The sequence below is a fragment of the Pinus tabuliformis genome, chromosome 6 (assembly GCF_031772625.1).
Source record: "Pinus tabuliformis cultivar Carrire ecotype Pingquan chromosome 6, CPIR1, whole genome shotgun sequence".
In the NCBI taxonomy this organism is placed as follows: Eukaryota; Viridiplantae; Streptophyta; class Pinopsida; order Pinales; family Pinaceae; genus Pinus; species Pinus tabuliformis.
This window is the reverse complement of record NC_142292.1, coordinates 1,633,777,504-1,633,921,682: the sequence shown is the minus strand read 5'-3', so window position 1 is coordinate 1,633,921,682 and position 144,179 is coordinate 1,633,777,504. Positions and strand designations below refer to the sequence as shown.

Genomic DNA, 144,179 nt, shown 5'->3' with positions numbered 1-144,179 from the left:
TGATAAGACCTGTTTATACACAGAGACACACGTGAAAAACTAGATCATGAATCATGGATTTGACAGTTTTATGATAGATATGTTCCTCCTCTTCGCAACCCTAATCTACTAAGGATTGTAGGTAACTATAAATGTTTTCTTGATTCTTTCTTTCATGAAAAAGGTATCCAACCCCTTTGGGGTATACTCCTCTCCATTGTCGGACCTTAACAACTTAATATTTATACCTGTTTAATTTTCTACAAGACCCTTAAACTCTTGAAACTTCTCAAAGTCCTCATCCTTGGTTTTTGTGAAGTAAGTCTATGACTTCCTAGAAGAATCGTCAATAAAATATTCATAGTAAATGTTACTTGATAAGGAAGTTGAAGACATGTGCCCACATACATTTGAGTGGATTAGGTCAGAAACCCATCTTGACCTATGTTCACTACCAGGAAAACATCCTTCACATGCTTGCCAAGTGCACAAACCTTGCACACTCCTTTCTTCTCATCCTTGTTATGTGGAATTTTGCATCTACAGATAAATACAATTTCCCTAGGTGGGTAGCTACACCTAGAACAATAGATTTAAAACGTTTGTCTTTTTCTATAGAAGATAAATAATACAAGGGACCTACTTGTTATATTTCGATTTCCCTTTGTCTCCTTTGTATGATTCTCGTCGCTCCGTCTCGAACTTAATCCGCTCGACAAGTACCTGCAATCATAAACAGAGGAAAAAAACCAATCAAATCAAGAGATCTATCTACTATAAGAAAATGGAATCGAAAGCATTTACACATATAATCATCATACATAAAGAAAAGAATATGGGAAAAGGTGTAAACAATTTTATTAAGTAGAAGAAAGAGTTACAACCATGAAGTCCGATCCAATGTCACTCCTCCAGCTTGAGTTCCATCCAACATCACATCAAAAGCACAACACTCCGACAGCATAAAAATACTTTCTTACAATCTCAAACCTCACACCAATAATATCTCCTTACAAATTCTCAAAGTCCAGCCCTTGATCACTTAGATGAGTGCTCAATTTATAGGAAAATGGAGGTTGTTTGGTCATAAATGAGGGTGTTGAATGGCCTTCCAAACTTAGATTTAGTTTCCATGGAGGAAGGGATGAGAGGATAGGAAGTTACTTAACTCATTCCCTATCCAATTTCGAGCTCATAGGAGATGATAAGTGTGGTAATCTTCTAGAATTCTCCTGAATATAAGAATATTCCCAGAACCCTATGAAGAATTCGCTCAATCTTGCCTAGCATAGGTCAAAGTGGGCCTAAGTGCACTGAAATGCACCCTTACATGGGCCTACCTGCACTGAAGCGCATTTACCCCTGACCAAGGCTACAATGGTCCTTCAAGGAGGCATTTCTGGAGGGCTTCAGGCTAGGAAACTTTCAGGGAAGGAAGCATTCAAGGTAATGACTTGTCTAGGGGGTGTAGCAACTGGATTAGGGTTTGATGAGCCCTAATAGTACCGATCTGAATGTTGGGAGTGATGTGCCCAAATGGATCTATAACATCTACCCCCTAAAGCATGAAGTCGAAAATGATAATGTCGAGTGATATGCTATACAATATGATGAGGAGGTTCTAAAGTGGATGGTGACCTACATCAATTAGAATACATAATATCATGATATTTTGATTTTTTCATGAATTGTTGAGGGAAGGCATACCCATGCTCAGCATATAAAATTTATTATTGAATTGAGGCTTCTGTGATCCATAATAGTTGTTAAGAACTTCGACGTAAATCACATGTAGAAAGACCTTTGTCGACGCGTTTCGAACCAACTAGTGTGGTTCATCGTCAGGACAAGTTACATGTGATTTACACCGAAGTCCTTAACAAATATAAAATTTAATTACATGTACATAGATAGTCGTCTACAAATATAGACCCATGATGAGATGACCATCAGTGTAAATCCTTCATACGGATGATTTGGTACTTTCCTGAAATTACAACCTAGATGGATGAAACTAGATTTGGGGTCTTCTATCTCGTTCAATCATTCGCTCAAGTACGAGTCTAACCATGTGAATATGTGATCTGAAGTCAAACATGGGAAGACACCATCTGATTACCAGCCAATGATGTAAGTTGTTAACAGACGCGAGAGAAATCACGGATAATGATAATGATCCTCAAGGTACTACAGTACATTTTGCATAGTGTGAATGGATTTTTTTATGTCGAACACCATACAATGTCTTTCGGTCAAAGGCTAGTGATGTCAACCTATCGTCAGAAGTGAGAAACGTGCCATTTATGTATGCAAGCCTCAAGGGACTGAAAGGGTGTTTCTAAGTCAACTTCTTCGATAATGTGTTGATGTTGACAAGAAGCGACTCGTCGCAGGAGGGCCTTGATGTATCCCACATCAACGACACGAAATGAGTGTAATGATTTTTGGAGACAGAATTTGACTGACCACACAAAGTTCAAGAATGGCAGTCATGAAAATGAAGGTTTATGAGTATTGCAAAGGATGAAGTTTAATTGAGTGACTTCTCTTGAACATGTCGGCGACATTGAATGAATTGGCAGCATTGACCCAAACCAAAGTAATGGATGGTATGATAGACCAAGGTATGATGACCATCAAGAAGATAACCCAACCCAAGTAGTCACAGTGATGAAGTGAAAGTGTCATGTTCAAGAGCAACCTGTTGTCGTGTTTTTCCATTTTCCCCAGTCGTTGCTAACCAGTACCTCTTTATTTTTATCAAGCTTGAGGAAGATAACATATGCTTGTTGTATAATTCCACCCTTTGGGTGAATCCATTGCTATTTAATTTTTTAACGAGTCTAGCGAAGGTGAAACTCGGTCTTGTCACGATGGACAAGTTTGTCGCCATTTGATGTTTTAAAGAGTTTAACGACAATGATAACTCGATCCTTTTTCATGTTTAGAGAGTTTGAAAATGGACAAAAAGAAAACTCCACAAGTTCTTTTTTGTATATTTGACTCTCAAGTCTGAAAAAACATAAAATAATACGAGAGAGAACCTATTGACCATGTTCGATCAACATATTCCTTTTTCATAAATAATCTATCTCAGTCCGGAAAAGGGTTAAACATATACTGAGTAGATGTCATTTCCAATCCGTTAACGAGCTGAAAAGGACAAGCGCTCAGAAATTTTTTCATATTTCGATAGTTTGAAAAGAGCTTAAAGAGGACTCCACTTAGAGGAACGAGTGGTGTCTAGGATAGCAACCAGTTCCGGTGATGTTGGAACTTCTCAATAAATGTTGATTTATGTGAAGAGGCTGGCTAATAAGAAAACTTATTGCAACTGTTCCTCAAAAAGGGTAAACAACTAAGTGAAAGCGTATGATTGGCCAAGCAGATAGTGATAGTGGAAGGAGAAAAACCAAGGCTCATCTCATGGAAGAGGCTGATAGAATGGAAATCACAAGGATTAAAATGGAGATAGGTTCATTTTTACACAAACTTGAACCATAGGGAACTATGCTTGGATTTAGTTTCATGTTTACACAAGCTTGAAACGAAAAACTATGCTTGGATTCAGTTTCATGTTTACACAAGCTTGAAACGAAAACTATGCTTGGATTTAGTTTCATGTTTACACAAGCTTGAAACGAAAAAATATGCTTGGATTCAGTTTACATGCCCCCAGCATGATGACTCGATTCTAGGTGCATGTCCCCAAGCTTCATTGCATTCACCTAAGTAGACTACTCATGGCTATCAGGTGGATGAAATGAAGGTTCATCTATGAGATCAAGTGAAAGACTCGACTGGGATTTTACGAGATATAATGAAAGACTCAACTTGGAACTTTGCTCCAGGGGACCTTGTTTCACTTTTTAATGAGCTTGACACAAGACACGGAACTCTCCTCAGATTCCTTGTTTCATTTTTTAACGAGCTTGACACAAGACAAGGAACTATGCTCTGGGACCTATTTCATTTTAATGAGGTTGACACAGTAAAAGAATTATCCTCATATTTCTTGTTTCACTTTTTAGCGAGGTTGAAACAAGACCAGGAACTATCCTCATAACTTTTGTTTCATTTTTTAATGAGATTGACACAAGACAAGGAACTATCCTCATAACCTTTGTTTCATTTTTTTACGAGGTTGACACAAGACAAGGAACTATCCTCATATTCCTTGTTTCATTTTTTAACGAGGTTGACACAAGACAAGGAACTATCCTCATTCCTTGTTTCATTTTTTAATGAGCTTGACACAAGATCAAGAACTATCCTCATATCCTTTGTTTCATTTTTTAACGAGGTTGACACAAGACAAGGAACTATTTGCATTCCTTATTTCATTTTTTAACAAGCTTGACACAAGACCAGGAACTATCCTCATATGCTTTGCTTCATTTTTAACAAGGTTGAAACAAGACAAGGAACTATCCTCATACCCTTTGTTTCATTTTTTAACAAGGTTGACACAAGACCAGGAACTATCCTCATATTCCTTGTTTCATTTTTTAACGATGTTGACACAAGACAAGGAACTATCCTCATTCCTTGTTTCATTTTTTGACGAGGTTGACACACGACCAAGAACCATATTCATATCCTTTGTTTCATTTTTTAATGAGGTTGACACAAGACAAGGAACTATCATCATTCCTTGTTTCATTTTGTAACGAGCTTGACACACGACCAAGAACTATCCTCATATCCTTTGTTTCATTTTTTAACGAGGTTGACACAAGACAAGGAACTATCGTCATACCCTTGTTCACAACCCATAAGAGGTCATGAATTCCAAGAGGTTCTCATCAGATGGGAGAAAAATGCTCTGGAATGGATCCGTAAAAAGGAATCTGAGATTTGGCTCCAATGCCCCCAATACATAATGTACAACATCATGAAATTGATCGTGAGTTGATGTAGGCATGGAACGGGTTGCCACATAATTAATCCGTGGCAGGGAAGATACCATTGGGAGAAAAGTACCATCTAGGGAAGATGGTTGACTAGAAGCCAAATTTGGACCGGGAAATGAAACTTGGTCAACGGTGACAATTTTTCCTTCATGCGAGAAAAAAATCACTCGAAAGAGTGTTGAAGCAATAGCTCCCATGTTATAAACATAATCGCACCCAAGAAGTAAATTGAAATCTAAAGGGCCTGGGACTACCATCACATTGAGATAAACAATTTTTCCTCCCAAAGTAATAGGCAACTAAGGGAGGATCCCTAATGGTTGACTGGTTCCTCTGTTAAAAGCCAACAGATTCTGGGTAACTGGCACAAGTGGCGGCGAACCGAGTGCTTGCCAAGCAGTGGAGGAAAGGATACTCACTGATGCACCTTCATCTATAATAGTGCTAGGTACAATCATATTACAAACCTATACTATGATATGGAAAGGCACATAAGAAGGAATACAACATCTTGCTAGTTGATTCTAATAAAAGGAAGTGACTAGACTACTTGGAGGAGGTACCGTAAGAATGGGAGAATTACCTCCTTGAGTTATGGGAACAAGAGGATTTTCCTCCTGTCTTCATGGAACAGGAGGGTTGCCTCCAATCTCAATGGAATATGAAGAAATGAAAAGAACCTGAGTGGTATCATACTCACTCTCTACGGGAAAGGTATGATTAACTGAAGGTGAAATCGAGTCAACTGTTTCCTTGACCTGTGATCGGTCAGGTATAGACTCATGGGATTCACATTCAGAGACAGTGGGTTTGACCGACAGTTGATTTGGGTCAGTCAATTCATCTAGTGAAGGATTAAGGGAGAGTCTCCTGTCACCAGATGGAAGTCGCTGCGGAGAAGCAGGATGGTTATCCAACACTTTTCTGGCTTCATCCAGATAGGGACAAAGGTGAATGTGGTGATTCCCTTCACATAACCTATATGGAAACTTAACTTTACCATTCTTTCCATGAACTTTACTACCACTAATTGATGGTGTGTCACCATCATTATCTACAGAAATTGATGACACAGGACGATGTGAATGAGAAGACCATTCTTCTAATATCTGAGGAATATCAGGACAATTTCAAAGAAGATGATCTCTCGTACAAAGTTTGCATGGATATCAAACTTTGTGAGGCTTATCGGACGGTTTCTCATCAGAAGTTGCATTCAAAGCAATGGTTGCTTGGTTGCCCCCCTGCTGAATTTTATTCTTCTTCTTCTTCTTCCCTTTCTTCTTCTTCTTAGCCACCTGGTTACTAGTGTCAATACTTTCACCAGGTGAAGAGGAAGAAGGGGAGGAAGAAGCCAAAGGGTCAACTTTAGGATCAACTGGAGGTTGATTTTTTCAGTTGGAGGAGTACTCGATTGCAGAGAAATAATGACATTTTGAACCAAGGAGGTTGAAAACAACCATACTGGGAAGCCAATGGTAAATCCAGAAAGGGACAATGTAGCCATATAAGGAGCACCAATATTTCCGAAAGGAGGAAAAGGACTAAGATTCCCATCAAAAGGAATTCCTTGATCGATGGACTCCAGAGTTGCTTCCATATGTCTCAACCTAAGATCAACTAAGGAGTGACATGGAGGATGTTATCCACAGTCAATTAATTTAATTTTAATCAAAATAACATAATAAAATAAAAGAGGGATATTCTAGGCAAAAGGATTACCGAGTAACTATGAACTGCAGAATACCTCCTGGCGAACTGAGAAGTATGGGCATGCAATATTCTTGAATGTTGTGTTCGGTGTATCACAATGTACAAGGCAGCCGACTCAATTACCTAAGGATGGATATAAACCTTGTGTTGTCCTCCCATATATACCCGAAAGTACATGGAGGCCCAATCCATATTAGCGTTGTCTAATGCGAAATCGCACAGTGAGAGCATTCCTGTATACTTTACACACTGTAACACCGCCCTATATACCTGAAAGTACGTGGACGAGCTACGATATACTCATGTACGTGGAATGAGGTATCACACTCGGAATGTATCGTAGATAAGTTAGCGACAACTGCTATGTTTTACGACTCCAGAACACGTCTCTAGCCTAAAACCTCTAAATGTTTTGTGTTAGGTGACAATGCTCCATTAGGTTAATTGAGATTAATTTTAAGTTGATATTGATTAAGAATTTTCCTTTCAAGGTACACCACGTGATGTATGTTTTCAATTCCTAGAATGCAACTAACATGAGAAACATTCTTTCATTCAATTAACAATGAACACCGTAGCTAGTAAGGGATAGAGCAATCAGATCTTTGACAAAGAGAAAAGAGAAAACCTAATGCAATTTCCCTAGCTATTCCTATCAAGCATTCACAAACTACAATATGCAAAATGCAAGTTTTTCTTTTCAGTCCCTTTAGTGTTTAGATGAAAAAAAAGGAACTAGATGCACAAACATTCTATCAATACTTTTCGCAAGGAATGAGGACTTTACGATCATTCCTTTTTCAAAGAAATGAAGACTTTATGACACTTCCTTTTCAAAAAAGACCAATTGATTATAAGCTAACTTTGACAATGAATTTATAATGACAAAGAAAACTCTTAAGAAACACTAAACAATCAAGTTCAAAGTAGGGCTAGGAGAAGAGATACAAGTTGATTTCATAACCATAACAATCATTGATCTTTCAGCAAGTAAAAACATAAGGAAATTTGGGAAAAATCAAGTCAAAATTGGGATGTTTGACCTAAAGAGGATCAGTGCAGCCCTGAATTGGAGACAGTGCACTTCAGAGCATTGTCCTCAAGCCAAGGGTTCTCTGCAGCGCTCTATGTCCTTACCAAGCCTATGCTGGTGCCAGAGAGGCCCTTCTAGGGGCTTTCAAGCACAATTTTTACCAAAAAACACTTCAAAAAGGCTGAAACAAGATCAATGGAAGCAAGTAAAGTCTACAAGGGTGTACTAGCATGAAGGTAAACTGCCCGGAATGATGATCGTTCCCCAGTATGGTCGCCAATTTGTTATGTGGAATTTTGTATCTGCAGATAAATATAATTTCCCTAGGTGGGTAGCTACACCTAGAACAACATATTTAAAGCGTTTATCTTTTTTCTATAGAAGATAAATAAGACAAGGGACCTACTTGTTATCTTTTGCTTTCCCTTTGTCTCCTTTGTATGGTTCCCATCGCTCCTTCTCGAACTTAATCCGCTCGACAAGTACCTGCAATCATAAATAGAGGACAAAAACCAATCAAAGCAAGAGATCTATCTACTATAAGCAAATGGAATCGAAAGAATTTACACATATAATCATCATACATAAAGACAAGAATATGGGAAAAGGTGTAAACAACTTTATTAAGTAGAAGGAAGAGTTACAACCATGAAGTCTGATCCAATGCCACTCCTCCAACTTGAGTTCCATCCAACATCACATCAAAATCACAACACTCCGGAAGCATAACAATACTTGCTTACAATCTCAAACCTCACACCAACAGTATCTCCTTACAAATTCTCAAAGTCCAGCCCTTGATCACTTAGATGAGTGCTTAATTTATAGGAAAATGGAGGTGGTTTGGTAATAAATGAGGGTATTGAATGGCCTTCCAAACTTAGAGTGAGTTTCCATGGAGGAAGGGATGAGAGGATAAGAGGTTACTTAATTCATTCCCTATCCAATTTCGAGCTCATAGGAGATGATAAGTGTGGGAATCTTCTAGAATGCTCCAGAAGATAAGAATATTCTCAGAACCCTATGAATAATTTGCTCAATCTCGCCCAGCGTAGGTCAAAGTGAGCCTAAGTGCACTGAAATGCACCCTTACATGGGCCTACCTGCACTAAAGTGAATTTACCCCTGACCAAGGCTGCGCTGGTCCCTCAAGGAGGCATTTCTGGAGGCTTCATGCCAAGAAACTTTCAGGGAAGGAGGCATTCAAAGTAATGACTTGTTTAGGGCATGTAGCAACTGGATTAGGGTTTGATGAGCCCTAATAGTACTGATTTGAATGCTAGGAGTGATGTGCCCAAATGGATCTGTAACAAGCCTTGAAGATTGGAAATACCCACACCATGTTCTTCAAGATTGGCAACATTCACTAGAGCAAGTGACCTAGTCTCTTTTTTCAAAGCTCACACAAGTTGTCACTATCATGCCCTAAAGTTCTTATAGGATTCCCTTGTAATTTAGGATGAGGTCTCGTTGATCTTCAAAGCTAGCCATATATGTAAGCTCTATCATCACTGAAATTGTAAAGATATTTTTAGTTATGATAGGTACATACAAAACATCAATAACTTAGTACGCTTAAGGATATCATTTAATGGATCCCGCTCTTGCAACTGGATACATGGCATCATCACCAAGTTCTACTAAAGGTACTCTTGTTAGAGTTTGTATGTTTGCAGGCTCCACTATCCACATACCAGTCGACATCAGACATGATGTCAGATGACATGCATGAGACCATTGAGAAGTGTATCTCAAGATTGGATGAAATCTCATCCACTTGAGCTGATGCTTTTGCACTCCTTGTAAGTCACTTATGGCGTTGTTTCTTTCCCTTCCCCTTCTTTTGATGACATTGGAAGCAAAGTTCCCAAACTTTTGACACGTGAAGCACTTGATGTGGCTCAAGTCCTTCTTTCCCTGGTTACAAGAACCTGGCTTCTCTTTCTTCCCTTTTTAACCCTTCTTAGTTCCTCTTTTCTTGTTCCCTGATAATCCATTGAATAACATACTTCCATTTGAATTTAAGACAATCCAACAATCCTCATATAGAGGGTTTATATTAATTTTATAATATCATTATAGGTAAACATTAATACTCATCCTCATATACTTTAATCTACGAGATTCTTCCGTAAATGTCACTCCATTGAATTCTAGACAATCCAGTAATTCTTACGTAGATGTTTTGAGGGTTGTCTAACATGTTTTTTTATCAAATTTGTTTAGAATTTGGGTGTTTGGGAGAGACATTCTTCTCCTCCTCAATACCTGCAATAGTCTCCAATATTGTCTCCTTCTACTTGAAGTCATTCCATAGCCTGCTAAAAATGGGAAGTTTTTTTTGGCACAAATGTCATAGCCAAAAAGTTTCCAAAAATAACAGCCTATTTAATGCAATGGGTACTAGCTCTTTACCCTTCACCTCCTCTCAATTGCTTGTTGTTGTATTTGAGATTGACTATACCCATACTGCTGCATTGGAATATTGCCTAAACAAAAGTTAAAATAGATCACTAGCCTAACAAAGAACCCGACAACCTGATAACAACTTCACTATGCTTTTCTCAAGCATGGATCACAACATCTGACCCCTGGAGCCTCGTGACAGCTCCCTTTCATAGGTAGAAGTCCTACTATCTATTCAATGATTTTTATAAGGTTTCAGCAAACCTCTCTGATACCATTATGAATTTGTCTAATACATTGTACACATATTCTTCTTCTAATGGAAACTAACACTATCTAAATTTAAAGCCTAATACAAACTGTAAGACAAATCTCACTATAATCTATAAACACAGTTTGAATACATAAATTGGAACACATGGATCAATGTCAAAAGCCCCTGTTACTGCTATTCTAATATTGCTGAATAAAAATCTACTAGAAAATTTTATAGAAAGGGTTTTGTGTAAGAACTGAAACTAACCCTATTACACATCCATACTGTCACTCTCTCTTATAAGTGACACCTAGGGTTCATAAAAATAGATATATTTCTTAGATATATGGATCTTCACTCTATCTAACTAATAAAAAATGAATTCAGAAAGACTGCGAAAAATAAAACAAAACTACCTCATCTAACTTTAGCACTTTACCTTTAACCTGAAATCTAACGATAAACTTATCCTATTCTATTTATAGTTGGTGCATACATGCATGCATGTGCCCTTACTACTATCCATACTCTCACCCTCTCTTATAAGTGACACCTAGGGCTCATAAAAATAGATATATTTCTTAGATATCTGGATCTGCACTCTATCTAACTGATAAAAAATGAATTTGGAAAGACTGCAAAAAGTAAAACAGAACGGCTTCATCTAAACTTAGCACTTTATCTTTAACCTAAAATCTAACGATAAACTTATAATATTTTATTTATGGCTGCTGCATACACGCATGCATGTGCCCTTACTACTAGAATACTAAATTTTGTGATGTGCCCTTATTGTCTATTTATTGTTGCATTCTCACCTACAGATCATTATGTGGTTTGAAATTTAATGTTGCATGGATTTGTGTAATGATGTTGTAATAGAAGGTGCCTAGATCTTCCATGTGTGCTCCAACCTAGTATAAAATGATCTGGGGTACACTATCTAACAACAATGAGTCACCAAACACTTGTACTTCTTAAATGCCACTGTGGGATGTTAGTTTTAAGAGTATTGTTAGGGAAATAAGCTCGGTGTAGTTATTTGATCATCACCTAAATCTATTTTAAATCTGATACAGTGAGAGTTATTGAGAACTTGAGATAGAGAACACCTCTAGCTCCCCTCTTTTGGGGGTACTTTGACTAGATCCATCAAAGTAATCCCCATGTTCCAGATTTATCCATAGGAGCATGAATCAACTTTTTCTATGTAGGGGTTTGTGAAAAATATTTGAAGTTTGAGAAGATTGACTGCCCTTGGAAGGAAACTGTGAAAAATAGTTATATATTGGTCTTCAAAGATTTCAACATTTCTATCTTTCCAGATTCCCCATGATACTATTAGAGGAAGGCCTTTGATGTCTTTGAGATCTGAGTTTTGTTACCACTTTTTAAAGCACTCTTGAGCATAACCTCCTTGTCCACAATCCTTTATCCTTGTCAAACCATCAATTTCAGTCCAGGCTTCCCTTTATTAAGGACAAAATATCAGTAAGTGGCCTATGTTCTTTTCAGAAACAGAAGAAAGGAAGACCATGCCCCCTTGTGAAGAGCTTCCTATGCTACCTGTGCCCAATTTTTACTACACTCTCAAGTATATTGTATTTGATGTTGCAAAGAATAAAGAAGGATTAACTTGGTCCATTCACCCTCCAACACACATATTTGGCTTCTGTCCTTGGAGCTTGATGAATGTTTTAGACACACTGTGTGTTTACACTGCCATTTGCAAACATGAGGGGTTGTCTTTCAAGTACCCAGGGAACAATATTTCATGGGAATAATTTATGGATGCATCTTGATCAGAATTGATTGCAGAAGAGGAAATTTGGGTTGCTACAGATCCTTATCAAAAGAACTAGGCCTTTGATTATGCTAATGGAGACGTGTATAAATGGAAACGTCATTGGAGAATACTTGCACAAAAATTAGATCTGGAACCATTACCATATGAGGGTGAAGGGTTCAGTTTGGATGAGGCAATGAAAGACAAAGTTATGGTCTGGGATGCAATTTTTAATGAAAGTAAGCTCTTGGATTGAGCAATTGGGAAGGAAGTTGTGCATGCCTTTGGTTTGAGTAGGTTGTTTGATTGTATTAAATTTAACATTTATATATATTTTTTCATTCAGATTTGGCTATAGTTAGATCACCTAACATATCACATTTTTTTTTCATTTATGCTCTTCTTCCATATGCGCTACTGACTTACGGCGTTTCCTTTGCAGCATTTGGTGCAAATGCTAGTATATCCTTTATGGTAAAGTATAACCTCTAATTACTTTAGTGTTAATTTAATTTGATTAATATGTATTATTAATGTGACTTTTTTTATAATTACACTTTGAATCCCTATTAATTTAATTTTATCAATATTTATTATTGTTTTGGCTCAACATTTTATAATGATATTTCGTTTTAACTTCTCTTTTCCCTTAATTAATAATTAATAATTTATAATTTATATGAATGTTCACACTCCCTTTATCCCTTCAAAGGTAAAATACCATTACTTAGATCTATATTTGGTTTGGCACTCTTCGCTTCATCATCCAAGTTCTATATCCCTTAGGATGGGTGAAGCATTTACTAGAAACATCAGACTCCCACAAGATTACATTGTGTTCCAAAAGTATTCATCATCATCTTTTAGTTTTTTTTGCTATGAATTCTTTTCTTTTAATGTTTGTATATGAATCTATACAGCTTGAGTGGACATAATGGTTAAGAGCATGTGTTTCCTCCTAAGAGGTCACAGATTCAAAACCAGAGGGGGGTAGACTATGTATGCCTATGTAGACTTAGCAGTCAAATAACTGCACGGAGGTGGGTCCCTTGTCCCACAAACAAGGGGGTCTCATACACCAATGTGGTGTCTCGCTTGATCATGACCTTAAAATTGGACAATAATAATAAAATTATCCATAAATCAAATGAATTGATCTATTTTTCTAAAGATAGATTAATTATATAATTAAAAAAATACTTAATAATAATAATAATGTTACAAGTTAAATATCAAATTGGTGTATATAGAAATTGACTAAATATTGGCCAGAACATAAGGAAGAGTCATTTGACCTCTATTCCATTCAATCCTTAATTCCTCATTTTAATTTTCCTCCCATAAAATTACAACATTTGTAATAATAATAATAATAATAATATATTAATGTTACAAGACGTTAAATATCAAATTGGTGTATATGAAAATTTTCTAAGTATTGGCCAACGCATAAGGAAGAGTCATCCAAACTCTATTCCATTCAATCCTTAATTCCTCATTTTAATTGTCCCCTCATAAAATTGTTGAAGAAAAGTGTAACTAGGTTCGGTATTTGTCAAAGTAATTTTAATCTTTATACTTGTCAAGAAAAAGAAATATTATTTTTGTAAATTATATGAATGAGTTTCTTGCACATTCCATAGGTCTAGGAAAGTCAAAGAGTCAAAATCATGTTAAATAGCTCTTCTTGAGAATATTTGTAAATGTATATGAAGCTACCTAGTGTCTGGAATAACCCTCCAAGACCAACACAATCCTCTTGAAGATAAGCAAGCAGAACAATGAAAAAATTTGTCACATTGGCCAGCAAAATAATTTAAATTGAAGTCATGTCGGCTAGAAAAAGAGACACAATGGATCATTTGGTTATGTCAGCTCATTATGGAGGCATGACCACTATATATACCCACCTAGGGTCACCACAAATAAGATAAACAGAAACTCACACTTCTCTCTGAAGCAATTCGTTTGGATATAGGAATTTTCGAAGTCTAATATAGGGCAATGTTTCCTATGGATCCGCATTACAAGAGGAAGATGCCTTTGTTGCTTTGATGACAATTACAATGAATTATCTTGGCCTCCTCATATTACAGTGATATCAACATACCTCTGAAGTTTCGGATGAAAACATAGTTAAGAAAGATACCTGAAGCTTTTCGGGTGGCACAGTAACTTAGAATTTCAAGTGAGTAAAGTAATCATGCATTTCTCGGATGGTCATCATGTCGTGTAGTAGTTCCATAGAGATGACAGTTTTGGCACATTGATAAGTATGATCTAAGTGCAAGAAACACACAATCATAGTCTCAATGAAAGGAAGAAGAGGGATCATCGTGATCATTGTTATGAAAAGGATCTAAGTAGTCCTACAATGATACTCTATCTCGAGATGCAACATGAGTCAAGATCTTGGTGGTGCAAACACAATGATGATCTTGGAAAAGATGCAGTGATGATGATGATCTTAGCAGTATGAAGAAGAGGATTGGTGTCTTCGTTTTGGAGTGGTTCATTCATTCAAGGGTCATGGTCTTGGTGTTCGTCAATTGGAATCTCTATAAGAAGAATTGTTTGTGGATTCTCCTGTCCAAGAGTGAGAGGTTTTGGCCCTAGAAAAATTCCAACATCTTGTTCTTGTCTCTTTGTTACAATAGCTATTTAATGATCTAAAGAAAACACACTAATGTTAAATAATATGCTAAAAAATTAAACATTAATAGTTATCATGTAAAAGAAGAATCTCATTAACCTCGTGCCCTAGATTCTTCAACATGGTATCAGAGCTATGGTTGCAATATAAGGAAGGGCATAAAAGAGACACTTAAAAGATTAGTCTTCACCCAACAACAGCAAGACAAGTCAATATCAATCTCAGTTAAGGTGAAGGAGGATACACTCTGTATCAACATCCATATGCAAACACTATCTCCAGATTCCTGTATTGGTCTCCTCATGACTATAATATTCAACGCAGTCATTGTAATACTATCTCGGCATGCTCGAAGGAGAGAAATACACTATCTTGATATCTCTATTTCGGTAATCTCTCAACATAGTCTCGGCATACCTGTAACGAAAAGATACAATCATAGCACATCTCTGTCAAGGCTTAAAATAACTATAATAAGAGAGCTTTGATGATCGAACAAAGACATACTCTATCTCATCACAGTCATAATTGAATATAGTCATAACGAATCTCAGTATAATTTTGACACACATTGTCACAGTTTGGATGAAAGCCATGATCTCGAAGTGTAGAGATGATTTCAACAAAGAAACAATGAAGGTCTCAAGAAAAATGTGACAATAAAGGATGTAGCAGTGATGAAGCTTGGGTGGGGACAGAGCATACAGTCTCTCACAGATGGAAAGGATCACTAAAGCACTCATGGTCTCGGCATAAATTATAATCTCAGTTTTGATGCTAAATTACAAGAGTAAGTCTCGGGTTCCTTAATACCATGATCTCAGTCAAACAAAATATTGTTGAAGAAGACATTCTCGGTAATACGACAATATCTCTATACACAATCTAGTTACTATCTCTGTCTATGTTATTCAATGGCAAGTTTGGGCTCACATCACAGTGCCTCTCTACATACTTTGTATGTACAGTGCTCATAAGTACAATGTCACAACGATATACTTTTCACAATTTCGAATCTTGTCTATAAACATAGCATGATGCTTGATGCTTTGATCAAAGTATGAATTTTCTAATGATGAATGTAATAAGGTCCACTTGTGGGATGACAATATCACAAGCATGTCAACAATGTGTTCAAATATAAAAGGAGTCAAAATTACCAAGAAGATGAATTAGGAATCAAGATGACCTCAAGATCATAAAGTAGTTTTGATGATGACAAGATCAAAAATTTCATGGTGCTAGAAGGTCTCCAAAGAAGTCTTGGTAAAAGGATACTAGCAGTTCATGATGGGCAGCTCAAGCAAAGGAAGCATCAAGGTGAAGATCTCCTCTTCACATGCTGACTAAGTATCTCTCATGTTTAATCGATTCTTGGTTTAATGACTTCGGTTTGCAAGGGAATGGAAATGATAAAGTATAGTTATAATCCTCATGACAAGGTCCTTGCATAAAATAAGGACGATATTTATGGTCCTCATAAATGAGTGAAGTCATTGAACAAGTTCTCCTTTGAATTCACAAGGTAGACATTAGAAAAGTTGGTAGAGGAACTATGAACATTATGTGAAAATTCATGTCACCAGATAGGATGGAAGCCCATGGTAAGAGGGAGTAGAATTCATTGAATTAGTCTCTCTATAAGTCTCTTTTTGGGCTCCTAGATCCTGCGTAGAATATGACTACAATATATATTATAGGTATGATATGCCATCATGGAAATATTAGAAACAAGAACTCCTGACAACATCACGAGGGTGACTAGAATCTCAAGTATAAGTAAGATACCTCAGTCATCAACTTAGGGTTTCTATGAAAGAAGGAAAGTTGTTAGGCAACAACTTTGCAGAACTCCAACACTTAAAAGAAGGTTCATCATGCAATAAAATGGAAACATTTGTTGGATAGGGATCTGTAATATCCTCAAGATTCTCTAATGGAATCTTCACTAGAAGATTCACTAATCCAGGGATGAAGCAAGTGTTTCAATAATAACTCCAACTTGTGGAGTTCACGAATAATGATATAATGACGTAAGAGCAGTTCGAGGGGTTGAAGATCTTTCAATCAAGGAAGTTGTCGAAAGAAGCCTAGGCAACCTAAAGGTAAAACGAGGTATGTATACTTGTATTTAAGTTTTAAAATGTCATGTCGTATGGTTGCAGATCAATAACTCTATCTTAAGAAGCATGATCGAAGGAAAAGGACCTCCTCCTCTGAAAGGATGTAAAAAGACATAAGTCACACCAGATGAAATGAACATAATATTTCCTCATACGAAATATGAGGTGGTTGACTACAATTACATAAATCTGATTAGAAAACCCCTGGGAATGGAATGTGTGAGGAAGGAAGAGATCGTAATATTTGCAACCATGATAAAGACAATTAACATCCCAGGACCAAGAAGAGTTGACTAGAAAATCTCCAGAAAGATACGAAGACTCTGATGGAAGTCTGGAAAATATAGAGACCCTTGACAGTATATATATGTGTGTGTGTGTGGGAAATGAGTCAACATGTATGCAAGATTCTGACATAAATGATGTCATGATAGAATTCCATCTCAAAAGGTATGATTTGATTTATTGTTATGCCTTGATTTCTTTAATAATGTTTGGATGAGTTCATGCAGGGCTACTGGAACAAGAGTTGTAAGCGCAAGGACAACTAGCATTCATGTGGTGGATGGAAATTCCTAAAAGGAGTATGAAGAGAAAGAAGTAGCCAGATGGAGAAGGTTCTAGATATGTACCAATAAGACCACTTTCCATGATGAAAGGAATGACATGACAAACTAAGGAACAAGGGTGACTAGGGTGATAAGAGACTGGGGTCACTGGGGTGATAAGTTATGGAAAATCCATGGTATATAGCACGTGAGGAACAAGGAGGGTTAAGGATAGTATTACCCAATAGACAATTTAAAATGGGTGCCCAAATGAATTTGGGCTCATTGGAGACCCAAAATGAGGCATTTCCAATCAAGACCAAATCAAGTGTGTGAACAATGGACTTGATCAAGTCACTTGGAAGATTTCCCAAGTTAAGAAACCAAAGAGTTTAGCAAGGCCAAGCATATGACTAAGAGTCAAGATTATGGGGAGAAAGGCAAAGGGGATCTTGTTAAAGCACTAGGTATAATGTGAGCAGACCATAATCATGCACCTAGACTAAGACAAGAGGACTCAAAGGAGGGTAGACAAGGACAATTAGAAGGCTTTTGTTGTCAACCAAGAGGGTCTTGTATAATGTGTGCTTGATAAAATTAAATACTCTGCACTACAACCTCTGAACTGATGTGTATGAAGAGAATTAGTGTGAAATCCATAAACTAAAAATCTAAGTTAGCGGATCCGGCCCTCTGAGGTCTAGGATCCACGGATCTGATCTGGATCCAAATTTGCCTAAATATGTCCAAGAACCAGTACATGGCATATTTATGTTCACTGGAAATGGATCTTGAAATTTGGAAACGAATCCTGAAATCTAGAAACGGATCCCGTGTAAGTTTTCTAGATTTCTAAGTTTTTTGTAATGCCGTTTTTACTTTGTAGACATTCGTTGTGTCTGCGGGAAACACATTTGGGTCTCATGTAGCGTAAAGTAGATTGTTCCACATAGTTTTTGATTTTCTTCCTTGATGTTGCGGAGAGCGAACGACAACAGATGAAAAACTGAGCGATTCATTGATAGAGTAACCTCAGAGGGACAACAGACGATTTTATATTCTCCTAAATATTGGCATTTTTGTGCTCTTTGAACATATATGTATTTTTAAAATTATATTGCTTATTATTTTTAATTTAGTTTTGACTTATAGATTGGAATTTTAAAATATATTTTTTTCTCAATTTTGATTAATTAATTTAAAATTTAAAATGATATATAAAATTTATAAAAATTTCATATATATATATATATATATAATTTTAAATTTAGTTTTGTCTTGGTAAGCTTAAACTATAGGTGTGTGGGTGTAAAATAAGCATAGTGTTCTATGAATGCAAACTTAAAAAACAACAATTTGTTAATTTCGAGAGATAATTAAAGATGAACTTGAATATATAGTAAAAAGTTAAAACACAAAATGTATGAAAATGATTTAGCTTTAATATATATAAAAATGTATCAATGTATAATTTTACGTATAAAAGTTGAGTATAACTATGAGAAATTTGAATTTTACTTATAGTATTTGCTTTTTCATGCAAATATAATGCATATATATTATATTCCCGTTGATGCTAACTTTGAGTATGTAAGTAATGGAATTCTGTTACAAAACTTTTAGAATTGTAGAGAATACCTCAATCACATTTTTCAAATTTATAATTTCAACTTTATATATTTTATAAAATTATGATAGCCAGTATATCTTTGAAATTGCTAAGATTTCTATTAGTAAAAGGTTCTTAAAGTTATCAAACAATTTGTGGGTCTCACTCTATACTACTAGTGTATAATATAATATTTTTTAAATGCTTAAGACAAAAAAAAGTTACAGAGAAGTAATTGAGGTATGAATTTTAACATTTTGATATGTGAAGACAAAAATATATTAAGAAGTATATATCTTGTGTCCTATTAATATTATTATATTTTTTTTAGGTCTTCTCTTTTATATAGTATAACATTTGACTTGCAAGTTTAATTATTGCCTTTCGTTTTAAAAAAAATAATCTAATTTTTTTCTTCACTTTGCTAATTCTTATTTTGTCATATTATCTTGATAGGTTCTCCATTGGCTTTCTGGTCTGACTTGCACGGATGAGAAAGTGTTGCTTTGGTTGCCCCTGACACATCTCCACGTAAGTTTCAGAACACCTGAATGGTTTTCTAAAATTAAATTGTAAAATATTTGATGAATAAATAGTTAATGGGATAGAGTACCTGTGGATTGGATTTCTTGTCACTTGAAATAAAATGTAATTCCTTATGACTCCTGCCTGCCAAGTGACCCAAAAAGTCAACACATCCAGGATGTTGGGAACTTCTCTTTGTTTTACGTAAGTTGGTCCTCCCTTGAAGTTACAGCAGAAGCATAAAATATCCGCGTAAAATCATTTCAAATGAAACCATTTGTAGCATTGGAAAATAAGGATTTATTTACAGAAGTTTGTGAGAATTGCAGACATTAAAGTGATTGTCATAGTAAATTTTCCCTATGAATGTAAGAGGGAATCCTCACTTCAAAAATCATCTAAATATTTGACCATGAACATTGCCATAATAAACTTTGCAGAATAAAATGAAAGGCAAATGGAAGGTGAAATCACCAGGATCTGAACCCAACAGATTTGAAAGATGCTAAATTTCATTAAGCTAAAGAAGCGGTCTCATTACATTATAGCACCCTCTTCAAAACAAACGAGCCATAGTCAAGTTCCAAATAACAGTTTCAGAAATGAATAGCTAATATAAATCTGTCTTTTCAATCTTCAAGGACAATGAATCCAATTTTCTGGGGTGCAAGTCTGAACAAATTTACAAAGAATAATTGGTCAGGGTATGCATGGAACAGAGAAAAGTAAGATAGAAGAATTTAGCAAATAGATAAAGCAAAAGAGCAGCAGTAAGGAATCCTTTACTGTTGCTGCCTCCACTATGTTATGTTGATTTTTCAAGTGCAATAGATATTAGCACAAATTTCTGAAATGCTGAGAATTACTTCTAATGATGTTGATACTTTTTTAGCACTTCCAACCATAAATGAATAAGGACAATAGAGATTACAATGCACAAACATAACACAAGATTTACCTTGGGAAAACCCACTTGGGGGAAAACCCGACAACCTTTTCCTTGGAGAAATTCTTCAGTTCAACAAGAGATACGCCTAATACTGCTAGTCTACTATGAGGTCAAGCTGGCCAACAATACTATGGTCAAACCTAGTCAAACAGCCCTCTTGTCAAGTCAATCTTCTGCTTTTCAACTCGGCCCTCTCTGATCTGACTAGGCTGAATTTTGGCCTCTAAGAATATGCCCTGAAACTCGACCCTACTGTCCAAAATATTCTGCCCAGAATTTCAGCCCTGCTGCATAGAAACTGGTACCCAAAAGTTCGACCTGCTGCCCAGAATATGCCCAGAAAGTCACACGTGCAAAGTCAAGGGGAGAGAGAGGAATGCTAGAGATGAATTTTTCCTTCTTCCTCCTACTTTGTCCTTATTCTTCTTTGCTGAGATGCCCAAAATATCTGTTGTCATGAGAGGTCGAATGGTATCTCGTGGAGGTTATATATATATATATATATATAGTGTTCTGCGTGCCTGAATGGGTGTGTCTCTTCAATGGGGCCAACTTGACTAGTTTGGAGCCAAAAATTGAAAATTCAAATTTCGAAATTTTGTCTTTTGATACCGACATGAAAAATGTGTCTAATATTAATTCTTTCAAGAGCTAACCAACGAAAATGACATGAAGAATATGTCTTTCAGTTTCATTATATATTTCAAGGGCTAAAATATAAATTATGAAGATCGACCATAGCTACAAAATTCAACACTCCCTCTTAGCTAGGGAGGTATTCATAATGACTAGATAGATGTTCTTTTGTTGACAAATTTCTCTAATAAAAAGTTATAACAAATCATCATCATTATTCAATTACCATAATCTGGTCGACAATTGTCACACATGGTAAACCTATAACATCAACCAGTTATCATAATTTGGTCAGACAACTTTGACACATGGTAAGTCAACAACATCAACAAGTTACCTTAATTTTGGTCGGTACCTCTGACCTATGGTATATTCTCACCATAATCTTGGTCAGTACCTTTGACCTATGGTATATATTCTTCCCATAATCCTGGTTGGTACTCCTAACACGTGGTACATCATTTAGGATCAAATGGTCATTATAATTCTAGTCTTTCTGACACATGGTATACAGAGTAGTCTTGGTTCACTGTCATTCAGGTCAATATCTTTGACACATGGTGAATCTCCAAAGGCCACACTCTATAATAATAATTTGAGATTTGATTCTCGAGGACCATTCTTCCTAATTCGGGTCAACATACTTGACACATGAAGAATGACTGTCCTATGCCAAACCATTCTCCCTAATTCGGGTCACTATACTTGACACTCATCGACACTCCCTTTCATTGAGAGAGGCATTCTCAACAAGTCTGAGCTTGTCCCTGAAGTACACAAACTTTTTCTTTGGATAGAGGCATTGTAAGAATATCAACTATCTTCTTATCAATAAAGACATATTGGAGCTTCACTGCTCCCTTCTGTACCATGTCATAGATGAAGTGGTACTTGATCTCGATGTACTTCAACTTGTCATGGAAAATTGGATTATCTATCAACTTAACACAGCTTTGATTGTCACAATATATCACAGTCGGTTCTAGCACCTGATCAAATAGTCTTGTGAGTAACTTCCAAAGCCACACTGCTTCACCAACTCACTAAACTAACTGCAATATATTTTTCCTCGATATTGCTGAGTGCAACAAATGTTTGTTTCTTGCTCATCCATGAAATCATAGTGGAGCACAAACGGAAGCAACCTCCAAATGTACTCTTCTTGTCTTCAACACTCCCTGCCCAATTCCCCTTTGTATATCCCTGTAGATGTATATCACCGTTTGAGACATATTGTAAATCATAATTAACTGTACCACACAAATATCTCAATATGTGCTTGTTGGAAATACTGAGAGGGGGGTGAATCAGTGTTTCTTAGCAATTAACACTTTACTAATTTTTTTCAGAGCATTAATTATTCTTCAACGTTATTATTATTATTCTTTATCAGACATAAAATGTAGTAGACAACACCATACAACAAATGTAGAAAGATAAAATAGTAAACACAAGATTTTTAGGTGGAAAATCCCCTCCAGGTCAGAAACCACCGAATGCTTCTTAGTAATTGTCTTCTTCCTGTTAAAAGAAAATTAATCACATCAAGTTTTCATCCACAACTGAAGGAGGCTCCAACCTCTTGATTTACAAGCTACAACCTGTAGGACGCTACTACACCCTAATAACTTATTGCAACCGGAAGGACGCCCCAAAGCCCTATAAGTCAGGCCACAACTTGACGAGTGCCCCAACAATTTGTTTACCAACTGTTGTCGAAAGGATGCTTTGTTGCCCTGTAGTTTATGAACTCCGACTGAAAAGATGCCACAACGCCCTACCCTAACACCACCCTGCCACCCTAAAGAGTTCTCAGGCCACAACTTGAAGGCGTCTTCAATCACCCTGAAGAGTTGGCGGACCACGTTTCAGAATTTTCAGACTAGATTCCCTTGTGCTCTGAATCAATGTAAAGAAACTGTAATGAGGATTCTGCTTCTCTGCTCGATGTGACTGTCACTGTCAAGTCTTGGCAGCCTTATTGCACACCGCTGCTCAGTCTGACCACTGCACTATCCAATCCACTATTCACCCAACCTGTCTCTACTCAGTCACACTGCCAAAACAAACAATTTCACAACCTACTCATCCAACTGAGAATCTGCTCCTGTATAAGCTATGTTGTCGCACAGATTGTCTAGGCAGCGCGATGACGCTCAAAAAGGGGCTGTCACCCTGATCCCTGATCTCTCTGTTTAAGCCGTCTCTCTGAAGCAGGCTAAGGGGGGTAGACCCGATGGGATAAAAGAAGACCAACTAGTAATCAGCTGGGTTGGGAGACACAGCAGGGTAAAACAAGCACTTGATCAATTTTAGAATTTGATTAGATCTTTAAATGCTTAAGACCAGTGCCTTATGGAGTTAAAGAAAACCAAGTAATGAATTAGTTGTTGCTGCTTATTTGACAATTGCTTGAAAATACTTACAAAATATCCAACATGTAACGAGCATAATATAATCCAAGCAACGATTAATTTCACCAGTTGCGAAATATTCAATAGATGCGCAATGTTCCAGCAAATAAATTTCAAAAGATCGAATATTTCAAGAAAACATGAAATTTTAAATGCTAACCAGCGCACAATATGATTCACCACTTTTCAATAGCTAATCTTTAGATAAACATTTAAGTGCATTTAACTATAGAGAATTGGAACATAGATACCACAAAAGACACCAAAATGAATTTTGATTTTTAGTTAATCTTTTTCAAATTTTTAAAATTTTTATAAAAATTCCAAGTTTAAAATAAAACAAAACTAAAATCCTAATAAAATTAAAATCTAATCTAAACTTAAATCTAAATTAAATATAACCTAAAGACTAACCATTTTTAATTTTTTAATTTTTTTTTAAATTTTGATTTGAAAAGTTAAAATTAAACTAAACTAAGATCAAACAAAAAAAAAACTAAAATCCTTTTAATGATTTTTTTTTTTTTTTACTAAATTTAAAAAAATCTAAATAGAAGAACTAAAATCTAAATAAAGTTAAAATCTATTCTAAACTAAGATCCCAAAAAAATGAAAAGGAACCTTTTTATTTTTAAACCATTTATGATTTTTATTATTTTTATTTTTTTTTATACGAGATTTTTTGATTTACTAAAAAATAAAACAAAACTAAACTTGAAACTAACACCTAATCTAAAAAAAAAATGAAAATCGATTTTTTTATTTTCAAACTTTTTATATACTAACACATACAAAAAAAAAAAAAAAATAACACGCTAACCTGAAACTAAGTAAAGATCAAATTCATTTTTTGATTTGATTTAAAATAAAACTAAGCTAAACTAATTCTAAGACTACATAGAAAACCAAATGAGATATTAAAAAAAAAAAACCTACTCTAACCCTAACGTATGCATATATCACAAAAATGAAAAATCGAAAGGCTTGAGTGCTTGTATGTGTGCAGGTGCAGCAACGACGGAGGGAGCAGGATGCGTGGAGGGCAAGCTGGAGTCGTATGCATGGAACAGATGGACCGCACGGAGAAATGGAATGGGAGCGGGCAGCGACAAGGTAAGTTGACGGGGAAGCTGCAGGGATTGAGGGAGATAGCAGAGGAAGAAGCGAGGTAAATGGTGGAGGACGCAGTGAGTAGGAGAGGACAACAACAAAGAGGGTTCGATGGACGACATAGGGTAAGCAACACGAGGAGCAGGGAAAACTTCATGCAGGAAGCATCAAATGGATGGCAGATGCTGCGGATTAGGAGTTCGATGGTATGGAGGGGAGTGTTGCACGCAGGCAGAGAGGGAGAACTGATGAGGGGAGCATGAGTGGAGCTGCGTAGGGACTGAGAGGAGATGGCAGCGTAGGGTGCTGAAGACTGCGTGAGAGCTGTGGGAGAATAGAACATGAAATTTTTGCAGGTATGAGGAGCATGCTGAGGGTTTGTTGCAGGCCCAGGGGAGCACATACCAAAAAAAAATCAGAAAAATTCCTGCGCAAATGAAACCCCAGACAACAAACAAATGGCTTGGCAAACCTCGAATTTCTTCAGAAACCTTTTCCAAAAACTTAATTTAGAATTTTTTAAATCAGCTGCTTCAGATTGTCAAATGAAAAACCCCTAAAATTTTCCAGATCTTGAAAATACCCCTGCAAGAGCCGATTTTGAGGCCAGATCTTGCCCTCCAGGGCCTAGATCTGGCTTCGGACAAAATGCTTTCTTCCAACCTGCAACCTGCAATAACAAAACCGAACACCCAAAAGTAAAATGTGCTAGAAACAAAATTAAAAACCCTAAAACCAGTTAAACAATTACAATATTTACAGTTTAAAAGCTCTAAATAGCCAGATTTGTAAGTATGCCACAAAAATATTTTCAGAATTTTAAATTTAATGTGAGATGCTTCAGAAAACCCTTTATGCATTCATAAGAAAAATTCAAATGATAAGCCTGGGATCAAAACCGGTTGGGCTCTTCAGAAAATGCAATCCGGGAGTTGGCTGGTTCAGCCGAGAACTTCCCCGAACGCTCGATAATCTAAAAAAAAGGATTTCCTGCATAGCTTAATTCAACCATTAACAAAGAGGTAGAAAACGATACTAAATCCAGATCTAATGGAGATACCTGCCATCATATTTAAAAATTTAACTACCATTCAAACCCTAGCGACTAAACAAGATACTTGTGTTTAAAATCACTCTTCATCAAGCTATCATCAATGGCTGAAAATAAATTTATGCAGAAAAATAAATTTTTTACAGCATTTCCAGAAGAGTAACACCAGCAAGATTTCAACCCCAAAATCTTTCTTTATTGCACATGAAAAATGACTACAAGAGAGATTTCTTTAACACACGACTCCAAGATCGAATCCATCTCAAATGACCCCTGACACCCTATTTAAAGAAAAAATTCCCAACGGTTAGATTGAGTATTTCATGTCAAAGAGATCTCGACCATCAATGAGGATCAAAATCTCTTTTAATCTCATCTGTCGAAATTTTAAATGCATTTTAATATATTAAAAAATTAAAATCCTGCATTTATTTCCTCAAAACTTTGACTTATTATTATTTTATTTTATTTTTCAAAATTTTTATTTATTTTTTAATTTATTTTTAAATTTTATTTCATTTTATTTTTTTTATTTTTTAGATTTTATTTTATTTTATTTTTTATTTTTTAGTTATTTTTTAATTTTTTATTATTTATATTTTTTATTATTTTTATTGGACCCTCGAACTTAGCCTTTGGAAAAATCACCTAGAACTTGGGACTTATGAGGGAATAAAACATTCTCTAACACTCAAGACACTTTACATCATGACTTTTACAATTTTACATCTCAAGGGGGAAAACCCATTTGACATAGACCCTCATAGACCACCCAACTCTGCGACACAAATATAATCTAGCAGATCAAGCAATTTGTAATAACTTAACCAAATAATTAGGATTATTGCCAAATTACTTTTACATAGACTCGAAGCACACTAGGATTCCCCTAAGATTCTAATGACAAAATCCATTCCGGCTTTGGGGTTAAGCTGAAGGAAAACTCTGCCGACCATGGGTCAGTGAGACAAAAAACCAACCTTTGAACATAGATCATCACTAGAAGATTAGGTTTACCTAGGCAATTTACATACATGACTCAGATCTGCTAAGATTATTTACAATTTACACATGCAGACTGGGTTTACAACATAACATGATCGGATGATGATGATAGTCGAATGGTACGGACACGTCGATCAAGCGTTATCCCTTTTGCGAAAAAGGGGGTGTACTGCTATGGGTAGTTGACACGTAGTGGTCAACAAGCTATAAACCCAAGTTGTACCAAAATAAGAAAATCACTGCACTGCAACAATCAATGCAACCTGCAATGGTCAATGTTATTGTATTTTACTTCTCTCGAATGAATATGCGTTCAATGGTTCATAGAGCAATCATCCAAATAACTGTGGCAAGCTGCTAAAGCTACTGCAAGTACTGGGCATTGAAGTCCAATGATGGCACAATCCTAAATGCCTTAGGTCATCCCTATGACCTACTTTCAATGCTCTCAAACTCTACCCAAGGAGGGCTACCGACATATGTCTTATTTTTGCTGCTCAGATAATCAATGTCCTGGTGCCATCATCATTTACTGTTGTCATGTAAGATCATTGTTCAAGAATGTTGTTACAAAAATATTGTTATGTCAATATTATTAATATTGTCACTGTTAAAGTCATCAAGACTGTTGCATATAGTATAATAGTTCACTTCAAGTTTCTATGCCTCTCACTGTATAAAGATGAAACCTTTTGACTACTTCTAATAGTGTACTATCACAAATATCAAAAACACATTCCCAAATGTAATAAGTCACTGTTTCACTATTACACTAAAACACTATTGTTCACTAGAACAATCTCACAAACACTCTTGTCTTCACTACTTCAAGTAATCAACTACCACTTATCAAGTCAAGATTCTTTTGTATCACTATTGTAGGTTACATGGAACTCACAGGTCTCCTTGGTTTCAAATATTCAAATTTTCTAATCATCCATAGTTATGTACCCTTATCTTTTGCCTGGACCAAACTCCCTTTATACTTGAAACCAAGGCCAAGATGTAAATCGATACCCAGTTAATCAGGTGCATTAATTTCTTTAGAACACCTTTAACAATCTAGTTATTGTTCAACTATAATTTCCTTAGGAAATCAGCCTCAATTCCACTCTTTCATCTACTAAATATGTGCATTCAAATTTCACACATCACATAACCTCCTCATCAAATTGTTATGCATCATGATAAATTATTTCCACATAAACTATTGAATATACCATGCATAATTTAGCATACTCTACTTATAAAAAAAATTAAACTGTCCATGGTTTTAACATTTCAGTTGATGGTTTCTGAAACCCAACTGTCTTGTAATTACCTCCCAAATAAATTCAAACTCAATAAATATTTAAAACCATTTATGAAACCAACACACAATTTCCAAAAACCACCCACATTAATAATTATAAAATAAGCCATAACCTCTGCTCATAAGTACCGTAAACCACCATAAGGCAATTTAAATAAGCTATTTTTCAAAATAGTCCATGGTTTATGTTAATCTAGTTGTCATTGGTGTCAATATATTTTAAAAAAGGCAAGGACATAATGACTGTGACTAGGGGTGATAAATGATGAAGACTAGACACCATGATGAATGACCACTTGGTAAACACTTGATGATCCTCATGAAGAAGCCCATCCACTGTCCTCCATTTTTTTGCACCATCTATTGACCAGTCACATAAAAAAAACATATTTCTCACTCTTGAAAGGTTGCATCTGAACATGGAACTTATACCATCTTATAAAGCATATTTTTAGCTTTCCAACGAGCTATTACTCAGCCAAAATCTCCAACCAGTTTGAAAGTTATTAATTTTTTAAGTTAAAATTAACTTTCTGGTCAGTGAGCCGACCTCATCCTTCAAGGACATGTCGGCCTACCTTAAGGGTCATGTCTATTCATTGGAGGGTCGAAATATGTGTATATGTATGTGGTCAAACTCCTTGTTTCAGATCATCCAATCATCTGATTAAGCACAGAAGCTCAGAAAAGGTGAAGAGATGTTCATATCTCATGAACAAGAGTTAGGGTAAGGGACTGTACAGGACGGATTACTTACAACAAGGGTTGCAGATTTTCTTTTTAACAAGATCACTGTGACACCTGTAACTTGGGTTGTGGAAAAACTGTGGTAATTGCAGATTCAGACTTTGATTAATGTTGCATTGTTACCTTGTTTCCCTTGGTGCAATTACAGTGCTTCGGACTTGAGGACTTCAGAATAATACAAATCTGTGACTCTACTCCTTTTCGGACCTGTGGCAGCCCTTAAAACACAGGCCTATGCCTCTACTATTTCTGATCTGAGAAATAGCATTGGATTAATTTGGAATAGGAGTATTGACATGATGTATAAATCGTTGGGTATGCATATTGGAGTAGTTTAAACAGTGGTATTGGTGTAGCAGTGGTTCAGTGGTATACTTGGGTTCTTGTGAATAGACTTGGCACACTCCTTGATATCAGTTTTGAAGACCATCAAAGCAGTCCTTTTGCATATTGTGAAGAAGAGTTTAGAATTGTTTTTGAGCCGAGTTTGGAGATCCGTTGAGCTGCTTTGGAGAATTATTGAAGACCTATTGAAGCAGCTTCTTGAAGCAAACATGGAACAAACATTGTAGCACTCCTTGAGCAGACCTTGTAGTTACCTTTAATAATCCTTGAAGTATTTTGGAATGATTCTAGATCAGGAACATTTGAGCAGCTGTTAGAGATCATGCAGCAGCCCTTTGAAGACATTTGTTGAAATAGATTTTTGAAGCAACAGAGAAGGATTGGTGTCCTTGGGGTAGGTTCCCCTAAACTCAAGGTTGGAGCCTTGGTGAAGATAGGGTCGAAGCCCTAGAGGTCGGAGCCTCATTAAGTCCAAGTTGGTGCTTGGCAATCATTATACACCTTCATTTGTAAAATGATCATTTGTCCTTTTTCATTAATAAAATTATTCATTTCTCTGATTTTAAATGTGTAGAATCTAACTTTCTAACAATTGAAAAGAAACACTGATTCATCCCCCCTCTCAGTATTTCCAACAATTGGTATCAAAGCCCACCTCTTCACTATTAGCCTAACAACTGGAAGAAGGATTCTTAGGCACAATGAAGAATCAAGAAGTGACAGGGAGGCTTCCTGTGTTCGATGGAACAAACTTTGGTTTTTGGAAAAAAAAGGATGTCCTACTATTTGATGTCACTTGGACCCGAAGTTTGGCATTTGGTTTTGAATGGGTAAAATGCTCCTTCCACTCTTCCAACTAACCAAGATGAAAGGAAAGCTTACATTGCAAATGCCAAAGCCTTAAATTCCATCACTAGTGGAATCACTCATTCTAAATTTACAAAAGTCATGAATTGTGACTAGGCCAAAGAAGTATGGAATAAGCTAGTTAGCTTATATGATGTGGACTCGAAAGTTAAGAAGGCAAAGCTTCAAACTCATAGAAGGCAATTCGAAAGTCTAAAAATGGATGATGAAGAAGATATAGCATCATACTTTCTTCGATTAGCTGAAGTGGTCAACTCTCTTAAAGGATTGGGAGAAAATATTGAAGAAAGCACTGTTGTTCAAAAGGTCTTAAGATCTCTCCCTGACATATTTGACTCCAAAGTAAGTGTTATAAAAGAAATGAACGTTAAAATTGACAAGTAGGGCCAAACTCCATGTGGGTCACCTCATTTATGGCAGCTGATATTTTTCCTAGATTCCTCTTTTCGAGAGGCGTAGGATTGATCTAAAGATCATCCGATTCCGACAAGTATTTATGGAGATATGAATTTATTTGTAATTACTTGACAAATTGTCAAGGTCAGCCAACAACTAAATGTGTGGCACAAATCATATAAATACAAGTGATATTGATTCATTTCAAATCATCTCATCATCTCTCATTCTTCTCTCTCTCCTTGTATGATTGGTTATACACAAGGAAGAGGATCTCTCACACTTGGGAAGCAAGAAGATGCAGAAATTGTTGATTGCGTTGATCGAGTTTAACTGAGGCAGCTGAAGGCATCTTTGACCTGCGTTGACCAAGAGTTGACTCATCAAAGGTGCGGTTTTGGTGTGGCTGCCTCTCCTAGGCAGGCCACAGATTTTGGCAGAAAAACCAAGGCAATCCATCCACAAGTTTGACTAGCGTTGACTACCCTAGTTTTGAGCAGTAGGTTGACTTCAGTCAACCTCAGTTTGATTGTGTTTTTGGGGTTGTTCAAGGGTTGTTTCTTCAGGTTGTTAGAGGGCTAGTTGACCAGAAATTGACCAAGCATATTGAAGGTCAATTTCAACTCATTTGACCAAGTTTGACTTTGCTGATCTAGGGTTTGCTGCTGCTGATATAAAATTACAAAATTATGATTTTGTACTATTTCTCTTTGCTGAACTATTGAAGATAAAAGAAGATTTGATTAAAGGGTTTCCCTACATTGGGGTTTGTCCCTGGCTAGCTGCCACATCTTGTGTCTCTTGTCTTCGCTTGTTTTCTGTTGATCATTTAATGTTCTATCTACACTTTACTTAATGTATATGTGATTGCTAATCTATGGATAATAAGAAGAAAAGAAGTAAACTGATCTAAGCATAGAACATACCATAATTTAACATGGTATCAGAGCTGAGGTGAAGACAAAGCCCAAGCAAGAGCAAGAGCAAGAGCAATCACCGAAGAGAAGGTTGGCAAGGATATCCTAAAAACTTCATGGGGTCCTCAACACTCTTCCCCGCCGAAGACAAGCTCCGTGAGAATTCTGACTATCATGGATGGAAGATGTCTCTTCATCTATTTTTAGAAGATCAGGAAGTGTTGGACCATGTGAGAGGCAATACTATTGCGCCTCCATCAGATGCATCTGCTGCTGCCAAAAGCAAGTGGTCCAAGGGAGAATTCAAAGCAAGGAAGATCATTCGGGACTCTATCGACAAGCGCTTCGTGGCCTATGTTTCCGAGCTGACAACCTCCAAGGAAATCTATGATAGACTGGTGAGTTTATTTAAAGTTAATGATGCAAATCAAGTCTTGATCCTTAGAAATAAGCTAAAGGAAATTAAGAAGGGCAAAGATGAGAGTATGCAAGCATATTTCTTAAGGATCACCGAGATCAAGAATGATCTCCTATCTATTGGGGAAGTAGTTCCTGACAGGGAAATGACTATCACAACTCTTGGAGGACTGTCACCTGAATGGTATATATTTAGGACTACTCTTCTCAACAATAATGACATCCCAGGATTTGAGGAATTGATGGCTAGATTTATTCAAGTAGAGACAAGGATGGAAGAGCAAGAAATGCCCGCACTTAAAGGCCATCCCTCTGCCTTTTCTTCTCATGCTAAAAGAAGAAACAATTATGAGGCTAAATCCAAAGGAAAGGTTGGACCAAAGGATGGAAGAAAAGGTCGATGTTATAATTGCAACAAAATGGGCCACTATGTGAGGGAGTGCCCTCATAAAAGGGATTCACACCATGACGATGGCCAAAATCACTCTCAAGACAATCAAAGGAATGGCAGGTCCAATGGTAGAGGTAAAAGAAATGTCGGAAATCAAGGAAGAGGACAACCCTTCAAGAAGGCAAGAAACTCCAGGTATGAATCTAACATTGTTAACAATAAGTAAGATGAATATTGTCTACCAGTGGCCCTCTCTACTACTGCTCCCTTGGACAAGCTGGGAAATTGGCTTATTGATAGTGGTGCCTCAAGGCACTTCACCGGCTTCAAAGAAGCTCTCTCTAATCAGATAGAGAAGGAGACCAATCTGGAAATTGTTCTTGGTGACAACGCAAAATATCTCGTGAAAGGCGTAGGGAATGTCACTCTTCAATTGTATCATGGTAATACAATTGATTTGCAAGAAGTCCTATATGTACCTGATCTCAAAAAGAACTTGGTGTCTGTTTCGGCAATGTAAGACAAAGGCTACAAAGTAACCTTCATCGATAGCAAGGTATGTGTGTGGAAAAAGAATTTTAAAGAAGCTTTCACTCTTGGGTTTCGAGTCGATTAATTATATCATGTCAGAGGAAGTCCGCTAGGTCTCATGTCTTGTGACACATCACTTCAGTCCGAACTATGGCATCAGAGGTTTGGTCACCTTCATTTTAAAGCTCTATCCAATGCAAGAAAAATAGTGACAAGGAAGCCTGAGTTCCCAAGAGAGCAAGAAGGTGTATGTCCGGGATGTGCCAAAGGGAAGCTCAAAAGGGGACCATTCCCCTCAAGCCAAAGAAAGACCTCTGATATATTGCAGTTGGTTCACTCAAACATATATGGTATGATGCCTGTGAACTCCTTGGGAGGATATTTATATTACCTCGCTTTTAAAGATGACTATTCTCGCAAGATTTGGATATACTTCTTGAAAATGAAGGATGAAGTGTTCACTTGGTTTTGTCACTTCAAAGCCTTGATCAAGAATCAAACCAAAAAGAAAATCAAGATCTTAAGGACTGACAATGGGATTGAGTATGAATCCAATGAGTTCCATGACTTTTGCAAAGAAGCTGGCATTAAGAGGGAGACTACAACACCATATTCTCCTTAGCAGAATGGTGTGGAAGAAAGGAAGAATCATACGATTGTGGAAGCTATCTGTGTTATGCTTCATGAACAAAGACTTTCGAAGTTTCTATTGGCCGAAGCTGCGAATACCGTCGTATATGTGCAAAACCGATGCCCTCATCAAGCATTGGGTTCTAAGAATCTCAAAGAGATGTTCACTGGTAAGAAACCTGACGTATCTAATTTTAGAATTTTTAGAAGTCCGGTATATTTTCATGTGCCGAAGGAGAAGAGGAATAAATTGGGTGCATCTGGAAAGAAAGGAATCTTTGTGGGCTATAGCGAAAACACTAAGGGCTATAGAATCTATGTGTCTTGTCAAAGGGAGATCGACCATGATGTCACCTTTGACGAAGATATGGCTCTTAGGGAAGTTGACAATCTTCCTACTCAAAGGGGATCTAAAGAAGCTGACACCAGGGAACCAAAGGAAAAGGAAGATGAGACGATGCTCGATGTGGAAGAACTTATGGATCCTATTGATCCCCCTTCGCAAGAGCCTTCCTCTTCTAGGAAGAGGCCTTCATGGCTTAGGGGGACACTTGATGATGCTGAAGGGCACGTTGCACCCAGGGGAACCTTTTAGGAAAGTAAGAAGTCGACCAGGTATCAGGGATACTTGACCATCATGAGCATGATCATCCAAAATGAGCCTTCGTCATTCGCAAAAGCTGTCAAGCATCAAGTATTGAAGGATGCTATGACTGAGGAATATGAGTCCATCATGAAAATCAATGTCTGGGATGTGGTCCCTAGACCATAGGACAAAGCGGTTGTCACTTTGAAATGGCTTTACAAGATGAAGTATGCAATTGATGGAAGTGTGGAAAAGTATAAGGCTCGTTTTGTCGCTCGTGACTTCTCTCAGAAGCAAGGTATAGACTATGATGAGATATTTGCACCTGTTGCCTGATATACCACCATCCGCTCGATCATAGCCCTTGCTACTTCACAAGGATGGAACCTACATCAGATGGATGTCAAGACCACGTTCTTGCATGGTTCAATCAAAGAGGAGGTCTATGTGGAGCAACCTGAAGGATTTGAGATTCATGATCGAGAATCTCATGTGTGCAGGTTGAAGAAGGCCCTCTATGGACTGAAGAAATCACCCCAAGCATGGTATGAGAGGATCGATAGTTACTTGATGAAGTTGGGATTTGCTAGGAGTTAAGTCGACCCTAACCTTTACTTTAAGGTTGAAGATGACAATCCTCTCATACTGGCGCTGTACATTGACGACCTCTTTCTAATAGGTGCAAACCCTCTCATTCACAAATGTAAGAGGGAGTTGGCTTCTGAATTTGAGATGAAGGACCTAGGACTGATGCACTATTTCCTAGGACTAGAAGTCTGGCAGAAGCTAGGGGAGATTTCCTATCTTAAGGAAAATATGTAGTGAAGATATTGAAGAGATTCGATATGGTGGACTGCAAGCCCGTGACTACCCCGACGGAGCTTGACTTCAAGAAGTTAAGCGGTAGTGTTGCCGGACCCGTTTTACGGAATGCCATCGAGTATCGTCAACTCATCGAAGAATTTATGTTCTTGGTGAACTCATGTCCGGATATATGTTTTGCAGTCAATAAGCTGAGTCAACATATGGTTGAGCTCCACCACTCACATTGGATTGGTGCTAAGAATCTGTTGAGATATCTGCGTGGCACAATCACTCATGGGTTGAGATACACTACCGAAGATGTGAGACTACATGGATATACCGATGCTAATTGGGCAGGCAGTGTGGTGGACCGAAAGAGCACTTCTGGGTGTTGTTTCTCTTTGGGATCTGCCTTGATATCCTGGATGAGCAGGAAGCAAAAGTCGGTGGCCTTGAGCAACGCCGAGGCAAAGTATATTGCTGCTAGTATGGCCTCTTATGAGGCAGTCTGGTTGTGAAAGCTCATCAGTGAGTTGTTTGGATTTACATTGGATACTACCATGATCCTGTGTGACAACCAAAGTGCGATTTCTTTATCAGATAATCCCATATTTGATGATCTCTCCAAGCATATCGATATTAGGTACCACTATAATCGGGATATGGTGCAGCGGGGAGCAATAAGGCTCCAACATATCGATACATATGAATAGGTCATCGACATTTTGACGAAGCCCTTGGGAAAGGTCAAATTCTTGACTTTCCAAGAACGACTTGGTGTCGTTCAAAAACCCTCTTATGAGGGTTGATTATGATGTATTGAGCTTTGGGATCTCTAGGGGGGCACCAGGTACTTCTTGGAGCGACATGCAACCACAAGGTGACTCACCATCCCCTGGTGGTGCACTAATGTACAGGGTGAAAGGTTCAACCTTCCCCTGTGACACCCTGTGGCGATTGTAGGACAAGATGATTAGTTCTCCTGTGGGCCTGGATGATTAGTTCTCCGTGGCGACTGTGGGACAGGATGATTAACTCTCCTGTGGGTCAGGATGATTAGTTCTCTATGGCAACTGTGGAATAGGATGATTAGTTCTCCTGTGGCGACTGTTGGACAGGATGATTCATTCTCCTGTGGCGACTGTTGGATAGGATGATTCGTTCTCTTGTGGACAAGATGATTAGTTCTCCTGTCAAAGCATCTTACCCATGCAGTGTGGGACTCATGGAAAGTACCTCTCATCTGATGAATGAGTAGGGAAATGGGGTTAGGGACCATTAGTAGTACTATCGATGGACGCATCATTGTATCTATCGTACTGCCTATGCTAGGATGACCTCCATTGAACTGGGATCAATGATACTGATCTGGGATCAGTGGGAGTGGTATGACACACTCTCATACTGACTTCGGGTCAGTGGAGGATGGTATGATACATCCTCGATCATTTCTTCTTCTTCGTATTTCGAGCAGATCAGGGCAAAGAAAAGCAGGGCCAAGTAGTGCAGGCAATGCATTTGATGGTTGGGATAGTAGCAACGGTCAAATGGATTGCAGATGGAGTTCTCCCTAGTTGAGAGGGAGTGTTAAAATTGGCAACTAGGGCCAAACTCTATGTGAGTCACCTCATTTATGGCAGCTAATATTTTTCCTAGATTCCTCTTTTCGAGAGGTGTAGGATTGATCTAAAGATCATCCGATTCTAACAAGTATTTAGGGAGATATGAATTTATTTGTAATTACTTGACCAATTGTCAAGGTCAGCCAACAACTAAATGTGTGGCACAAATCATATAAATACAAGTGAGATTGATACATGTCAAATCATCTCATCATCTTTCATTCTTCTCTCTCTCCTTGTATGATTGGGTATACACAAGGAAGAGGACCTCTCACACATGGGAAGCAAGAAGACGCAGGCTGAAAGAGGACGCATAAATTGTTGACTGCGTTGACCGAGTTTGACTAAGGCAGTTGAAGGCATCTTTGACTTGCGTTGACCAAGTGTTGACTCATCAAGGGTGCAGTTTTGGTGTGGCTACCTCTCCTAGGCAAGGCCACAGATTTTGGCACAAAAATCGAGGCAATCCATCCACAGGTTTGACTAGTGTTGACCACTCTAGTTTTGGGCAGCACGTTGACTTCAGTCAACATCAGTTTCACTGTGTTTTTGGGGTTGTTCAAGGGTTGTTTCTTCAAGCTGTTTGAGGGCTAATTGACCAGAAATTAACCAAGCATATTGGAGGTCAATTTCAACTCGTTTGACCAAGTTTGACTTTGCTGATCTAGGGTTTGCTGCTGCTGATATAAAATTACAGAATTCTGATTTTGTACTATTTCCCTCTGCTGAACTATTGAAGATAAAAGAAGATTTGATCAAAGGGTTTCCCTGCATTTGGGTTTGTCCCTGGCTAGTCACCACATCTTGTGTCTCTTGTCTTGGCTTGTTTTCTGTTGATCGTTTGATGTTCTATTTGCACTTTACTTAATGTATATGTGATTGCTAATCTGTGGCTAATAAGAAGAAAAGAAGTAAACTGCTCTAAGCGTAGAACATACCATAATTTAACAATGAAGGACCTAGATACTCTCAAGATGGATGAACTTCATGGAATCCTCATTGTCTATGAGATGAGAAAAGGAATCCCAAGTTCCAAAGATGCAACATTCAAGGCCTCAAAATCGAAAAAGGGGAAAGGATGGAATACCAGTAGTGATGACTTTGATGTTGAATCCGAATTGGTGCAATTTGTACGAAGACTAAAGAAAGGATTCAAGCTAAAAGGTAAGTACCCTCTTATTTGTTTTAAATGGGGAAGAATAGGTCATTATGCTGCAAAATGTCCTCTTAAGCATGATAGTGATGATGAGGAGGCTTCGAAAAGGATGGTATACAAAAAGAAAGGGTTTAATAAGAAGAATTTCTTCTCTAAGCAAGATGAGTCTGATGAAGATGAATTTGTAGTCATCGAAAAGAAATCAACTAATAATTTCCCTCATCGCAAAGGAGGTAATGATGAATCAGATGAAGAAACTGACTATGCTGGAAGCCAAGAAGTATTATTCATGGAATTCACAAATGATGATGATTCAGGACTAGAAGGAAATGTAGATGAATTGTTAATAAGTGCCATTGAAGAAGATGAGAAATTATGAAATAAAATCATCTCTCGAGGTGGAAAAGGAGGAAGAAAAAAGAAGGGAAGACCTCTTGGAAAATAAGCTAAAAGAAAAGGAAAAAATTTGTGAAAATCGTGAAGCTAAAATAATATCTCTGAGAAAGGAATTGGAGCAAATCAAAAAGAGTTGGGAAAGCTCTTAAACACTGGACAATATCCTTAATGCTCAAAAACCTCAATATGACAAATTTGGGATTGGTTTTAAAGGAGAATCATCAAGTACTAAGGATAATTCAATAAGCTATGCCAACATACTTTCCAACAATCCAAAAGAAGAAAAATCATCTCATCAAAGGCTCATCTCAAATCCAAAGAATGAAGAAAAAGTAACTCCAAGGAAGAATGTTGATTCAAATAATGGCTATTACAATAGTTATCAAACTATCTTTTTTGGGCATTGTTATTATTGTAAAAATTTTGGTCATCAAGCTAAACATTGCATGGCTTGTAAGAATGAAATACCAAGATTGAAGGATCAAACAAACAGACCATGTGGTCTCAAAGGGAAAGGACAAATCAAGACCTACAACTCTTTTGATCCTTTGGCCAAATTTGATCCAATTTGCTCATTATGTAATGATAATGGACATAATGAACAAAATTGCCCCCTCAAAAGAAGAGAAGCAAAAGATGAGAACCCTAATACGGATAAATGTGGCCTAGCTCTATGTGCTCACAGTGATGAAAATCATTGGTTTGTGGATAGTGGGTGCTCCATACATATGACAGGTGACAAAAGGAAGTTTGTCTCATTGAACAAAAAGGAAGGAAATGTATCCTTTGGAAGTGGATCTGCCAAAATTGCTGGAAAAGGAACCGTTAACCTTATTAATGGAAAAGGAAAGGCTCAAAATGCTTTGCTGGTAGATAGGCTCAAACACAATCTCTTAAGTGTTAGCGAAATCTGTGATCAAGGACATAATGTTGTCTTTAGCACTAAAGATTTTGAAATAAGGAACTCTTCCTTAGGAGAACTTGTGGCAAAAGGAGTTAGAACATTTGACAACGCCTACATTATGAACAAAATTCAAGATGATAAATGTTATCTAAGTCGAACAGATGAATGCTGGCTATGGCACAAGCGTCTGGGGCATACAAGTTTTGATAACTTGTTCAATATTAGCAAAATTAATGTAGCAAGGGACATTCCAAAGATGTTCAAACTAGATCACGCTGTATGTGGCCCATGTCAACATGGCAAGCAAACTAGAACCAACCACAAGACTAAGGAGTTCTCAACATCAAAACCTTTGGAGATCATTCATGCAGATTTATGTGGGCCAACTAGAACTCCAACACTCCAAGGAGAAAGGTACTTTGCTTTATTTTTTGATGACTATACTAGAATGATGTGGGTATATTTCATAAAATATACATTTGAAGCATTTGAATGTTTTAAGAATCTTAAAGCTCTTGTAGAAAATGAAAAGGATTCTAAGGTTAAATGTCTTAAAACGGATAGAGGGGGCGAATTCACATCAAAAGAATTTGATGAATTCCGTAAAGTACATGGAATCGAAAGAGAATTCTCTGCTGCTAGAACACCCAAGCAAAATGGGGTAGTTGAAAGAATAAATTGAACTGTTCAAGAAATGGCAAGAACAATGTTACTAGCGGCTGACTTGCAGCCAAAATTTTGGAGGGAAGCAGTTGGGATAGCAGTTTGTACCTTGAATCGAGCTCAACTAAGACTAAATAATGAGAAGACTCCTTATGAATTATGGAAAGGAAGACCTACTTCAGTAAAATACTTCATGATTTTTGGAAGCAAATGCTTCATAAAGATAAATGATGACTCACCAGGAAAATTTGATTCTCGGGTTGACGAAGGAATATTCCTTGGATATTCTACTAGGAGCAAAGCTTACAAGTGCTACAATAATCGACTACGAAAAATAATGGAAAGCATTGTTGTGAACATTGATGAAGCCCTTCTAGAAAAGGAAATTGAAAATCATGAAGTTGACTCCCTCATTGAAGAAAGCGAAGAAGAACCTAAAAAAGAGGAAAAAGATCAAGAAAAACAAAAGGAAAAAGAACCATCTCAAACTCCTTCAAAAGTGAAATTCCTCCAAAAACATCTCCCGGAAGAGCAAATTATTGGCAATGTAGATGAGGGGATACAAACTTGAAGAAGGATGACAAGTACACCAAGGAAAAATGGTTTTCAGATTTTGCTCTCCTATCTATGATCGAACCAGAAACTTTTACTCAAGCAAGTAAGGATCCTCATTGGGTGGAAGCCATGGAAGAAGAAATGTCTTAAATTGAGAAGAATGAGAAATGGGAGTTGGTACCTTGTCCAAAGGATAAAAATATAATTGGAACCAAGTGGTAGTTCAAAAACAAAATGAATGAAGATGGACAAATCATCAATAAATAAGGCAAGGCTTGTTTGTAAAGGTTATTCACAAATTAAAGGAATCTACTTTGAAGAAACCTTTGCACCAGTAGCTCGTATGGAAGCTATAAGGATGTTCTTAGCATTTGCTTGCTCAAAAGGATTCAAAGTCTATGAAATGGACGTAAAATCAACATTTCTAAATGGGGAAATCAAGGAAGAAGTCTACATGGAGAAACTAGAAGGGTTTGATCTAGTAGAAGGAAAAGACTTTGTTTGTAAGTTAAAAAAGGCATTATATGGTTTGAAACAAGCTCCTAGAGCTTGGTACGCAAGATTGGATCACTATCTATGACAAGAAGGCTTCAAAAATGGGGTGGCAAGAAGTAATTTCTACATGAAGATGGACGAGGATAAGTTACTAGTCACTCTTGTCTATGTTGATGATCTGATTTTTGCTAGCAATAATGATGAGATAAGCCACGAGTTTTCTCAAAATATGTCAAAAGAGTTCAAAATGTTGATGATTGGTGAGTTATCTTACTTCCTTGGACTGCAAATATCTCAAACAACAACATGCATGTTCATATCTCAAGAAAAATATCTTAAAGACATGCTTAAAAGATATGGGATGGAAGACTGTGCACCTATGAGAACACCAATGACCACAGACTACAAATTGAGCAAAGATGATGAATCCCCCTCAGTAGATGCAACTCTTTACAGGTCAATAATTGGAGCTCTCCTATACTTAACTGCTACAAGACCTGACATTATGCAAGCAGTAGGAATGGTAGGAAGATTTCAATAAAGCTCCTAAGAAATCCCGTTTGTTGGCTGTAAGAAGAATTCTCAGATACTTGAAAGGAACTCCTGATTTTGGTCTTTGGTACCCTAAGAGCTCAACTCTTACTGTGACTGCATACACCGACGCTGATTGGGCTAGAAGTGTCGATGATCGAAAAAGTACTAGTGGAAATGCATTCTTCCTGGGAGATTGTCTAGTATCTTGGCTCAACAAAAAACAATCATCCATATCACTATCTACTTCTGAAACCAAGTATATAGCTACTACAGATTGTTGTACTCAAATATTATGGATGAAGGAAGCTCTAAAGGATGTCAACATAGATACGACACAACCAATCACCATCTATTATGACAACATAAGTGCTATCAGTCTTAGTAAAAATCCAGTGATTCACTCAAAGAGCAAACATATACAAATCAAATATTATTTTCTTCGTGAACAAGTGGCCGAACAAAACATCAATTTGGAATATATCAATACAAAGGAGCAGATTGCAGACATTTTCACCAAACCCCTTCCTCGAGAATAATTTGAACATCTTCGCCAAAAGATGGGGGTTATTGCTCTAGCATCACACTAAGCTGATTCTTAAGATGCCGCATGACAGGGGAAGCAGTTCAATAGGGGGAGTCCTTGTGCACTCCTTTGCCATTGATGTCAAAGGGGGAGAGAAGAAAAATATTGCCATCCAATGACAAAGGGGGAGATTGTTAATCTAGTTGTCATTGGTGTCAATATATTGTTAAAAAAGGCAAGGACATAATGAATGTGACGAGGGGTGATAAATGATGAAGACTAGACGCCATGGTGAATGACCACTTGGTAAACACTTGATGATCCCCATGAAGAAGCCCATCCCCATCCATGAAGAAACCCATCCACTGTCCTCCATTTTTCTGCACCATCTATTGACCAGTCCCATAAAAAAAACATATTTCTCACTCTTGAAAGGATGCATCTGAACATGACACTTATACCATCTTATAAAGCATATTTTTAGCTTTCCAACGAGCTATTACTCAGCGAAAATATCCAAGCGCTTTGGGAGTTATTAATTTTTTAAGTTAAAATTAACTTTCTGGTTAGTGAGCTGACCTCATCCTTCAAGGACATGTCGTCCTACCTTAAGGGTCATGTCTATTTGTTGGAGGGTCGAAATATGTGTATATATATGCGGTCAAATCTCCTTGTTTCAGATCATCCAATCATTTGATTAAGGACAAAAGCTTGGAAAAGGTGAAGAGATGTTCATATCTCATGAACATGAGTTAGGAAAAGGGACTGTACAAGACACATTACCTACAACAAGGGCTGTAGATTTTTTTTTTAACAAGATCTCTGTGACACCTTTAACTCAGACTGTGGAAAATTTGTGGTCATTGCAGATTCGGACTTTGATTACTGCTGTAGTGTTCCCTTGTTTCCCTTGGTGCAATTACAGTGCTTCGGACTTTAGGACTTCAGAATAATACAAGTCTATAACTCTACTCCTTTTCGGACCTATGGCAGCCCTTAAAACACATACCTATGACTCTACTATTTCTAATCTGAGAAATAACATTGGGTTAATTTGGAACAGGAGTATTGACATGATGTATAAATTGTTGGGTATGAACATTGGAGCAATTTAAACAGTGGTATTGGTATAGCAGTGGTTCAGTGGTATACTTGGGTTCTTGTGAATAGACTTGGCACCCTCCTTGATATCAGTTTTGAAGACCATTAAAGCAATCCTTTTGCATATTGTGAAGAAGAGTTTAGAATTGTTTTTGAGCTGAGTTTGGAGATCCGTTGAGCTACTTTGGAAAATTATTGAAGACCTATTGAATCAACTTCTTGAAGCAAACATGGAACAAACATTGTATCACTCCTTGAGCAGACCTTGTAGTTACCTTTGATAATCCTTGAAGTATTCTGGAATGATTATGGATTAGGAACATTTGAGCAGCTGTTAGAGATCATGGAGCAGCCCTTTGAAGACATTTGTTGAAATAGATTTTTGAAGCAACAGAGAAGGATTGGTGTCCTTGGGGTAGGTGCCCCTAAACTCAAGGTTGGAGCCTTGGTGAAGATAGGGTCGAAACCCTAGACGTCGGAGCCTCATTAAGTCCAAGTTGGTGCTTGGAAATCATTGTACACCTTCATTTGTAAAAGGATCATTTGTCCTTTTTCATTAATAAAAGTACTCATTTCTCTGATTTTAGTTGTGTAGAATCTAACTAGTTAACAATTGAAAAGAAATATTGATTCACCCCCCACTCAGTATTTCCAACAGTTTATAACTTTATATAATCAATAATGAATAAAGTAAAATTTTCATTCACCACAAATTATCCTTCCAAAATTCTATATTGCGCAGGGTTCAAATGACATTTCCATTATGGGTTCCAAATTTGATTATTAACTGGGTTGATAAATAAATAACATTACATTTAATCTAAATTGCAAACAATTTTGACTTTTTAACTTACTTGATCCTTGCCACAACAAATCTTGACTATTCATGGTAATGTTCCAACAAAATCAATTGGAAAATATTGTTCTCTGTTTAACTCACTATGCAGATAACTTCAGTCACGCATTAGGGTTTCCCCAAAATAAAGACAAGATTGTAAACCACAAATTATTCACTGTCTCCTCTGATATTTTTGATAATTTCTGTAGGGCCGAGGTTCAAATCAAAAACATAATAGATAGTTCGTTGAGGTGTTATGTGAAGAGGACTAATTAATGTTCTTATATAGTTTGTTTTGGCATGAGAGAGGGTTTTCAAGTATGATTGTTGGAGTATCTTAAGGAGGAAATATAATTAGATTTAAGACTTTAATTTAATTTAAATAAAATTAAAACCTTAATTAATAATTAATATATAATTTAACCAAATTTTAATAATGTTTCTTCTTAATCATTTTAGACTTTACTATATAATTAATTGTTTTCTTTTCCTTTTAGTTTTAATTTTAATTTATTAAATTTAAACCTCTTTATTTATTTTCTCTTTGACCTTTGACCATAGTCTAGGAATCATATGGCCATCCTTTGGGGTTTTAGCCCATAAAGTGGGGACTCTGACTTCAACTTCAATTATCTCTCAAACCAGGAGGAACCACGTGACATATCACACCACCGGAAATATCTCGATGAGGAGAATCTGGTGATGTGGATCTCCAAGTCAAACTCAATATTTTGACCCTTAAAAAACCCTCGACAAAGTCGGGGTATGCCCTTTGTCTTGGGAACCCAAACCCTAGGAATTGGGTTTTCAACCATCCAACAATGTAGCCTTCAACTTGATGTAATCTAGACAATTCTAAGAAGCATTCATTGTTCATTTGACATCACTAATGGATGTTTCAGTTAGAGTTAAAACCAGTCAAACCCCAAGGTTGACATCAATGCCAACACCATCCAACAGTGCTTCGCTTCAATCCAATGATAATTTCTTGGTTCCACCTAGAATTGGCGTAGACTCTTAGAGTATTTACTGCAAAAACAGTTGTCTAGCCTGGTATTAACCAAATACATCAGTGAACCAATCAACTCTCGGCACATGGATGGACCTATTAGATCTGACTCAGAGTCTCAACTTTCTCAGATTTGTCACCACGAGAGTTGCCATTGATTTACAGTCCATCATTCCAAACTTCTGCAAGATCTTGATAATATATTCTCGTTGACCAAGGAAGATTTCACCAGGCTTATGCCATACTTCTGGCTCCAAATAACAGTCCATCAACCCAAGATCCTTCATATCGAATTCATAAACTAACTCCCTGTTACACTGAATGTTGAGATGCTCCACACTTGTCTGAATTAAGTGATTAACATACAATAATAAAATCACAGTTTCATTGGTCTCAACGTTGATATGGAGATTTGGATCAACATCACTTTTGGAGAAACCAAGTCTTGTCAGGTAGCTGTCAATTTGAGACTACCAGGTTCTAGGTGCTTTCTTTAGTCCATACAATGCTTTCTTTAATCTGCAGGCATGAGACTCTCTTCCATGAACCTCAAAACCTTGAGGTTGTTCTATGTATACTTCTTCCTTATTCACACCACTGAGGAAAACAGTCTTTACATCCATCTGATGTAAATTCCAACCCATAGAAGAAGTAAGAGAAATAATAGATCTAATGATAGTGTACTTCGAAACTGGAGTAAAAGTCTCATCATAGTCCTCTCCCCCTTTTTTGGAAGATCCCTCTACAAATATCACCTTGTATTTGTCAATACTGCTATCCACTGCATGCTTGATCTTATATATCCATTTGGAAGTTACCACTAACTTCCCTTTAGGTCTCGACACAATTTCCCATACATCATTCTTCATAATAGATTGGTATTCTTCCAACATTACATCCAAAATTGATGGCTAGCTACTTCTTTAAAGGTGGAAGGTTCATAATCAATGAGATTAGTCATTAATACTTCATATCCAGAATACCTCTTCGGTCTCTTGTTTTCCTTGAAGGTGCCATGCGGCAACATGTTCTTTTGCTTCTTTCAAAGTAGATCTAAGTCAAGCTAACCTTTACCTGATTTTAGGAACAACAACCGGGTCCACCAGATTTCTAGGCCCTTTTGGCTCTTCTTGATGATCTATGGAATGTTCTGAAGAATTGGATGCATTGAAATTTTGAGTAGATGATAGAATTTCTTATCTTGGTAATTACTTGTGACTGATATGTATTCTTTTCTTTAGTTTTTACTTGTTTATATATGTTATCAAGCAATTATACAATAGAAAACATAGAGAACATAATGCACAAGAGACACCAGAAATTAGGCTCCAAGCGTGAGCAAAACCCCATAAGGAGAAATCCCAAAAAATCCTTTTCTTGTAGAATCGGATCAAAATGAGATATCCAAGACAAAAACTGCCAACAAAACTCCAAGTCCAACCCTTCTCCAAGTCACCTCCAAAGTCAAAAGTCAACATAGGTCAAACTGGTCTTCTTGAAATTTTGGCCCCTGAAATTTCGGGCCTCCCTGAAATTTCGATCCTGAAATTTGGGGCCTGCAATGATCTCTGAAATTCGTCCTTTTTCTTCACAGAAATCCCTCCACTTGTGCGAGCTCTTCCTCCCCTACTTTTTCGTCCTTTTCTCCATTGGTTAGGTGCAAAAGATATGTATGAATGATGATGAATGAAAGCCCTCCAATGTGATTGAAAAATCCTCTATATATATTTGTCGAGGAGGGAAAATAGGTGGCTCTTGGAGCCCAGGTTGACTTGTCCCAAGTAGGGTCGACTTGACAATTTTGGTGGACTTTGACTTAATACAAAAATTCTTTTTCTTTTTCTTTACAAAAGTCCAAATGGGACTTGACTCAAATACATTTCTTTGACTCAAAATAAATTATCTTTTGACTCAATTGACCCTATAAGCATGAAGAACATGCTTTGACTAGAATAAAATAATAATAATGAATATGATCAATGATGAAAATTAGATTTTATTACATTATGAAGACCGGCACTAGTTACATTTTACAACAGGATGGACCTGAACCTTCTTCCTTGGGAGCTTCATGTTCTTCATCATCATCAAATTCCATGGGAACTTCTTTAAATTTCCATTAAGCAACATTCTTGTTGAAAATAAGGGGTACCAAGGAGGTGTTTCCTAGTGCATTTATCCTTTTGGCCTAGGAAGACACATTAATGACCCTTTTTTCTAGTGACATTATGAGTTTTATCAATGTCATGGAACAAAGTACTTTTTATGAGCTATGTACTATGTACTTTAATTTATTAAAGTCACATCTGTTTAAAAGTGAATTTATGAGAAAAGTACATAGTACACTTTATATTATTAAAGTGATTTTATGAGAGAAAAAGTGCACATGGTACAAAACATTAAAAAATACTAGGAGACTGATTAATTGAGGGGGACCACATGAGGGAGGGGGTTAAGTGGGGTACTTGATCTCATGGGCTGAGATATAATCTCAACCCTTGATTTCTAAGGGTCAGGGTTCTCATATTTTGAAGAGACAAAAAGGGAAAAAGGAGAGAAGAGGCTCATTATTCTCAGGAGACTTGAGGAGAAGAAAGAAAGGAGCAAGGAGGATGAGTTTGTAGGTCTGAGAAAGCGGAATTTGTACACCAAAGAAGAACATGAGTTTACTACTATTATCCTGAGAATTTTAGGCAATGGTTTTAGGCCATGTTTATAGGAGTTTTCATGCAGAGTTTTAAGTGGTAAACAACAGGCCTAGATTCTAGTTCTGGGTCTGTGCTGATAGATGGAGTAGCTGAGAGAGAAACTCAACGTATTTCTTCTGAGAAAGAGGAGCTGTTCGAACCCTTGGTTTCTGCCACATATACAGTCAACAGGTTTGAGAATCTTGGTGATAGTCGACGCTATTTTGGGCCTCTAACAACGAATTTTCTGAGGTGAAGAGAGGCAACTTCCAGTCAAATTTGAGGCAAAAATCTTTGCTAAATTTCTATTGTACCTGACACGAATTCCAAGGCACTGCCAATGTTTATTTGTGCACAAAATTCAAGGAAAAATATCAGCCAGAGCTTACGACTGTGGGAGCTTGAATTTCTATTTAATTTGGCAATGATTTTAACAAGCATGAAAAGGGAGATAAGTTGACTTTATCTCTGCTGTGTATTTATTTCCTTAAAAGCAGTTAAAATCCTCCTTGAACACTGGTTTTCCCCTTGTGGGTTTTTCCAGGGTCAGCAGACAAAAACATTGTGTAAAATTTCTATCTGTGTGCTTGCATAAATTTCTTGTATTAGTTGTTGAAGTGAAAAGAGTAGGGTAGTCTTTTGTTTCAAGTTGAATGCAAATATAATTTTTATATCAGTCATATGTCATGATGGGGTTTGGGCATTAAGCCTTTGTAAAAACTTGAAACTGGGTTGGGGCACATAAAAAATTTCTACAATTATCATCAAAGGTCACGTCCCTACTGACTTCAACTTCTTGTTGCCCTGGAACATAGATTCTATAGGATTTTGATGACTCACTATATCCAACAGATATTCCTTTCTTTCCTGAAGGTTGTAGCCTCTTTATCTTATCTTTGGGTACATGGATGTAGATTGGACAACCAAATATTCTCAAATGTCCAACCTGTGGTTTCTTTCTGGTGAATGCTTCTTCAGGAATCTTGTCTTCCAAAATTCGATGAGGATTTCTATTTTGAATATAGACAACTACCATAGATGCTTCACTCCATAGAAACATAGACAAGTGTTAATCATGCATCATTGCCTTCACAGATTCGTCAATGGTTTTGTTCTTTCTTTCAACAATTCCACTTTGTTGTGGATTGTAGGGAATTATCAATTCCCTTTTAATCCTAGCTTCTTCACAAAAAGAAACAAGATCCTTGGAAGTATATTCTCCTCCATTATCTGATTTCAAAATCTTGATTTTCTTTCCTTTCTAGTTTTCCACTTCAGCCGTAAATTCCTGAAACTTGTTGCATACTTCATCCTTTGTCTTCATAAAGTAAATCCATGTCTTGTGAGAGAAGTCATTAATAAAGGTTACATGCTACAAAGGGCCTCCAAGAGATTTTATTGGCATTGGACCACATACATCATAATCAACTAGATCCAAAATTTCTTTGGACCTACTTTTGCTACTTAGAAAAGGCTTCTTGACATTCTTCCCAAACACACAACCTTTACATACTTCTTCATGCTCCATCTGCAATTCTGGAACACCTGAAACCATCTGTTTTAAAGTTGGCACAGCTCTATAGTGAAGGTGAGCATATCTTCTATTGACTGCTAAGTTGCACCTAACAGATATTGTGAAGACTCCATAGCCCATGACATAGAGTGTACATCAATTTTTTTCCAAAGTTCAGATGTTAGCAGGGTGTTCCAATCCCTTCTCCTTATTCTTTTTTTTTTTTTTTCTGTCCTCAAATTCTGCAACTCTACGGGGATATTGTAAAAATGTCACTTGATCAGTAAGTGAGTACACCCTAGAGTGTTTTTTTCACTTAGTTAATTATTCTCACTTTTCAGCGACGAATAATTAACTGAGTTTTTTCATGCACGACATACCCCCAAAGCTGGGGTGACGACTTGAAGGTTGAGCCCTAAGTCCATATTAGTGTCTATGGTCGATGCATATTACCATGCTAGGTCATCTTTGAAATTTTGCGGAATTTGACTAAGTTTAGATAGGGATTTTTTTAATAGTTAAAAATTTCCCACAAGATGAGATTTTTTAATTTTTTTTTTAATGTAAAATGCAATAAAGTGATGCCAGAAGATGTTGAGGGTGTATGAGTACTCAAAATTCATCCTCTCCACCTCAACATTCTTCTAGGACACACTTTGAGGGGTAAAAAATCACTTCTAGCCCCTCAAAACCCACTTTTCCTAAGTCTAGTGGGAAAATTGGAAATAAATTGCCAGAAAAATAAATAAGTGGAGAAAAAATAAATATTTCCACATGACAAATGTAGTGAAATGAGGTGGAAAATCAAGTCAAATTAAAGAGGTAGTCAAAGGTCAGATTCATGGTGATTTAACAAACACATTAGCTCAAGAGTTAATCACCCATGAGGTCGAGTTATTTCCTAGAATTAGGGGATTAGTTTCCTACTTGGAAACTCGAAATCTCTTCAAAAGAATCAACACATGGGTGAAAATATTTGATAGGATTTGATGGAGAAAATTGCGGAGTGCGTCTCCGCCAACACACACTTCACCTCACACATGTATGCAACTCTCCAAGTTCATCTCACACGTAGCCCTGAGTGGTAGTCATATGCACAACTAATATGCAACACTTGAGGATCAAGTTGTTGGCACATTTTGTGAGGTGTCATCACATGGTTTTGGATTGAGGATTTCGTGGGAGATGCTTCTCATCTCACCTACTAATCTCCACACTTGGCATCTCAAGAAGAACTTGCATTTCTTGACTTGGAGTACACTGTCCAACATGAGGGAAAATGTTGCCACCTACCAAAAGTCGAATTCCACACTTGGCAAGGTCTCTCTACACATGGAGTTTGATTTCCTTTATTGAGATTATCATCTTCTACACTTGTCATTTGTCATTCTCATTGGGATCTTTTCCCATTGTTTTATAAATCAACCATTTGAGCTCCCATTGCTCATGGTTGGAAGCCTGATTCTTGTTGTTACTATACTCAAATTTCTATTGAATCAATAAAGTGAAGACTTTGAGGGATACATACTTGACTTGTGATGCTATGCATTGAGGATGAGGTAAAATATATCATTGATTTTGTTCTTCATGCTATGATTATGTTTCATTGAGTTTATATTGCATAAGCTAATTGATTTTGTGTATTACCCGAGGGAATTATTGTCTAGGGAAGGAAGATTGCAACTAATTGCAATCTCTCTTGAGCTTGCCATATCCTGAGCACTTGTTGTAATTTGTTGTTCTTGGTTGAACAACAAATTCAGCTTGGCCTTCATAAGTCAAGTCTCCTTTTGCACTAACAATTGGTTTTTGCAAGTGTTTCTTGTGTTCAAAGGCAGGTTACCGAGTCCCTATGGAGGTTGGGGACATCTTCAATTGGACCATCCATCTCCAAAAACCTCAAGGAGCTCACAAGCACTCAAGTCAAGGATTTCCCAAAGATATAGAAAAGGATCATTGAAAGGAAGTTTCTACAAGCCTCATATTCTTCCTTCCATCAAATTCAAATTTCAAAGTTCTATTGGTTACTTTCTATTTCGTGCTAGTATTGTTCTTATCAAGCATTTAAGGCTAAAAGTGTTGGGTTTGATCCCAACTTTCACTCATTAGATCAGCCCATGCAAGTTGATCTAGTGAGGAACTTATTGTACTATAAGTGTATTATAATATCATTTTATCCATAAGCTTTTCATCACATGCAAGTAAAGTCTTCCTCTAGCATATTTCTGCATCATTTTCCTTGCATGTTAACTTTTTCTCTTTCTGTCCTATTGGAGTTCTTGGAGACAAATTCAAGTTGATAAGGGGAGCTAAAACGCATGCCTCAGAGCCCTTTCCATTTGAAACTTCAAGAGCAACACTTTCTCTTCTCTATTCATCATTTCTTCTTCTAGAGCCTCATATGCTTGAGGAGTTGTAACCCTTGTACTTCATTGATTTACTCAAGACTTTCAAGCCTTTCCTTTTGTAACATTTCTCAAGTAGATTTTAAATCACTCATTTGTGACATTTTTGGGAACGAGTATCCTTGATCATAAAGAATATTGTAAGTTCTTCCCAAGATAATCCCTCATCTCTATAGGAGGGCCATCACATCACTAACTAATAATAAAATAACTAATTTTCTTTTGGGAGCTTGGAGATTTTCCCTCTGCATCCCATCCTTCTCTCTTCTTAGGGAAGGATATCTTGAGTGTGTTTGTTGTGATCTTTCATTCCATTTCATTTCATTTCTTGCAATTAGTTTAGCTTCATTCCTTTTTATGCCATGCTAATGATCATGCTCTAAATCCACTAATGCACATTTCCTTTTGAGCTACCTGGTTAATCTTATGCTTCATATCATTTTGGTTATCAGTGCATACTACTTCTTCATTGGGCTAATTGCTTAGTTTAAATTTTATCTCATTACATGCTAATTTTCATTTACTTATTTATATGTTAGTGCTCTTAGGAATCTAATCTCATTTACATGCAAGTGCTTTCTCACATATTAGTTTAGTTTCATCTACTTGCTAATATTCACCTAATAATTTTGCTTATTGGTTTCTCTCAACAAATTTCACTTCATTTCCATGCTAATGTGTTATTTTAGTTTCATTTAACTTGTAGCAACAATCTAATTTCAATGTCCATTTCATTTGTCTTTACATGCTAGTGTAGTTTCGTTTACATTGCAAGACTTACAATTGCAAATTTCATGCTTTGTGGTTTCATCTTCATTTGATTTACATTGCTAATTCACTCACAACTTGTTTCATTTGCTTATTGCAATTTGCTACTCTACTTTGAATATCATTCACAATTTTCAATTTACCATTTTTCTCACTAAAATTAACCTCCAACATAAGTTGATTGTATAGATACTAGGACCCCTTCCTCAATATCCCTTTCCCAAGTTTGTGTGAAAAGTAAACACGTGACCAAGTAGTTAAAACATGACTTGTCTAGTGTTGGAGCGCTAAAACGTGGGTTGACTTGAGGGACTAGGTGGATACTCATTAATGAAGCTAAGCTTCTCCACTTGAGGCCCCTTGCAACCATCCCTATCCTTACAAGGGTAAAATTTTAAAGAGGAAGTCTCACCTTAGAATAGGTAGAATAGGCCTAATAAAATAAACCAAGAGCACTCTACATCACTTTACTTTCCTTGCAATATATTTCATGTTTATGCTATCTTGAAGATCAAGTTTTATTTGCAAATATCATTTACTTCCAAGTAGCATTTCACATTTTGCAAGTATTGTGGATTTACTTTTGCAAGCATTTATATTCTTGTACTTGAAGTATTTCATTTGAAGTTCACTTGTTTATTTTTGAAGTATTTGGAGCTTATTTACTTGGAGCATCTTTCATTTCATTGGTGTAACTTTTCTTTCAAGTATATTTCATGTGAACACATTTTATTTTCAAGTGCAATTGTATCTTTACTTGCTATCTTTCCATTACATGTTCTTACTTTACAAGTACCATTTCCTTCCTTGAGCATTTATCTTTTGCATGCTTACTTATTTTGGCATTGTTCTTATCAGTTTCAATTCTTGCAAAGGATCTCTCTTGTTGATATCATTGCTTATCTAGTTGCTTTACATATATCTACATGCTCATGGTCATATCATTTACTTGTTAAAGTATTTACATGTTTCAATTTGATGGTTGATGTATGTCTTGGTTAACTAATCTTTCATCTCCTAGAACTTGTTTAGTATCACTAACTAAGCCTTAGATTTTCCTTAGGGTCTACCCCCCTTGGTTTCATCTAGGAGAGAGCCTAGATACAGGAGTTGGGAATTGGGTGACAACCCCAACTCACAACTTGCCCCCAAGGACACAACAAGTAGAGTTAAAGACTTTCTCCACGCTAAAGTAGAATCAAGCGACACCATCTTCTATGCCAAAGTTCACATGGATTGATGTCATTTTGTACTAATGCTTGAGTAGGTTGTTTCAAGAGTCTATACAATCTTCCTTCATGAATTCCAATTACTCTAGCAGAATCTATACTTGAGCCTTTTGGCCATTCAAGGACTTTACCATCGACAATTTCCACTCTATCTCCTTTATCTTCCAAACATGAAATAGAAACCAAATTCTTTTTCAAACCTGATACATATAATATGTTGCTAAGATGAATGTTTTCACTTGATTCCAACTCAAAAGAATGTTTTCCCAATTCCTTTGACTGCATAACTATTGTTGTCTCCAAGCTCTACCTTTTGAGATAATCTTCTTTCCATTAGACTTGTGAGGTTGTCATGATCTCCCGTCATGTATCTTGAGGCACCACTATCTACTAGCCACAATCATCGTGATTTACAATAGAACCTATAAGAGCAAAAAACTAGAAGAAATCTTTGGTACCTGAATCTTCATTCTTAGGTTTCTTTGAATGTTTTTCAATGTCTATTGTGGTAGCATGCTACTTTTCTTTTCTCTTTCTATTATCCGATCTTTCAGGACAATCATGTCTTAAGTGACCAAATTTGTGACAATGATAACATTGAACTTTTGGCATATCTTTCTTTTTTTGAGGAGCAGGTCTTCTACCTTCAGGTCTTCTTCCTTCATTTCTTCTTTTGAATCCAAACTTCTTTCTTTCTCCAACCTTTTTGAAATGTGCTGCATATGCTTGAGAGTCACCTGCTTCAGATCTCTGAAACTTTCCTTTTGATATGAGCCTACATTTTTCTTGAGTACATTGAGTACATGCATTACATAGTTATTCAAACTTTGCAACCTCCTTTCTGCCACATATACTATATGCAAATATGCCCTATTAAGTGTTGTAGTCACAAGTTCTCTTTCAAAAATGATTTCATCAATTGCTTGAAGTTGATCTCTTAGTTGAGAGATTCTCATGAAATATGAGGCCAGAGTGTCATTTCTTGACATTTTTAACATCACAAAGCTCATTCTTTAGAGTCATTGTTTGACCAGTGTTGTTGATAGTATAAAATCCATCGAGGGCGTCATACGTCTTTTTTGAAGAGTCAAGATTTGCAACACATGGAATTAAGTGATCTTTGAACGAACCCACAATTATGCTTCTAGGTGTAAAGTTATCTTTCTCATATTATAATTTTCCTTCATTATCTCAAGTTTCAGTAACCTTAGCCTTCACAATAACCAAGAGACCATTCTTTGCAAGAATTAGATCGATCCTTGTCTTCCTAGCCCTAAAATTTGAAGCTTGTTCAAGCTTGTTTTCTAACTTCATAAAGGAACCCATGGATATAGACAAATAAGAAGAAGTGATCTTCTAAGCCTCTTCTTCCTTAACCAAAGCTCTTCAAGTGTGATCTCCACCAAAGCTCTGATACCATGTTGATTTTTCAAGTGTGATAGATATGGGCACAAATTTCTCAAATACTGATAATTACTTCTAATGATGTAGATATTCTTTTAGCACTTCGTGTTTATAATTAAGAAATTACACTTCAGAGATTCAATCATAAATGCATAAGGATAGTAGAGATCACAATGCACAAAAAGAACACAATACTTACCCTAGGAAAAACCGCTTGGAGAAAACCCAACCACCTCTTCCTTAGAGAAATTCTTCAGTTCAACAAGAGATACACCTAATATTGCTAGTCAACTATGAGGTCAAACTGACCAACAATATTATGGTCAAACTTGGTCAAACAACCCTCTTTTCAAGTCAATCTTCTGCCCTTCAACATTGATTCTCTCTGATTTGCCTGGGTCGAATTTTGGCCTCCCAAAATGTGCCCAAAAACTTGGCTTTGTTGCCCAGAGTTTTGACCCTGTTGCCTAGAAACTGCTACCCAGAAGTTCGACTTGCTGCCCAAAATATGTCCAAAAGGTCACACGTGCGAAGTCAAGGAGAGAGAGAGAGAGAAATGCTAGAGATGAATTCATCCTTCTTCGTCATACTTCACCCTTCTTCGTTGCTGAGATACCCATAATATCACGTCTTGTGAGAGGTCAAATGGTATCTTATGGAGGAGGTCGAGTGCTCTATATATAGTGTTCTGCCTATCCAAATGGGTGTGTCTCTTCATATGGGACGACTTGACTAGTTTGGAGCCAAAAATTCAAATTTCAAAATTCTCTTTTGATACCGACATGAAGAACATGTCTTATATTAATTCTTTCAAGAGCTAAACAGTGAAAATAACATGAAGATTCTTACAATTTCATCATATATTTCAAGGGCTAAAATATAAATTATGAAGATTGATGATAGCTACAAAATTCCACAGTTTATACGCCCTGTTACCTCCCAAGTTCTTAGTTGAGGTGCATAAATTTCCAACCACCATGTGAGACTCCTTTTGGAAATACTAGGGGGGGGCGGGGGGGGGGGTGGGGGTGGGGGGTGAATCAATATTTCTTTTCAATTGTTATTTTTACCAGTTAGATCGCTTATATTTAGAACACAAAATGAACAATAATAATAAATGCTTTTATTAATTTCTTCTTTAAAATAAATCAAGTACAATATATGTAGGGCTCCAACCCTAGATGAAGACACTGATCTTCAGTCTCCCAAGCTCCAACCTGTAATATGCCAAGCATCGACTTGGACTTCCAAGGCCCCAACCTTGTCAAGTTTGAGGCACCAACATCAAGGGCTCCAACCCTAAATCCGGTTCAGGCTCCGACCTGGTTTCTTGAGGACTTTGATCCTCCAGGGCTCCAACCCTATCTTCTAAGGCACCAATTTTGTCTTTTCGAGGCTCCAACCCTTAGATTTACTTCATCAAGATATATTTGGTTATACCTCACGACTCTCAATTTCTTCTTCAACGAGCCCTGTGACCTGTCAATCTTTAGCTATCCCTTCACTTTAGTCTCCACGTCTCGTCATCAATGACAACCTTGTTCTTCACATGAAGGTGTCACCACTGCTCTTCATGTTACCCAAACAAAACTTGTTATATATCTAGGGGGGATAATATGGGGTACCAAGGGAGGTACCCAAGGTAATAATGTAATAATGGGATGGGCCATAGTAATAAATAAGGTGGTTAACCCATATCATGTAAGGGACCAAAAGTAGTTAATAATAATGTAATGGACCCATGGTATTAGTTGATGGTATGAGGGAACCATGGTAATGACCCATGGTATTGTATGTATGAGGCCTATATAGAGGCTAGAGACTCCGAGTCAAGAAATAGTGAAGGATTATTGTATGAACAGGAATATGGCTTGTGGAGTGTTCTCCTTCCTTAAGGAGTGAATGTATGGTGTTGCCCTACCTTAAGGGTTTTGATAATAAAGAAGCATTTCTATCTATTTCTATCTTATTGTTTCTAGGTTTATTTCCATTATCATATATTTCTGGGTTAGATCTATAACAAGTGGTATCAGAGCTACAACAAGTGGTATCAGAGTTATAACAAAACTTCTTCAAGGTCACCTCATGATGGCTTCAATGTATCATGGTCTTCAACAATCTCCACAAATCTTCAATATGCTGCTTCACAAAGTTCTCCAACTCTGCTCTATTATGTTCTCAAGAGAAGACTTCAACAAGCTCTATTTGTCCAATCCCAATAAATCAACACTTCGACCATGACGACTATGACAACTTCGACCACGACAGCTTCAACTATGGCAACTACGACAACTTCGACCACGACAACTATGACAACTTCGACCACGGAAACTACGACAACTTCAACCGCGGTAGGTTTAGCGACGACAACTACGACAAATTCAACTACGGCAATTGTGACAACTTCGACCACAACAACTACGACAACTTTGACCATGATAGCTTCAACCATGACAGCTATGGCAGCTTCAACTACAACATCTGTGATCACGACAACTACGAAAACTGCAACCACAACAACTTCGACCAGGGAAACTACGACAACTGCGACCACAGCAACTACAAAAACTTCGACCACGGAAACTATGGCAACTTCAACCATGGAAACTACAACTTCGACCATGGAAACTACGACAACTTCGACCATGACTTCCTTAAAAAGTTACCCAATCTGTAAATTTCAATGTCCTCCTCGACCTTATTTGCTTCTATAATTCTTATCCGAATTTTGTGCTCAATGTCAGAAAAGAACACTGAAATTTGATGGCTAGAATGAGGAGACATACTTATATTCATACTGGTTTTGCATTAAGGTGAGGAGACACGTCACTTGAATGAGAGGCCAAGTTGCATGAGTCGGCTCATGTCGGCTTGCATTAAAATATATATTTCTCAACTTAAAAATTCATTTTCTTAGTGACCACTGGGAGTTTCGGGGCAAGTAAGGGCTCATTAGAAAGAGGAAAAAATCATCTTTAAGATGGTCTAGGTCCCATTTAGAAAAGATGCCTCTAAGGTGTCAAAAATATTTTTTCTTTGTGACTGTCCTTAAATTTTATGCATAAAAAGTTTGGGACAACATGAGGAATGTTTGGGACAGTATGGCGTTTTCATCATCATGAGATCATGTAGGACATCCATGTCATCATGATAGTATCCAACAATGAGTGTATCATCCTGTGTCATCATATAATGGTGCAATGATATGTCATAGGCAGCATCATTAGGAAAGTTCCAAGGTAGTCTTCCAACCATCAAATGAGATCTTCCACGTCATCATCTAGTCTTCCAACCATGTTATCAAGACCTCATCAAGTGCCATCATCAAGTGTGGTCATTCATCAAGTGTAGTCCTCCATATGTCATCAAGGGTTAAGGTCTAGATCATCAAATAAGGCACGTGATTGGCATTTGGCACTTGGCACTTCTTAAGACTTCTTCATTAGTGGCTTGACATATTAATTGATGGCATCCTTGTCAAACAAGAGTCATGACATCATCATCTGGAACCAGGCATCTCAAGAATATTTTCCATCTCGACCAATGCCATATTGACATCAATGACAACCTTGATTAAAACCTCAAGGGGAACTTTGAAAGACTACCAACTATCATCTCAGTAGTACCCCTTGCTTTAGCCTATCTCTCCTCTGGCACAAGGGGGACTTCCCTAAGCACACTAGGCCCAGCAAGGCATAAGACATAAAAAGGGATATTGGACTTCGAGTAAATCTGGTTTCTATTAAGATTTTATGGCAATAAATTCTTGATTAAGAAAACATAACGATGATGGTTAAAATGATGGATTTGTTAGACTTTATTAAATCTGTTTTTAAAATTAATTATGCTGTAATTCTCAGATTTAGAAAACATAAATTAAATGATGATTTTTTTATAATTTTTGGGGTGTTTGAAAGGGAGGACAAGTGCCTAGATTCATTTTTTTGAAAACACTGTCAATTGGGAAGACTTAGTGGCCTGTTTAAACCAAGGTTGTGGGTGAGCACCCCCCCTTCTCAAAGCGTGCTCCCTTAATTTTTTTTCGCTCCCTAGTTTTTTTTGCAATTTTTTTTGCAAACACGTTCCAAACACATTTTTTTTTCAAAGAAACAAGAATTTTTGAGTGGGGCAGCCTAATGATCAAGCCTATGGCCCTAGTATTGATATGTAATTCATGGTAATTTTATATTCTTAAAGTAAAAGTGACATTCTCCTTTATATTTCATTTTCATCCTTTTATTTAAATTTTTAACATTACCATGAAATGACTGAGGATGTTTGGGAGTGGTTCTGACCTCAATGGATTTCATATGGAGAAAGTAGAATTTTAGATCTCACTCGAAATCCAACAGACTTATTGCTTTTTTAGGATTTCATGATTGGAGGGATTGCAATGTTTCCATTGGATTTTGTCATGTACTAGGGTATGGAACTCATATTTAATCAAGAGCACCAATCCCTCTATGTACCTTGATGTTAGTGACATTGGTTGTCAAACTCCTCTATCATGGCCCTACTAAAAATGTACCCATCAATCAAACATATCTGGTGTCGATTGATTTATGTGCTATTGCTTTGGTAATTGCTTGATAGACTAAATAAAGAAGATATAAAGAAATGTAATAAGAAATCAAGAACATCACAAGTAATTATCAAGTATAAGAAAAAAAATTTGCCTTTATGATTTTCTAACACATTCCCTTGTATAGTATTAGTGACTCAGTATTTATGTAATACATTTTGATTTTGATGACTTAATGAGAAAACTGCATTTTATGGTCTTAATTCTTTGTGGCTTTGTCATTTGATCATCATTGATGTAGTAACTAGTTGTAATCTTTGTTTTAAAAATCGGCCAAGCCAACTCTGATTCCGCTGAGCCAACCGAGCCATAACCCCGATCGGTCCGACTCGGCAGAAAAACCGATCCGATGGCCCATTTGTTACCAAACCGATCGAGCCAGTCACCGACTCCATTGGTTCGGTAATAAATCGACTGAGCCAGTCACCGACTCGACCGAGCCCGAGTTAAACCTGCCGATTTGACTAGCTACACCCAAACACGCCTAACAAAACTTTTTGGGGGGGAAAATGGACCCCAAAGTTCATTCTAATTCGGTTTTAGGTTATCTTGAAGGCCACTTACCTCTCCCAAGCCTATAAAAGCTACCCAACCCCCTCACATTTCCTCACAACTATCTCATTGCATTTGTGTGAGAATTTGTGAGGAGTTTGTGAAGAGTTGTGGAGTTTGTTTTTGGAGCAATAGTGAGGAGTCTTGGGCAATCATTGGAGCAGCAGTGAGGAGCTTCTTGGGTAGCCATTGGAGCAACATTGAGGAGTTGGTTTGTTGGAGCAGCATTGAGGAGGCAGTTTGTGCCTAGAGGTATTTTTTTTCACTTCTAAAATCTGTTTTTGCTTTTTTTTTTGGTGCAAATTTGGAAATTGAAAAGAGTATTTTTTGTAAAAGAAATGAACATTGAAGCAATGTTTTTTTTTTTGTTTTCATTTTCAGATTTTTTTCCTTTCATTTCCAAGTCCAAATATCAGAAAATGGCTCCTAGAGTGAAAGATGTTGCTTGGGCATATGCTGAAATGATTGATAATCAAATGCATTGCAAATTTTGTCATAGAAAAATTAAGGGGGGTGGAGGGGGCATTCATAGGTTGAAACAACACTTGGCTAGTGTTAGAGGCCAAATTACTCCATGTGAAGCACCATCAGCACAAATTGGGAAGATTAGGAAGGAGTTGCTAGATAACTTTGAGTAGTTTGAGCAAGAAAAAGTTAGGCAAAAAGAAATAGAGGTTCAAATTGGGAGGAAGAGGATTATACAACAAATGATGGATGCCAACCCCAATTTTGATTATGAGGGATCTTCATCTAACCCTTGCACTGATGCATCCAACCCCTTTCACTATGTTCCTTCCTTTTTGGAGTCTATTCAAGAAAAGGGTAAGGGTAAAATGAAAACGAAGGGTGATATCAAAAATTATTTCACACTCTCCTCTCCATCAGATGCACATGGTCCTCAAGCTAATAGAAGTCATATGCAACCCACTTTTGATGACCATTGGAAGAAAGAATTGAGAGAGACTGCCTGTGATTACATAGCTAGATGGTGGTATAATTTTGATATCCCCTTCAATGCTTCTCATTCACCATATTATGAACCTATGTTTGATGTCATATTTGCTACTGGAAAGGGCTTCAAAGGCCCTACTATGCATGAGTTAAGGGGCCCTACTATACATGAGTTAAGGGGATCTCTTTTGCAAAAAGAAATTTCCTCCATTGATGTATATTTGAAAGATTTCAAAAGGTCATGGGAAAAAATAGGATGTACCATCATGTCAGATGGATGGACTGATAAAAGGAACTGTAGCATCATAAACTTTCTTATCTTTTTCCCATAGGGACCATGTTTCTAAAATTAGTTGGTGCATCTGATACGGTGAAAGATGCACACTTGTTGTTTTAGCTTTTGGATGAGGTTGTTGAAGAGGCGGGGGTGGCTAATGTTGTTCAAATCATCATAGATAATGCCTCTAACTATGTCCTTGCTGGTAAAATGTTAGAGGAAAAACACAAAATTATCTTTTGGACCCCATGTGTTGCACATTGCATAGACCTCATTCTTGAGGATATTGGCAAAATAGATTGGGTCAAGAACACTGTAGAGCATGCCAAAGAATAACAAAATATATCTACAATCACTCATGGATTTTGAGCATGATGAGGAAACACACAAGTGGCAGTGATATTATTAGGCCTGCCATCACTAGATTTGCAACTCATTTTTTGTCATTGCAATCTATGCTTTTCTGACATAGAAACTTGCAAAGGGTGTTTTCCAGTGAGGAATGGAATGAATGTCAATGGTCTTGCAAACAGGATGGCCAAGATGTGAGAGAGAAAGTTAATGAAGAATTATTTGGGAAAAAGGCGACAAAGATTGTGAAGGTTGTTGAGCCACTGGTTAAGGTGTTGTGGTTGGTGGATGGGAAAAGATTGCTTATGGGCTTCATTTATGAGGCTATGGATCAAGCAAAGGAGCAAATAAAAGCAGTATACAAGGATAGAGTGGCTAAGTATGGGTCCATTTGGGAAATCATTGATCAAAGATGGAACAATCAACTCCATTGCCCTATACATGCAGCTGGGTTTTTTCTGAACCCAAGGTATCATTATAAAGCTCTAGAGGCAGAAGCTTTGACTGGGGAGGTTAGAGATGGATTGATTGACTGCATTGACCGCATGGTCCCTAAGGAGAGTGATCAACTAGAGATACACCGACAGATCACTTGTTTCAGCAGAGCCACAGGTACCTTTGGCAAGAACCTAGCAAGGATTTCAAGGGAAGCAGATGAGCCAGACTAACTGTTAGGATATTCCGACACATAGGATATAGTTAAGTTCAACTTGGTCTAGTATAGAGTTAGGTTAGAGTTAGGTAAAGTGTGTTTCTTTACCGTTGTATATTTTGTAACTTACAATCCGACGGTCACGATATGTAGCGATCTGACGGTTCACTCTCACCTCGGTATTACCGACACTTGATCCGTGGCTTGACACCCGATTGGTCCATGAGTTCTATTTAAAGCGCATGGAGGGTCATTGTTCGGGTAATCCGTGCATGAGAGAAGCTTATGTAAATTTTCATTCTTTGATTAATAAATTGCCTGTAGTACCCACGTTGGGACAGGCCGTCGACTGTTTCCCTCCTTGCACTTTGAGGGTTTTAACCACGTCAAAAATACTGGTGTATTGATTTGAGATCTGGTTGTGAGCGGTGTCCTTTTGGTGTTCTTTCTGAGGAACTTACCCTATAAATTCCTACATGGTATCAGAGCTATTTGAGGGCCGCGTCCGTTGGTGATCCAAATCTGAAGCCGGTAGAACTGCATGCGGCTGTCGTTTCCTAGATCTGCCGTTTCTGACTGCTTTCGGGCCGAGAGGACTGCTCTGTTGCGTTCGAAGCATCTGTTCCAGTGAGGAACCCCTTTCGTTTCACGCGAAAAGGTTTTCGGTAGCCCTAGCTACGTCATTTTTCAGATCGGGAGGTATACAGTGTTTTTTGCAGTTTACTGTTATTTTCTCTCTGCTTATTTCGGTCTCAGTTTATTTAGCCTTTTTTTTAACCGGATCTATACCTTTCATTTCTGCGTATGCTCTTTGCCCTGCGACTCTGTGCGAACTGGGCAAATCAGAAACAGAAAGGAAGGATTTTTCTCATGCGTATGCTCTTTTCCCTGCACCTTAGTGTGATCTCGGAAAATCAGAAACATTGAGAAAAATATTTAGTTTTTCGGCTAAAGCTAACTTTGAGATTTTTTTTTTTTAATTTCTAGTTTTTTGGCTAAAGCTAACTTCGAGCCGCAAGGTTCGTTTTTCTTTGCATATTCGTGTTGGGTTTTGTGTTTTGTGTTTTGTAGGGAAAAAGAGCTTTCTCAAGGCAAACACGCAAACCAAGGCCCCCCCCCCCCCTCTCTCTCTCTCTCTCTCTCAAATTTTTTGTATAGATCAATTGGTTCAAAGCTATTTTAAGAGAGTAGAGGTCTTGGGTTCAAGTCTCCATTTTGTGGGGGCGGATTTTTTTCATTTCCGCACATTCGCGCACTTTGCCGGCAACATCAACAATTTTTTTTTTCAAAAAGCCATAACTTCTTCATCCGGAAGCCTTTTTCAGAGCCGTTTTTTTTAAAACCGCCTATTTTTTCGAGATCTATCCATTGGAACACTTACTTTCAGCATCTTCAGCTTCAGTTTTTTTTAAAAATGGAAAGTCCATGCCAAGTCATTCTTGACAACACTAACTACTTCCAATGGGTAGCCTACATGGAAGATTTACTTAGAAGTAAAGGTCTCTTCAGAATAGCCACAGACCAAGAGAAGAAACCAAAAGATGAAGACAAGGCTGCAAAATGGGAAAATAGACAAGATCAAGCACGTGGTTTGATAGGGATGTCTATTTCTCCTGATCTTAGATTCCACATTGCAGAACTTGAGACTCCTCATGAAGCATTAGAAAAACTCGCTAAAGTTTTTGGGATTAAAAATGAAATTAGAGCCCATCAACTTGAAAATGAGCTGCTTACTTTGGATCCTAATATTTTTCTTGCATTGAAGATTTCTTGTCCAAATTCAAGACCCTTAGATATCTCTTGGAAGGTGTTAAAGTTAAGAAAGAAGATGGTAACCTTATTTATTCCATCCTTACTAAGTTGGGACCAGCCTACTCTGTATTTGTTTCCACTTTCCATTCTACAAGGGAAGCTTTCATTTGTCAAGGAAAAGACTACAAGGCCCCTTCCTTTGACTCCTTTTGTGATTCCTTAATAAGAGAACAAGAAAAACTCTTACACCTTGGTCTTCTTAATCTTGGAAACTCTTCCACGAAAGCGTTAGCCGCCCAGCAGCAACCAAATTCAAAGAATCCTAAGAAGTCATATCCTCAAAAGAATGGTCCTAAACCATCTCAGCCTCAAAATGAAAGATCATTTCAGCAAAATGATAAGACCAATAAAAACAAATGGAAGAAGACTGATAGACATTGTAACTTTTGTAATCGAGATGGCCACTTAGAATCTAAATGCTTTAAGAAGATGGAAGCCTTGGAAGCCGCAATGAAGAAACATAACATCCATGTGGAGCCTACTTCAACTTCAACTTCCGGAATGGCACTTTCTGCATGTCATTGTCAATCATCTCAGTCTGGTTATGCATTAAATGTATCTTCTTCTTCTTCTCATTCTCATGAGTGGCTCATTGATTCTGGAGCCTCTTGTCACATGGCCAAAAACCAAGCCATGTTTTCTTCTTTAAATGATTGTAACACCAAAAATATATATGTTGGTGATGATAGATCTCTTAATGTTGTAGGGACTGGAACTGTTCATCTAGACAATGGTCAGTTTAATGATGTATTATGTGTTCCAACCTTATCCTGCAACCTTCTATCTGTCTATCAGATAACTCATTCAGGTGAAGGTAAAATTGTTGAATTTTCACCTCATGATGTTGTAATCAAGGATCTAAAAGATCCTAAACAGATTCTAGCTACTGGTCTTGCTGATGATTCCAAAAGGTTGTATAAGTTTCACAACTTTGGGTCATCAAATCTTCCCTCAGTATTTGTTGCTCATAATGATGAAGTGAGCAAACTTTGGCATGAGCGATTTGGTCACTTAAACTATCGCTCCCTTCAGCATCTATGTAAAGAAAATATGGTGACAGGTCTTCCTATGGTATCTTGCAGAGATGGTGTTTGTTCCGGATGTGTACTCGGAAAACATCATCGGGACAGTTTTGACAAACGTGCCTCTTGGCACGCCTCAGCCCCTTTACAGCTTGTGCACAGTGATTTATGTGGTCCTCTTCCTGTTGCTTCATTCTCTGGCTGCAAGTACTTCTTAACTTTCATTGATGATTTCTCCAGACGCACTTGGGTATACTTCTTAAAACTCAAGAGCGAAGTATTTAACACCTTTTTGGCCTTCAAAGCCTTTGTTGAAAAACAATCTGGACATCAAATTCTTAAGCTAAGAACTGATAATGGTGGAGAATATGTTAAAAACACATTCATCAACTTTTGCACCGAAAATGGAATTCAAATGCAACATACTGTTCCATACACTCCACAACAAAATGGTGTAGCTGAAAGGAAAAATCGCACCTTAAAGGAAATGGCTAATTGTATGCTGCAATCTAAAGGACTCAGTCTTAGTTTTTGGGCCGAAGCAATTAATTGTGCAAATTATATAATCAATCGCACTCCTACTAAGGTTCTAGAGAATATCACTCCAGAAGAAGCTTGGAGTTCCATTAAACCAGATGTAAATCACTTTCGTGTGTTTGGAAGTGAAGCATGGGCCCATATTCCAGATGAAAAGCATAAAGCTTTAGAACCTAAGAGTGAGAAATGTACTTTTGTTGGATATTCTGAAGATGTAAAAGGTTATAGACTTATTCCATTTAAGTCCAAAAATGTTATCATTAGAAGAGATGTAAAGTTTGATGAAAATAAATCGCCCTGCAAGCCTAGTCCAGCGGATGTGCCACCTCTTCCTATCTCTTCTACTTTTGAAAACATTTCTTCTTCAGATGATGAAAGCGAGGATGATAATCCTCCCCCACCTTCTCAGGATCCTCAACTTCCACGATGGGTCCGTGCTACTCGGGATGCAGCAGGTGATCTTGTCGGTGATCCTACAGATCAGCGACGTACACGTTCTCAGTTTGAAAGAGCCTCTTCTTTACTGGCTCAAGCTCCAGTAAATCATGATCCTGACACTTTTGCAGAAGCTTCAGGCCATCCACATTGGGAAGCAGCTATGAATGAAGAATATCATTCATTGATGACAAATGATACATGGGATCTTGTTCCTCTACCAAAGGGACGCAAACTTGTTAGATGTAAATGGGTTTACAGAACCAAGTATGGACCAGATGGGAAAGTTGATAAACATAAAGCTCGTCTCGTTGCTAAGGGCTTTTCACAGGTTGAAGGCATTGACTACACTGAAACCTTCTCCCCTGTTGCCAAAATGAACTCTATCCGCCTTGTTCTTTCCCTTGCTGCCTCTTTAAAATGGGAAGTCCATCAGATGGATGTTAAATCTGCCTTCTTGCATGGGGACTTGCAGGAAGAAATCTATATGGAACAACCCATTGGCTTCATACAAACAGACTCCAGCGTTGTTTGTCGACTTAAGAAATCCCTTTATGGCCTCAAGCAAGCTCCTCGGGCTTGGTATGCCAAAATGGATAGCTTTCTCTTAAAATCTGGCTTTTCTAGGTGTCATTCTGACAACACTGTCTACACCAAGAAAGTGGGCAACTCTCTTATCATCCTTGTTCTTTATGTTGATGATCTTATTCTTACTGGTAGTGATCCCAACCTTATAAACCATGTGAAGTCCAGCCTTAAAAAGAAATTTGAAATGACAGACTTAGGACACTTACACTATTTTCTTGGTCTTCAAGTCTTGCAATCCCAGGAGGGTATTTTCCTTTCCCAGTCCAAGTATGCTTGTGATATTCTTCGTCATTTTCACATGGAAAACTGTAAGCTAGCCCATTCTCCCTTTCAGTCTGGAGTCAAACTTTCAGTCTCTTGTACTTCTCCTGAAGTTGATGCTACCTTATACCGTCAACTTGTCGGAAAACTCTTGTATTTAACCCATACTCGTCCTGATCTTTCCTTTGCTGTTGGCCTTGTTGCTCGTTTTATGCAAAACCCCCGTGAAAGTCATTGGAAAGCAGCTAAAAGAATACTTCGTTATGTTCGAGGTACAGTACAGTTTGGGATTCATTACAGTGCCAAAGCAGCTCCTCTGTTAGTTGGTTTCACTGATTCTGATTGGGCTGGTGAACCTGATGATCGGAAGTCTACTGCCGGTTATGTCTTCACTCTTGGTTCAGGACCTATTACATGGGCTTGTAAGAAACAGGCTGCCATTTCTCTTTCATCAGCAGAAGCAGAATATCGTGGTGCCGTGGAAGCTAGTAAGGAAGCCTTATGGATTCGTCAGATCCTATCAGAGTTTGGCTTTGAGCAGCAGCATCCAACCACACTTTGGTGTGATAATCAAAGTGCCATTCAGCTATGCAAAGATCCAGTCCAACATCAGCGCAGCAAACACATTGAACTACACATGCACTTCATCAGAAAGCTCATTCATGACCATGTTCTTGAAGTGCAATATTGTCCAACAGATGATCAGGTTGCAGACATCTTCACAAAGGCTCTCACAGAGGCGAAGTTCACTAAACTTCGATATATGCTTGGAGTTCAGGAAGTTGTCACTAAGGGGGGATAGGCTCTAGTGCCTCCTTCCTTCTCCTATTGTGTCATATTTGTAAATCCTTCAATCCTATCCCAAGTTGTTCTTAAGGGGGGATGTTAGGATATTCCGACACATAGGATATAGTTAAGTTCAACTTGGTCTAGTATAGAGTTAGGTTAGAGTTAGGTAAAGTGTGTTTCTTTACCGTTGTACATTTTGTAACTTACAATCCGACGGTCACGATATGTAGCGATCCGACGGTTCACTCTCACCTCGGTATTACCGACACTTGATCCGTGGCTTGACACCCGATTGGTCCATGAGTTCTATTTAAATCGCATGGAGGGTCATTGTTCGGGTAATCCGTGCATGAGAGAAGCTTATGTAAATTTTCATTCTTTGATTAATAAATTGCCTGTAGTACCCATGTCGGGACAGGCCGTGGACTGTTTCCCTCCTTGCACTTTGAGGGTTTTAACCACGTCAAAAATACTGGTGTATTGATTTGAGATCTGGTTGTGAGCGGTGTCCTTTTGGTGTTCTTTCTGAGGAACTTACCCTGTAAATTCCTACACTAACAAAAATTTCAATTTTAGAAATTCTTATTTTGTTAAATTGTTTATAATTTGAAAGTTGGATATAATTTGTTGAGCTAACTTATTACACTACTATGTTTTTTGCAGCACAATGGTGGGAGGCTTTTGGTAGCCATTGTCCTCAATTGCAGAAGTTTGCAATCTATATTTTGAGTCAAACTTGCAGTGCTACTGGATGTGAGTGCAATTGGTCTATCTTTGAGAGGTTTCACACGAAGAAGAGAAACCGTTTGAAACAAAAACTGTTAAATGATCTAATCTATGTCCAATACAACCTTCGACTAAGACGTAACCAATTGCTGAACAAAAGAGTTGATACAGATCCCATTGTGTTGGAAGATATTGATCCAACATCAGATTAGGTAGTGGAGAGTCATCCAACAGAGTTTGATTCTAATGAGGATATTGGCCTTGATTTGGATTTACATATGGAGGCATTAGTTGAACATAATGTTCAGTTGAATGCAAATCCACTTGTACCATGCCCAACCCCAAGTCCTCCAGTTGTAGGCACTTCCTCTACTCAACCACGATGAAAGCGCATATATCATCTATCTCAACGTGCAGTTGCTGCGCCTGCTAGTGCTACTACTTCTACAGTTGTAGTTGTAGATGGTGATGGGGAGGAGGAAGAGCCATGGGTTTCCTTGACTGACTCTAATTCAAAGTTTGAGCCAGATGATGTTGCATTCTCTAGTAGCAGTGTAGCATAAAAACTTATGCTGAAACACAATTGTTGATAGCTTGTAGATTTAATTGTTAAAAATACACGCAAGTATTTAAATAATAATTTATTATTATATATAAAATGTATAAGATGATTTGAATGTACGATGAGGACCCTGCTTTTATACTTTAGCAGGTGACCTTTCGTGAACGGGCATGTCTTTTAGACATGCCTTTTCACTTAATTTTAATGACCAATTAACCTAAATAATATTTAATTATTTAATATTTATATTTATTCTATTTAGCTAATTGTTATGAATTATATTAATAACATAGCCCCTCCCTTCAGAAACTTTGTCCTCAAAGCTTTAATACTGAGGTTTTCTTCACTTACTCGCTATCGATGTATGCAACTTGGTCATTGATTCGTCAGGTAGCTTATCAATACTATTTCCTTGATATTAATACTGATTTTTTTATTATTTTTTTATATTGCTTTTAACTCTTTTTATTTTTATTTTTATAACTTCAATTTTTTTATTTTTTATTTTTACTTTTTAATAAGGTTATAATATATAGGTTATAATTTATATATAATATGTAATGACAATAGTATCAGCGAGATATATATATATATAATAACATATATATATATCGTAATATATATATATATCGTAACATGGTCGTATTAACCTCTTAACCTCTGAACCGACGGTCGTCAATAGTCGCCCTGCTTCATTGAAAAGGTAACGATTGGGCAAATCGCTCATGGAGAAATCCAACATTACTTTCATGTCTTCCAGTCTTGCTCTATAGTTCCCTTCCGAACACTCATAAATGTATTTAGCCAGTAGCAAAGCATACAACAGGTGCCTAACGTTGAAAGTTTTTGCACCCGGTCTCAGACGCAAGAAGGCATGCCTAAAAATCTTAGTGACTTGCCCCATCACACCGTATTCGGACCTAGCCAGACCTGAAACCGTAATGGCTCCATATTTTACGCAGCGCTGACAGAAAAAATTCATAACTTTCCCAAGGAACACGGATTCTTCGCGAAATTTTTCATTAAAATTTTCGCTGTGGGCATCTCCAGCTCTGAAATCCTGTGGTTCATGGGTTGGGTTGATGGTAAAATCTTGAGCATGTGCATGGGCATACGAAGGCGATAGAACAAAAGAAAATCACTGCAAGATCATAGCCAAAACCACCTTGGCTTCGATCATGGAAAAATTCATACCAATGCAGATTCTTGGTCCTAATCCGAAAGGCATAAACGCCATGGGGTGTTTGGCAGCCTTGGATACTCCCTCAGAAAATCGTTGTGGATTGAATTGTCTAGCATCTTCTCCCCACAACTCTTCGTCATAGTGAAATGCAGTGATTGGAATTATGATTTTGGTTCCTGCGGGAAGAGTGAGATTCCCCAACTTCATGGTTTTGAAAGTCTTTCTCACCATAAACGGTAATGGGGGATAAGGTCTAAGAACCTCCTGAAGAACTATATTTACTATTTTCAGGCGATTTATGACCTCGGTATTTGGAGCTTCATTCTTACATAATCTGATCACTTTCTCTCTTGCCAAATCCTGCCAGTCTATGTGCATGGCAAGCAGAATTACAGTCCATGTCATTAAGATGGATCTTGTCTCATGTCCAGCCACGAAGAATGTCTTGCATTCATCGATCATTTCTTGAAAAGACATGCTCAGATGCTTTTTCCCTTTTCCCTTCTTGGCTGCCATCAATATCAAGTCGAGGAGATCCCTGTTCTTATCAACTTTTTCTACACTCATATTTTTCTACCGATTTGTGATTATCTCAGCTTAGTGCCCTCTGAATTTCTCGGTCTAGCCTTTGACCTTTCAAATTATTTCTCATGGGTAAAAACCTGTAATCTGAAATACTGAAGTTACGAAAGCTTTCAACAACTAGACGTGCTTGCTCGGTCTGCAAGTTGAAGATGTGTTTTTCTTCCATATAGCTACTACAAAAAGCCGTTCTGGCAATCCCATCACCAGATAGATTTCAGAATTCATTGAATACCTCTATCTCTTTCTCACCAGAATCGACTGAGTTGGTCCATTTTTCTAGCAGACTGGTTGCGCTCGCCACAATCATTGGCACCATAGTCTCGCTTCCTTGTGTTGCATCCTTTCTGATCACTTCAAAAAGGGCTGTGGCTTCTCGCTTCAATATTGAGAAATTCATTTGGGCCAGTTTTTCTTGGTCTTTATCTATCTTCTGAAGTTCTACATCATCTTCCCCATCCTGTCCTTCAAGCAATAAATTTCTCTTTATAGCCAACGCTACATCTGAATCATCACTCTCATCCACATCAAGATCAACTTCATCTTCAATTTCATTATTTTGATCTTTTTTGTTTCTTTACTGTCACTAGTATCTTCATTATTATTGATTTCTTTTGGACATTCTTTAACTTTTGCACATGACTTTTCTAGACGTTGAAATTCTTCTTGAATACTAAACTGTTCAACGTAATCACGATGTGAATGTAATGTCATATTGTGTGGCGAACTACGTTCAAAGGCCTGCATGATTATATCATGTGCCATGGCTCCGATACCACTGTAGCATAAAAACTTATGCTAAAACACAATCGCTGATAGCTTGTAGATTTAATTGTTAAAATTACACACAAGTATTTAAATAATAATTTATTTTATATATAAAATGTATAAGATGATTTGAATGTACAATGAGGACCCTGCTTTTATACTTCAGCAAGTGACCTTTCGTAAACGGGCATGTCTTTTAGACATGCCTTTTCACTTAATTTTAATGACTAATTAACCTAAATAATATTTAATTATTTAATATTTATATTTATTTTATTTAGCTAATTGTTATGAATTATATTGGTGACTAGTGATGTTTTATAGTATACTTTTGTTGTAGAGGCCATTTAGAGCCTCCTTGGTTATGTGTTTTTGTTTTGATCTCTATATCATGTATGTATTGGACAATGCACTGGGTGCCATTTTGATATAATGGATATATTCATGAGCCTACTTTGATCATATGTTATCTTGTCTCTATATTCTAATGCTTTGTGTTTGGAAACATAAATGAAAATATTTAAAATTATGTTTTTTGATAAAAAAATAAATATTTAATGTATTTTTTACAACGACCGGGTCACTGAAATCAAACTAGCCAATTCGATATGTAGTCGGAGTCGGAGCAGACCCTCAGCGGGTTCCGAACCCAAGTCGGAGTTTTAAAACATTGGTTGTAATCATGTATGATGTATCGATATTTTGTATTTGTTTTAGTTTCTAAAAACATTTGGATATTTGTCTATTTTTGAATTTTGTTTTGTAATTTGTAAGTGTTTGTTTGTCTATATATAAAACATGTCCTCTCTGCCCTATTTCCGAGGTTGACATGTCCCATGTCATACACATATTTTTGTGTCCTCTGTGACCTGTGTCCTCATGTCATGTCACTATTGGGCTTTCACAGCAATCCATCCTCCTTGATCTATTATATTTATGTGGGCAGAAGTATTTATCTATACTTTTTCATACTTTTCTTGCTTGTTTGTACGCTTGATTAATCTTTATCAAAATTAAGCATGGCGTTGTTCTAGGAAATTCAGTTATAGACTATAGTCATGGTTTATGTGCCTATGATTTATTTTGGTCTTTGTGTAATCTATGAATTACTTTTGCAACTCTCATGCTTGTCACCTATAAACTTTCCCTTTTTGTAAGCAAACAATTTTGTCAAATGTTGACACCATAGATTGTTTTGTGTTGTTGATAATTTGAAACAGGAGGTCTAAATATTGAACGGGAGTCTGATAGCTGGGATTTTGGTGTAGGTATGGGACCATCAGCCTGCTTTACTTTCTTTCATTAAATTCAACTATGGCAAATCTTACACAATGTGCCTGTATAAATTTTTCATGTATGCTATGTTGCTAATTCTTTTGTTCTTTATTTTTAAGAACTGTATGGAGATATATGACATGAAAAACTGATATCTAGAAAAGGTGTAAGACACAATGGGCAGTTTGATTTATACAGGTGCTAGATTTTATTTAAATGCTACCCAAAAGAAGTGGGCAAATTGGCGAATGTATGATTATGTTGTGGATGAACTGCCTAAACTGTTAAGTTCCCACTTTCGTCAGCTAGATCCCACAAATGCATCTATTTTTGGTCATTCAATGGGGGGACACGGAGCTTTGACAATTTTCTTTGAAAATCAAAATAAATATAAGGTGTGTCTTTCTAGATTGAACTTTTAATTTCAACGAAGCGAAGACACGGAACATCTTTATAATGTAAATGGTTGTCGAACCTTACTGCTATTGCTGGATTATTACAGTATGTGTCAGCATTTGCACCCATTGTGAATCCCATTGATTGCCCATGGGGTCAGAAGGCATTCTTGAATTACTTGGGTGATGACAAATCTAGTTGGGAGGTACCTTATTTATTTAGGTGTTTCAAATCTGGTCAATTATTTTAATCTCAAATATGCATTTTTAGAAAGTGCTGAACATAAGTTTTGCATAGAAAATTTATACTTTGATTGCTTTCCTTGTGCAGGAATATGATGCAACTTACCTAGTGAAGAAATGCAATGGTCTGTCAAAAACCATTCTTATTGTCAGGTGGCTATAATTATCCTTATATACATTTTATGTGAAGAGAACATGATTTAATTTGCTCATAGGTTAGACAAGTTAATACAAACATGCCACAAACCAAGATATTCAGCTCATCACTGTTCAATCTCAATGCAATAGTTGCTAAAGGCTACAATTTTCCAAAGTTCTGGCTGGATTTTGGGAAAAATTGCCTAGAAAATCTACCCAAAAAGGGCAAAAATGTGCCTCACTAGAATACTGCATTAACGAAGCATAACATCAATATGGAGAACCTAAAATCTAGTTGTAACTCATAGCTAGTTAAGAGGTGTATCGTTCCAGCTTCCAAGGTATCAATTTCATTTGAGAAAGGTAATTAAAAGACAATGGTAAGTTATATCCATATAAATACAATCAAAACAAATTTGCTATGTTAGTTTATGGCTTTATCATTTGTTTGGATGAATAGGATATTAAAGTACCCTTTTTGAGACAGTGAGTTGAGTAAGGAATTAACTTTCCATATGAAAGAAACAATAATTGCTTGGAAACATATGTGAAAATGAGAAAAATAAGAAAGGGGTTTTCTATCCCATTTCACATCATAGACGTGGGTGCCTCACATTTTGTATGCCTACTTTTTAACGAAGAAAATACACATAGTAAGCATGGAATTAATGATGAAGAAATTCAAGGAGTTAAAGTTTCCAATGTACATTACTTCAAAATGTAATGGATAGATCTATCAACTAAGTTATAAGAATGCAAATATAAAGACATGCAACTTAATAATGAAGTTGATTGTTTAAAAATGAGGTAGCAGAATATCAACAAAATCATTAGGTATCACAAATTGAAGATCTCAAAAGCAAATTCGATAAGGACTTACTAGAAAAAGATGAAGAATTCTTTTGCCTAATGAATGATAGTCAACAACTATTTCTCAAATCAAGAAGTCAATAAATGAAACTAGTGTAATCTTAAATTAAAACATTGGAATCAAAATGAAATTCAACGAGAACTTGTTAGAAAGAGATGAAGGAAATTCTTGCCTAAGGAACCAAATCAGAGGTTGCTTGAATAGAGAAAAAGCTTAAAAGACGATAAGTAGAAGAATCAAGATCTTAAAAATAAGTTCAAATGAATGATCTTGACATTTTTTGCTATAATTTTTTTTCTGGGATACCTCAGATTATGAAATTTTTAGAGATCCGAGGAGACATACCGAAGTATCTCAGGTAAAAATTTTAAAATCCAATTTCAAAAATTGGACATGTGGCATGCTTAACAATTTTGCTCTTGCAAAAAGGTAAAAAAGCAACGAGTTTTGGGAAAGTTACCGTAACTTTCACTTGGCACATCAAAGTTTGGTCAAACTTGAGGAATTGCAAAGAAGACATGTCAAAGGATTGTAGGCTGAAATTTATATTTAGAAGGGCTCAAATTTTAGAGATATATTAGAAGAAAGGTTAGCCATCCAAATAGTCAACAAATTAGGGTTTTGAAAGGTGCATACCTTATAATTGGCATAACTTTTGATTAGAAGATCTGTTTTTGGTAACTCGAAATTTGTGTAAAAGAGAAAAAAGAGGGCCATTATTATTTACTCACATGGCTCTTAATGGAGCTTCAAAAGTTATTTGACCACTTCTAGAAAGGTCATCCATGACTCATGAAGAAATAGAAGATGTATAGTACTAGGTATTTGAGTTGAAAGATCATTTGTCACATATGGAACAAAGGGTGAAGGAAAGAAGGAATGCAAAATGTCAACTAAGAAATAAGAAAGTCCACGATTGAAAACAAGGATTGAATGTCAGTCAGAGTATTGTAGGTTGAAATTTTATATATAGAAGGGCTCAAATTTCAGAGAAATAGTCTACAAATTAGGGTTTTGAAAGGTGCATACCTTATAATTAGCATAACTTTTGATTAGAAGATTTGTTTTTGGTAACTCAAAATTTGTGATAAAGAGAAAAAAGATGACCATTATTATTTATTCACATGGTTCCTAAGGGAGCTTCAAAATCTATTTGACCACTTCCAAAAATCTCATCCATGACTCATGAAGAAATAGAAGATGTGTAGTACTAGGTATTCGAGTTGAAAAATCAATCGTCACGTATGGAACAAAGGATGAAGAAAAGATGGAAGAAATGCAAAATGTCAAGGAAAAAATACGAAAGTCCATGACTAAAAACAAGGAAGAAATGCAAAATTTCAAGAAAGAAATACAAAAATTCATAATTGAAAATGAGGAAGAAATAAAGAAAATATAAACTATGTGATTACTAAAAGGATATGGAGATCTAAGGAAATCATGAAAATAAGGAGAAGCATGGTGTTGAGACTCAATCATGTATGAGAGTATTTTATCACAATTGGAGAGCAAAAATATTCAATCACGGAAACATAATCGTGACTTTTAAATTGAGGATTTACATAATTAAGGCTTCAAGTATCACCAAGGAACTGCTACATTCCGAAGATCAATATGAGGATGTTTGATGGTAATGATTCTATAACATGGATATTCCAAATGGAGCAAGACTTTGATCTAGACCAAGTGACATCCTTACGAAAGGTAAATATGGCAGCCATGTGTTTAGAATAAGATCCATTTTTATGGTACCAATGGCTTTGTGAAAGAAAAAAGTTTCTATTGTATCTTGGTTTTTTTAAAAGGAGAATGATAGCACATTATGGGGATATTAAGAGCAATTCATTCTTTAGTCAATTGTCAAATCTTCGGTAAAAATGGTCCAATTACAGAACACATTCAACAATTCCAAAAGTTGAGTCTCAGGGTAAAGAACATTTAGAGGATAATTTGTTAGACCTCTTTATGGGAACTTTAAAGGAAAGCATCCAACATGAGGTATGTTCATTTGAACCTAAATCCGTAGAGCATGCTTTCACACTAGCAAAGAAAGTTGAAAATAAAAATATGGTTGCTATAAAATTCGACACTAGTAACTATAGAGAGCATCATGCCCCCCTCTATTGACAAGGTTGACACCTCAACAAATGGATGAAAGAAGAGCGAAGGGACTATGTTTCAATTGCGACAACAAGTATAGTAAGGGACATAAATGTGGTGAGAAGAATTTATTCTAAACTATTATAAAAATAGTAACAAGGACAAGTGTTCCTAAGGCTTGGTGTCTAGCCTAGGAAAAAGTGTCCTAACATGACCCTCTTGACTTAACTTTATGAGAAATAAAGTTAAAGTGAATTTAGGAGACAGTCATAGAGTCCCTTTTTGAGTTAATTAACGAAAAGGGGACTTAGGGGATAAAGTGACTTATGGGTCAACAAAGAATTAAATCCTCACACGATCTCAATGGCTAAGATCTAATCTCAGCCATTGGGTCTTAGTTTTAGGTCTCTTCTCATTATGAAGGAACAATAAGGAAAATGCAAAGGGGAAATACACCATTTGCACATTTTCTTCATGAGATTTAGAGAAGAGGATAAAAAGAGGTCGAGAGGGCAAAGAGTGCAACAAGGGAAGGGAAAAGTACAAAAGTAGGCCAGTAAAGGATTGCAACAAGAGGCACAAATTCCAAGGTTGAGAATGGGCATGGAGCTCAACGAAGAGGGCAGTGAAATTTAAGAGGGTCTGGGCATGATTTTTGAGGTAGTTGGGTTGCATTAATTGTTGTTAGAAGGGTTGCATTAATTGATGTTAGAGTGACATGATTTTCTAGGGACAATAACACTGAAATCAACGTCTGTCAGGGCACTAAAATTGGGACAGTCTAACCATTGATTTTGAGGTTGGTACTACACATTTATTGCACTATTATGGGCACAAAAATTGAGGATGTTAGGGAACTAAAATAGAGGTTGTCAGAGTGCAGATTGTAGGATTGTTTGTACAAAATGTTCAAGGTAGTGGCACGAATTTTGAGGGGAACAAATAGTTAATTAATTGCTACTAGACAATACAACAAAGGCATGATTTTTTGAGCTCGACACAAAATTCTAGGACTAGGAGTTGTTAGGCTGAAACTTGAAGGAGCAACTACAACACAATTTCCAAGGAATTTTGGGCATGAATTTAGGGAGATAAGTTGACTTGTTTGTTGTCATTTATTGGTGTAATAAGTTCTTTGATAAGAAATAAAAATATCTCTCTCATTGGATTTCCCTTCAAAGCTTTTCCAAGTTCATTAGACCGAAAATCTCCTCTATTAAATTTGTGGGTTGGTTGTATTTTTCTTAGCAAAAGCAAAAGTGAAAAAGTAGAGTAGGCTCATCTATTTCTAAGTTGAAAAATATTCATGTTTATGATAGTAACATCAAACATGTGGGTTGGGCATTGTTAATTTTTAAGGCTAGATTGTTCTTTACTGTAGATACTTTCATTTATAAACTTATTCACCATTTTCATATTCGATTCACCCCAGAACATCATACCATCATTAGCAATTACATAGAGAGAACATTAACATCAACGATGCAGTGGAACGATAAAGAACAATAGAAGAAAAACATACGCAATAGAGACATCAGGATTTAGGCTAGAGACCAAGGCAAAATTCCACAAGGGGAAAACCCAACCAAATTTTTCTTCTATTAGGTATGCATGAATTGTTTATATGAGATACAAAGTACAATAAGAATGAGATACATCAAGCCTCTTAGGGCCAACCCAATTTGATCCGTAAATTTCCATGGATATTCCACTAGACAGTTCGTTACAACAGATCTGATAATATTATATTAAAAATCTAAGATTCTACACTATTACAGTTTCATTTAATCTCTAGATGTGTAAAATTAACTGTAATTTGTGCATGCATGTAAAAGTATATCAAGCAGAAAAGTAGAGAGCGACAAAATAAACTCACATACACATAATACACAAGATATGCTCTCTAGGAAACCCTTTCGGGAGAAAACACAACTGGAAGGTGAGGTTGCTTCGCTCTCTTTCTCTGTCTGGAAATATGGCTGCAGATACAAAGAAGTAATGTCTATGGCCCGTGGGCTGTTGCAATGCACAAATTCTTCGTGTGTGCTCTACCTCCTATCTTTCCTGGCTATCTTTGCTCAACTATGGAACAAAATGCTCTCGAAAGAATGGAATGCCTCTTCCTCCTAGTTGTCCAGTTATAAAATAGCCCGATAGCCTACTAATGGTTAAGTTTGACTACATCAACTCTTAACTAGAGTTACAAAATGAACTCTTTTAGAGTCTTTTATATCATAAACATGTGGCTAGCCCCTTTTCCATGAATAATGGGGGCTGACGCAACATCCTCCCGAACTATAGGTGTGAAAACAGGAAGGCCAACTTCTAAGTGGCATAAGTTTTGCATACATACTCTGATTGACGTGATTCTTGCTCTGTTGGAAAGCTTTCTGTGTGTAGAATAGCATGAAAATTCGCAACGTTTAAGCGACAATTTTACCACCAAAAGACGTCGTTTGATGCCTCAAAATGCTCCTTGAAGGTTTCGGACCCACGTTTCGCCAAATTGGGTCCTGTGGGTAAAAACGGTCCCGTGAGCTGATTCCTCCACTTATTTCTGCTCCAAATGCATCAAGATGGATGAAAAACAATATATTGATCCAATTCGGATCACAAGTAAATTTACTACTTCGTTTGTGAATTGAACGAGACAAGTCCAAGATAGCTGCTATACAATATCACATCTATCATCCATCATGTTATCACTGTCATCAAAGGAGTTGACATATCTATATCACTACTTTGAGTCCAACAAGGTTATCAGGTCACTGCCAATCCAACACGGTCATTGCCAATCCAAGTTACAGCCATATCAAAGGGTACTGTTATCAAAAGTATCACTGTCATCAACGCTGCTCATTAAAATCATTGTCATCAAGGAAATGATATAATCAAAGTCACAATCATGTCATCATGTCATGAACACTATGACCATGCCATTGTCATTATGTATTAAATGCAAGGTCACTTGTCACTATGTATATTTATTGAGCTCATTGTCATATAAATACTTTCAAACCAAGACATTTAAGGGGTACTCTACCACATGATGAAATCTCAACCCTACATTCATTCAAAACTCTAAGAGAGAATTTGAATCATAGTGAGGCAAATAATGAGAGCCATATACAATGCATCCTACAACAAGTAAAGTCAACCTCATAGAGTATAGAGTATAGGACAATCTCCATCTTAAGAGTATAGAACAATATGCCACGCACCACAGAGCGATGACGTTAAGACAGTCCGAGCCACAAGAATACTAAGAGCAAGCCGCCGTGAAATAATATGCACCACCTCTGTATAAATTTGATGCCATAGAATAACGATGCCTCTGAATAAGATTTGATTCCATGTAACAATGCCACTGTAGAGAGTTCACTGCTAGGTAATGACCCCACTGAATGTAACAATGCTACTGTACAAAAAGAAAATCACTGTGTAATAGAGAGCGAACCTTAACGAAATCAAAAGCGAGCTACTATGATAACAATACAAACCACAATTAAAAAGCAAACCATAGATAAATCAAATGCAATCCAATGGAAGATATAAATGCGGGTCTTAGGAACAAACATGACACCTAAGAGAATAGATGTGATGCCTTATATGATGGACGTGATGCCTCAGATGACTGATGTGATGCCTCACATAGTAGATGTGATGCCTTGGAGTATAAGCAATGTCATTGTGAGATGCCTGGAAACAAAGTACAAACAATCAACAAAAGCGAGCCTCGGAGATGCAGGCCACAGAAGTTACAGTATGTGCCATAGATATTAGATGCGAGCTATAATAAAAGGTTGAGCCTCGGATAATTCCATAGATATATCGCGAGCCTCAGTCAAGTATGCGAACCATCATATATATGAACCAAAGAAAGATGTGTGAGCTAGCTTATATACAATATGAGCCACTTTTTATTAGTACAAACCACAAAGATAAGTGAACCATAAAGATGCGGGCTAATTTTCCTCAAAGCACTAAATCAATACACCAAATAATGGTGGATTATTACTAATATATAATTGTCTCCTTGTACGAATGGACACGACTTATCGTTAGGTCGTCTTGAGGTCGACATGAGATCTTTGGCGAGAAACGTCAAAATTTGAATTAATATATTTTCTAATTAATCAAAATAATATTTCTCTTTTAATAGAATTGTCCTTTGTATAGAATAAATCTTCTTTGGGGTAGCTGGGCTTCCTTTGGGGAAAGAGGGTTTCCCTTTGGGAAATTCATCCCGAAGCTGCCCAAATTTCAACACTCCCTCTCAGCTAGGGAGGAATTTTGTTAATTTTAGATAACAATGGTATGTTCTATGCTTATGAGAAATTCACTTCAATTTTCTTATTAGCCCAATAACAATTTCCAAATTAGCAATCACATTAACATGACAGTGAATGCAGATAGAACATAAATAAAAATAGTATAAGACAAGCCAAGACAAGAGGACACAAGATGTGGCGCATGCTAGGGACAAACCCCAATGTGGGGAAACCCTTTGATCAAGTCTTCTTAGTATTCTTCAAAAGTTCAATAGAGAGAGAGAGTACAATATACAAAATTCACCTGCCCAGTCAAAGTCAAATCTGTCCAGTCAAACAACAGCCACAGAAAGCCCTAACTAGAAAGTTAATGTTGGTCAATGAGGCAGAATTTTTCCACCAAATTAGCTCGGTCAAACCCAGTCAACTCGACCTCCAACAACAATCCAAATCAGCCCAAAATAGTCCCGAAAATGACAGTGAAACTCGGTCAACACAGAGGTCAAACTTGTGGTCAACGCTGGTCAAACAACTCTATTTGCCTCGATTTATGTGCCCAAAAATGTGACCTTCCCAATAGAAAATTCCCTAGAAAAATGCATTCAAACTCAGTCAACTGCAGCTTGGTAAACGCTGGTCAACCCTTCCTGCAATTTGGTCAACACCCAAAATAGAAAACGCATTCTGTCCTTCGCACATGTGGAGAGAGAGAAGGCTTCCCTGAAGTTGTACGACCCAATTAGATGAGGAGAGAGAGATATGTGTGAGAATGAATGATGTCCAAATGAGGTAGATGCACCTTCTATTTATATGCAATGTTGAGGACGAATAGGCGTGTCTTTTGGGCTTTTGAGCCTACAATAGTTCGTTGGTTGTCCTTGACAATTTGTCCATAAACAAAATAAATTCATAATTCCATTTGTACATGTTAGAATGAGATGATCTTTAGATCAATCCTACACCTCTCAGAAAGAGGAATCCAATAAAAATATCAGCTACATCATATGAGCTGTCCAAGGTGGAGTTTGGCCCTAGTTGCCAAATTTAACACTCCCTCTCAACTAGGAAGAACTCCACCTGCCAAACTATCTGACAATTTGTACCATCCCTTTCATCCCTACTCTGCTCTGCTCTATTTTGCTGAACCATGAAGAAATAATGAAGAAGAAATGATCGAGAATATATCATACCATTCTCCACTGACCTGAAGTTAGTCTCCAATAATCGCGAATGTATCATACTACTCTCCATTGACTCGAAGTCAGTCTCCATTGATCCCAGATCAATATCAAACATCCTAGCATAGGGAGTACGATAGTAACGATGCGTCTATCGGTAGTATTATGGTCCCTATCCTCATTTCCCTACTCATTGCCTAGATGAGAGGTACTTCCCATGAGCCCCGGATTGCATGGGTAGGATGTGCCGGCAGGAGAAGGTGAACCAATGATCTTGCTCATATGCCATAGGAGAAAGTGAACCACTCATCCTATGCATATCTCAACATGGATTATCACAGGGGAAGGTGAACCACTCACCCTATGGCCACTCATTGCTCCAAGAAGTACCCTAAGCCCCCCAGAGCTTAATATCTAAATCAAACATGACCCTCATAAGAGGGTTTCTCCACGACTCCACGTCGTTCACAAAAGGTTAAGAATTTGACCCTCCCCAGAGGCTTCGTAAGAATATCTGCAACCTGATCATCAGTCCCAATAATACGGAGCCTTATTGCTCCCTGTTGTACCATATCCCAGATTAAGTGGTACCTAATATCAATATGCTTGGAGCGGTCATGAAACACGAGATTCTCAGAAAGACGAATCCCACTTTGGTTGTCGCATTAGATAACAGTGGTATCCAACACGTCCAAACAACTCACTAAAGAGCTTCCTCAACCAAACAACTTCACAGGAGGCCATACTAGCAACAATGTATTCAGCCTCAGCGGTGCTCAAAGCAACCAACTTCTGCTTCCTGCTAATCTAGGATATCGAAGCAGAACCTATAGAGAAGCAACATCTAGATGTGCTCTTATGATCCACCACACTACCAGCCTAGTCAGCATCAGAATAACCATGGAGCCTCACATTCCCGACAATGTATCTCAGTCCATAGGTGATTGTGCCCTGGAGATATCTCAAGAGATTCTTGGAAGCAATCCAATGTATGTGATGAGGCTCAACCATAAATTGACTCAATGTATTTACTGCAAAACTTATGTCTGGATATGAGTTCACAAAGAACATTAGGGCCCCCATGAGTTGATGATACTCAGAAATATTTCCCAAATCGGGTCTAGTAACACTTCTGCATAACTTCTTGAAGTTAAGTTCCATCAGAGTAGTCACGGAATTCCAGTCCACCATCCCAAATCTTTCAAGTAGCTTCACAATGTATTTTCCTCGAGAAAAGAAAACCTCACCTATCTTTTGGTAGACCTCCAACCCTAAGAAATAATGCATCACTCCTAGGTCCTTCATCTCGAATTCGGAAGCCAACTCCCTCCTGCATTGATGAATGAGAGGGTCTGCACCTGTCAGAAAGAGATTGTCCACATAAAGCACCAAGATGAGAGGCCTATCATTAAGAAAAGTCTTTCGGTAGAAATCACATAAGATAAATTTTTGGTCGACGCGTTTCTAACCAACAAGTGTCGTTCATTGTCAGGACTAGATGAAGAGGCAGACCATGGCAAAGGCATAAATAGAGAGCAATGTAGAGACCTTAATTTCAAGAATCAACTATATTTGAACAATAATACTTAGTAAAGGTTCGGATCAACTTCACTTCTTGTAAATCCCAACTCATCAGATAACTATCGATCCTCTCATACCAAGCTCCATAGAGGGATTTCTTCAATCTGCATATATGTGTCTGACGATCTTGAACTTCAAACGCCTCGGGTTTATTCTTCATAGACTTCCTCCTTAATTGAACCATGCAAGAAGGTTGTCTTGACATCCATCTGGTATAGATTCAATCCTTGCAAGGCAACAAGGGCTATAATCAAATAGATGGTGGTATATCGGGCAACAGGTGCAAATATCTCATCGTAGTCCACACCTTCCTTTTGAGAGAAGCCTCAAGCAACAAATCTAGCCTTGAACTTTTCAACACTTCCATCAGCTCCATGCTTGATCTTGTAGAGCCATTTCGAGGTGACAACGGATTTGTCCTTGGGTCTAGGGACCACATCCCAGACATCATTCTTCATAATCAACTCATACTCTTCGTTCATAGCATCCTTCCAAATTTGGTGCTTCACAACTTCTTCGAATGTGCAAGGCTCAGATTGAATAATGGTGCTCATGGCAGTTAAGTACCCTCGGTACCCATTTGACTTCTTACTTTCACGAAATGTCCCCCTTGGTGCAACATTTCTCTCGGCATCTTTGAGAGTTTCCCTAAGCCATGAGGGTCTCATTTTCGAGGAGGAGGGCTCATGAGGAGGTGGATCAATGGGATCCATTGGTCCTTCAACATCAAGCATTGGCTCATCCTGTGGTTCTCCTTGTTTTCCTAAATCTACTTCTTTGTCCTTCCTTGGAATAGGAAGGTTACTAATCTTCCCAAGGGAAACATTTTCATCGAAGGTGACATCATGACTTATCTCCACTTCTCTTTGACTAGGCATATAGATTCTATATGCCTTAGAAGTTTCACTATAGCCCACAAATGTTCCTTTCTTCCTAGATGCATCCAATTTGCTTCTCTTTTCTTTTGGCACATGAAAATATATGGGACTACCAAAAATTCTAAAGTGAGAAACATTAGATTTCTTACCGGTGAAAACTTCTTCAAGAGTTTTGGAGTCCAACGCTTGATGAGGGCATCTATTTTGAATGTACACGAGAGTGTTGGTAGCTTCCGCCCATAAGAACTTCGGAAGGCTTTGATCATGAAGCATGGCATGAGTGGCTTCTATAATAGAACGGTTCTTCCTTTTAGCAACACCATTTTTTTCAGGAGTATATGCGGTAGTAGTCTCCCTCTTAATGCCATCTTCTCTACAATAGTCATTGAACTCATTTGATTCATATTTGATTCCATTATCGATCCTCAATATTTTCATCTTCTTCCTGGTTTGATTTTTGACCAAAGCTTTGAATGAATGGAACCATGAGAATACCTCGTCCTTCTTCTTCAAGAAATATATCCAAGTTTTGCGAGAGAAATCGTCCTCGAAGTCAGCATAATATAAATATCCTCCCAAAGATTTCACGGGCATCATACCAATTAGATCATAATGAACCAATTGCAATATGTCGGTAATCTTGCTATCACTTGAGGGGAATGGTCCCCTTGTATGTTTTCCTTCGGCACATCCCTAACAAACACCTTCATGTTCTACTTTAAAGTTGGGCATACCTGTCAACATCTTCCTCACATCGAGTAGAGCCTTATAATGTAGATGAGCAAACCTCCAGTGCCATAATTCAGATTGAAGAGATGTGTCGCAAGACATAGCTCCTAATGGGCTTCCTCCAACTTGATATAGGCTATCAACCCTGAATCCAAGTGTAAATGCTTCTTTGAAATTTCTATTCCAAACATGTACCTTTCCATTGATGACTGCAACCTTGAATCCTTTGTCTTCCATCGCCAAGATAGATACCAGATTTTTCTTTAGATCGGGTACATATAGTACTTCTTGTAAATGAATGGTGTTACCTTGATTCAATTGAAGAGTATCATTCCCAACTCCCTTCAGAAGATAGGTGGCATTGTCTCTAAGGATAATTTCCAAATTTGTATCCTTTTCTATCAGATTTGAAAGAGCTTTCTTATACCCAGTGAAGTGCCTTGAGGCATCATTATCAATCAACCAATTTCCCAAGGTGTCTGGAGGAGAGGTAGTAGAGAGGGCAGATATAAGATAAAATTCTTTTCGCTTGTTATCAACAATTTTAGATTCATCATACCTGGAGTTTCTTGATCTTTTGAGAGGGCGACCATTTCCATGTTCAGTAGCGGGAGAATTTTGTTTTCCTTTGTTGTTGAACCTGCCATTCCTTGATTGTTTTTGCCCCTGGAATTGTTGTTGTTGTGGTTGTCATCATCATGAGGTGTATCCCTTCTATTAGGACACTCCCTAGCATAGTGGCCAAACTTGTTGCAAATGAAGCATCTTCCCTTCCTTCCATTTTTGAATCCTAGTCTTCCTTGACATTGCTTCTTTGAACGAGAATTGTTCTTCTTTTTAGCATGAGTGAAGAATGTAGTAGGATCATTCCTATTTGAAGGCATATCCATTTCCATCATCCTTGTCTCTTCTTGAGAACATCTAGTAAGCAATTCTTCAAAACCTGGAATCCTGTTGTTGTTGAGAATAGTTGAATAGTAGTGTTGAACACATGGCATTCACGATGGAGCCCCCCAAGGGCAATGAGAGTGAACTCCCTATCAATTATAACTTCTCCAATCGAAAGAAGATCATTTTTTATCTCGGTAATCCTCATGAAGTAGGATTAAATATCTTCACCTCTTCCCTTCTTTATGTCCTTCAATTTGTTCTTGAGAAAGAGAACTTGGTTTGCATTGCTAGCTTTGAACATGCCAACCAACCTGTTATACATTTCCTTAGATGTGTTCAATTCAGAGATGTATGCAACCAAATGCTTGCTAATAGAATCCTTGATAATCTTCTTTGCTTTGACTTCACCCTTCTTATACTTTTTCTTCGTGGTAGCCGATGCATTTGAAGGAGGTTCAGAAATTTTTCCCTGCACATACCTCCATAACATCTTGCTCTTCCAAAGTCAAATCAAGAGACATCGTCCATGCATGATAATCAGACTTATCATTGAGCTTGTCATCAAGATTGAAGTAAGATGTGGAGGCCATTGACTCTTGTCCTTGTCCAACAAATCTCAGTGATTGCTCCTTTCACACTTGCTTGGGCTTTGTCTTCACTTTAGCTCTGATACCATGCTAGTTTTAGAAAACAATGGTATGTTCTATGCTTAAGAGAAATTTACTTCAATTTTCTTATTAGCCCAATATCAATTTCCAGATTTGCAATCACATTAAAATGATAGTAAATGCAAATAGAACATATATAAAAACAGTAGAAGACAAGCCAAGACAAGAGGACACAAGATGTGGTGGATGCTAGGGACAAACCCCAATGTGGGGAAACCCTTTTATCAAGTCTTCTTATTATTCTTCAAAAGTTTAGTAGAGAGAAAGAGAGAGTACAATATACAAAATTGACTTGCCCAATCAAAGTCAAATCTGTCCAGTGAAACGACAGCCACAGGAAGACCTAACCAGAAAGTCAACGCTAGTCAACGGGTCAAAATTTCTCCTCGAAATCAGCTCGGTCAAACCCAGTCAACTCGGCCTCCAACAACAATCTAGATCAGCCCAAAACAGTTTTGAAAATGATAGTCAAACTCGGTCAACGCAGAGGTCAAACCTACGGTCAATTCTCTGCAGTCAACGCTGGTCAAACAACTTTGTTTGCCTCGATTTATGTGCCCAGAAATGCAACTTGCCCAAAAAGAAAATTCCCCAAGAAAAACACAGTGAAGCTCGGTCAACTGCAACCAGTCAACGTTGGCCAAACCCTTCCTGCAATTTGGTCAACGCCCAAAACAAAAAACTCACTCTGTCCTTCGCACATGTGGAGAGAGAGAAGGCTTCCCTGAAGTTGGACGACCCAATAAGATGAGGAGAGAGAGATATGTGTGAGAATGAATGATGTCCAAATGAGGTAGATGCACCTTATATTTATATGCAATGTTGAGGATGAATAGACGTCTTTTGGGCTTCTGAGCCTACATTAGTTCGCTAGCCGACCTTCATAATTTGTCCATAAACAAAATAAATTCATAATTCCATTTGTACATGTCAGAATGAGATGATCTTTAGATCAATCCTACACCTTTCGGAAAGAGGAATCCAATAAAAATATCAGCTGCATCATATGAGCTATCCAAGGTGAAGTTTGTCCCTAGTTACCAAATTTAACAAATTTCCATCTGCATCATAAATTTCATCTCAGATGTACAAGTATGCAACCTCATGTCTCATCTTGTCTCATCTCATCACATAGAAGAAGAATGATCCATGACCAACAATAGGGGAGATCGATTAGATCCTCCAAACCCTACGAGCCTCTACGTCAAGTTCCATGACATTCATCTTAGCTGCATCAACACATCATCCATCTCATTGCATCTTGTCTTAACTTGTTTCCTTTAATCATCAGCTGATCAATGATGTCAATCTAAAGAAGAAGAATCATCATAGGGGACTTTGGCTACCACCCTATATCCACAAAAAATTGGGGAGATTAATCTGCCACCCTATATATCTGATTAAAAATAGGCAGGATACCACTTACCATAAAAGGTAAGGATCACACATATCCTTACTGTCTGTTGATCTAGACAAAAGGCAAGATAACACTTACCATTAGAGGTAAGGATGACACACATCCTTACTCTCTGTTGATCTAGAAAAAAGGCAAGATACCACTTACCATTAGAGGTAGGGATCACACACATATTGTCTAGTGACTATAGGCAGGATACCACTCACTGTAAGAGGTAAGGATCACACGTATCCTATTGTCTGCTGATCTTCCAACCTTGATCCCCAAGAATCAAGTGGTAGAACATCTGCATCCTATCAGTTGGGAAGGATACCACTTACCAGAGGTAAGGATCACTCACACATCCAAGTTGGCCAGATTGGTGGCAATCCCAACAAACCCAGCTTATGGGTAGGATGCATACTGGGGTATAGATCAAGGTAGGATCGTACACACACCTAAGTTGGCCAGATGGGTGGAAATCCCAACAAGCCCAACTTATGGGTAAGACATTGGGGTATAATTTATAGTAGGGGAGATAGCACTTACCAGAGGTAAGGATCAGACACATCCTATTATGAAAATATGCAAGATACCACTTACCATAAGAGGTAAGGATCACATGTATCCTATTGTCAATGAGGTCCCTTAACCCTAGGAGCTCTCCGACTCAATTCCTCTCCTTGGGAGGTCAGACAAGGGGGAAGAGCATAACTTAGTGTCCTTGATCTCCTGGGACCCTTAATCGATTTGATGGGACCCTTACTCAGGAGGGTCACATCCATCAGTCCAAGTTGCTCTCTGAAGACCAATAACTTCCCTTTTGGCAAAGCCTTGGTGAGAATATCTGTTATGTGATGAAGTCTAAGTGCTCCTCTCTGCACCATATCGCATATATAATGATATCTGATCTCAATATGCTTGGACTTGTCGTGGAACATGAGATTCTCTACTCTTGTTGTAGCAATATATTACTATTGTATCTAGAACTTGCTCAAACATCTCTCCAAAGAGCTTCCTCAACCACACTCCCTCATAGCTATCTAAGCTGGCAGTAATATATTCATCCTCCATTGTACTCAAATCAACAAAGTTTTGTTTCTACCTCAACCAGGAAGTTAGGGTAGACCCCAAGCTACAACAACACCCAAATGTGCTTTTTTTGTCAACAATATCTTCAGTCTCAGTCAATCATCAGTGTATCCATCAAGCTTTTGATAGTGTGTCTTAGTCCATGACACATAGATATCTCAACACATATTTAGCAACAACCCAATATACATATCTAGGCTTTATCTGGTTCATGCTACAAAGCAAGAATTCATCTGACTGCTAGCTCATCATGGGATCCATCAAAATCTGAACTTGAAGAGGAGTCTCTCTCAACTGCTTCAATGTAAAAAATTATGCTAATTCTTTGTCAACATACTTCTCTTAACAAGGAAGACCTCATAATCTCTTCTAATCTCAGGATGTTGATCATTTGGACTCAGGGGTCATTCATAAATAAATTGTCAACCTATATAATCAAATATCAGAGTCATGCTTGCAACCTTGAAGAGAGGTTGGTGTCCACATCAAGCGATTATCAACCGAGGTATGCCAAGACCAGAGGGCTTGCGCGTGGCCATATGTAACTTTCTTCCATTTGTAATGAATCTCATCTCTTGTGCCTCAAAGCCTTGAGATAGCTCCAAGGATGCTTCTTCCTTTTATACATCATGGAGGACACTAACTCCACATACATCTGATAATAATGCATCAGGCAATGAGAGCCAAGATCTCATCATAGCCCTCTTATGAGTGCATATTCCTTATTCTTGTTTTGGTATCATGGAAGCATTTGGCACTGCAACAACTTTGTCATCTTAGAATGGTCCTTGCATGAAGGACATATTTCTTTCATCATCTCATCAGACTGTTGCATTCAACTAGATAGTCTAGTCCCTCTGAATAGGAAGCCTCTTCAACCATAGCTATCAATTTGGGGGTCTCCAATCCTTCCTTCGAGGTTTGGCCTTTTATCATTGCCATTCTAATCATGGGATGACTTTACATCCTTCTCAATCTCTATATAGAGGACTTGGACCTTGCTCTACCAGATGTACTTGTTGATCCCAAAACAAGAGCAAGAGAAATAGAAGCAAAGTAAATAAACATAATGAAAGTGTACATGATGATGATGCAAGTCTTTCTTTCTTCTCTAGATATGAGAATGGCTCCCTCATTTTCCTGCACCAACTCCCTCTGAGAGCCAAATATTCTACAATGCTCTACATCATGATGATCCTTAAAAAGGATCTGCTTTCCTTGATTACATCCTCATTCAAGAAGTTAGTGAAAGAATCATTCAAATATTCATGCAGGAAGAATGAACAATAGTCTAGACTCCAAAACAATAAATCTAAATGGGAGCAGTGTCATAAAGAAATAACATAAGACTTGTAAGTACTTATCTTTAATGAGGATTATCAACTACCTCTTGATCTGGCCTCCAAGTATCGTCGTTGTCTATCAACCATATGTCAATATCCTCTTCAAAAGAGATGCTTCCTCTTGAATACCACCTGTATCCGCTATCTCTTCCATCGACAGCCAAGTCTAGTCATCAATGACCACTGAATCTGCATCATACCCTATTCCTAAGGTTTCTCTAAATCTATCATAGGTATTTACTTCTTACTGATCACATCATAACATGAAGAAATTCTAAATCACACCGGGTGCTTTCCATATCAAGGTCATTCTAAGGGTTTCTCACAAACCCTAAACTTAATTGTAAGAACAAGGATTTCCTAGGGTTTCCTTCAAACCCTAGCAATAGGTCTCTACCCTACTTGATCCATTGGTGTCTTCATAGGGGTGATCTCAATGACTTTTCTTCAACCCAACTCTGGTACCATGTTAATTTTTAGGGCTAGATTGTTCTTTGTTGTAGATAATTGCATTTATAAACTTATTCACCATTTTCATATTCAATTCACCCCATCACATCATATCATCATTAGCAATTATGTAGAGAGAACAATAACATCAACAATGTAGTAGAACAATAAAGAGAAACAAAAGAAAAGCATACACAATAGAGACACCAGGATTTAGGTCAGAGACTAGGGCAAAACCCCACAATGGGGAAAACCAACCAAATTCTTCTTCTATTAGATATGCACTAATTGTTCAACTTAGATACAAAGTACAATAAGAATGATATACATCAGGCCTCCTAGGGCCAACCCAAGTCAGTTCACAACTTCGTTTGTGAAGTGAACAAAATAAGTCTAAGAAAGCTGCCATACAATATCACATCTGCCATCCATCATGTTATCATTGTCATCAAAGAATTGACATATCTATATCACTGCTTTGAGCCCAACAAGGTTATCAGGTCACTACCAATCCAACACGGTCACTGCCAATCCAAGTTACAACCATATCAAAGGATACCGTTATCAAAAGTATCATTGTCATCAATGTTGTTCATGAAGATCATTGCCATCAAGTGAATGATATCATCAAAGTCACAACCATGTCATCATGTCATGAACAATGTTACCATGTCACTGTCATTATGTATCAAATGCAAGGTCACTTATCACCATGTATATTTATTGAGCTCACTGTCATATAAATATTGTCATACCAAGAAATTTAAGGGGTACTATGCCACATGATGAAATCTTAGCCCTACATTCATCAATACCTCTGAGAGAGAATTTGAGTCATGGTGAGGCAAATAATGAAAGCCATATACAATGTATCCTACAACAAGTGAAGTCAACCTCACAGAGTATAGAATATAGGACAATCTCCATCTTAGAGTATAGAACGATATGACACGCACCACAAATCGATGACATTGAGACAGTCCGAGCCATAGGTACACCAAGAGCAAGCCATTGTGAAATAATGTGCATCGCCTCTATATAAAATTTGTTGCCACATAATAACAATGCCTCTGAATAAGATTCAATGCCATGTAACGATGCCACTGTAGAGAGTTCACTACCATGTAATTATCCCATTGAATGTAACAATGGCACTCTATAAAAAGCAAATCACTATGCAATAGAGAGTGAAGCTTAGCGAAATCAAAAGCGAGCTACTGTAATAACAATACGAACTACAATTAAAATGCAAACCATAGATAAATCAAATGTGATCCAATGGAAGATATAAATGTGGGCCTCGGGAACAAACGCGACACTTTAGAGAATAGATGTGATGCCTTATATGATGGAAGCGATGCCTTAGATGAATGATGCGATGCCTCACATAGTAGATGTGATGCCTCAGAGTATAAACAATGTCACCATGATATGCATGTGGACCATGATGCCCAGAAATAGAGTATGAGAAATAAGCAAAAGTGAGCCTTAGAGATGCGGGCCGTAGAAGTTATAGTACATGCCATAGATATTAGATGCAAGCTATAATAAAAAGTCGAGCCATGGATAATTCCAGAGATATATGGTGAGAATCAGTCAAGTATGTGAACCATCATATATATGAACCAGAGAAAGATGTGTGAGCGAGCTTGTATATAATATGAACCACTATTTATTAGAACAAACCACAAAGGTAAGCTAACCATAAAGATGTAGGCTAATCTGCCTCAAAGCAATGAATCGATACACCAAATAATGGTGGATTATTACTAGTATATAGTTGTCTCCCCATTCGAAAGAACACGACTTATCGTTAGGTCGTCTTGAGGCCAACATGAGATCTTAAGCGGGAAACATAAAAAATTGAATTAATATATTTTCTAATTAATCAAAATAATATTTCTCTTTTAATAAATTTTTTCTTTATCCAAAATAAGTCTTCTTTAGGGCTGTAAGGCTTCCTTTGAGGCAAGAGGGTTTCCTTTTGGGGAAATTCATCCCCAATCTGTCCAAATTTCAACAGGCATTAAACTTGATGTGATTTCAGCAAAACTTGAAACTGGGTTGGTCTTACACCAATTTTCTACATACACAAACCGTGAAGATGAAGAAGATCAAGAATAAGAACCATCACAATGTCTAGAGCTAGGAGAGACTACTCCAATAATATCTTGTCATGCATTGGTCAACATCAAATATTCCATAAACCCTCTAGATAGAAGGATATATTAAATGGAAGAAGGTAACAATGTTGATTGATTTAGGTAGTACCCATAACTTCATCAATTATAAATTTGTAAAACTTCTTAATTGCTTTGAATAATCTAGCACCAAAATTTCAAGTATTGATTGTAGATGGAGGTACCATAAATTGTTCAGGGAAGTGCCATAATATTAAGCTAAATATGGGGACTATTTGTTCGATAGTCTCATGATTTCAATCCAAATGGGTGTGCTAATGTTGTCTTAGGGGTCCAATGGTTACAATCATTGGGCATAATGGCCTTTAAATTTCAAGATCTTTTCTTGAGATCTTCCTTAGAAGGAAAGGTAAATGAGCCAAGAGGTATCCAAGGGAAAGCCTCTAAAGTGATAAGCTCTAATAGCATGACAAATTTGCGAAAAAAGGGATAACATAGTGTAATTGCATAATTGTGTTCATCAGATGTTCAAACATCTATATTGTTTGCTCCAATGGATTTCTAAAAGTTATCAACAATCATTCCATGGTATTTCGAGTGATGCCTAAGGGTCTTCCACTCGCTTTAGATCAGGACCATGCTATTCGTTTGCAACCTGGAAGTGTACCACCTAACATTAGGCCTTAAATATCCACATGCATAGAAGTGTGAGATTGAGCGTATTGTTCAGGAAATGTTAGAGGCTAGTATCATTCAACCTAGAGAGTGTTCTCTCTTCACTAGTGTTGATGGTTATAAAAAAGGATCGTTCATGGTGTATGTGTCCAAATTATGAATAACTCAAGAAAATGACAATCAAAGATATGTTTTCAATTCTTGTCATTGACGAATTATTAGATGAATTGCATGGAGCAATCTTCATTACTAAGTTGGATCTTCGTCTGAATGTCATTTGATTAGAATTAGGGAAGAAGACATTCCCAAAACAGCGGTTAGAACACATGAAGGTCATTATGAGTTTTTTGTTATGCCTTTTGGAGTTACCAATGCACCTTCATCATTTCAAAGATTGATGAATTCTATTTTCAAACCTTTCCTTGGAAAAATTGTTTTACTATGTTTTTATGACATACTAATCTACAACGAATCTTGGGAAGAGGATGTACACCATGTTGTTAGGGTCTTAACACTATTGGAATAGAAACAACTTGATGCCACTCCTTCTAGGTGTGCCTTTGGGGTTCGGGAAGTGGAATATTTGGGTCATATTTTGTCCCATAAGGTGTCAAAGTAAGGAAATTTATTAATGTCCGAATGTGACCACAAAAATAGGTCAATGGGATTGAGAAGAGTACATTCCATATGACTATAATGTGGGAGTGAAAGCGCATCTCCTAAAAAAATGCTAAAAATAACATATAGAGAGGATGAAACCAGTGGTAGTGTTCCTGTGACATGTATATAATACACTGTGGTATAATACAAAATACTTATTATTCTGCGACACGATACAAAATAATAGGGGCTTGCTAAAAGGAAATGAGTAAGAGATGGTAAGGTTTGGCAATGGAGTTAGAGATGTCAGGGGCTCATGTGTCTAATGATTGATGGTGAGGGAGGCGGAATCGGTACAGGTTCATTATCGAAGTACCATGGTGCTAGCAGTGGATTTGACCGTATAATCTTGGGGGTAATGTATGAGTGAGGGATACTCCTATCATCCCAGTTCGAGAGGAAGAAGCTTTGAATAGGTCTCTAGCCGCTGTCATGGGACTGGGAGGTAGTTGGACGTGTGAGGGGTACCTTGCTCTGGAACTATCTAGAGCTAGTCCCCCTGGTGCTTTGAGAACTTGTGAACTCATGTATGGTTTGACATCATCGAACTAGTCTCAATGGTATCTATTAACTTCCCTAGGGGGAGGTTAAGAAGAGACTTGAGATATCTCCCTTCTATTGTCTGGAGCATTTTGAACATTCTCCGGTTGCTTCTGGACCATGTTTGATGAATGCACATGAAAGTATGAGATGATTGTCCTGGTCATCCCAGGGAGGGGCATGGTGTGTAGGTGAAAATCTCCCTGATGAAGAGTGCTAAGCATCACTGGTTCTAGGACCTGAAGAAGGTAGAGAAGGAGCATCCTAATATAGATGGTGGTAATGTCCTCTAATCTCATAGTATAAGGCACACTTAAAAACTAGGTGTGTCTTCGTCTCTAGCTCTTGTAGGTCACACAATTGGTAGATCTTATCCTATTGTGATATAGGGTGCACCATGTTTGATGAATCCACATGAAAGTATGATGTGATTGTCCTGGTCATTCCAGGGAGGGGCATGGTGTGTAGGTGCTAAGATCTGTAATTGAAAATCTCCGTGATGAAGAGTGATAAGCATTGCTGGTTCTAGGACCTGAAGAAGGTAGAGAAGGAGCCTCTTGATATAGATGGTGGTAATGTCCTCTAATCTCATAGTATAGGGCATGCTTAAAAACTAGGTGTGTCTTCGTCTCTAGCTCTTGTAGGTCAGACAGTTGGCAAATCTTATCCTGTTGTGATATATGGTGGTCCATCTCTATCCGAATTCTATGAGAACCAACATGGAATTGTCCTAGTAGGGTCTTAAGTGAATGCATCCAATGCTAGTTTATGTAAGTGAGGCGGACTATGATGCCATCTGTTTGCTCCAAAAAGTGCTCTAGGTAGAAGTACATCTTCGAGCCCAAGCTTGTTGGAGTGTGGTCCAAGTGACTTGAATGTACAATCTGTAGATATCCTTTGTAATGGCGTGGTTCAATACTTGTTGAGTTAGTCATGGATGACTTGACACATCGAGGCCCGAGGGAGAAACTAAATGGGGAAGGCGCTTTGGGGAGATAGGCAGGGACTGGAGAAGCTGAGAAGCCTCTGAGAACCAACCTCGAGCCTGTCTTGACAAAGGGGGATTTGAGGCAAGAGCCTCAAATGAGAAAAGAGCAAGATAGGGATACCTCTCTTTCCTAGTATATGAGGCTCTGAAAGAGAAGACTTTATGAAGGAAAGAAACCAAATGGAAAATGCTCTTGAGGTGAAATGGATGGAGTCTGCTATAAAATGTAACTAGCTTCGGTCTTCATAATGACATGTGTAATCATGATTTTATGTAATTGATGTAAAGAAGAAAAATAAAATTATTTGGTAATGCCTGAGTCATGGGTTTCATGCTCAAGGAATTTTATTTTTAGTTAAAGCTCCCATTGTGAGCTCTTAGGATTGGTCATCAAGTCGTAAAGTCTAGTAAGTCAATGTCAAGGATTGAAGACCCATTTGGGCATGTTACACATTGTAAAAAGAGAAGTTATTTGTGTCACAAACCCTCCAAGACCTTGTCACAAGTACGTCATCATGTCTACCTTAAAAAGGAGATAAAGATGTTTCTAGAATGGCAAGTCAGCATACCTTATGGCAGAAGGCGGCCTATTTCAAAGGAACAAATCATTATATATATAAATTAGATCAAGCATCTGAAACAAGAGAAGAAGTGCAAAAACCACAAGGAGAGTAGTCTCATAACCAACAAAGTGAAAAGCAAGAGGAGTGAAGAGGTTTAGCATTGTTTTGGGTAATTTCTCTTCACGTGCTAGCCACCAATCATCATTCTTGTTGGCGAAGCCTCAAGAAGAAGTCTCCAAGTCAAGCGAAGAAGGAAAGGGTCTCCAAACTACCTCAAATCAAGCTCACACGTGCTAATTGCAGAAGTACAGTCAAGCTGAGAATTGCAGGACTGTGGTAGAAGGCCGAAATGTCATAGCCGAAGTTAGCAATGCTAGAAGTTAGTTTGACCAAGTGTGTGAAAATTCATAAACTGGGAATCCCACTACAACAAACTGATGTTACTTCTCCTACTTGTTAATCCATTCAAGTTATTTACGATGTTCAACTGTAAATATCAAAGTAAATACAAAGCAACCTTCACTCTTAACTATTATATGCAGAAACAATAAATTGAGCAAGAAAGAAATACACAACACATCTACACAGTTGTTTTTGGACAAATGTCCCCGGAAAAATGGAATGCAGGAAACCCGGTGCAGCAACTGAGGGTTTTATTATTATGCGGTAGTTTTTATGAATACAATCTCTAGATGACTTGCTGGCTATCTAGTACAGAGAATATCATATACAAAGAGATGAGTGAGATTACCTCACACTATCAGTGGAGACCCTCACTGATCCAGCTACTGAATGACTAGCCCTTGGCTTCCTCTGCGCTATCTCTGCACAATCACTATGTCATCCCAACAGTACAGTATCAAGAGTCTGCATCGCTCCTCTCGGTTGATCGATTTGCCTCTGAGATTCTGACTTCTGCTCTTCCGATCTCACACCCCGGCTTCTAGCTACAAAAATCGATCCCTCCTGCAAATTTCGGATCTCCTCAAGGCTCTGCGTTGCATCTGCATCAACCTACACTGCCTCTGCATGGCCCTGCATGGCCCTGCGTCAACCTCTTCTGGCTTTGCGTTGCCTCTTCCGGATCTCTCTCTGCCTCCTTTGCTAAGTGTTCCCAAATTAGGAGAAATCTCCAACCGGAACTATTCCTGCCCCTCACTACAAAAGATCACTTCGAAATTCTTTCCGGCAGTTGCTCTGCTTCAGAAATTTGATCTTTTGATCTTCACTTGATGTGTCTTCCAAACGCCCCTCAAGCCTCCTCTTATAATCCTTCTATTGAGAACCAATGACCTAGCTTAGATCCTAATCAATGACTCAGATCATTTTGGGTTGATCCTCGTCTTCTTCTAGAGGTTTCACCCACAGTTAGATTAATACCCTTTAATTATTTTAATTCCCTAAGTTTACACTTAGGCCTCCATTAAAAATAAGTAATTATTTTAATAAAACTGATTCTGGGTGGAATTTCCCAAAACGATTTCTGGGTATTGTGGAATACCTGTGTCTAAGCCTCCTTGCAAATTTTGAGGCTTAGAGAACATCCGATGCTACCCGAAATCAACACTCCCTCTTAGCGAGGAATGTACTCTAGCAATGCAACCTGCTGAAGCATCACCCTTCTCTATAACATCTCCCTCTGCGCTGCTGATGTCCGACATTGCTACCCATCAAATAATGTGAAAATACTGCATATGTACTACTGCTGACAACTCCCTCTCAAATTCTGCATCCGTGCTGCTACTGGCCCTGACACTGCCAACACTGCATCTGCACTGCAATCTTCTCCTACTGCTGCTGCTACTGCATCAACAATGAAAAAGCATTCCAAATTACTAAACTAGTGTTCAGCATGATACATCTATTGCTGGAGTTCTAGCTCTGCTAGTCTCTGCACTGACCCCTTGAAGCCTCTGCGCTGCTGTTGACTCTGCTTTGTGCCTAACTGCACTACTGTCAACTCTAGCTCTGTGCTGCTCAGTCTCTGGTGCTCCTAGCCACTGTAGCTGTCACTCCAACACTCCTCTGCATCAACTGATCCTGGTCCATCCTACTACTTTTTATTTGGGCTCCCGTAGAAAGGTATTCATCCATGAGGTGGGTTCCTCAAGGTTCCTGCCCATGTGAAGCTCTTTTGAACTACAATTCTATATCACCCCATCTCTGGGCGATCATGGAAAACTCCTCCTCTTTGATCTGTGCGGATGCAACCTTTGGATCATGCTTCTCATCTTTGTCCTTCTTCTTGAGAGGACACTGTTTAGTGTAATGACCAAGTTTGCAACATCAGAAGCATTTGATCTTCGAAATATCTTTCTTTCTCTTCCGCTACTCCTGTTGCCTCTTGGATTCGAGAGATGCATTCTCATCCTCCTCCTTGGGCTTCGACCCACTATTGTTGCTGCCATCAAGTTTACATGACCAAGTCTCTCTTCATCTCTTCTTGCTGAAGAGCGGCCCACATTCCTTCCCTGTCTGGCAATTTCTCCCTGCTGAGGATGCTCTGGACAAATACTTGCCATTCTTCTAAAACAAAATTCAAGGCCAACCTCACCATCTCGGTAGGTTGAGGTGTTGACCCTACAACTGCCAACTTGTCTCAGGTCTCCTTAAGCTTTGCAAGGAACAGATCTATGCGTTGCCCCTTCTGCATCTGTATGGATCTCATCTTCTGCTCCAAGTATATCTTCCACTGCTTGGAAGATGCATAATATAATGTGGACAAGGCATCCCACATCTCCTTGGCAATCCCTTTGCCTGAGATGTGACATACTACATGATCCCTCACTCTGTCAAGGATCAACCTCTTGGCCTTTGCCATCTCGAACTTGTACTTCTTGAGCGGATCTGGATCCATGGGTACAACTACCACACTGTCAACGTAAGTTTTGAGATCATGCTCATCTAGATGGCATGCGATCCTTGCCTTCCAGATCACATAGTTGGATGCACCCTCCAATCGATCCTGATCTCGCAACCCATTTTCTGCCATCTCTGCCAATGAAAAAGTTGAATGATCTCCTCTCTCCTCTACGTAGTACTGGGCTAGCCTACGCACAACCTACTGGAGTCAGTGGATCTGCTGCTCCTTACTGCTGCTTAGCTAATGAGAAATTGAATTCCTTGGCTAGGAATTCTCTAAGAAGGAAATTCCCTCAAGTGTCTCTCTTCTTCCTTTTGACGTATTTCTACCCAGCAACTGCCTGCAAAAAATTGCGTCACACCAGAAAAACCCCTCTTCACTGAAGCTACTGTTGTGCTGCTCCCTTTGCCATTGACAATTTTCAATCTGGAAATCCTACCTCTCTATTGACTCACTCAAATAGATATTTTCCCACGAAAATTTTGCCCTCCTGGCCTGAACTGCACAATCCTTCGGGGGATTCAACTTGCTGCCTACACAAAACACTTTGACCCTCCTCCTCTTCAACGCTGGGCTCCTCTAGCTCTCCTCTCTTGCTTCACCTACAACTCCGATACCATGTGAAAATTCCTAAACCTGGAATGCCTGCTATAGCAAATTGATGTTACTTCTCCTACTTTTTAATCCATTCAAGTTATTTACGGTGTTCTACTATAAATATCGAAGTAAATGCACTACAAACTTTAATCTTTAATTATTATAGGCGGAAACAAGAAACTGAACAAGAAAGATATACACAACACGTCTACACAGTTTTTTTTGGACAAATGTCCCCAGAAAAACCCAATGCGGGAAAACTGGTGCAGCAACTAAGAGTTTTATTATTATGCAATAGTTTTTCTGAATACAATCTCTGGATGCCTTGCTGGCTATCCAGTACAGAGAATATCATTGAAAAAGAGATGAGTGAGATTACCTCACACTATCACTGGAGACCCTGGCTGATCCAACCACTAAATGACTAGCCCCTGGCTACCTTTGTGTTATCTCTGCGCAGTCATTGTGTCAGCCCAACATCACACTATCAAGGGTCTGCGTCACTCCTCTTGGCTGATCGATTTGCCTCTGAGATTCTGACTTCTTCTCTTTCGGTCTCACACCTCGACTTCTAGCTACAGAATTCGATCCCTCCTGCAAATTTCGGATCTCCTGAAGGCTTTGTGCTGCCTCTGCGTCAACCTACGCTGCCTCTACATGGCCTTGCGTCAGCCTCTTCTAGCTCTGCACTGCCTCTCCCGGATCTCTCTTTGCCTCCTCTGTTGAGTATTCCCGGATCAGGAGAAATCTCCTTGCCCCTTACTGCAAAAGATCACTTCGAAATTCATTCCGGCAGCAGCTCTGCTTCATAAATTTGATCTTTTGATCTTCACCTGATGTGTCTTCCAAATTCCCCTCAAGCCTCCTCTTATAATCCCTCTATTGAAAACCAACGACCCAGATTAGATCCTAATCAATGGTTAAGATAATTTTGGCTTGATCCTCGTCTTCTTCTAGAAGTTTCACCCATAGTTAGATTAATACCCTTTAATTATTTTAATTCCCTAAGTTTAGACTTAGGGCTCCATTAAAAATAATCAATTATTTAAATAAAACTGATTCAGGGTGGAATTTCCCAAAACGATTTATGGGTATTGTGGAATACCTGTGTCTAAGCCTCCCTGCAAATTTTGAGACTTAGAGCACATATGATGCTACCAAAAATCAATTGTGTTGACTTGGGAAAGAAGAAGAAGCAGTGAAGAATGGTCTTGTGACTTGGTCCTAGAGAGGTTGTTGTGTCAAGGGTCTTGGTCTTGGTGTTCGTCACTTGAAGTTTTTGTAAGAAGAAAAATTCATTTGGGTTTTCCTCTCAAGATGGAGAGGTTTTGTCCCTGGCTGATTGCCTACATTCTGTGTCTCTTGTATCATTATTGTCTATTGTTTGGTAGCTATTTGATGAAGAAGAACACTATAATAATCTAAGTCAAAAGAAGAACCTAATCTAAAGAAGTAAAAGGATTTCACAAGCAGTTATCATCAAAGAGAAATTACCTAATCCTAATGCCCTAGATTTCTCAACATGGTATCAAAGCTAAGGTGACAAATCAAGGAAGGGCAGCTCATCAAGGGACACTCAAGCATTCAAGAATTGAAACGCTAGAAGGGCAAAAAAGTAGATCTAGAAGATCATCTCATCCTCAAAGCATTTTGAAGGCAAGTTCTACATCATCTTCTTGAAGGAAGTGTCAAAAACCCTAGGTCAAAGAAAAAGTTTACAACAGAAGAAGTCCTAGGATCCTCACTCAAGTCATCATTGAAGAAAAGGGACCACAAAGACCCTATCTCTACTCAAGTTGAAGATATCTACAAATCAAAGTAACTTGAAGTCTACTCATCCCAGAGAAGCAAGATCAAGGACGTTGTCATCATCATCATCAACAATGATGTTGTCATCATCATCCAAAGCTCTAAGGTGATCTCCCTCTCTTTTGAGCCAAGGATCATTAAGGAGAATCTTTCTATTATCATCATCAAATTTAAGGAGGCAGCAAGTGGAAGAAGCATATTATCAAGTAAGTATATTTATACATCTGAATCTATCAAAATGTCTTTTTGCAAAGAAGCAACAAGCTGGTTGGGGCTTCAAACTTTCTAGCATGGAAGAAAAGGACAAATCTGAACCTCATAGAAAATAAGGTCATGGAACATGTTAAGGGCTCAATCACTAAACCTCCCAAAGAAGATGCTCAAGCACTTGCAAGGTATATGAAAGGGGAAGTAAGGGCTCAAAGGATTCTCATAGAATCCACCAAGGATCCCCTCATTCCCTATGTGTCAAAATCAGAAACATCAAAAGTAATATATGACAAACTTGTAGAGTTGTTCTCCGCAAGCACTGTAGGTGAAGTAATCTCGTTAAGGCAAGAACTCTACAAGATGAAGATATCAAAAGAAGAAGGAATAACTCCATACTTTATGAGGATATTTGAAATAAGAGATCAATTACAAGAATTGGGAGAGATAATGTCTGACAGAGAAATGACTATAATAGTGCTCAATGCACTACCAGAAGAATGGGGCAACTTCTCATCAAGTATCTATGGGAAAAAGGAAGCTACTCCATTCAATGAACAATGGTCACCATGCAAAATTGAGGAAACGAGGTTGAAGGCAAAATCTGATGTAGGATAAAATGAGCAAACCCAAGGATATGTTGCTATGTGAAAGAGAAAAGGGAAGTTTGGGAAATTTGGTTCTCTGAAATGAAAGAAGAATATGGCAAAGGTTCAATGCTATGGATGTCAAGAATATGGGAACTATAAGGGAAGAAGCCCATATCACTGAAGAAGTGGAAGAAGCTGAAAAGAAGAAATCCAAGGAGGAAGTAAAAGATCTCATACTATGATTGAGATAGTCTTCCTCACCTAGTTCTTCTCAAGCTCTTGTTTCAATTTTTCTATTGTAAAGTATGACTATCATAGGAATCATTAGAAGCATGGTAGGATGCATCATGTTAGGAGATGGCATCATAGAAGCATACGATTGAAAGTAAGAACTCGTAACATCATCATATAGAAGCATGTAAGATAACTGTAATAGGAGACTGTGATAGAAGGATGTAGCTCTTGGTAACCTCATTAGAAGAATAAGGAGTACTTATGGGAAAAGAAAAGTCATTTAGTATAGAGCTCATCATACATCGTTCAAAAGGAGCATTTGCAAGATGAGGATAATCAAGATCCTCTAATGGAATCTTCTTTAGAAGGTTCACCCACTGGTAGAAGCAAGTGTCTCACCGAAAATTCCAACTTGTATGGGATTCATGGGATGATGGTATGATGACAAAAGAAGTGAAGTAGGTCAAGGGTTGAAGTTCTTTCAATAAAGGAAGCTGCTATAGGAAAAATAGATGACCAAAAGAAAGGGATGAGGTATGTATGCATATATTTGGATAAAAGTCAAGTCATGTCATATGGTTGAGGGATAAATGCTCTATCTTGTGAATATGATCAAAAGAAAGGATCTCCTCCTTTAGAAGGATGCATGAAGGCATGGGTCACATATTATCTTAAGATGAAATCAACATAATAAGTTCTCATACGAAATATGAGGTAGTTGACAAAGGAACTATGGATGGAAGTTCTAGGATGCAATATGTGAAGAAAGTAAGGAAAGATCATGAAAAATGAAACCATGGAGAAGGCAATCAACATCCAAGAACTAAAGAGGTTTTGACTCTGATATCTCCATGGGAAAGATATGAAGATTCTGATGAAGTTTGAAAAATAAAGAGATCCTTGACGTCATATATCTTTTTGGAGATGTGTCAATATGTATGTAGGATGTTGATGCAAACAAGAAGATGTCATGATGAAAGACCATCACAAAGGTAATCTTGATTTAATGATTCATTTCTGTAATTTTTTAACAATATCTGCATGGGCTATTGCAGGGCTGCCAAGGGAAGAGTTGTGGATGTCTTCTACAACTGATGCTCATGTGGCAGGATGAAAGACCCTTAAGGAAACATGACATGAATTAGGCAGCAAGGCATGAACGAAGGGCACATATGGATTAATAGATCACTTTCTGATGAAAAAGAAGGATGACATGACTGACATGATCCTTGAATGAAAGTGATGGATGGTCTGTGCCCTACAAAGAAGTCCCAAAAGGATGAATACTCCTGAATAAAGAAGAAGAAATTCATGACATCAAAAGGAGTACTACAAGTAGTTGTTCGTCCCTTGGTCTCCACCTAAAGAGTTGCTGGAAGCAAGTCCCTGAATAAGAGGGAGCTTGGTCAAGTCCCTTATGAAGAGGGATCTTGGGTACATTTCTTTTATGGGAATGGGTACATTCCTTCATTGAAATGGATATGTCCTCCCTAGTTAAGAAGGAGAGATAGACACACCATTCTTGTCTTCACTTGGGAAGATGGAATTGAGCATTGGGTAATCATCTGGCCTCCGATACTCTTTGAGGATGTGGTAGGGCATCCAAGATAAGAGTAGTCAAATAGGACCACTATTCTTTGAGGGTTGGGATTCCAAGATAATAATAGTCCTAATGGAACATACTTTGAGAGAACCCAGGTAGGGTATGTTCCAAGAGAGACAATGATGAGGGTGTCTATAAATCTTTTGTCTCGCCGACATTGTGTTTTGATCTTGTGGAGAGATAAAGTTGTTAGTCAAGGGCTTGCTATGTGACAATGTTAGATGATATGATGCTAAACAGATGGGTTACCAATCCGACTCTTCTTATGAGAATTCTTCAGATTGAGAATGTATGTCCAAGTACCTTGTGTAGATAATGAATACCTCCTTAGTTAAGAGGGAGTGCTGAAAAATGTAGCTAGGTTCGGTCTTCACAACGACATGTGTAATCATGATTTTATGTAATTGATGTAAAGAAGAAAAATAAAATTATTTTGTAATGCTTGAGTTATCGGTTTCATGCTCAAGGAATTTTATTTTTAGTTGAAGCTCCCATTGTGAGCTATTAGGATTGGTCATCGAGTCATAAACTCTAGTAAGTCAATGTCAAGGATTGAAGATCCATTTGCGCATGTTACACATTGTAAAAGGAGAAGTTATTTGTTTCAAACCTTCCAAGACCTTGTCGCAAGTACCTCATCATGTCGGCCTTAAAAAGGAGATGAAGATGTTTCTAGAATGGCAAGTCGACCTACCTCATGGCACAAGTCACTATATATAGATTGAGCTTGGCCTCACTTAGGAAAAAATTCGGTCAAGCATCTAAAACAAGAGAAGAAGTGTGAAAATCATAAGGAGAGAAGTCTCGTAACCAACAAAGTGAAAGGCAAGAGGAGAGAAGAGGTTTAGCACTATTTTGGGTAATTTATCGTCACATGTGTGGCAGAAATTAGGGTTTCTACATTAGGGTTATAACAGTCCTTAGAGAAGCCATTAAGGAAGCCACCAATCATCATTATTTCTAGTCGAAGCCTCAAGAAGAAGTCTCCAAGTCAAGCAAAGAAGGAAAGGGTCTCCAAACTATACCTCAAATCAAGCTCACACGTGCGAATTGCAAAATTACAATCAGGCCAACAATTGCAGGATTGTGGTGGAAGGCCGAAATGTTAGAGTAGCCGAAGTTAGCAGTGCTAGAAGTCAGTTTGACCAAGTGTTGACTTGGGCAAGAAGAAGAAGCAGTGAAGAATGGTCTTGTGACTTGGTCCTGGAGAGGTTGTCGTGTCAAGGGTCTTGGTCTTGGTATTCATTGCTTGAAGTTTCTATAAGAAGAATTCATTTGGGTTTTCCTCTCAAGTTGGAGAGGTTTTGGCCTGGGCTGATTGCCTACAATTTATGTCTCTTGTATCATTATTGTTTATGGTTTGGTAGCTATTTGATGAAGAAGAACACTATAATAATCTAAGTCAAAAGAAGAACCTAATCTAAAGAAATAAAAATATTTCACAAGGAGTTATCGTCAAAGAGAAATCAACTAATCCTAATGCCCTAGATTTCTCAACAGAGGTGTGGACACTGATCTTTGTTGAATAATGGGCTGTGGAATTGTTCGCTTACAGTGGATGATGCATCTGAAAAGCAGTGTCTAGACTCTCTCCAGGTTGGCCCTATTTGTCTGTAACAAGCTTAGTCCCCAGACTTCGGAGCCATAAATAACTATGGGTTTGATAATTTGCCTCATTGAGGTGAAGTTTGGATGAGATGTCCTGAAACTAAATCTGAAAACACTCTCTTAATGAGGGCTAGGGAACCATATCCTTTATTAATCCAATGATGGAGTGCTTGTTGACCACTAAAGTTGCATTTGATTTTTTTTTAAGACTCCACGTCCCAAGATATTCTAGAGCATTCCTGCACTTTCAGAACATTCAGAGTTCCAGATTTCATCAGGGCTTCTAAGCTCCTTGCTCTTCTATTTCTTCATTTTATACTCAGATTTCGCAACCTTGCGGGGACATTATAAACATGTTACTAGCATGATGAATAAATCCATGTAACAGGCCTAGGATGTTAAAACTCCATCAACAAGCAAGTACAACTTGGAATGTTTTTTTTACTTGGTTAATTATTCCAACTTTCAAGCGGTGAATAATTTTCTAAGTTTTTTCACTCACCGCATACCCCAAAGCCAGGGTGATGGCTTGAAGATCATGCCTTAGGTCTATCTCAATGTCTAGGGACAACATTTATTACCATGCTAGGTCATCTTTGAAGTTTTGCGGAATTTGACTAGGTCTAAGTAGGATTTCTAAATAATTAAAAGATTCCTGCAAAATGAGACTTTTTAATCAATTTTTATGTAAAGATGTAAATAAGTTGTCCTCAAAAATGTCTGGGGCATATGACTACTTGAAATTCATCCTTAGAGCCCCGACATTATAGCCCTTCAAAACCCACTTTTTCTCATGTAAGTGGCAAACAAATTCAAAAAATTAATAATGGAAACATCTTTATTTATGCTTCCAAAGTTAAAAGGGGACGAGAAAAACCAAAAGATTAAAGGTGGGAGACATTAAATCAAGTCCAAGTTTAAGGGGGACAAGAACAGTGACATTGTAGCCACATTGGAAAATCATAGAGGCCAAGTCAACAACCAATCAAAAGGGTCTTGAATTATCCCCTTAGCAGGTTTAAAAAACAGTTTTAAGAGAATTCATGAATTTGCTAAAGGTTGAAAAGGGAAAAGGTTGCCACATGGGAGATAGGTTTTGTCTCCCACTTGTCCCCCACTAAAACTCAATGAGTAGTTACATTCATACACAACAGTTTGGGCATATTTCAGCCTCACAGATTTGGAAAACGTTGAGTGGGGACAGAACTGCCACATGGGACAGTTCTTGTCCCCCACTTGTCTCACCTTTTACCATGCCAGCAAATCAAAAGCAATCCACAGGCAGTTAGAAGAGCAGTACGCAGACCCATCTTGGAGACATGCAGCTGATATTTGACACACTGGCAGGTTGTCCACTACAGAAATCTACACAGATCTTGTTGGCATCCTCTATGTAGTTCCTTAGAGAACTCTACACGTAGTTTGTTGGCAGACTGTTGGTGTGTTTTTCAAAGGTGTAACTCCTTTGTTTGATGGCTAAGGATTCGTTAGGAGTTTGTCTCCCTTATTACCTACTCAAGTGCACACATGGCATCCCAACCAACTTGTACTCCTTGACTTTGTGATAGGTTGTCCATGAAGATATACGCACAGGCCAGTAGAAGGCATTCACTGCAGTTTGATTTCCACACTTGGCAGTCAGCTTAACACTTGCCATTCTACTTGCTACATTGGGATTGTCACTTGCTACACTTGTTATTGCCTCTTGGCATTGGGATCTCCTCCCATTTCTCTATTTATGTCAGCATTGGGCTCTTATTGTATCATCTTTAGATGAGCTATTGTGCTTGGGGAAACTATACAAGCTTTTCTATGCTAATAAAGTCAAGACTTCAGGGTTTCATTCTTGATGTGATGTTGTTCTTCTATCTTTGAGGTAAAATTGTTCATTTGTGTTTTCATTCTCTACATTTCTTGAAGTCGAAATTATTAGCTCTTTTGCCGCATTTGTGGATTGATTTATGCAAGTTATCTTGCATTGATTTTTGGCCTAGAGAGATGCTCTAGAGTGACGAGCACTGTTCTTGGTTGAACATCTAGCCTCTTCTCTCATTGCTCAATCTAGTCCCTTATGATGCTAATTTTTCCTTTAAGTGTGTAGTAGATTTTTTGTGTTGGAAAGAAACTCGAGCGTGGGGTAAATTCTCGGTTGAATGAACTCACTCTCAAGGTGAAGGTTGTAAGAACTCACATCAAGCAAGCATTCTCTCAAGGGCTTATCAAGTGAATTTGAAGAAGGGAGTTTCTCTACTATAGTTTGCTAGAGTCACAAATTTAAATTCAACTTTCTTGATCTATCTTATGCGCTTTATTTGATACCATCTAGCTTTTGAGAAGCTCATAGGAAAGGGCTTAGCCTTTCCTTGCTTGTGCAAGACAGTAAGTCCCTTCCTTCTTTTGTTGCATGCACTTGTTTCATAGTGTATATTACTATTTGTGAATAATCATTAATCTAATTTGTGTATCTCTCATGCCTTGTGCAAACTTCTAGGAGGATTTGAGGGCTTGTTTAAGCTTCATTTGAAGGGGTTTGTTTGAGGATCAAAGAATACATTGTTGGAGCGTTCTTGTCCATCAATCTCTTCTCTCATAGCCATTTCTTTTCTCTTGAAGACCATCGAGTTGAGCAATCAAGATCGTATTGCTGAAGAAAGTGTAACTAGGTTCGGTCTTCATAATGACATGATCTTTGTAAATGATGTAATAAAAGAGAATAAATTATTTTTTTTATGCCTTGCTACATGGGTTTCATGAGCAAGAAGTGTCATAGTTCAAAAGACTTCTTCTTGATGTCTTTAGGATTTATTAATAAGTCAAAGAGTCATGTTATGTATAAAGAAGCTCTTCATGAGCCTATGTAAATGTATACAAGTCTACAAAAGTGTGTAATAGCCCTCCAAAGACCAAGATCAATCCTCCATTAGCAAGCACAAGAAGTCTGCAAGCAAATCGATAAGGAATTCATCATGTCAGCTATTAAAATTTGGGTACCAGAGGACAAGTGGTTCCCTAAGGCTTTGATCTTTGGCCTAGGGAAAAAGTGTCCAAATCTATTTTTTACTTTTCTCTTAAAGTGACTTTATAAGTGGTAAAGTCAATTTAATTTAAAAAGTGACTTTATAAGTGGTAAAGTTACATTCTAACTTAAAAGTGACTTTATAAGTGGTAAAGTTACATTTTAATTTAAAGGTGACTTTATTAAAGTTAAAGAAGAATTAGAAAGCGAAAAAGTGACTATGGAAATAAAAGACTAAGTGGGTCTTTATTTAAGTGGGTGAATTAAAAAATAGAAAGTGAGAATTAAATGCACATTTATTCTCATCCCTAGATCTAAATGAATCTCAACCATTAAGTCTTAGGGTAACCCAAAAGGTCATTTAGAGAATAAAAGGAGAAGAGAAGAAAAAACGATCAATTCATTCTTTCACGAGCATTTGAGAGAAAGAGAAGAGAGAGCAAGGAGAAAATTTCTGAGTAGTGAGGAAGTGAAGGAGAGCAGCAAGAAGACATTTCAACAAATCTGGGCAACAACATTTATTGGCACGCATCCCAAGGAAAAACCATACAATAGGAGAACGACACAGATATCGAGGAAGAGGGACAAAAATTTGGGCACAAATTTCGAGGCCACTGTACTGCTAAAATCCGTATGGTCTATATAGTCCATACAACAAGTTTTGGGTACATTTTTCGAGGCTGGCTGTACAACATTTAATGTTGTTTTATTGCTGGAAAATTTCTGTTTTGGCTATTTGCTGATTGGCACAATTTTCGAGGCGGAGTTCAAGCACTAAAATTGAGATAAGTTGTAATTTGTGGTTGCTGGAATTTTTACTGTGTATTTCAGTTTCTCTGTAAAAGCATTTTCAGAAATAAAGAAGAGCTCTCATATTGGTATTCCCCAAGAGTTGTAGGGGGTTTTTCTAGGGTCACATTAACCAAGATCACTGTGTTATTTTCTGTGTGTGGCTGTTATAATTTTGTTGTGTTTTATTTTTGCAATTTTAGCAGTTGTGAAATCTCTAAATTTGTGTTTTCAGAAAAATTATTGTCATTTCCAGAGTTTAGAATTTTTATCATGCTTGGATTTAAAACTAAATGCATGGAGTGACAAGGAAAACTGATAACCAGAGTGGGGGTTGAAATTTCTTCATGGTATTAGAGCTTGGTTGGCTGAAAAGTGCAATTTGGGACAACAAAGTGAAAATTACAACAAGCTGATTTTTACACAGCAAACAGAAACCTTTACCACAAATTTGAGAATTTCAGTTTGGTAGGACAGTGAAACATGTCTTTGGGTTTGAGAGTTGAAGACAAATTGGATGGACAAAACAACTACAGTGCATGGAAGGAAAGAATCCAAAGCATCTTTGAGGAAGCAAAAGTCTGGGGCATTATGGTAAATACCACACAGAACCTAGTAGTAGCACCTGATAACCCTGTACAGTTGGGAAAGTTTAACAAAAATAATGCTAAGGCAAAAATATTGATTCTGGAAGGAATCAAAGACCATGTCATTCCTCATGTGAGAGGAAATACTTATGCACATGATATGTGGATAATCTTGACCAGTCTTTACCAGAGCTCAAATGAAAATAGTAAAATGGTCCTAAAGGAGAAACTGAAGGCCATTAAGATGGCTAAGACTGATAGTGATACATCATACCTCACAAAGATCACTTCAGTGAGAGATGAGTTGGCAACCGTAGGTGAGATCATTGCACCCACTGAGTTGGTGAGGATTGCTTTGAATGGTCTTCCCAAAACTTGGGAGAATTTTGTGGATGGCATTGTTGCACAGGAAAACCGACCCAATTCGGAGAGGTTGTGGGATGATTGCATTCAGGATGAGATCAGAAAGAACCATCTTGGGGCAACCAAACAGGTGGAGGAGGATGACAATGTGACATTGTTAGCAAGAGGCAAGAAGGGCAGAGCAAAGAAGCAAGCTTCCAACAGTGGAGGCAAAGGCAAAGGTAAAGGAAAGCAATAGAACAAGTAGAAGGACTATTCCAAAGTCAAATGTTGGAATTGTCAAAATCTGGGATGCTATGTTGTTGTGTGTCTGGAGAAGAAGAACAAGAAAGGGAAAGACAAACCCATGGCAACTTCTGCAGAGATAGAGAGCTTCTCAGAGAAATTTGATCAGGAGTTTGGGTTCATAGCTTGTGAGGCCACTAGTGCAGGATCACCTGCCATACAGGTTCAGAGGGAGTTTGCATTCCCTGCTACTAGCAGAGCATCTTCTAGCATTTGGTATGTTGATAGTGGCGCTTGCTGCCACATGACAGGGGTCAGAGAGTACTTCTCAGAGCTTTCAAAGGGTGATACTAATATTGAGGTAGTACTTGGTGATGACAACATTATTAGAGTAGTCGGTGTGGGGACATTGACATTTGATAGGGGACCCAAACCTCCCTTGAAAGTGTCAAATTTTCTATATGTGCATGGAATGAAGAAGAACCTGATATCTATCTCAACACTTGAGGATAGAGGGTATGATGTGTTGTTCAGGAGAGGGCAGGTGCTTATTTATCCTAGGGAAACTCCATCTTCTTCAGCTAGAGAGATTGGTGTGCATCATGCCAAGGTGTACAAGTTCTCATTCCGGCCCCTAATGGCATTGAGTAGCAACACTCGAGACAAGACCGACGACAGATCTAGTAGTTCAGAGTTGTGTGAGATTTAGCACCGCAGGATGGGGCACATGTATCATAGGGCCTTGAGTACATTGCAAGAGATCACCATTGGTGTGCCAGATTTCAGTTCTGATCACCTTGATGTATGTAGAGGATGTGCTATGGGGAAGTTTGCCAAATGCTCTTTTCCCACAAGTGACAACAGAGTGAAAGGGATCCTTGACTTGATTCATATCGATGTGAGTGGTCGGATGTCTCATGTATCCTTGAGTGGCTATGAGTACTATGTTTTATTCATTGATGACCACTCCAGGAAGACCTGGATTTATTTCTTGAAGACCAAGAGTGAGGTCTTCAAGTGGTTTCAAGAGTTTAAAGCTCTTGTGGAGACCTAGACAAGTAGGAAGATCAAGGTCCTCAGGTTGGACAATGGAGGGGAGTATACCCTTGGTGAGTTTGTTGATTTTTGTGCTGAGGCAAGCATTAGGAGGGAGTTCACAGTTCCTTACTACCCCCAGCAGAATGGGGTTGCAGAGAGGAAGAACAGATCCATTGTAGGGGCTGCCAAAGCCATGCTTCATGATCAGGGGTTACCTTTATTTTTATGGGCAAAGGCTTGCAACACTGATGTGTACTTGCAGAACAGGAGTCCACATCATGCCTTGGGGAATGTGACTCCAGAGGAGGCTTTTTCTGGGAAGAAGCTTGATGTTGGGCACTTTCGTATCTTTGGGTGCCTTACATATTTCTATGTCCCCAAGGAGAATAGGACCAAGCTAGAGCCCACTACAGACAAGGGCATCTTTGTTGGTTATAGCGAGACCTCGAAAGCTTATCGGATTTATATTCTTGCGTAGAGGAAAGTGGTTGTAAGGTAGGATGTGAAGTTCAAGGAGGAGAGAGCTTTCTGGAGGTCATAGGAGTTAGAGTATTTAGAGTCACCAGACCCTCAGGAGTAATTGAGTCAGTCATAGGGATCCAGTGGTCAGGGATTAGGAGGTACGTCAATTATGGTGTCAGGTCCATCAGTGAGTAGTGGTTCTTAGAGTCAAGTGGGTGGTTCTTCGGGCAGCATGCAGGGTAGTCCGCAAAGCAGTTCATAGGGTAGTCCACTAATGGACAGTTCGCACGGTACTTAAGCATCTACAGGCACAGATTCAGGCTTGAGGTCAGTGGGCAAGCCTTCAGGGGTTCAGGCTTTTGATGATGATGAGGATTCTTTCACTCCAGTGGGAGAAGTATGCTCAAGGAAGTGGAAGCCCAAGTGGCTTCAAGATACCTTGCACGAGGCCACATCAGTTGTTGGGCCAAAGAGACAGGTTAAAGAGAGTAAACCACCTGAGCGGTTTTGTAGTTACATGGCATTGGTAACAAGCATTGTTGACTCTGAGCCTTCTAGTTATGAGGAGGCAGCCAGCCAGTAGGTCTTGAGAGAGGTCATGATGGAGGAGTATTCTTCTATTATGAAGAACGGTGTTTGGGAGGTAGTGTGGAGGCCTGAAGGTAAATCAGTTGTTACTTCCAGATGGCTCTACAAGATAAAGCATGCTGCAATGGCAGCATCGAGAGTTCAAGGCTCGATTTGTGGCGAGAGGGTTCTCACAGGTAGAGGGAGTTGACTATGAAGAGACCTTCGCTCCCGTATCTCGGTATACATCTATTCACACCATGATATCAATTGCAGCAAAGATGCGTTGGAAGATCCACCAGATGGATGTGAAGACCGCATTTCTTGATGGCTTCATTCAGGAGGAGGTTTATATTGAGCAGCCGCAGGGCTTTGAGGTGCATGGGAAGGAGTCCCATGTATGCAGATTGAAAAAAACACTCTATGGCCTAAAGCAATCTCCTAGAGCTTGGTACTCGAGGGCTAATACATACTTGCATTAGTTGGGTTTCACAAAGAGTGAGGCTGATCCGAACCTATACTTCATTGTAGTTGGTGAGAAACCTCTCATTTTGATGTTGTATGTTGATGACTTGATCATCACTGGTGTAGAGAGACTCATTGAGGGCTGCAAGAGAGATCTTGCTTTAGAGTTTGAGATGAAGGATATCGGCTTGATGCATTATTTTCCGGGATTGGAGGTGTGGCGGGAGGAGGGGCATTTCTTCCTGGGACAAGGGAAGTACATTGTGGATATTCTTGGCAGATTTCACATGGAGGACTGCAAACCCATGTCTACACCTATGATCACTAACTGGAAGAAGTTTCACGCTTCTAGTTCCGAGTTGGTGGATCCTACTCTATACAGACAGATGATTTTTTGTTTGATGTATTTGGTCAACACTCGACCAGATATATGTTTTGTAGTTAACACTATGAGTCAGTTCATGTGTGAGCCCAGGAGAGTGCACTAAGTGGCTGCAAAACACATTCTTTGTTACTAGCAGGGGACTATGGATTTTGGTCCGGATTATAGACAAGGTGATGGAGTGAGACTGGCAGGGTACACGGATTCAGATTGGGCAGGTTGTGCTTCAGATAGGAAGAGTACTTCCGTGTGTTTTTTTGGGTTGGGTTTGGTAGTTGTGTCGTGCATCAGTTGGAAACAATAGTCAGTTGCATTGAGTTCAACTGAGGCAGAGTATATGGCTGCTAGTTTGGCTAGTTGTGAGGCCATATGGCTTCACAAGATGTTGTTTGGTCTATTTGATCAGGCATTGAGACCTTCAGTGATTTACTGTGATAATAAGAGTTGCATAAAACTCACAGAGAATCCAGTTTTCCATGACAGGTCAAAGCATATTGAGATCAAGTATCACTTCATTAGAGACTATGTCCAAAAGGGAGTTGTCAAGCTTGAGTACATTTCCACAAATGAGCAGGTAGCGGACATTTTCACCAAAGCCTTACCACAGGGCAAGCATATCTACTTCAAAGACAAGATGGGAGTGGTGAAGAACACTTTCCTCGGTAAGAGAGAGTGTTAAAATTTGGGTACCAGAGGACAAGTGGTTCCCTAAGGCTTTGATATTTGGCCTAGGGAAAAAGTGTCCAAATTTATTTTTTACTTTTCTCCTAAAGAGACTTTATAAGTGGTAAAGTCATTCTAAATTAAAAGTGGCTTTATAAGTGGTAAAATTACATTCTAATTTAAAGGTGACTTTATTAAAGTGAATGAAGAATTAGAAAGTGAAAAAGTGACTATGGAAATAAAAGGCTAAGTGGGTCTTTATTTAAGTGGGTGAGTTAAAAAATAGAAAGTGAGAATTAAATGCACATTTATTCTCATCCCTAGATCTAAATGAATCTCAGCCATTCGATCTTAGGGTAACCCAAAAAGTCATTTAGAGAATAAAAGGAGAAGAGGAGAAAAAAAGATCAATTCATTCTTTCATAAGCATTTGAGAGAAAGAGAATCGAGAGCAAGGAGAAAATTTCTGAGTAGTGAGGAAGTGAAGGAGAGCAACAAGAAGACATTTCAGCAAATTTGGGCAGTAGCATTTATTGGCACACATCCCAAGGAAAAACCGTACAGCAGGAGAAAGGCACAGATATTAAGGAAGAGGGACAACACAAAATTGAGGAAGAGGGACAACAATTTGGGCACAAATTTCAAGGCAATCATACTATTGAAATCCGTATGGTCTGTACAAGAATTTTTGGGCATGTTTTTTGAGGCTGGTCGTACAGCGTTTAATGCTGTTTTATTACTGGAAAATTTCTATTTTGGCTATTTGCTGATTGGCACGATTTTCGAGGCAGAGTTCAATCATGAAAATCGAGATAAGTTGTAATTTGTGGTTGCTGGAATTCTACTGTGTATTTCAGTTTCTTTGTAAAAGCATTTTCAAAAATAAAGAAGAGCTCTCAAACTAGTTTTCCCCAAGAGTTGTAGGGGGGTTTTCCAGGGTCATATTTACCAAAAATCATTGTTATTTTCTATGTGTGGCTGTCATAATTTTGCTGTGTTTTATTTCTGCAATTTCAGCAGTTGTGAAATCTCTAAAGTTGTGTTTTCAAAGAATTATTGTCATTTCCAAATTTTAGAATTTTTATCATGCTTTGATTTAAAACTAAATGCATGGAGTGATAAGGAAAACTGATAACCAGAGTGGGGGTTGAAATTTCTTCATCGGCTTCAATATTGAATTAAATGTATAAATGGTAGTCATGTCGGCCTAGAAAATTAGACACAATGATTCATAAAGGCAAGTCTGCTTATTTTGGAGCACAAACCACTATAAATACCCGTCTAGGGTATCTGCAAATCCAAGGTACAAAACTCTCATTTTCTCCTCTGAAATTTCGGATGGGTATGAGGTGCAGGAGGAGATCTCAGTTGGGTACAAGATCTCAGTGACAAGGTGTAGGTCTAATGTTTTATATGGGTGTAGGCAGACATGTCTTTCTCAGAGGTCTGAAACCTCGGATGGGTACAATAAGGTACCTCTGTCATACATATATCTTGCAAGGAAAAGCATGGCTTCAATCTCGGTTAAGATCACAATCTCGGAATAATTAGAAACAATAGTAACCATTACAATCTCGACCTAAATGAAAGGTAAGGATCTCAGTATCACAATCTCGGTGGACCTATTTCATAGCAATGTATATATGTGAGGGAAAGAACCTTGGAACCCTTACTGTCTTTGTATAGTCTCAGTCTCACTATCTCGACTTAAGAGAGATCACAATGATCCTATAGTTATAATCTCAGTCTTGGAATACTTATCATCAATCTTAGCATGCTCAATGTCAACATGATGATCTCAGCACGAGTACAGTGATGATCCAAGTATAGATGGAGATATGGTGCAACAGTCACCTTGATGATTGTCATAATGAAGACATAGAATCAAGGTCACAATGAAGATTTCAAGAAGTCAAGAGACCTCGTTAACATGGTGAAGAAGCAGTAATGAAGATCTCAGTGATGCAGTAGTGATGGTCTCAATGGTGCAACAATAAGGATGATCTCAGCAGTGACAAAGAAGAGGACTGGTGTTTTGGTCTTGGAGTGGCAGAATAGGTCAAGGGTTTTGGTCTCGGTATTCGTCAATTGAAGATGTCTATAAGTAGAATTTTTGTGTGGGTTTTCCTCTCCAAGAGTGAGAGTTTTTGGCCCTGGCAGGATGCCAATATCTTGTGTTCTTGTCTCTTTGTTTTTGATAGCAGTTTGATGAAGTAATCACACACACTAATAATAAAAAGAATATCAAGCTAAGAAAAATTGCAAAAGAACTTCACAAATTGTTATCATGATAAGAAGAATCACTTTAATTCTAATTTCCCTAGATTCTTCAACATGGTATTAGAGGGATAAGGTTCAAAAGTCAAAGGAAGGGCAAAAAAGAGACATTCAAGGATCAAATTTCAAGCAGACCATCAAAGCAAGCTGAAGGACATTCAAAGATCTACATTCAAAGATCAAGACCTAGATCAAAGGAACAACCTACAACAACAGTATACAAAGTCACAATTTAAGATTGTAGCTTGATGACCTATACTCAAACTCCTCCCATATTCTCAGCCTCAGAAAAACTCGGACAAAAGATGCAAATAATTTCAGGCAGAAGACAAGGTTAGGAAAGCTCATACAACAACACAGTTCAGACATACATGGCCAGATGACTTCACAAGTCCCATTTTACCCACAGTTTCGATGCCACAATATGAGGAGTTCAACCTTGGATTGAATCCTTCCTATAAAAGGAACAACCTTAAAATATCGAACTCTCAGAGCATGATGATACATAGTTAAGGGTATATATAGAAGTTTATATGAACAATACTCAATATAAAATGAAGAAGTCCTATGATACAACAATACCAACTTATGGGTCTCTACACATCATGGCAAGAATTACTCTATACAATGCTGCATACTACAAGGATCCACAAGTCCACTTGTGTAGCCAAATTACATCAACAATTTGGTGGATATATAAATCAAGATAGCTCGTAGGCAAAGAAGGTAATCTTCCTATCAAGGATCTCAGTCGGAGGAAGCATCAATACATCTACTCCAACTACTACCTACATGATCAAGGTGAATATTTCATCTTCACATCTCAAGTAAGTATTTTCATTAATCATTTTTGGTGAAATGACTTTATGATTGCAAGAAGATCTATAGGTTAGATGGGTCATCAAAGGTTCTTGTGTGGAATAAGGATTGTCATAATCCTTATGGAGAAGAGAAGTCATTGAACATATCAAAGTCTCCTTTGAATTCATAAGAACTCTTAAGGTGCTCTCTTTCATATGTAGCAAGAAGGGAGACATAAAAGGGATACATGAAATGCTAGAAGATATACTGGGATACATGAAATGCTAGAAGATATACTCTCTGAAGTGCAGTAAAAAAGGTATCAAAGAATGAAGAAATATCTTCATGAGATCTCAATTAGGAGATCTGAGAAAGATGATAAGAAGATAATCATCTACGTTCTTAATAAGCAAGATGGCAAGTGTCCTTGGGACATGGAAGTTTCCTCATGCAACAACTTGTGGTATCTATGCAAGATGGAAGAAGGACAAGTTATGGACAAAAGTGTTGAAGGTTAAAAAGACTTAAACATGTGCAGAAAGGCAATGGAAGTTTTCAAGACATAATAGTATAGCTAAGATTCAATGCTATGGAAAGAAGCTCATATCGCCAGAAGGATAGAGGAATCTGAGGAAAAAGGCCATGGAAAGAGGGAGTAAAAGACCTCTACTATGAGTGAGATGGTGTCCCTCACTAATGGGTCCTATCATAAGCTCCAAATCTTCTACAGATATGATCATGATGATAAGATGCATCGTGGCATCATGGAAACAAGAGCTTGTAATATCACCATGGGAATCATGAAGGACAAAATCCATGGCAGTCGAACATGAAGGACATAGCTCTTGGGAATCTCATTGGATATCAAAGGAAAGGACAAGAAGTCAAAAGGGAAAACATTTTCCAGATGGAGACATGCAAGATCCTCAAGATTCTCTGATAGAAACCTTAGTGGAGGATCCACTAATCTAGGAAGGAAACAAGTGTTTCATCAGGAAATCCAACTTATGGAATTCATGAGATGAAGGTCTGATGACATGAGAAATGAAGCATATCAAAGGATTGAAGATCTTTTCAATTAAGGAAGCTGCTAGAAAGAGCCTAGATGACCTAAAGGTAAAATGAGGTATGTATGCTTGTGTTTAATATTGTAATGTCATGTCATATGGTTGCAGGTAACATGGATCAAGCATGATCAAGAGAAAAAGGATCTCCTCCTCTGAAAGGATGCAGGAAGGCTTAAGTCACACTAGATGAAATCAACATAATATGTCCTCATATGAAGTATGAGGTAGCTGACTACAATTAAGAAACTCTGATTGAAAGCTCTTGGGAATGGAAGGTGTGAGGATATGCAACCATGATGAAGGCAATCAACATCCAACGGATCAAGAAGATTTGATTAGGAAGTCTCCCAGAAAAATATGAAGACTATGATGGAAGTATGAAAAGATTAAGACCCTTGACAACATATATCTTTGGGAGATGTGTCAACATGTATGTAGGGTGTTGATACCTACAAGAAGATGTCACTGGAAAAGGCCATCACCAAAAGGGTAATACGTGATTTGTTTTTGGTTTCTAACCTCTTGGAGAAAGTTCGGGTATGTGTGCAGGGCCAAGGTAAGGAGAGTTGTGAAGGATGTCACAACTACGTACCTTGTGAACTAGAGCAATCACCATTGAAGGAAAAGTGAATATAGATGGCCAACTATGTACCTTGTGAACTAGAGCAATCACCATTGAAGGAAAAGTTAAGATAGATGGCCCTATGAAGGAAACCCTAGATGTAAAGCCAAGGAGGATACTTTCCAGGAAAGTAGGAATGACATGATGGAGGAAAGTGATGGATGGATGAACCCTACACATGAACAAATTGATGACATCAAGGTCTTGAACCATCAGTCAACTAGAAGACCCTATAAAGTACTGACGATAGAGTCCCTGTTTAAGAGGGAGCTCTATAAGGTTCCTATGAGTAAAGGAACATGAGTAAGTTTCTGAGTAAAGAGAAACTTGGAACTCATCTCTGGTTAATAGGGAGAGTTAGACACGACATTCTTGTCTTCGGTTTGGAAGAAAGAATGTAGGATTGTGTAATCATCTGGAATCTGACACTCTTTGAGGATGTGGCAGGGCATCCAAGACAAGAGTGGACAAGAGGACCGATATTCTTGAAGGTTGGGAACCTAAGATGGGAATAGTCCTATTAGGGCATACTCAGAGAACACCCGGGTGGGTATGACCCTAAGAGAGACAATGATGATGCGTGTCTATTAGTCATTGGTCTCACCAACATTGTGTGCTCTGATCTAAGTGAGAGATAAAGTTGTTAATCAGGGCCTTGCTAAATGAAAACAATGTTGGTTGAAATGATACTATAACAGAGGGATTGCAAATCCGATTCTTCTTATGAGAAATTCTTCAGATTGAGAATGACCAAGTACCATTATGAATACCTCCCTAGTTAAGAGGGAGTGTTGAAGAAAGTGTAACTAGGTTCAATCTTCATAATGACATGATCTTTGTGAATGATGTAATAAAAGAGATTACATTATTTTTTGTATGCCTTGCTACATGGGTTTCATGAGAAAGAAGTGTCATAGGTCAAAAAACTTCTTCTTGATGTCTTTAGGATTTATTAATAAGTCAAAGAGTCATGTCATGTATAAAGAAGCTCTTCATGAGCCTATGTAAATGTATACAAGTCTACAAAAGTGTGTAGTTGCCCTCCAAAGACCAAGATCAATCCTCCATTAGCAAGCACAAGAAGTCTGCAAGCAAATCGATAAGGAGTTCATCATGTCGGCTTCAATATTGAATTAAATGTATAAATAGCAGTCATGTCAGCCTAGAAAAATAGACGCAATGATTCATAAAGGCAAGTCGGCTTATTTTGGAGCACAAACTACTACAAATACCCGTCTAGGGTATCCACAAATCCAAGGTACAAAACTCGCATTTTATCCTTTGAAATTTCAGATGGGTATGAGGTGTAGGAGGGAGATCTCAGTTGGGTATAGGATCTCGGTGACAATGTGTAGGTCTAATTTTTCATATGGGTGCAAACAAACATGTCTTTCTCGGAGGTCTGAAACCTTGGATGGGTACAGTAAGGTACCTCTGTCATACATATATCTTGCAAGGAAAAACATGGCTTCAATCTCGGTTAAGATCACAGTCTCGGCATAATTAGAAACAATAGTAACCATTATAGTCTTGACCTAAATGAAAGGTAAGGGTCTCAGTATCACTATCTCGGTGGACCTATTTCATAGCAGTCAATGTATATATGTGAGGGAAAGAACCTCGGAATCCTTACTGTCTTTGTATAGTCTCAGTCTCACTGTCTCGGCTTAAGAGAGATCACAATGATCCTATAGTTACAATCTCAGTCTCGGCATACTTATCATAGAACACACTCTCAGCATGCTCAATTTCAACATGATGATCTCAGCAAGAGTATGGTGATGATCCAAGTATAGATGGAGATATGGTGCAACGGTCATCTTGATGATTGTCATAATGAAGACATAGAATCAAGGTCACAATGAAGATCTCAAGAAGTCAAGAGACCTCGTTAACATGGTGAAGAAGCAGTAATGAAGATCTCAGTGATGTAGTAGTGATGGCCTCAATGGTGCAGCAATAAGGATGATCTTAGTAGTGACAGAGAAGAGGATTGGTGTCTTGGTCTTGGAGTGGTAGAATAGGTCAAGGGTTTTGGTCTTGGTATTCGTCAATTGAAGATGTCTATAAGAAGAATTTTTGTGTGGGTTTTCCTCTCCAAGAGGGAGACGTTTTGGCCCTAACAGGATGCCAATATCTTGTGTTCTTATCCCTTTGTTTTTGATAGCAGTTTGATGAAGTAATGACACACACTAATAATAAAAAGAAGATCAAGCTAAGAAAAATTGCAAAAGAACTTCACAAATTGTTATCATGCTAAGAAGAATCACTTTAATTTTAATTGTCCTAGATTCTTCAACACGTATACCTTGAGGAAAGTGAAGTATCTGATTTGGAGGCTTCTTATTGTATTTTGCTATAAGCATTGTATTTGTTCTTCTTTTTTCATTAAGTTTATTTGAGGAGGAGCATTTGCTCTTTTGAGCTCTTTGTAAGCTCCCGTCAAAACCTAAGTTCCTCATTCCCATTAGAGGGCTTCATTTTCAATAATAATACAAAAAGTTTCTTTGAGGGAGCTTGAGGATTATCCTCTTGGCATCCCACCCCTCTTTTTGGGAAAGGCTCCTTTTGCATGCTTGTTGTTTGAGTTTTTTTTCTTTCCTTTAAGTAGATTTAACATGCATAATTTCTAGCATTTCTATTCTCATTTTTTACATGCTATAGATCTAGCAATTTACAATCTTACCTTGAGCTAGTTTAGTGATTCTATTTCTCACTTTATATTGTTCATTTGAGCATTTTATATCTGATTTCTTGCAGTTGATATAATTTATTTAGTTACTGATATATATGTCCTCTCATGTAACTATTGTTGGAAACCGAGAGGCTTAATAGTTTAATTTAGATTTCCTTATCCATAGTAATTTCTTGTGAATTTACTTGGTTTCTTATTAAACTTTTATTCTGATTCTTTCATCAAACAATTACCATAACATGAACATGAAGATCACAGAAACAAAAGAACACAAGACATAGGCTCCAAGCCAGGAAAAAACCTCTCCAAGGGAAAGACCCAAAAAATTCTCTTCTTATAGAATCAGATCAAAATTGAGACATCCAAGAACCATGGCCATAGAAAACTTCCACCTCTAGATGTCAAGCCAAACCTTCCTTCTTTCTAGCAGATCCATTAGCAAGATATCAACAACAAGATATATACAAAGACAAAAATTCATCTTTCATGCTGCAGCCCTCCTCATCATCTCTATCCTTTTTGTGATTTTTCAGATTATAATCCATCAAGTGTGTGTCCAAATGAGCTCCATCTTCCCTCTATTTATATAGTTCAAAGAGTTGTGAATAGGTATGTCCACTAGGGTAAGGCCGACTTGACATGTAGGCCAACTTGGCAGCTAGAGGGGTTTTTGACCCAAAATTACATATTTGACCCATAATTCCTTGTGGGTTTTCCTCTCTAGGAGAGGTTTTGGCCCTAGCTAGCAGCCTATATCTTGTGTCCACTTTGTTTTATTTATTTTCATGTGTTTGGTAACTGTTTGATGAATAGAACACTATAATAACAACATAAGATGTAACTAACAATCATCAAGACTACAAGTTGAAGTAAAAGAATATCACAAGCAATTATCGAAATAAAGAGGAATCACTCTTAATCTAGTTGCCCTAGCTTTCTCAACAAGTAATAGGTGTTGAAATCTGGGACAATGTTATCTGTTGACGATCATAGGGTTGCTAGCTAGTCAACTCTCAAATGAGGAGAATTTTTTTTATCCTTTGGGTTTCCCACTGGTAGTTAAGAAATGGTGTCCTTACCTAATAGGAATACACCTCAAAATAAAAAAAGATCATTATAAGTTGAAGTACTTATTAACTGGTAGTTAAGAAATGTTGTCCTTACCTAATAGGAATACACCTCAAAATAAAAAAAGATCATTATAAGTTGAAGTACTTATTGGAACATAGGCTATCTTCAGTAGACCAACAAAAATGGATTGTAGAGATGCTAGGTTATACCTTTGAGATTATCCACAATAAGGGAAAAAATATTGTGGCAAACACACTCTCAAAGAAAGAGGAAGATATGGAGGGATTACTATGCGTGATTTGCATTCCACAATGTGACTGGGTGGGAGAAACATGGATATAATGGAAACAAGATGAGAAGGTATGCAAGATCATTCAACAACTATAGGAGGGACCTTGATGCGATAGAAAAAATTATGTGGAAGAAATATTTGTTATGGTATTAAGACTGCTGATGTAAGAACTCTCAACTCAAACAAAAATTCCTTTTGAAATTACACACTTATTCTATAGGAGGACATTCAGGGTTTTGAAAACATACTATAGGATCAAGAAAGCTATTTTTTGGGGAAGGTATTTAAGTAGATATGCAAATGTTTGTGGCTGAATGAGTTGTATGCCAGCTAAATAAGGGAGAGACAACCAAGGCCTTGGGGCTCGTACAACCTTTAGACATACCAAGCTAGTGTTGGAAGAAGTTTCAATGGATTTTATTATGGGTTTACATAAATTTAAAGGAAAGAATGTCATTAAGGTAGTGGTAAATCAAATGACAATGTATGCCCATTTTTGCTTTCGTTCTGATCCTTTCAAAGCAAGTGTGATGGTAGAAGCATTCATGGAAACAATCCAAAATCCACATGGAATACTGTTAAATTATGGTATGTTCTATGCTTAGAGCTTAGCAATCACATATACATTAAGTAAAGTGCAGATAAAACATTAAACAATCGACAGAAAACAAGCCAAGACAAGAGACACAAGATGTGGCAGCTAGCCAGGAACAAACCCCAATGCGGGGAAACCCTTTGATCAAATCTTCTTTTATCTTCAATAGTTTAGCAGAGAGAAATAGTACAAAGTGAGAATTCTGTAATTTTATATCAGCAGCAACAAACCCTAAATCAAAAAAGTCAAACTTAGTCAAACGAGATGAAATTGACCTCCAATATGCTTGGTCAATTTCCTGGTCAGCTAGTCTTCGAACAACCTAAAGAATCAGCCCTTAAACAACCCCAAATACATAGTCAAACTGTAGTTGACTGAAGTCAACCTGCTACCCCGAACTAGGGTAGTCAATGCTAGTCAAACCTGAGGTCAGGTTGCCTCGATTTTCGTGCCAAAAATGTGGCTTGCCTAGGAGAGGCAGCCACACCAAAACCACACTCTTCTAAAGTCAACGTTGTTCAAAGAGACCTTCAGCAACTTCTGCGTCCTCCTTTCTACGTACTCCTTGCCCTACTGCGTCCTCCTTCTTCCCACGTGTGAGCTGCTCCTTGTGTAACCCAAAGCTAAGGAAAGAGAGAGAAGAAATGAGTGAGATGAGATGATGATAAAATGAATCAACCTCACTTGTATTTATATAATTCACTGGGAATGTGTGCCACACATTTAACTGTTGGCCGACCTTGACAATTTGTCAAGTAAATACAAATAAATTCATATCTCCATAAATACTTGTCGGAATCAGATGATCTTTAGATCAATCCTACACCTCTTGACAAGAGGAATCTAGGAAAAATATCAACTGCTATAAATGAGATGATCCACATGGAGTTTGGCCCTAGTTGCCATTTTTAACACTCCCTCTCAACTAGGGAGAACTCCATCTGCTAATCTGTTTGACCATCGGTACTGTCCCAGCCATCAAATGCACTGCCTTGCACTGCTGGCTCTGCTAAACTATGAAGAAGAAGAAATGATCGAGGATATATCATACCATCCTCCACTAACCCGAAGTCAGTCTCAGAGTGTGTCATACCACTCTCACTAATACCAGATCAATGTCATTGATCCCAAATCAATGGAGGTCATCTTAGGAGAGGGAGTACGGTAGATACAACTATGCGTCCATCGATAGTACTACTAATGGTCCCTAACCCCATTTCCCTACTCATTGATCAGATGAGAGGCTATTCCCATGAGTCCCAGACTGCATGGGTAGGATGCCTCCACAGGAGAATTAATCATCCTGTCCACAGGAGAACAAATCATCCTATCCATAGGAGAACGAATCATCCTTTCCAATAATCGTCGCAGGAGAACTAATCATTCTGGCCCACAGGAGAATTAATCATCCTGTCCCACAGTCACCATGGGAGAACTAATCATCCTGGCCCATGAGAGAACTAATCATCCTGTCCCACAGTCGCCATGGCGTGTCACAAGGGAAGGCTGAACCTTTCACCCTATACATAGTGCACCACCAGGGGATGGTGAGTTGCCCCGTGGTCGCATGTCGCTCCAAGAAGTACCCCACACTCCCTGGAGCTCCCAGAGCTCAATATATGCATCATACACGACCCTCATAAGAGGGTCTTTCAATGACACCAAGTTGTTCTCGGAAATTCAGGAATTTGACCTTTCCCAGGGGCTTCGTCAAAATGTTAGCGACCTGTTCAGCTGTACCAATATGTTGGAGCCTTATTTCTCCCTGCTATACCATATCCTGAATATAGTGGTACTGATATCAATGTGCTTGGAGCGATCATGAAATACGGGATTCTCTGATAAACGAATCCCACTCTGGTTGTCACACAGGATCGCGATAGTATCCAATGTGAATCCAAACAGCGCACTAAAGAGCTTCCACAATCAGACTGCCTCACAAGAGCATACTAGCAGCAATGTACTCTGCCTCGACAGTGCTCAAAGCCACCGATTTCTACTTTCTGCTCATCCAGGATATCGAGGTAGATCCCAAAGAGAAACAACACTCGGAAGTGCTCTTTCAGTCCACTACACTGCCTACCCAATCAACATCGGTATATCAAAGTAGTCTCACATCTCCGACAATGTATCTCAACGCATGAGTGATTGTGCCACGAAGATATCTCAACAGTTTCTTGGCACCAATCCAATGTGTGTGGTGAGGCTCAACCATATGTTGACTCAACGTGTTGAATGCAAAGCATATATTCGGACGGGAGTTCACCAAGAACATCAATGCTGCGACAAGTTGACGATACTTGGTAGCATTTCGTAAAACAGTTCCGACAGTACTACTGGTTAACTTCTTGAAGTCAAGCTCTATCGGGGTAGTCACAGGCTTGCAATCCACCATACCGAATCTCTCCAATATTTTCACCACATATTTTCCTTGAGATAGGAAAATCTCCTCTGGTTTCTGTTAGACTTCTAGTCCTAGGAAATAGTGCATCAGTCCTAGGTCTTTCATCTCGAACTTGGAAGCCAACTCCCTCTTACATTTGAAAAATGAGAGGGTCTGCACCTGTTAGAAAGAGGTCGTCAATGTACAACACTAGTATGAGAGGTTTGTCATCTTCAACCTTAAAGTAAAGGTTAGGGTCGGCTTCACTCCTAGTGAATCCCAACTTCATTAGGTAGCTATCGATCCTCTCATACCACACTCGAGGTCCCTGCTTCAGCCCATAGAGGGCTTTCTTCAACCTGCACACGTGAGATTCCTGAACATGAATCTCAAATCCTTTGGGTTGTTCCACATAGACTTCCTCTTTGATTGAACCATGCAAGAAAGCAGTCTTGACATCCATCTGATGTAGGTTCCATCCTTGCGAAGCAGTAAGGGCTATGATCGAGCAAATGGTGGTATATCGGGCAACAGGTGCAAATATCTCATCATAGTCTATACCTTCCTTCTGAGAGAAGCCACGAGTGACAAAACGAGCCTTATACTTTTCAGCACTTCCATCAACTGCATGCTTTATCTTGCAAAGCCATTTCGAAGTGACAACTGCTTTGTCCTAGGGTTTGGGGACCACATCCCAGACATCGTTTTTCATGATGGACTCATATTCCTCAGTCATAGCATCCTTCCATACTTGATGCTTGACAGCTTTTGCAAATGATGAAGGCTCATTTTGGATGATTGTGCTCATGATGGTCAAGTATCCCTGATACCTAGCCGACTTCTTACTTTCCCGGAAAGTCCCTCTGGGTGTAATGTGTCCTTCAGCATCATCAAGTGTCCCCCTAAGCCATGAAGGCCTCTTCCTAGAAGAGGAAGGCTCTTGCGGAGGGGGATCAATAGGATCCATAGCTTCTTCCACATCAGACATTGTCTCATCTTCCTTTTCCTTTGGTTCCTTGGTGTCAGCTTCTTTAGATCCCCTTTGAGTAGGAAGATTGTCAACTTTGCTAAGAGCCATATCTTTGTCAAAGGTGACATCATGGCTAATCTTGATTTCCCTTTGACCAGCCACATAGATTCTATAGCCCTTAGTATTTTCGCTATAGCCCATGAAGATTGCTTTCTTTCCAGATGCACCCAATTTATTCCTTTTCTCCTTCGGCACAGGAAAATATACAGGACTTCCAAAGATTCTAAAATGAGATACGTCAGGTTTCTTACTAGTGAACATCTCTTTGGGAGTCTTGGAACCCAATGCTTGGTGAGGGCATCGGTTTTGCACATAGATGGCGGTATTCGCAGCTTCGGCCCATAGAAACTTAGGAAGTCTTTGATCATGGAGCATAGCATGGACAACTTCCACAATCGTACGATTCTTCCTTTCCGCCACACCGTTTTTCTCAGGAGTATATGGTGTTGTAGTCTCCCTCTTAATGTCAGTGTCTTTACAAGAGTCATGGAACTCATTGGATTCATACTTAGTCCCATTATCAGTCCTTAAGATCTTGATTTTCTTTTCGGTCTGATTCTCGATCAAGGCTTTGAAGTGACGAAACCAAGTGAACACTTCATCCTTCTTTTTCAAGAAGTATATCCAAGTCTTGCGAGAATAGTCATCTATAAAAGTGAGGTAATATAAATATCCTCCCAAGGAGTTCACAGGCATCATACCAAATATGTCTGAGTGAACCAACTGCAATATATCGGAGGTCTTGCTTTGGCTTGAGGGGAATGGTCCCATTTTGAGCTTCTCTTCGGCACTTCCAGGACATACACCTTCGTGCTCTACTCGGAACTCGGGCATCCCTGTCACCATTTGTCTTGCATTGGGTAGAGATTTATAATGAAGGTGAGCAAACCTCTGATGCCATAGTTCGAACTGAAGTGATGTGTCCCAAGACATGACACCCAGCGGACTTCCTCCGACCTGACATAATGAATCGACTCGAAACCCAAGAGTGAAAGCTTCTTTAAAATTCTTTTTCCATACACGTACCTTGCCATCGATAAAGGTCACCTTGTAGCCTTTGTCTTCCATTGTCGAAATGGACACCAAGTTCTTTTTGAGATTAGGTACATATAGGACTTCTTGCAAATGAATTGTATTACCTTGATTCAATTTAAGAGTGACATTCCCTACACCTTTCACGAGATATTTTGTGTTGTCCCCAAGAAAAATTTCCAGGCTGGTCTCCTTCTCTATCAGATTAGAGAGAGCTTCTTTGTAACCAGTGAAGTGCCTTGAGGCACCACTATCAATAAGCCAATTTCCCAGTGAGTCCGGGGAAGCAATAGTAGAGAGGGTTGCTGGTAGACAATATTCATCTTGCTTATTGTTAACAACGTTAGATTCATACCTGGAGTTTCTTGCTTTCTTGAAGGGTTGTCCTCTTCCTTGATTTCCGACATTTCTTTTACCTCTGCCGTTGGACCTGCCTTCCTTTGATTGCCTTGAGAGTGATTTTGATCATCATCATGGTGTGAGTCCCTCTTATCAGGGCACTACCTCGCATAGTGGCCCATTTTGTTGCAATTGTAAGATCGTCCTTTTCTTCCACCCTGCAGTCCAACCTTTCCCTTGGATTTAGCCCCATAAACGTTTCTTCTTTTAGCATGAGAAGAAAAGGTAGAGGGATTGCCTTTAAGTGCGGGCATTTCTTGCTCTTCCATCCTTGTTTCTTCTTCAATACATCTAGCCACCAATTCCTCAAATCCTGGGATGACATTATTGTTGAGAAGAGTAGTCCTGAATATATACCATTCAGGTGGCAGTCGACCAAGAGTTGTGATAGTCATTTCCCTATCAAGAACTACTTCCTTGATAGATAGGAGATCATTCTTGATCTTGGTGATCCTTAAGAAATATGCTTGCATACTCTCATCTTTGCCCTTCTTAATTTCCTTCAGCTTATTTCTAAGGAACAAAACTTGATTTGCATCATTAACTTTAAATAAACTCACTAGTCTATCATAGATTTCCTTGGAGGCGGTCAACTCAGAAACATAGGCCACCAAGCGCTTGTCGATAGAGTCCTAGATGATCTTCTTTGATTTGACTTCTCCCTTGGTCCAATTGCTTTTGGCAGCAGCGGATGCATTTGATGGAGGCACAACAATATTGCCTCTCACATGGTCCAACACTTCCTGATCTTCTAAAGTCAGATCGAGAGACATCTTCCATCCGTGATAGTCAGACTTCTCATGGAGCTTGTCTTCAGCAGGGAAGAGTGTTGAGGACCCCATGAAGTTTCTAGGATAGCCTTGCCAACCTTTGGTGATTGCTCTTGCTCTTTCTCTTGCTTGGGCTTTGTCTTCACCTCACCTCTGATACCATGTTAAATTATGATATGTTTTATGCTTAGAGCAATTTACTTCTTTTCTTCTTATTAACCACTGATTAGCAATCACATATACATTAAGTAAAGTGCAGATAGAACATTAAATGATCGACAGAAAACAAGCCAAGACAAGAGACACAAGATGTGGTGGCTAGCCAGTGACAAACCCTAATGCGGGGAAACCCTTTGATCAAATCTTCTTTTATCCTCAATAGTTCAACAGAGAGAAATAGTACAAAGTGAGAATTCTGTAATTTTACATCAGCAGCAGCAAACCCTAAATCAACAAAGTCAAACTTAGTCAAACAAGATGAAATTTACCTCCAATATGCTTGGTCAATTTCTTGGTCAGCTAGTCTTTGAACAGCCTGAAGAATCAGCCCTTAAAAAACCCCAAATACACAGTCAAACTGCAGTTGACTGAAGTCAACCTGCTCCCCCCGAACTAGGGCAGTCAATGCTAGTCAAACTTGAGGTCAGATTGCCTCGATTTTCATGCCAAAAAATGTGGCCTGCCTAGGAGAGGCAGCCACACCAAAACCGCACTCTTCAAAAGTCAATGCTTGGTCAACGCTGGTCAAAGAGACCTTCAACAACTTTTGCATCCTCCTTGCCCTACTGCGTCCTCCTTCTTCCCACATGTGAGTTGTTCCTTGTGTAACCCAAAGCTAAGGAGAGAGAGAAGAAATGAGTGAGATGAGATGATGATAAAATGAATCAATCTCACTTGTATTTATATGATTCACCGGGCATGTGTGCCACACATTTAACTGCTCGCTGACCTTGACAATTTGTCAAGTAAATACAAATAAATTCATATCTCCATAAATACTTGTCGGAATCGGATGATCTTTAGATCAATCCTACACCTCTAGACAAGAGGAATCTAGGAAAAATATCAGCTTCTATAAATGAGATGATCCACATGGAGTTTGGCCCTAGTAGCCAATTTTAACAAATACTGAAGATTATTGTAAGTGACAAAGACCCAATTTTCACTTGAAACTTTTGGATTGAATTATTTTCTTGTTTGGGAACTCAATTGGCTCACAACTCTTCTTACCATCTTCAACCGATGGGAAAGCTAAGATTGTGAATAAATGTTTAGAAGGATATCTACATTTGATAAACTAACACAATGGGTCACGTGGTTTCCCTTGGCAAAATTGTGGTACAACACATCCTTCCATACTTCATAAAAATGTCTCCATTTATGGCACTGTATTGATATCATCCTCCATCTATCATATTACCCTTGAAAGGGACTATAAAGGCTCAAGTAGTTGAGGACCACATAGAGCACCAACAAAAGGTTCTAAAACTGTTGAGGGACAACTTAGTTATTGTACAAAATAGGATGAAACAACAAGCATATCAACATCGCATTGAAAGATAATTTGAAGTGGGGGATTAAGTATACGTGAGACTACAACCATATAAACAAATGTCCCTCAAGCGACAAAAGGACAATAAATTAGAACTTCAGTATTTGGCCACTATAAGGTGTTGCAAAGGATTGGAAGTATGGCTTACGAGTAGGAGTTGTGTCCATCTTCACATGTACTTCCAGCCTTCCATGTTTCCTGCTTAAGCAATTTCTCAATTGCTTAATGAAGAAGGGAAAATTATACTAGAATTAGAAACAATCTTGGAAACAAGGATTAAGCAATTGAGAAATTGAGCAATCATTGAGGACCTCGCCAAATGGAAGAACCTAGCACTGGAAAAGGCGACATGGGAAGATGAGTTTTTCATGAATAAACATTTGTAGTTAGCCAAGTGTTTAGGAAAACACTTGTTTGAAGGGCAGGGGCATTTCAAGACCTATATAAGCCCCATGTTAACCCTAAAACTCCTTATTAATCCCTAGATATTGAGTTATTGCATTTCTAATGGTATATTGTTATGTCTAGAACCTTTCATTATACCCTTTGTCTCTTATATATATATATATATATGTGTGTGTGTGTGTGTGTGTGTGTGTATGTATATATATACACACTAAGAAGACCTAGTCATAGGATCATCAAATCTGGTCTTGTACATTATATTTGTTGTAAAAGGAGGTTTTCCCCTCAAAGTGAACTATAACTATTGGTTTCTTATCATTTTGAAGGCACAAGGTTCATAACAACATATCCTAACTAAGGGATATGATCGTTCAATATCTATGACTAGTCAATATGTGTATGTTTAAACTTCAAACTAACTAATGGACATGATAGTTCAACCATAATGACTAGTCAATGCATTTAAGTATACCATTACATGGCATTGAATCAATCAACATCTCATGTCTCAATCAATCAATATTCAATTATATTATAATATCCTATATGGATTTGAACTACCATTCATTTCCATGTTGGTTATTTTCTCGGTACTAAATTGTTGTCCATTACATCTACCCTATGCATAAGTTGTGTGCTTCTCTATGGTATGTCTTTGGTTCTACCACGTTGTCATTTGTGATCATTTTTGTCATGCTAATAATGCATGTTAATCTAATTAGCGAGACAAGTCCAAATAGGGCCTGTGTCCCCTATCCTTTGTGTTAAAACACAAATATGTGAGGGCACATGTCTTGTGAATAGGACACGTGCCAAATATGTGTTGAACACTTGTCCCCACCGTGTCTTTCGTAAAAGAGCCCTGCGGTCTGTAAAAACACAGTTTCCCTTTCATTTGCTTTTCAGTCAATAGATTGGATATGTGAGACGTTTTGCAGTGCAACTGAGGGTTATTGTGCAATGTTAGAAGGAATTCCAAATTTTGGGCAAGTGGATTTTAGTTTCTAAATTCAAAAGAAAAATTGAATCTCTGTCCAAATTTCGTTTTTGTTTGTGTAATTCATTAATTTGTTATACATATATACATATATATATATATATATATATATATATATATATATATATATGTTCACGTGGAAAATACATTTATATTCCATATGATAAATACACATGTTTCGGTCCTCGAGGGGCTATTCATTCTTAACAAGGCTCGAAACCATGACATCAAAGCTCATCATGTCACTTGTGGTACTTGAACCTAGGTGGGGAGGACCCCAATCATTCCTCCCAACCACCATATATATCTATGACTTATCCTCAGTTTTCTGTTTTTTGGGTTTCCGTGTCTGGTGTTGGACAGTCGTATTTCCATGTCATCTATGTCCCATGTCATCATGTCATGTGACTTAGAAAGTAAGTTTGGTTAAATTAGTGCATATGTTGATCTCTTTACTACAATTAGCTTAATTGCTATTAAATTAATTATCATTATTGTTCTTATGTGTTAGTACCTTCATTGTACCCTAAACACTAGATTCATTGTCTAATATAATGCTATCTGTTGTGGTGCATTATAGGGCTTTCTGCATGAGTGATTGAGGTGGAGAAAGTGCACACAATATTAATCACTACAAGTCTCCAACTAATTTAGGTCCTCTAGCTTTGCTAGGGAACCTTGAATTCCATGCCATACATTTTATATGCTAGAGAGGAGCAAAATATCTATAGGAAGCACTTTCGTTGCTCTTAGTTCTCACATCCAAGCATAGTTGAGGATTATTCTTTTATGTAAAAGATTGAATGTAGTTATTTTGACCTATCCTTGAACTTGCTATTGGAGGATGACTTGCTGGTTATACAGAATCTGATCAACACTAATCGAGCCTGATCTGTAGATATTGATGAGGATTCAGAGACAAGTTTGTTCATGCCTAGGACAAGTATCTCACCTCTTTTGCACACACTTGACATCCCTTTAATCACCAATCAGGCCAACACTTGTTATTTGCATATTAAGCGTGCAATCTATGCCCGTCTAAACCTACCTGACTGTCATGTCTATCATGGTGGAACTGATGGGTGCTATATAGCTTCCCCAAGTGCCCCTCTATCATGGTACAATTGATGGTAAATTGCATGTCATTTCTTGAGAACTATTTTAAAATTTAATCTTGTTCAAGTGACCACTGAAGAATTGAAGAGCCACTATTCACAAACAAACTTTGTGACTACACACTTCAGTGGTGGAAAAGGTAACAATCTCTGTTGTTGACTTTTTAGGAGGTTGAGTTCCTTGTTGATTTTGGAGATTATCCAACCAACTGCAAGGATCCTAGTCTTGATGAATATTAAATGGTGCCCTGGCAAATACCTTAGATTGCACAAGCTAATTGAGCACAATGATTGACATATCCCAAACAAGCAAATGACCCAATGACTTCTTTATGCCTTTCCTTCCCATGACCCAATGACTTCTTTATTGCTCCTTGTTGCGGATGCCCTTCATGTTCCAATGAAAGTTGCTGAGAATTTGCATGACTATGCTTACTGATATTGGCACAAATGTCATTCTTTGATGTGTGTTTTTGGTCGGGATGGTCCTTACATGAAAGTGGGCAAGCATATTTTTGTGCAAGATGCTTGCTATGAGCTGGTCCACCAATATTGTTGCACCAACCAACAGAACCACAAGTCGAAGAGAAGGCATACATTCACTTTTGGTGTAGAATTGCGAGGAGGTAGATGGTTGATCTACACATTTGTTGATGAGGCCTTTGAGATTCTGCCAATGGAGAATGAAGAATGGTTCAAGCTTAGTGCCAACTAATATCATTATAAGGAGAGTGATGTGCAAAGACCGTCATTTTCGAAATAGAGGGAATTGCTTGATTGGGTGAAAAAAGACAAAGGTACACCTTTTGAGCATAAGATAGTCTTGAAGGAGCCCTCTAGTTGCTGCCCAGGTTACCAAAAGATGATCACTTATAGAGGACACCTACAGTGCCCCAGACAAACCACTGACATAGCAAACCAGTTAGAGGGATATGACGGCAACCAACCTACAATCTACAAGTGATAGGTTCTCTGTTGTTGCCCCCGTGTTATAATTACTAATGTTTAGTGGGTGTGCCTGTTATGATATGTGCTATGCAGGTAAAAGGATGCAGTGACATACTAGTTAATAACAAAAAATTCTGTTTGGTGTACAGTGTTTTTTGTCTTTACCCATGTGTGCATTTAAGGTCATATCACAGGATTAGATTTTGAATTAGTGAACTTTAGGTTGTTCTTAATCTTTATCAAAGTAGTGAGAACGAGTGATTGATCCTAATGGATCCACGAAAATTCAAAATGGATTTACGTTTTATATCTCTGGTTGATTTTGTGTTGAAGAACTATTGAAGTTTCGTGGCTAAAATTGTGTCAGAAGTTTGGTTGAAAAGTTGTTACATGGCCTTGGAGAAGTCCTCGGAATCTCAAAAAGTAGCTAAGATAAAAGTGCATGCGGAGGTAACAATGTGGTGTAGGGGAGGTAATACCTCCGCACTCTGCACCTTGCATGGAAAGACAAGCTCAAGCTGCCATCCATGTGAAGGTAAGGTTATGTGGGGCGGAATGCTATCTCCATACTTTACATGCAGCATAGTAAAATAAAGCAAAGAATTGGAAGGCAAGGCACTAGGCATAAGGCACAAGGTAAAATGACAAATGGTGGAAGAGGCTTACGGAACTTGGAGTATTTGGGGGCAAGGAGATGTGCAGATCCCAAGTGGGTGAGATGCGAGCCCAGGCCAAACAGTCAGGATCTATTATGCAACCTCCACCCACATATATTTAATGGGACTTGGAGCTGTGCTGTTGAAAAGTCAGTTGGACATGCATGCAGACCTTATTGGCTGTGCAACATAAAACCTGGTTTGTAAACTGCACAACACCACTTACCACACTGTCTGCAGTATTGCTCGGATTAACTCTTTCATCGATGCTCAAGACTAACAGGTCGCTTCCTAGCTGGCAGGTGATGTGGCTGCTCAGAGTGCTGGCATCTGTGCCCCTTCGACCAATCACAGAGACCAATCACAGGGTGCCACATGAGAGTGAGAGAAAGCCAAAAAATCTTACTCTGTGGAATTCAAAATGCCAGGGGACAAGGGGTGCAAGACTGTAACTGACCTGTTACTATTTCTTGGGAAAATGGTTGGTTGTTGGCCTTCCCTATACCCTTGAGTTGCAGAAAGAAAAAGAAGGTGCAAGTATAAGGCAACGGCGATTAAGAAGGAAAAGGGAGGATAGACTGGAGGTGCCTGGGAGCAGACGAGATAGAAGACATTTTGCAGGTTGTGTTGATGCCAGATTAGCACTTATTGCAGAGGTTGGAAAGTTTGACTTGGACAGAAGCTGATTCACTGGTTTGTGGAAGAGTTCTGAGTGCACTTAGAAGTTAGGGCATTTGCCACCGTAATTGTATCTCCTGTGAGTAAAAGTCCAGAGAGCCTTCTAACTGAGAAAGCATTAACATAGCTAGAGCAAGATGGACATTTCTAGCTAGAGTTTTTTCCAAGGTGATTTTCTCCAGGGTATCTCGTGTTATTGTGCTTATGTGATTGCATTGAATTAATTCTGTTCATAGACTAGTTGAAGAAAATTCGATCCCTCTTTAGCACAACAGCTTATTAAAGCTTTAAGATTTGTGTTGATTTTATTCCACAATAAGATTTGTGTTGATTTTATTCCACACTAAGACACTAAGGCCATAATGCCTATGATTATTGATCAGTCACAACTTGTTCTCAGTTGTATACTGCTTTAAGGATTCTAGTTCACGACATTGAATCAAGTTGTCTCCAGTTGCTGCAGTGTCAAGTGGGTGTGTGTAAATGGGTCTCTTATGGTTCACGGCCACACTACCGACGAATAATGTGCTGTTTTTGTGGTGTTCATGCTTCTTGTTTGACTGGTTTGAGATACAGTGTCGTCACAGCTCTGTTGTTAATTTGTTATAGTATATTCAAAAGAGAACTCAATTATCTTGTTCCTTCTTTTACAGCCCATGTTTGGAACTGGTTTTTGATGTTTTTGGAACTGGTTTTTGTTGGACATGGTCAAGATAGAAGGGCATAATTTTCTTTGAAGAATGTGCTCTATTATCAAAATCGTTCTCATGTTTCTTAGGTTCCAAGATGGGGTGATCCATATCGTTTTTATGTTTGCCACCCGCCAACATGTGGAAGTCCCATGCTCTGCTTCTTGTTGTCAAGTTGCAGTGATATTTTGTTTGTTATGCCTGGGGTGACTTTCAATTTCAAGTAGTTATTGTTTCCAAACGAGTTTATGTACTGACATGCATTTCAAGCGCATATCTTCTGATATGGTGCACTGGTGCATGACTTGCCTTATGTGTTTGATGCATTCCTTCAAATTTTGAAACTGTTCATCTCCTCGACTGTTTTGATTCCGTTGCCAGGTTTTCTTTCCATTAAAATGCTATGCGCTGGGTAGAGTGAGATTACTTTTCTGTTTATGTTCTTCCAAACAAGAATTTTCACATCCCAGTCATGCTTGCATCTATAATTCCAAATATCACATCCTATTCATTCATGGAATTTCACGTGTTTCTGTATCTCGTACATTTATCTATAGGTTCCATCTATAAAATGCAAAACCAATCGGGTTTTTATTGCAACTTTGACACGCCTATGTTACCTTGCCCAGATGAATGGTAACGCTTGCCCATTCAGTTTCATTGTTTTTGCCTTTTTCTGTATAGAATACTTTGATGGTTGTGGCATATTCGAGTAAACAAAGACTTCATTGATATTCCATTTCTTTTAACATTGCTTCCTGTTAGTTTATCATACTTGCAGTGTGTATCATTATCATATGTTTTGTGGATTTCAGGGTGAAGAAGATAAGTTTCTACACAACCAGCTGCTACCCCATAAATTTGAGGAGGCGTGTAAGATAGCTAATGTTCCTTTGACTTTGCGGTTGCAGCCGGGTTATGATCATTCATTCTTCTTCATTGACACCTTTATAGATGAATACATTGAGCATCACTCAAAAGCTCTTCATGCTTCATGAAAGACTCTGGACGTTTGACATATATAGAGAGAGAGAGGGATCTGGATATTATTGTCATTAGATTATTATGGTTATATTGTGAATAGGTGGCCCATAAGTAGTTTTAAGCTCTAGCATGAGTGGACTTAAAAGAAGCTTTCCTTAAGTGGGATTACAGCCTACTTTTGTAATGTTTTCTGGTTAAATGATACTCAACCAGGAAAGAATTAATATCAAAGTTATAGTAGTACATATCTATTTCATATTTCTTAATTCGAACGTTACAATTATGATGACTTCTTTCTGAATGCATGTTATAGATCTGTACCAACCGAAGTCACTTATTCCTCCAAGACAGTTTTAGATTTTTCGACTTCCACATTATGCGTCGGATGGAAATATAATAGGTCAATTGTACGGTCGTTTTGTAATTAGTTTTGGGAAATGATGATTTTAATTTATTAAATTTTAATTTATTAGAGGCTAAATAAATTTGATGATAAATTGATTTGTTTTAACCATCTTTTTTATAAGATAAGAAAGTAAGTTAATTTTTTTTTTTAATAAATTTTCTTTGGTTTTTTATAAGTTATGAAGGTCGGCGTTCTTACAAATATTATAGTGGTATTACAAATATTATAGAACTGTGTTATAATGTGTCCATATAAAGTGCAATCTAAGAGGGTGTTTTTTATTCTCTATTTTCTCATTTTCTTAGTATCATAAGAGGGTATATATATTTTTGTTAACTTCAAAATGTTTTAGGTCTTGTTGAATGTTGAGTTTCATTACACTACAAAGCTTATAGGAGTTTGATTGTATTGTGGCAATGTTAATTTTCTTATATAATCTAGTAATGGAATAAATGTAGTTTTGATTTACTAATTTGGGGTTAGTAATTTCTTTATATTGGATTAGTGAAATTCTTGTATATTTTGTTTCTTTGTGACACTATAATTTTTGTTTATATTTTATTTTTATTTTAAGAGGGACACGTGTCAATTTCAAGTTGAGAATAAACATACTTGCACATTGCTTTCACACTGAGCTGTAGAATGAATCTCTCAGCCCAATAATCTCTTTATATTGCATTAGTGAAATTCTTTTATATTCTATTTCTTTGTGACACCATAATTTCTCTTAAAAATATAGTTTTGTAATTGTATAGTGGTTTCTCTTTGAAATATCCAATGGTATAGTTTGAGAACATCTTTATGTCATTCTCTTTTAATTTTCAAGTACTTTTTATTGGAATTCAAAGCAATGCTTACTTTTCATTTTTGGCAATTTCCTTACTTGTTTACATGTTTTTGCTTGCAATTATTTGTATGCATATATTCCTTGTACATCTATTTGGTTGTAATGCGAGAGTGTTGGGGCTAATTTATGATTGTTGTGGTTAAATTATGGTTTATTATAATCAAAATTTTGATGTGTTCGAGAAAGTGCAACATGTTTTTCATAATTGTAGTTTAGATATATTATTTTCCATCCCTCTATTTGTGTTAAATAAGAATTTCTTGTTTCACATATGTTTGCACACAAAAAATGGTATTTAGCAATGCCAATTAATATAAGAAATAGTATATTTTTTTCCAATGAAAAAAGGTTCTAACCTTTTCATCATTCAAATGAAGAACTACAATTCATAATTTATAGACATGAAGGTGCAAATCATCATAAAGAGATTTCTCTATTAGATTAGGCCCGAAGGCATTGTCTAGAAGTTGGATACAGATCCCTTCTATATGATCTATCGATTTTTACATAGCATCTTGACATCCAATGTTAATCAAAGCAATTGTTAAACCGTCATCCATAAAAAAGGCTTGGAGAGCAATGGATATAGGAGGGAGAACTTCCCTTGCTCCATTCTCGTTGAGCTTGATCAACAATGAACCCACATCCCTATCCATAATGGTGTTTGGACAAAGTTTCTATTGTATTTATTCCCTTGCTCCAATCTTTCTAAGCTTGATCAACAATGAACCTAGATCCCTATTTGTAGTGTGCTTGGACATAAAATCTTTGTATTATATTTCCTATAAATGTGGTTGAAGCTTATTTCAGTGAAATACTACTCGATCTCCTCATCGTGTTGGATACTGTTTGAAGGGGAATGTTCATATGCTCCCTTGATCTGTTTAACCTTGGAACCATTGGTTGAGAGTTACAATAACCATCGCCGCCTTTAGTTTAAAGTGATTATGAAGTTGCATTAGTATGTAGATGACATTCAACTCAAAATTGTTAGTTTTGCCTTCTAATCCACACTAAAATGCATAGTATATATGAGTAGTATCTTTAAAGCAATAACACACAGTTTATATGAGTACTATATTGTTTGTGTTTTTAGATTGTTTTTTGTGTCGTGTGAGCACTTTATATATATATATATATATATATATATATATATATATATATATATATATATATATATAGATACACACCACACTAAAATGCATAGTATATATGAATAATATTGTTAAAGCAATAACACACCATATATATGAGTGCTATATTGTTTGTGTTTTTAGATTGTTTTTTGTGTCTTGTGAGCTATATATATATATATATATATATATATATATATATATATATATATATATATATATATATATATATATATATATATCGAGTTATATATATTAGAAAAATGGTGCCGAAGCACAATGAGAGTACATCCATATCTTTCTGAAACAAATTGCACCATAATATGTTGTAACAAAACCAATTTGAGCATGTTGGTTGTCTCTGTCCTACTATAAGACTCCAAAATAATCCATAAGGATAAAATTTATAGTAGAGGCCTAAAAAGCAACAACATTGGTAGGCATTAAACAAAATTTATACCAATGTGGATTCTGTCAGGCCAAGCAGTAACTCCATAAGGCAAAAATGATTCGTGTGTTTTATTCCATCAGGTAGGTCTTCATTATATACATGAGGGAGAGACTGTTCAGTTCATCTCCCGATGACTGTTCATATTTCTAATTTATCTATTTACATAAATTCACCCAATCACAAGGATTAGGTGTCAACATTCCCCCCCTTAATCTGAAGGGATGTTGGTGAGTCCAAGCATCATTCTGAATCGTTCAAGCTTTTCTCTTCCAAGTGCTTTGGTGAAGATGTCTGCAATTTGCTCATTTGTGGAACAATGATGGAGATGGATTGTTTTGGCCTCAACATGATGTCAAATCAGATGATATTTAGTATTGATGTGCTTCGTTCGATCATGGAATTTTGGGTTCTTGGCCAACTTTATTGTAGAGGTATTGTCAAACATAAGTGGAGTTGATTGTACTTGTTTTACCTGCAAATCTTCAAGAATTTTCCTGAGCCACACAATTTCTTTTGTTGCTTCATCTGCTGCCACGTATTTTGCTTCCGTTGTGGAATCTACTGGAACTGATTGTTTGCGTGATCTCTAGGAGACAGCTCCTGATCCAAGACTCATAGCATATCCTGAAGTTGATATCCCAGTTTCTTTGTCTCCATCGAAGTCTGAATTAGAGTATCCAATCAAGCTAAAGTTGTCCACCTATGTATACTTGATTCCAAAGTCTTGAGTTCCCTTCAAGTACCTTAGAATTCTTTTTGCAGTAGACCAATGTCCCTCACAAGGCTTTTGCATAAACCTGGAGAGGATTCCAACAACAAAGGAAATGTCTGGTCTGGTAGTAGTTAGGTAGTTGAGACTTCCTACAAGCTGTCTATACTTTGTTGCATCCTCAAATTCTTTTCCTTCAATAGATGTGAGCTTTAAGTTTTGTTCCATTGGAGTAGTAAGAGGATTGCACTCTGTCATGCCAAACCTGTTCAACAGATCTCCAATGTATTTCTTTTGACAAAGAAATATGGACTTTGGATGTTGGGTTACTTCAATGCCAAGATAGTAATGAACATAGCCCAAATTAGTCATTTCAAAACTTTTCCCAAATTCCTTCTTTATGGATGCAATGTAGCTTTCATTATTCCCTATCATCAAAAGATCATCTACATATACCACAAGATATACAACTGTTTTTCCAACTTTCTTGACAAATAAAGTTGCATCATCAAGATCAAAATGTTTGAAATTGAGTTTCAAAAGATGCTCAGTTAGTTTTTCATACCAGGCTCGCAGTGCTTGTTTGAGGCCATGCAAGGACTTCACAAGTTTGCATACTTTATGTTCATGTCCTTTCACAGCAAATCCTTCAGGCTGGGACATAAAAACATTCTCTTTTAGATCTCCATTCAAGAAAGTAGTTTTTACATCCATTTGATGGACTTTCCAACCGTTTTGAGCTGCTAGTGCAAAGAGTGTCTGGATGGTAGCCCATTTTGCTGTGGGGGCAAAAGTCTCCTCATAATCGACCCCTTCCTTCTGTGCAAAACCTTTTGCCACAAGCCTAGCTTTGTGCTTGTCAAGTGAGCCATCAGATTTATACTTGTTCTTGTAGACCCACTTGCGGCCAATTGGTTTGGTTCCTAATGGAGGATCAACCAGCTTCCAAGTGCCGTTCTTTATGAGTGCATCATACTCCTTTTGCATCACTTCTTTCCATTCATCATGAGAAGCAGCTACTTTGAAGGAAGTTGGTTCAAAATTTGTAGACAAGTTCAATTCACAATCATAAGAAACATCCATATCAACAGGTGAATTACAGTCATCTACATCACCTCCATTTTGCCAGTTTGAATTTATGGTTCTTGTCTTTCCAACTTCATCAAGATGAACACTTTCATGTGTCTTTGTCAGCCACTTTGGGGACCTTTCTCAGATGGTCCAGGCTGCTCTGTTGATTGAGTTGGGACTGAATCAAGATTGAGTCTCCCAATTCTATCAATCACATCACTTAAAGCATCATCTGTTGTTGGAGTTTCATGTGGGGGAGAATGTTCCTTAGAAGAAGATTCCACATGTTGATCTAGTATAGGAATCCCCCCTTCAAGATGTGGAATCTGATTATCAAATTCTTGAAATGATTTTGCTTTTGCGAATCTATCCAAGCGATCAAGTTGCTGCTCAACAACATTGTCAGTTTTGGATGATTCAAGAAAAATTACATCTCTAGATACAACAAACTTCTTATTTACTTCATCATAGAGGCAGTATGCTTTGGAGGTGTTTGAATACCCCAGAAAGATACACTTACGACTTCTAGCACCAAGTTTGTTTCTATGTACCTTTGGTATCAAGGCATAACAGGTGGAACCAAAGACCCTGAGATGCTTTACCGAAGGAACATGTCCATACCACATTTCATATGGAGTCTTGTTTCTTATAGCATTAGATGGACATCTATTCTTTATATATGCAGCACATAGAACAGCATCAGCCCAAAACATTATCTTTACATTTTTGAAGAAGAGCATGGATCGTACCATATTTAAGATTGTCCTATTCATTCTTTCAGCTACACCATTCTGTTGGGGATTATAAGGCAAAGTTGTTTGATGTTTGATCCCATGTTGGCAAAGATAGTTTTCAAATTCATTTGATGTGTATTCTTTTCCATTATCAGTGTGAATAGACCCAATATGATTCGTGTGTTTTATTCCATCAGGTAGGTCTTCATTATATACATGAGGGAGAGAATGTTCAGTTCATCTCCCGATGGCTGTTCGTATTTCTAATTTATCTATTTACATAAATTCACCCAATCACAAGGATTAGGTGTCAACATATTCCTAGTCATCTATAACAATTAGATTATTGACTGAGGCTATCCGATTGAGGTCATGCAATTTGATCAAAGTAAGCTAGGTTGAATTTGCTGAAGACACTCTCCATTCATGTCCTTGTGCTTCTCCCTGCCACATAGTTTGGGCATTTTGCTTTTAGTGCTAATTTCCACATTCACTTCTCGAATTTGTTGTTAGTGAGAGAAGTGAATGTTGGTTAGTGCATCCACCTAAGCCACCAGACTATTTACTTTCCTTCCCAAGGTTGCAATTTCCATCCTAACATCCTCATGTCACACTTGCTCTTCCTTTTGCTTTACTTCCTTTCCTTTTTTGGAATCCATGCTTCCTAGGATATAAACAGGTTTTGATTGGTTCCAATCCTTGTCCATATGATCGAGCAGGTCCCCTCCAAGAACTTCTTCCCCAAATGCCTTGAAGTCCCAATTGAGCACTGTGTGGGGAGAGGGGACAATTGAAACCATAACTACTATTAATTTCTATGACTTTGATGTTGTATTCTTGTTCGTTCTTGTAGATTTCCTACTTCCATGTCGTATGTGGTGGTTGTAACATGGAATGAACTAGCCTTGATTATCCCACTCTATTCTCATTAGGAAACATAAACATGATTATGTGGTACCTCTCGTAGATCTACAAGACTTGGAATTAATTACCTCTGCGAAATGGCAACTTAACTTAATTCCTTTAATGTTGTCCCCAAAGTAGTGCGTGATTGCCACGTTCCAGGCATGCAAAATTGGAACACCACCATGGTTATTAATTGAGTGCACGTTTCTAATAGAGCATCGTATCATTGCCTCTCTCACGGATCCGGTTCAAGGCTTTACAGATAAGGCTTGTTTGACCAACTTATCTGCTATAGTATTGAGATCTCTTAGAACATGTTTTACTTTGTGGTTGGAAATGTCGATAGATTTTCCATAATTCTTGTATGGAGTTGTAACAACATAGATTTCGAGGGAGAGTTTTTGAGTGCAAGATGGTGAACGATGTTATTGGAATATCATATTACAATGAGGGATATGATTGGGAAAGAAGAAATGAGAGATTTTTAAGGAGAGCATACATTTAGGTATGATTATTGGAGGCTTTCATGAGGTTCCATGAGTAGTCTAATTCAATTTGTCCTTTAAGGCTAAAAGGATCCACACCCATGCTTTCCACCCCTCTTGAGAGGCTGTAATTGTTATGTATGTAGTGTAAGTAATTTTAG

The 144,179-nt window shown here is 38.0% G+C and overlaps 1 protein-coding gene, 1 long non-coding RNA gene and 1 pseudogene across 3 annotated transcripts; 2 read left to right on the top strand and 1 right to left on the bottom strand.

Annotated features, from left to right (window-relative positions):
* Positions 1 to 69,689: 69,689 nt before the first annotated feature.
* Positions 69,690 to 70,301, bottom strand: LOC149265189 (cytochrome P450 72A397-like). Its single transcript, XM_089402009.1, has one exon. The coding sequence runs from the start codon at positions 70,299 to 70,301 to the stop codon at positions 69,690 to 69,692; it is 612 nt and encodes a 203-aa protein (XP_089258135.1).
* Positions 70,302 to 72,535: 2,234 nt separating this feature from the next.
* On the top strand, positions 72,536 to 73,160 carry LOC149265188 (S-formylglutathione hydrolase pseudogene; annotated as a pseudogene). The gene is made up of 3 exons (XR_016253706.1): positions 72,536 to 72,754; positions 72,862 to 72,960; positions 73,086 to 73,160. The product of XR_016253706.1 is annotated as an S-formylglutathione hydrolase pseudogene (transcript).
* A 219-nt stretch (positions 73,161 to 73,379) lies between these two features.
* LOC149265187 (uncharacterized) lies at positions 73,380 to 137,542 on the top strand. Its single transcript, XR_016250881.1, has 2 exons — positions 73,380 to 73,498; positions 137,108 to 137,542. It is a non-coding gene; the product is annotated as an uncharacterized LOC149265187 (long non-coding RNA).
* The last annotated feature ends 6,637 nt before the right edge of the window (positions 137,543 to 144,179 follow it).

Excerpts from the sequence above, each read along its gene's own strand:
- LOC149265189 (XM_089402009.1), bottom strand. The coding sequence starts at position 70,301 with ATGAGTGTAGAAAAAGTTGATAAGAACAGGGATCTCCTCGACTTGATA.